The 121,896-nt window shown below is 40.3% G+C and overlaps 6 protein-coding genes across 9 annotated transcripts; 3 read left to right on the forward strand and 3 right to left on the reverse strand.

Moving 5' to 3' along the window:
* Window positions 1–8,540: 8,540 nt before the first annotated feature.
* On the forward strand, window positions 8,541–32,084 carry dnmt3ba (DNA (cytosine-5-)-methyltransferase 3 beta, duplicate a; the record flags this gene model as incomplete). Its single annotated transcript, XM_079238572.1, has 23 exons — window positions 8,541–8,575; window positions 9,675–9,809; window positions 11,278–11,423; window positions 11,631–11,696; window positions 11,851–11,986; window positions 12,108–13,825; window positions 15,246–15,395; window positions 17,989–18,138; window positions 18,232–18,339; window positions 19,654–19,783; window positions 20,030–20,146; window positions 20,244–20,288; window positions 20,365–20,444; window positions 20,549–20,661; window positions 22,357–22,540; window positions 27,713–27,797; window positions 29,127–29,272; window positions 29,354–29,444; window positions 29,530–29,678; window positions 29,775–29,860; window positions 29,949–30,018; window positions 30,190–30,308; window positions 31,931–32,084. Exons 2-23 carry the CDS (start codon window positions 9,686–9,688, stop codon window positions 32,082–32,084), a joined length of 4,167 nt encoding a protein of 1,388 aa, XP_079094698.1. The 5' UTR covers window positions 8,541–8,575; window positions 9,675–9,685.
* A 27,132-nt stretch (window positions 32,085–59,216) lies between these two features.
* LOC306755439 (oxysterol-binding protein-related protein 2-like) lies at window positions 59,217–75,257 on the forward strand. Of its 2 annotated transcripts, none has more exons than XM_079239818.1 (14): window positions 59,217–59,297; window positions 59,577–59,720; window positions 59,836–59,947; window positions 63,630–63,705; window positions 65,722–65,856; window positions 66,092–66,189; window positions 66,286–66,468; window positions 68,996–69,103; window positions 69,185–69,274; window positions 69,348–69,474; window positions 69,896–70,015; window positions 72,087–72,210; window positions 72,317–72,404; window positions 72,906–75,257. In XM_079239818.1, exons 2-14 carry the CDS (start codon window positions 59,684–59,686, stop codon window positions 73,006–73,008), a joined length of 1,401 nt encoding a protein of 466 aa, XP_079095944.1. In that variant the 5' UTR covers window positions 59,217–59,297; window positions 59,577–59,683; the 3' UTR covers window positions 73,009–75,257. The 2 variants fall into 2 exon arrangements, with proteins under 2 accessions (XP_079095944.1, XP_079095945.1); XM_079239819.1 differs by having other exon boundaries at window positions 59,238–59,332.
* A 722-nt stretch (window positions 75,258–75,979) lies between these two features.
* On the forward strand, window positions 75,980–81,962 carry LOC306755503 (proteasomal ubiquitin receptor ADRM1-like). The gene is made up of 10 exons (XM_079239907.1): window positions 75,980–76,039; window positions 76,725–76,988; window positions 77,072–77,188; window positions 77,362–77,485; window positions 77,569–77,655; window positions 77,761–77,848; window positions 79,491–79,735; window positions 80,669–80,826; window positions 80,998–81,100; window positions 81,784–81,962. The coding sequence occupies exons 2-10, from the start codon at window positions 76,779–76,781 to the stop codon at window positions 81,885–81,887; spliced, it is 1,236 nt and encodes a 411-aa protein (XP_079096033.1). The 5' UTR covers window positions 75,980–76,039; window positions 76,725–76,778; the 3' UTR covers window positions 81,888–81,962.
* Window positions 81,963–81,977: 15 nt separating this feature from the next.
* Window positions 81,978–94,614, reverse strand: cables2a (Cdk5 and Abl enzyme substrate 2a; the record flags this gene model as incomplete). 2 transcript variants are annotated; one of them, XM_079239905.1, is made up of 9 exons in its annotated part: window positions 81,978–83,505; window positions 84,519–84,723; window positions 84,806–84,912; window positions 89,213–89,310; window positions 89,383–89,542; window positions 89,618–89,717; window positions 89,894–89,971; window positions 93,295–93,387; window positions 94,067–94,614. In XM_079239905.1, 9 exons carry the CDS (start codon window positions 94,612–94,614, stop codon window positions 83,365–83,367), a joined length of 1,530 nt encoding a protein of 509 aa, XP_079096031.1. In that variant the 3' UTR covers window positions 81,978–83,364. The 2 variants fall into 2 exon arrangements, with proteins under 2 accessions (XP_079096031.1, XP_079096032.1); XM_079239906.1 differs by lacking the exon at window positions 89,894–89,971 and having other exon boundaries at window positions 81,980–83,505.
* A 4,075-nt stretch (window positions 94,615–98,689) lies between these two features.
* On the reverse strand, window positions 98,690–104,059 carry xkr7a (XK related 7a; the record flags this gene model as incomplete). The annotated part of the gene is made up of 3 exons (XM_079238885.1): window positions 103,470–104,059; window positions 99,767–99,966; window positions 98,690–99,657 (listed from the first exon to the last, which is right to left on the reverse strand). Exons 1-3 carry the CDS (start codon window positions 104,003–104,005, stop codon window positions 98,690–98,692), a joined length of 1,704 nt encoding a protein of 567 aa, XP_079095011.1. The 5' UTR covers window positions 104,006–104,059.
* Window positions 104,060–106,102: 2,043 nt separating this feature from the next.
* LOC306754903 (ras-related protein Rap-1b) lies at window positions 106,103–120,018 on the reverse strand. 2 transcript variants are annotated; one of them, XM_079239054.1, is made up of 9 exons: window positions 119,994–120,018; window positions 118,119–118,268; window positions 115,841–115,929; window positions 114,564–114,632; window positions 114,397–114,453; window positions 114,168–114,308; window positions 112,725–112,868; window positions 110,600–110,715; window positions 106,103–106,793 (listed from the first exon to the last, which is right to left on the reverse strand). In XM_079239054.1, exons 3-8 carry the CDS (start codon window positions 115,895–115,897, stop codon window positions 110,629–110,631), a joined length of 555 nt encoding a protein of 184 aa, XP_079095180.1. In that variant the 5' UTR covers window positions 115,898–115,929; window positions 118,119–118,268; window positions 119,994–120,018; the 3' UTR covers window positions 106,103–106,793; window positions 110,600–110,628. The 2 variants fall into 2 exon arrangements, with proteins under 2 accessions (XP_079095180.1, XP_079095181.1); XM_079239055.1 differs by lacking the exon at window positions 119,994–120,018 and adding an exon at window positions 119,622–119,640.
* Window positions 120,019–121,896: the final 1,878 nt, after the last annotated feature.

Genomic DNA, 121,896 nt, shown 5'->3' on the forward strand with positions numbered 1-121,896 from the left:
ATCACTTATATTTGTTTACCCAGCAATCAATTGTTTTAATATACTTGTCAGCTGTTTTGGCAGAAAGTCTTACAAATATTACAAAACACAAGTAATTTTATTACCACAGCACTTCCACTTCCATTTCTTGCAACCACTGTATATTAGGACATTTCTTTTTTTTTTTATTCTTTGCACATTCCTCACAAACCACAATATGTCTGTTAACGCATCCTGATGTCATGTGATTAAAGTATTCTAACTTTGCTGATTTTTTTAATAAAAATTTCACATGAGCCGAGTTTAAGGTTCCATGAGCTATCCACAGAGTTAATCATCAGGCTAAACAATGAGAGAATAATCTAATCACCCAACTAATGAGCATACAGTGATATTGATTAAAGCATTGGAGAAAAGTCCTTGATTTGGTAGATTTACACTCTGACCCTTCATTTATAAGAACAAGTGTTTTCCTCACAGTTCAGACTGCATTAGAATAGTCATTGCAATATTTGAGCAGTGTGATTTATGAGTTTTTTCTCCTTTTGTGGGCATGGCTATAATAAAACTCTTGCATTCCTTTGTCTGACCTTTTGAACCAATGCATGATAAAAGTAAAGAAACATCTAAATTACTAAGATCTCAGCTTTTTATATAACTTCATATATACAATGAACAATGTGGTGCCACATTACCAACTAACAAAACTTAAAGGAGACATTCGTTGACATTAGTTTTGCAGAGAAAGTGAACATGCCTTGCTTCACCCCCCTTACCATGTGATGACCCTTGCCTTTCGGAGGATGGGCTTGTTTAAAGGTGGACAGACAAACAAAGCCAGCCCTGACCCCTATAATCCCACTGTGGACTTCCACTCGCAGATGGCATCATAAAGGTTTCCATAAGAAGACCATTGGAGACATTTGTTGTTTTCAGTATTAAAATATTTTACACTGCTTTACAGTGATGATTATCCTTAAAATCAGCCCATAAATACTGTAATGTGGTAGTAAACTGCCCTAAGGATACACTGTTGTTAGCATTTAGCTTCTGTGCTAACAATTCAGTTATATGTATTTCAACATAAATTCAGTCACATACATTAAACACTGGATCTTAGTTTGTTCTAAAAGAACTTAAAAAAATAGTCTTCCATTTTATAGTAAAGAAAAAATGGATAACTGATAGTGTCTGACAGAAAATCCTCAAATTAATATAATTTTAAAATGATGCCATTGTGAAATCAAACTGTAATGCTTTGCAAACCTCCTAAACTAATATTGTTTTCACTTTAAAAAGTAGAGTTTTTTTAATGAAAAACACTAGCTCATCTTCAGCTTATATTAAGGAAAACAATGCATTACAAAAACATGGACTCAGGACAAGAAATTGTTCAAAAAGTGTTACTAAAAAAGTTGTTGTGATTCGTGAGGTTATTTTACAAAAGATCAGTGACAGGTGGGTACAGGAGCGGACTGGGACAACAGTTTGTGTTTGCTGCATGCTCTATCATGGAGATAATCCTCTGGTTTTGTCAACCAGGTTCAGCAAAATATTGAAAGTTTTTCATTTTAAACACAAGAATTCTTCTCTACAGTCATTAGGGAGATGCTTTTATCCAAAGTGACTGACATGTGAGAAGTGGTAAATTTAGCATTTAGCGTAATACCTAAGACTCGTGTTTTGTGGGTGAGAGGAAGAGTAATGTGGGCCATGTCCCCCACATTGGACTAGTGGCTCCAACAGATACCTGGTGAAACATCAGACATATCCGTCCAGAAAAGCACAGTCCTAGGAACAGCGAAGATACTGCGTAGGACCCTCAAGCTCCCAGGACTCTGGTAGAGAGTCAGAGTACCAGAAAGTACTTGCAAACTCCACACAGAAAAACAACTGTTTAAAACCGCCCCCCAGCCAAGGACTGAACCTGCAACCATGAGGTCGCAGTGCTAACCACCACACCACTGTGCTCATCACCGTCCTCACCTCCATGCCACTGTTCTTTCCGTAAGTATGCAGTCAGGTCTAGAATTACAGAATTTTCTGAAAAAAAGATAAACAGCTGCTTCAATACAATATGTGTCATAACCCTATGGACACTATACAGCAATAAAAACTTAATATTTTAATTTCTGTATACTGTCCATAAACACCTTCACAGAAACTTCCACTAATTTTGAACCCAAGGTATCCAATCCAGTGGTTCAGACTGGTATCACTTAAGAACTGAACCAATGGGCTTCAGATCAACATGTTTTATGGGCTGCTTGTAGGAAAGAAAGTTCTGTACTTACTGCTGCAAAATGGGGAGGTATCAAAAAACTTGAATGGGCCGGCCCAGTGTTAGTTGGGTCATCGATATACTGAGTTTTATGAACCAGTCAGATTAATAAATGCATAGTGTTGGCCTCAAAACCCTTTGGTCAACCAGGAAAATTTCCAATATGCACAATGGTGACTGACTGTGGGAAGCAATAGAGTACCTTAGAGAGGCAGTCTCACATGTAAAGTATATATATATATATATGTATATATATATGGAAATAAAACTAGATATTACAATTGAAACTTTCAGAGAATGTGGAGACATCTGATGGCACACCGCGGTGCAACTGCAACATCAGCAATAGATCCTTCTCATCTTTGGACCCTCAGATGGCGCTACATTAAAAACAAACAATTCTGTTAATATAAATTACTGCATGAGCTCAGTAACACTTCCAGAAATCACTGCTTATCTACAAAATCCACAAACGCCACCATGTTCTCTGAGAAAAAGTTCATTTAACTGAACTGATACCAAGTGGAAAGCTAACTGTAGTCAGAAGAAAATCTCATTTTTAAAATTCTTTTTAGAAATCATGGATGCAGCATTTTGTGGACCGTGATGGTGGAAAGTCTAGTAGAACTGAAAACTCACATCTGGAAAGGCCAAGATAAGGCTTTTGCTGAAAGGTTTTTCAGCAAATGCTTTGTATATTTGAGAAAGACTATGCTAACCACATACAGCCTGTTTCTTTTACGACGACATGGTTTCATGAAGGAAGTGTTCAGGTGCTTGACTGGCCTACCTGCACTCTCGAGCCTGGGACTGCTGAACAGTCAGAATCATAACTGAGACAAGGACATATTGTGAGACACCAACACATTGTTGTCCCTTTTTAACAGAAGATGATACTCGACAGAGGTAACCATGGCCTCAAATCTAAGGTGAATTGTATGTTCTGTTGTGATTAAAATTATTATTTTTATGAGAACTGTAAGTATTATATGTATTAAAATTTCCAACTTTATCATTTTCATCAAATAATCTGTAATAAGGTCAGAAACCAGATTGATTGTTGTGGTTACTGTTTTACCAAAAACATTAAATACCACCAACTAAGAATACTATTGCCTTAGACACTATGTGATCAGCGCTCTACAAAGACGACAGATGCTAAAAAAAAAAAGTTTATTTTTTTTAGTTTGACATCTTTTATGAGAAAGGCTGCAGATACACAACATTACCAGAGTATTGGAGAGAGAAAAATTATACCAAGAAGACTGAGAATAAAAAAAATTTTAAAAAAATCTTTTGGTGGTGAAGACTCTGAGTTTAAAGATAAATGGGAAGCAATATTGAACAAGTTGTCCCTAGACCTCATGCTCCTTCTCATCGAAGAGGCTAAGAACCTGAAAACCAACTTGAAAGAAGAAATCTGAACAAGAGCGCTCAAACAAGAAAAACTGAGAAAATTAAAGAGATCTAACAGTTTACAAAGAAAGTCTACATGAGGAAAGCAGCGACAAAGACGTTCCCTTTCAGCTGCCAAGTGATGGGGATCTGGGAAAGAAGAGTTCTCCTCATCTACTTTTTAAGCACCAGACACAAAACAAACAACAAATCATAAAGATGATAAAGCACAAGACCAGAAGAGGCAGAAGCGGGTCCGAAGCCACAGTCTGCAGGAGCAGAAGCAAGATCAACGTGATCAAGTAATTAATACCTTAGTTACCAAAAAGTGGCATATAAAGTTGACCAACACTTCACTCCAAGAGAAAGATGGACTACAAATTGACAAATTGAGCTTTAAAATTGCTGTCAGCAAATGAAAACATCAAATTTCAAAGAGTTGAAGTCGAGTTTTACTGGGGTTTGCCAGAGATCAATATATCACAGAGGCCATGAAACAGCTCAATAACGGTGAGACCTTTAAACCTCTATTGTCTAACCCAGTAGAACACCAAAAAACTTATTTTTTCTTTTTTGTTTGACAAATCTATCTGGTGCAGTGCAGACATTTTCTTATGCAGTCATATCTTTGAGTTTGTCACTGCCAGGTCATGCTGATCGTGTGACCCTCTACCTGCTCACTGAGCAGCTGTCTTTGATTGTCCGTTCAACAAAGAGCTGAACTAACTGATAAACATTTCACCCCTTGTCCTGATGCAAGCCTTTTTGGCATAGTTTTACCTGAATGCTCATGTAAAGGTAGAAGAATTAACATTTTATTGGTGTCAAAGTAAGATTGGCTACAATAAATAATGGTAATAAAGGAGGGAAAGCACAAAGTTCACCTGTACATCCTCAAATGCTTTGAGATGAGTCTTGTGAATTTACTCAAACAAACTAAATCAAATTTTTCTGAGCACATCAGAGAAAAAGAATAAAAGTTCAGCTATAATAATGATTGAAGCTGACATATATCTAAAATGGAAGTTTAAACTAAAGCCTCAACTGCTGGCCTTGTGATAGACTGGCAAACTGTTCAGGGTTTACTCCTCCTCCAACATGATGCCAGGATAGGCAGAGCTGGTGTTCCCCAAGGCCTTGCGCTGAGCCCATTTGTGTGCTCTCTATGTACTCATAACTGCACAGCATCCCACCTCTCCAACACATCAACAGTGTGGTATGCTGGTTGCTTACTTGCAGGAATTCCTTTTAATGTATGAATGAAACTGTACAGAGCATAAATGGCTGCCATCCGCCTTGCTTTGAAGACATTGATGGATTCTATGATCTCCACAAGTACACACATATCAAACGGGACTACAAACATGCTGTTGATTGTTTTTTTAATGTTACAGCTTAATAAAACATCTAAAGTCAAAGACCATTCTTTCCCCACAGCAAGAGCTTTAAATTCTAAATTTCAACTCAAAATATAAAATATGCAACCTCCAAAGTGCAATATAAACTGCTGCATATAACTTGATTTTTACACCCATTTAATTTTATTATTTACTGCTGACGTCATGTTATCATTGACTAATGCACCCAATACTTAAAATGCAAAGTATTTGTATATCTCAGAAAATTAGAATAGTAAGAAATAGTTCAAGGCTCCAGCTTCCCCGCAACCCTGAATTGGATTAAGTGGTTAGGAAAATGAATGAATGAATGAATAAATGAATGAATGAATGAATGAATGAATGAATGAATGAATGAATGAAAAAGTTCAATATTTTTTGTCACTCATTTCAGAATGTGAAACCTATATATTTTATAGATTCATTACACATAGAGTGAATCATTTCAAATATTAAATCCTTGAAATTTTGATGACTGTGGCTTATAGATAATGAAAACTCAAAATGTAGTGTCTCAGAAAATTAGAATATTGGGAAAAACTTCAATCTTATAAAGTCATGGTGTCACACCCTAATCAACTCATTAACTCAAAATACTTGCAAAGGTATCCTAAACCTTTAAATGATCTCTCAGTCTGGGTCAGATGGCAACACAATCATGGGGAAGACTGTTGACTTGACAGATGTCCAGAAGACGATCATTGACCCTCCACAAGGAGGGAAAGCCATAAAAGGTCATTTCTAAAGAGGCTGGTTATTCAGTGCTGTATCCAAGCATATTAATGGAAAGTTGAGTGGAGGGAAAAGGTGCACCAGCAAAAGGCATAACCGCAGTCTTGAGAGCATCGTCAAGCAACATCCATTCAAGAATTTGGGGAGCTTCACAAGGAGTGGACTGAAGCTGGACTCAGCGCGTCAAGAACCACTACACGCAGATGAATCCTAGACATGGGCTACAAATGTCCCATTCCTCGCGTCAGGCCACTCCTGAACAAGAGACAACGACAAAGGTGTCTCACCTGGGCTAAGGAGAAAAAGGATTGGACAGTTTCTCAGATGAAAGCAAATTTTGCATTTCATTTGGAAATCAAGGTCCCAGAGTTTGGAGGATGAGTGGGGAGGCACAGAATCCATGTTGCTTGAAATCCAGTGTGAAATTTTCACAGTCAGTGATGATTTGGGGAGCCATGTCATCTGCTGGTGTTGGTCCACTGTGTTTTCTGAAGTGCAGTCAACACAGCCATCTACCAGGAAATTTTAGAGCACTTCCTGCTTCCTTCTCCTGACAAGCTTTATGTAGATGCCGATGTTTTTTTTCCAGCAGGACTTGGCACCCGCCTACACTGCCAAAGGTACCAACAGCTATCTTCAGTGACCTTGGTGTTAGTGTGCTTGATTGGCCAACAAACTCACCTGATCTGAAACCAAAAGAGAATCTGTGGGGTACTGTCAAGAAGAAGATGAGAGACACCAGACCCAACTATGTAGATGACCTGAAGGCTGCTATCAGAGCAACTTCCATTATACCTGAGCAGTGCCACACGCTGATCGCTTCCATGCCACGCCACACTGATGCAGTTATTTATGCAAAAGGAGGCCCAACCAAGTATTCAGTGCATGGAAATTAACACACTTTTCAGAAGCCTGACATTTCTGTTTATAATATCCCTTTTTTCCACAGATTTTATGTAATATTCTAATTTTCCAAGACACTGTATTTTGGGTTTTCATTATCTATAAGCAACAGTCATCAAAATTTCAAGAAATAAATGTTTGAAATGTTTCACTCGATATATAATGAATCTATATAATATATGGGTTTCACATTTGAAATGAGTGACAAAAAATATTGAACTTTTAATATTCAAATTTTCTGAGATGTACCTGTAGGCTACTACATAATATGCAAACAGGACCTTTCTCATTTGTAGAGCAAATTTCCTCTTCCTTCAAATAACACTATGAATAGTATAGCTATAAAGAACCACTGCTAAATTCACCTATCACCTTTTTACTGTTATTTTTCAAAAGATTGTTTGGGTAATGCTGAAGCTTGGGGGAAACTGTGTTTCCTCAGATTAAATGGCATAAAAGTGGATATTTGCTTGACTGCATTCATAAAGCCTATACTTTCCCAGAAATAACAGCTTGATATCCTGATCAGGTTTTGGACATTTTGTGCTGACTTAGATATATTAGCTTAGATAGATATATTAAACATATTAGCTTTATCAAATATATGTATTATTATTATCTATCTATTGGATAGAGGAAATTTATAACCATGTTTCACTAGCTACCCATTATTGTCTTTGTAACTACACTAGCTGACTCCCCAGTTTATATGGTGTTATGAGCTTTTAGTTCGTTACTAACTCGCACTTGAGTAATAATTCTGACATCTAGACTTGACAAACGGCTGTACAGTGCTCGTTTATTTCTGACCCTTTTTCCCTCAAAAATATATATCAAGATCCACAACATCCCCTTATGTGGTGGAAATCGCGAATGGCACCTGTTCTGATGATTTCACAAAATGGCGACGTTAGACGCAAGCGGTTTGTTGCTGCAAGACATTTTGGTCTGTCAAGGCCCAAAGAGGGCGCATCTAGTTGATAAAGAAACCATTATTTATGTTAAATCCAGTATTTTCGGAGATATATTTAGCGCCAAGTCAGGCTTGTAGTCATGAGTGTTAATTACAATTCGTGGGATCGGGGGAAGACCTGTTAACAGGCCGTATTGGCCGTTGCTGCTGTTTTTATTCGGGCACTAACTTTGGCGTTGCTTTAACGGCTCGTTGTGTTAAACGCTCCGTCAACAACTGAGGGTAATTTTGTTATGTTTGGTCTAAAATAAACTAGGCGCCATCTGCAGGAAACAGGGCTGATAAGATGCCTAGTTGTTTGCTGCAACACAGCCGCCATTTTAAAGGTTCGCAAAAGCTTGTCTGGAGATAGGAGCTATATTTACTGCAAGTCAATGGCACGTTTAACACGTAATGACACTTGACACGCCATGGCGAAAGACGTAATTCTTAAACTGAATAAAATGTTATTTTCTCAACAGTACTGGAACCTTTATTACACATCACTATTGCGAAATGCCAAGTAATAAATAATAATACTATAGTGAATGGCAGCTTTGCTGGTAGTAAATTTTGTCTAACAACCTGTTTGGGTGCAGCTAAATTGCAGTTTCCATTTATAATTTTTACTTTTTTTTTTTTTTAGTTTAGAGTGGTTAGAGCGCGTGTGTTTACAGATATAAAATGATAAAATTCGATCACAGCTTTCCTTGAAAACCTGTATTGTTGCTGCTTATTTGTAAGACTGGGTGGGGGTTTCGTGAGTAAATCTCCCTGTTTGCGTTTTGCCATGCTGCCCTGGGACAGCCTTCAGCATCGCTCGTCCAATGGATCGGGCCCGGGGTTCATGGACGTCACAAGGGCCGGTGCAGAGCGTGCAGTCCCGCGGAGCAGAGGAGGAGGAGAGCCGTCTGTTCTTTCGAGGACACGAACGTGGTATGTAACATAATATCTAACTATATTATATATATATCCTAAACATACAGTTTCTGCCTAATTCCATACATTTCTGGTAACTTTGCGGGCGATACACACATGCTCATATTGTTATCATTTTCTTGATTTACTGTGAATACAGCCATCTGCAGCTTTTCAAAACAAAGACCGGCTCGGGATAGACAGGGTGATAGTAGTTGGAACCAGGGAGGATACAAGTCTCCAAGAATACATTTAATTTCAATGTATTTCTTCTTTTTTTTTTTTTTTTTCTTTTTCTTTTGTCTGTTACTGAAATTGCACTGGATAGTCTGTAGTTACTTGGCTACATGTAATGCAAATGTTAATGGCATTGTAACATACTTTTAATTACTTAAAATAAAATGGTTTCCCTCATGAGAGCATACATGATTTTTGCTGCTGCATTACATGCATACCAAGCCCGAGGGACACAAGTGAAACTAGGGGAAAAAAATAAAGCAGGAACGATAGTGAAACCATAGAAATGTAATGGTGGTGAATCGGACTGGTTGTTATTGTCCTGGTGGGGATCGTCTGAGTTTGCTTATTCACTGTACCGTAAAAAAGGTAAACGGTATCTTGCAAAGTTCAACTACTTCAGGAAAAGTTGTGTGCCTGGGAAAGTTCGCGGCAAAAGACAGACAACGCGAGAGCTTATTTGCTATACATTGAGGAGGGGGAGGAGAGATACCAGCAGCACCAATGGCTTCAGTATCCCGCATCGTTTAGCTGCTGCATAGCTCCGGTTTCCGCATGTGTGCGTGAGAAGAAGCGAAACAGGAACAAGCAATAAACCGGTTTTGATCACTCTGATTTTAGCAGAAGAAGCCCATCATCTCTAGTCTGTCAGACAAAGGAGAATTTTGTAATCCTCTCTCAGTCACTTACCACATACCCCTCCACCCTGGACCCCTCCTCCCATTCAGTCATAGGGTTAACACTGGCGAGGCAGCACTGACATGAAGTATAACCAACCCTGTAGACTCGTAAATGAACCTAAATTAAACTATTCTATCCCGAAATGACTTTTTCTGAATATTAAATAAATGCTGATGCAGTTACTGGTTTTCATCCTCAGTTTGCTGCAAGATGGAGAGTCAGGAAGTCGTGTCCCCAGAAACCACGAAAGATAAATCCAGTCGTTTTTATGTCATCACCTGGATCAACAAACTCCTGAAGACAAGCTTCAAAGATGTGCGAGAGATGGGCTCAGGTGATTCCATCTCAATTCAGGTTTTTCCCTGTCTGTGGATTGTCCTGCGTAAAGCTGCAACAAACTGAATGCACAACTCTGTTGTGGCAGTTATTGAACATTGTGTGTTAAATTGTATGTTTCTCATCATCTGCTAAGCTGTCAGTTTTAGTTTACTATAAAGCTTTATTGATGACTGTGGTGTGATAGTTGCTGTGTGAAATCACTCTGCACACCAGTGTTAGGATGTCACAACTATAGACTTTATCAGTACAATTATTTACAAAGAAATAATAGTGGTTTTGCAGTTATTGTGCATTAATTAACTTAACAGCACTATTAATCTGTAAAAGTTACATAAGCACTCCTTATAGGTCATTAAGTTGTATATATTTTAATCTTTTGATGCAAACACAACAAAATAATATGCAAAGTAACCAAAATATTTTGTTCCAACTAAATTCAATTTGCTCTTTAAACAATGAATGAATCAGACATTTTAACTCCAGATTTCTCTCAGACAGATCAGATGGAAAATGCTACTGGAACTTTACCTAAATGTTTTTTTTTTCTGTAAACTACATTATAAACTGGTTTTTAAAGATTTTTTTTTATTTATTTATTTTTATCCCCAGTAGAAATTAGGAGCACAGAAAATAATCTAGCAAGCTTTGATTGACATGCAGTATGTGGTTAGCAGAACAGCGGCTCTGTAAGCCATAAATGATAGTGAGGCAGTGGAAATCTTTTTAAAAATAAATCTAAAGTTATTATATGCTGTCTCACAGACTTGTACATGAACAAATAAAATACATCAACCTTTTATTTTCTCTCATCTGCATGATGTAACATTCAGTAAACATTGCTGTAAACCCAATCAGAGTCATGCATTATTACAAAACTGCTAATGACATGATAACATTTCATTTCAGTGTTACATTAAATAAACATTAATGTAATTTAAGCAGACTGTGGAGAATTTACATTTACTTTGGTGTTTGCTGGTGGTTATCCTGCAGGCCGTGCAATGTAGTCAATGTTGTCTCATCTGTTATCTGCAACTTTTAATGTCAGACTTTACAGGCTAGCAAGCATCCTCCACAAAAGTATCTTGTTTTTTGTTTTGTTTTTTTATGTTTTTGGGTTTTTTTATCTTGAATTAAAACAAAACTGTCAAGGACATTGCAACCACACTGTCCCACTGAGGCAGCTGAGACAGGCCCATAACAAATACAAGAGGATGTTGTAAAACTTTATTGCACTGAGCTGATGTTATTTTTCAGGCATAACCTTTTATGGAAAGAAACAATTTTGAGGTACTTGTAAGATTAGTTAATATGAATGTTTGATAATTGAATTAATTATGGAGTTAAGTAATTCTGACAAAACTGAATATTGCAAGACTTTTTTTTTTTTTTTTAAATCTCATGTTAAATAATATCAATAGTTCAAGCTTCCAGGCACATAGATAACAATGTTCTTCCTCCAGGTGCATGTCACTGTCAGCTGATGGACCGCGCCTTTTCTGGATCTGTTGACATGACTCAGGTGAAATTTGATGCTCAAAATGAAGATGACTGTAAACACAACTTCCGTCTTCTCCGTGAGGCTTTCATAAAAAAGGGCATTACACGGGTATGTACATCATTTGGGAAGGTTTTATTGAGGATAGGGGCCTGATATCACACAGGTGTGTGGCATTATTTATAAAATATTATTTATTAAACAATGAAATGACCTTACGCAATCTTACTAAATGGTGACTTCCATGTGCCAGCTGTTTTATCCTGTGCACTATCAAGGTGTTAGTGATGGTGTTGAGCTGCTTTTGTTGTTTTGAAGTGGAGTAATGGCCTACCAGAGGTAGGTTTGGGTCTGAAGGATGTGGGTCTGTGTCTGGCAACAGAGGTGAACCACTAAGCACAGCCCTTAGTGTTGGTGCTCCGTGTATATGTGTGTATATATGCTGTTTTGTATAGTTAATTTTGGTAATAAACTCCTTTACTGTAAGGTGCAATCTACTGTAACTAAACGTTGGCATTTGCTCTTTGTTTTAATGCAGGACATCCCGGTCGAGGCGCTCTTAAAAGGGGATTTTAAAAGCAGCTTTGAGTTCCTGAAGTGGTTCAAGGTTCTCTACACATCAAATGTGAAAGGCAAAGACAATGACAGTCCAACCTCAACATCTCCCCAATCATGTAAGTTTAACCTAACCTTCCTTCTTTCTTTCTTTCATGACGGAATAAAAAGGTGCTACATATTTGATCCTCACATTTACAGAGCTTTTTCACTCATATTTTTCTTCTCTCACTTTGTCAGGTAGTTCTAGATCGGATTCAGACACGGAGAAGAACGGAAATGTGACGTCTAAAAAAACATTTCCTTACACTGAAAAGTGGAAGGAAACCTTTAATTGGGCAGATCGTAGTATTCTCGGAGAGGAATATACCTACTGCTCCTCTTGTCGTACTAAACTTCACACCTTTTATAAAGGCAATTTGGAACTTAAGCGACACGAGGAGACACGTAAACACAAGAAGAGGGCTAAGATCTTCAAGAGCAATGGCTTTCAAGGCCAAGTGTCCAAGCCACTGCCTTGTAGCGAAGCAGCTGTTAGCTTCATTCACACTCACTCTTACAATGGATCCGCTAACGGTGATCAGGTGTCGAGGCAGTTTTTACGTCATAAGCTGGGTTTGCAGTACCCCAAAGACATCACGTCTGTTTGTCAGCAAACTCCTTACTGTGTTTACATATATGTAGGCGTAACAGTCGGGAAGGAGGACAATGTCACTGTGGTCCTCGTAGGTTTTTTCGATGTCGAATCCTCCGGTCATTCTATCCGGTTTTTGGATGCTCTGCAGCCGACTTCTGGTTCAGATGATCACACAGCAGCAGCAGTGGTGCAAACTTTGAGGAAGTTTGGGTTACCAGCAGATAATCTTGCTGCTGTTTATTGTAGTGAAGCCTCCGAGCAGATCTGCTCACACCTCAAGCAGCTCAACCCAAACATTATAGCCTTAGGAGGCCTGTACAGCGTCGCTGATGCTGCTTGTCAAGCTGGGGTTAAGGAGCTCTCCAATCAGACTCAGAGGTTGATGATGGATATTCATGCACACTACTTGTCCTGCTCTACAAAAAATGACAACCTGAAAGCTCTTTTTAGCTCAGATGAAAGTGAAAACGGCACACCGTTTTACCCTAACACCAGCTGCCTTCGATTTTGCCGGTTAGTTACGAGAAGTTTGGAAATGTGGACAGATCTCATCTTTTACTTCAAGTCTTGTGACGAAGACGATGCACAAGCCAAGTTAATCTGCTCGCAGTTGAAGGATCCCAAAGTCAAGGCAACATTTCTGTTCCTGAAAGAGGCCTTAAAGCCGCTGCAGAATTTTCAGAGGCAAACACAGGAAGCTTCCTGGGCTAACATGCTGCATATCCTAGAAGAAGCCAGTACGCTGCTTTGCACGTACGCCTCGTACTTCCTTCAGCCGCGCGCTGCTGCTCACTACCTCAACGAACATGACATTAGTATTCTTAAAAACAAAATATCTCATCTTCAAGGTGAAGATCTCAGTTTGGGTGGGAAAGCTGTAGAAGATTGTCTGAAAACATCTGATGCTGCAGACTTACTGCCACAGTTGCAAGAAGAAGCGCTGTTGTTCTACATTGCAGTCACAAGTTCTATTGCAGAGGAGCTGCCTTTAAGCGACAGGCTGCTAAGAAGCATCGCCCAGCTGCTAAACCCTGAAAAAAAGCTGAAAGTGAATAAGGATGTGATAGAAGAGCTAGCAACCAAGCTGGGAGTCTGCGGCTCCCCTGAGGAAGTCGATCAGCTCATGCAGGAATTCACAGAGAATCAGCCAGCTGAGGAGAAAGAAGATACAGAAGACAACAAGACAGCACCAGTTCCACTGGAAATGTACTGGGGCAGATTACTGAGAGCCACTCAGCCCACCTCTGTCTTCAGGAAGCTTGTTTTGACCCTGCTGTCCTTTCCATGTCCTCCTCTTGATGCCAAGCAAGTTTTTACTCGGGTATGTGAAAGTAAGAGCTGTGTCACTCTGTATTTACCCTTTCATGCACGAATTAATAAAAAACAATGCAGCATTTTTTTAAATACTGTATTTGACCTTCTACAAACAAATTCAATGATTCTTTTTTTGTTTATTAGTTAGAATGTATCATGATTTATTGTTTATTTTAATGTATTCTATCAAATCTAACTGTATCATTTTCTTTTCCTATTTATCACAATGGCAAACTTGCGTAATTACATTATGTTCAGTTATATCATATATTTATTTCTTCTCCAGTGAGTGGAAACATACTGGATGACTCACTAACATCCACTGAAGTGGTTTCTTTACAAAAATACCATCTTCATTCATCAATATGCAAGAAAAAAGCGTGTAAATAGGTGTCCACTACGGGGCCGCAATGCATGAAAGGGTTAATTAGGTTAAGCAGTTGGGAGGTAAACTAATTTTATCCGTGTGGTGTTTGTTTTTACCATCAAAGGCCTTGGGGAAAGATGTTGTCCCTTTGTTATCGGAAAGTGAAGCGGAAACAGAAAGCAAGTGTGATGTGATGTCTGACAACAGTCTGTCTGATGGAGCCAACAAGAAGGATTTCCAGGTTCATGTTCAAGGTACAAAAATGTATTTCATATGACAAAATGTTAAAATGTAATCAGATTCATATTAAAATGATAAACACGTCATCATGATATGAAAGTAATTTTATCTCTTTTATCCCATTTTTTAGGACTAAACGGTTTGAAAATTAGACCTTGTGAAGTCCGCCTTATCAAGATAAACGGTAAGACTCTTTTAATTTTACTGTATTTCTCTTTTATAGAGATTTAATGATTGAGTCAAACAATTATTTCATGAATTACGAACATCTTAATGAGGGTTTGAAAGTTAGAAAACTACTTTGTAATGGATATTGTGTTTGAGAAATTGCCACCTTACACACTTTTAATTTGAACACACCTGAGAGAAGGTATCTTGTCTCTGAACTTAATGCTAAATAATATTTTTCTTCCAAAGACCTACCTGATGATATATATGGATTGAATGGCATGTCAACAAAAGAGGTAACAGTTATCCTCATATGTTTGTCTCCTGCTTCTTGGCTTTATGTATCTACAAAGTGAATACCCACAGTATGTGATTGTATTGATTTTAGATGCAAATTTAATTATTTGATTACGAATATTATGAACTCCTATGGAAGCTCAAAGCACATCAGCAAAAAAAGACACAAGTGTGTATTTTGGCACAAATCCCAACTTTAGTTTCATCCACAAGAAACCCGTTTTTCCTATATTTACTTACCTCACATGTAATGCTGATGTAGTCACTGATGTGATCAAGTGTAATTTGCCAACCAGAAGCCGTGTGTTTTGTATAAATTTGCAAGTGCATGATATTTGGGTGTGCCATCTCTCAGGGGACCTGTAGAGGAGGTTGTGGCTGGGAGAGCAGCTTACGCCAGAAGCCACAAGCCCGTACAGTGTTTCAGGCTGGTGCTAACACCTGGTCCAAACCCATAGGTCTTGATACGACCAGCACAAATGGTCTGGAGTCCAAAGATGAGGTGGTAGGTATACTCATGTAAAGTCTTGTGAAAAAGAAAGTACATCTTCTTGCAATTATTAAAAGGGATTATATAAAATAGTAATTGTATGAGTAAAATATCATCTGGTCTTTCCTAGATTTTAACATTAGTGTTGTTTGCGGAAAATTTCCAGAAACACAATGTGACCAGCAGGTCAGCATTTAAACTTGCCGGTATTCAGAATCCAGTGGCCTCCAGTATTGACCGTTTTGACCGCATCTTGCTTCCGCTTTTTGCAGCAAATAGCAGAACGTTGCAACGGACACTGCGAATGAATCTCAGCCTATAAACTCATCGATGCGTCCCGGGAAGGCCTTGCACATTTCCCATTAAAACGACGTATTATGAACAACAACGCTTATTAAAATCAGAGTTACTAGCAAAAGAAATTTTGACATTAGCAGACCAAACAAGCACGGTGTCAATCCTGTGTGTATCTTCAAGATGCCCAAACATTACTGTCTTTACCATTGACCGTATATCAAAGAGGTCTTTACACACATCGCAACATGCTAGTTTAGTCGTTACCAAAACAACTAGCTTGTCATCGTAGATCTTATTTAAACAACTAGTAACAAACTTCATAGTATGTAAACTCACGTTTCCACAATTAGTGCATGTTGTGGAAACTTTTAGGCGACGTGTTGTAATGAAATAAATAACTCCCGTGGTGGTGATTTAAATACTGAAAATACTCATTTTGTTACGCTCAGACTGCATCTGAGTTGGTTAACTGTGACACTGCCACTGCTCACAACAATGTCATTTAGGGTACTTCACAGACACATCAATTCAAGGCATGTCATAATAAATAGCCTAATTAAAGAAATCCATCAGATTGTATGGAATCATGACTTCGATTTAATCCCGAGCATACACGAGGTGACAGTGGGAAGGCAAAAAAACAGCTCCCTTTTAACAGGAAGGACATAACACTCAGTCGTAGCCAGCTTAGGAAGTAATGGTTGTTAGTGACCTGAAAAGTATTGGTCCACGGAACCATGAGAAACTCCATGACTTATTTTGGTGTTTGAGGAAAACTCATCATTTACATAAACTGAAATCTATCAGATAAATATGACTTTAACCAGCCTAATACAGTTCCTGTAATCTCAATAATGTGTTCAAGCCTCCATAACAGAATGTTGCGATCAATGGTGTCGAATGCAGCACAAAGATCTAACAAGATAAGTACAGGCAGAAGTCCTTTATCGGAAGCCATGAGAAGATCGTTAGTAACTTTCACCGGTGCTTTCTCTGTGCTACGATGAGCTCTAAATAGGAAAAAGGCGCTTCGATTTTCCAGGGATCCACTCATTTAGTGGCTCCCAGGTATTCAGTACACTGAAAACCAATCACTGCACAACATTGTTTTGTTCACTTTACATTTGATCTTGGTCCTGCCTCTGTTTCCAAAATGCAGTAATATCAAAGAAAAAATCAACTAAACATAAATTCACTTATTTTTGTGCTAAATTTAGTTATTTTAAAGAGATGTTCCTACTTGCTATTATGTGTATTTTCTGGATTTGAGACCTGATCACAACCAGGTGATATTCAATAAATCCTGATTGATATTACCTCATCCGTGAAAGAGGATGTACTTTCTTTATCACATGACTGTATACTACCAGAATAATAATGGCAGAATAAAAATCAGTTTCCAGACTGGAAAACAGAAATATTACAAGCTAAAGGACACAACCTCATCATAAAAATGTGCTTGAATTTATATTAATTACCATATAAAGTTTTATATTACTTGTGAGAATTAAAACTCCTTGATACTGAAGTATAAAACTATCTACAGATATTTATGTTGTATCTACTGCCATGAAAATCCTCAGCAAGTGTTACAAAATATTGTTGTATTATGTTCCTTAGATGATGATTTCTAATTCATGTGTTTTTCCAGCAGTTTGGAGATGCTATAAACCTCAAGATTTACAGACTGGTTTTACAGATATGAAGGGAAACTTGTAATTTGACTGAGTGATTGGCATCATACGCTCTTTCCATGCTGATTTTTACTATTACTCTAATTAAAAACACAAATTGTGTGAAAAATTGAACTAAATACAATCTTACTTTCCACACTTTTCACATACTAAGTTCATGCAATAGATCAGACACAAGCAAAGATGGCTGATCTTACAGTAATTTTGTGCCTCTGATGCCCAAATTTCAAAAACATGTCATGAAATTAAAGCTCCAAATCATTCATACTGCACATTCCCAGTGTCAAAATGATCCAGTGTATTGTTCCCCGTTTGAACTAAATGAATGGCTGTGATACTGCAGCTCATCAAAGGCTTTTTTATTTCTATTTCATACATTTTATTAACAAAGATATAAGCATTTTCTCACCTAAATGGTGTTTTGTGTTCTTTGATGTTCCAAATATTGTTTACTTTTAGATGGAAGATAATTCTGGTAAACCCACACCAACCAGAGCACGGCGCAGAAATCTCTACCAGGTGACGTTAGTCCACCATCATGTCATAGTAGATACCTGGGCCACATGTTCATGCGTGATTCCTTGCAGCTGATCCGCTTTTCTTCTCCATCTCCACAGGATGGAAAAGGGTTTCTGAATGGAGAGCTGGTGTGGGGCAAAATAAAGGGCTTTTCCTGGTGGCCGGGGATGGTGATGCCTTGGAAAAGTAAGTCTTGTCCTCCAGGCCTGCGAAGGGTTGAGTGGTTCGGAGATGGGATGTTCTCAGAGGTAAAATGCAAAGCGTATTTTTTATATACTTATTTGTTCAAGTTACAGAATTGCTTGACAGAGTTTTTACATCATCATTGGTGTCTGTTGCAGATCTATGTTGACAAACTGCTTACATTTGGTGCCTTCAGTCGGTGCTTCTGCAAAAATTCTTTTGCCGGCTTGCCCTTGTACAAGGAAGCCATCTACCAAATCATTGAGGTAATTTAAATGTTTCTGTTCACGTGAGGTGACTGATTTGCATCTTCAGATCTCAAACAGGCTTGTCTGTGCAGCGCTTCTCAGTTTTTATCCACACTACTCTGTATTTTCTGAGTTCTGAGTGAAAAGGTGCGAAGCTTTCTGCAGATTCGTTTGATTAAAAAAAACATCAATACATTAAAATTTACCCCTGTCGTTTACACACAGGGAAAAAAAAATTATTAGGAAAATTGTTTGTTTTTTTTCATCTTTGCTTTTTGGTTGATCAGATTTTTGCATGTTTAGAACATAGACTGTATATATAAAGATAGACGTGGCCTCCGTGACGTCACTCATAGGTTTCTGAAGAGCTGAATTGAAGCTCGGTGGGTGGTTCCTACCATCCCCATCTTGGCAGGGGCAGGCACGTTGTCTCGCCCGGAAAATACAAATATGGGCAAAGAGGTGGAGCTGAGAGGGGGGCTGTGAGCGTCATGGTGGGTGATTGACATCGAGCAAACTCCGAGCTGCCTGTAGCCATAGACATCATCTGTAGCTAAGAGCTAACCTAGCTAACCCAGAGATAACAGGAGATAACCAGCTAACGGAGGTAAGCGGACTAAAGCTAAGTCACGTTGTTAACCGGCTAAAAACCGCAATTGTTCTACATTCGTCTGACTTGAAATGGGAGATCAGGTACCTGTCAATCAAAAGGACACGCCCCTAAATATGCCAAATTTCGAGATTAAATTACTTTTAAAAGGGGGAGTTAGAAATAAATTCACTCCCCCCACAGTTGTCATGACGGTAAATATGACCTTTTAAACTGAAAATGGATTTTTGAACCAGGCTGTAAACATGTTTATTTCTGCCGTGAAGTCGGTCTTTTTAATATGGGAGTCTATGGAGATTCGCTCTGTTTTTCAGCCCCTAGTGGATGATCGGGGAACTGCAGTTTTATGCACTTCAGCATCGGCTTCACCTTTAACCGCCGAAGGCTCCTTCCATCTTGCATATACGGTCTATGGTTTAGACTCAAATAAATCATGCTGTTCATGCTGTTGTTTATGTAGTATTGTCATCCAAAAAAAAATTTAAAACTCTTTAATGTCGAGGATTTATGCTTTTAAACAATAAAAAAAGCCTTTCAAATACAGCAGCAACATTTTTATTGGCCCATATTTAGCAAATAGAAATAAGAAATGAATCCAGTTTCCTTTGCAGTTTTCAAACAGAAGAATGACCAACTTGTCAGGATATTTAATGTATCATAAGGTTGAGCTAATCTGGTGCCATAGCTACAGAATTTATTTACACTTTCCTTTCTGTCTGTAGTTGGCAAGTGAGCGATGTGGGAAGTCTTTCACTGAAGCAGGGGGTAATCGAGAAACAGAGCTGAAGATGATGGTGGATTGGGCTTTTGAAGGATTTCTGCCTCATGGTCCTGAAGGATTTGCACCTCCTGGTTTGTAAATCTTTTCAAATCTTTCCAAAATGACATGTTTAAATCCTGAGTGATTTATTAGTTTAATCGTCATCGGGTTTGAGTTTACATGTAGTTTATTATTGTAATCATCTTCATTGCTCAGTTGGTTCGAGACCAGTTTAAAAAATGTTTTCCTTTATTATCTGGATTTATTTATTTACTAAGACATGTTTAATAGCCTGATAATTGTTTTCTTTCTTGCATCCGTATTTCTTGGTCTTTAAGAGTCCATTGCGTATCAAGAATTATCTGACACCTCGCTGTCTGACTATCAGCCCCCGACAAAAAGAAAATATGTCTTAAAAAGCAAGGCAAATGCTCTCGCCATCACCTACAACAGAGGTTTGTTTTGCTGTTTTTAATGTATGGACTTTTACATTTTGGAGAAATAAGCAAGACGACTACATTAAAACTTTCATTGTCGTTATTTATTTTTCAGAATTAATCATTGAGAAGATCCGAGAGCAAGGCAGACCAATTGAGGGTAAGTTTTTTATTTAAAATTATATGTATGAATTAAAAGATTAATGCTTAGCTTATTTTTTTGTTGTTTTTTTCAGATTTCTGCTTGTGTTGTGGGTCAACTGAGATTGACGTGCTTCATCCACTGTTTGAAGGCGGTCTTTGTGCAAAATGCAAGGTAAACTATCTATTAACACGGCTCTCCCAGGCATGCCCCTCTATGTTAAACCTTCATCTGAAACGTAGCTGCCATCAACATTTGTTGCTATCGACCTGTTGCAGGACAACTTCACTGAGACGCTGTATCGCTACGACGACGATGGCTACCAGTCGTACTGCACTGTGTGCTGTGCAGGCTCAGAGGTCATCCTGTGTGGCAACGCCAGCTGCTGCAGGTAAACAAGTTGTTGCTCACTATTTAGTAAAACGGTCTGTACTGCTTATCTCTGAATTCATCAAAGTAAGGAAATTATCGAAGATTACACGTGATGTCACTGCAACTTTGTCCACCATTTTGGCAGAACCTGATACATGACGAACGTGACGTTGTCACATACCGGCTTCTCACTTTGTTAAAAACATGTTGAAAATCTGCTGGTTAGTTTACTTTTTAGAAAAATAAGCTGTTTGATACCAAAGCTGCAGCTGCAGTCAAATACACAACTCAGTGAAAATAAAAATTAGATGAAATATTTGTCAGAAATTTTGAATAAGACGGAGATTAAAAAGACGGGAGACACTGCTGAACAGGTGTAAACAGAACGCAGGTTCCCCGAAAATGGCAAATCAATCTCACAGTTCTCTATCAATCTTTTTCTGAAATATTTCATGTTTGGATCACTATTTGCAGGCAGACTTGTGTTTGATGTTTTGTCCAGTCAGAATCAACGATCTTCAAAGTCTGCTTTAGCTTTTTATTGACAGTTAATCCCCGTTTCCACCAGCAGGTCCAGTTGATTGTTTTAGCAGAAAAAGGGTTCTCATCACCTAAACAAAAATCTTCAGGTTGTCTTTTTTTTTTTTTTTTTTTTGAAGCATTTTTGTTTTACAAACAAACTATAAAAAAAAACACACAATACATGATTGACATGTATACAGGCAGCTGAAATGAGTTTCTTCCGCAGGGTGGCCGGGCTCTCCCTTAGAGATAGGGTGAGGAGCTCGGTCATCCGGGAGGAGATCAGAGTAGAGCCGATGCTCCTCCGCATCGAGAGGAACCAGTTGAGGTGGCTCGGGCATCTGGTCAATATGCCCTCAGGATGCCTCCCTGGTGAGGTGTTCCGGGCATGTCCCTCTGGGAGGAGACCCTGATGAAGACCCAGGACACGCTGGAGGGATTATGTCTCTCGGCTTGCCTGGGAACGCCTTGGTATCCATCGCGCAGAGTTGGACAATGTGTCTGGGATTGTGTCTGCTTAGGCTACTGCTCGCCACCCGACCCTGGATAAGCGGCGGGGGATGAATGGATGGATGGACACTACCGAAGAATCAAAGAAAGAGAGCAAAACAGAAAGGAAAAAATATCATTTCTGCTTTACAAACAAATTTGATCTGACTTTGTTTTAAGGTAGTGGGTCCATTTTTCCCATTGGTTTTCACATTTTTCCAATGATTGTCTGAGGGAGAAAGTTATTCGCTCCATAAGATAGATTCCTTATTTTTATCCTTCCTTTCCAAGATAGTTGGAGGTTCTTCTTGTAGGTATTTCTGTGTGATGGCCTTTTTTACAGGCTGCTTGCGGTATTTGGAGTGGATATTGGTCTTTTTTTCAGTGCAGTTGGTATATTACCCAATTAAAAGACGCTAAAACGTTTTTCCAGTTGTTGCCCCATCATCAGTTAAATAGTCTTAACCACATCTGACCAATAGGGGAGATTTTAGGGCATTGCCAAAAGATATGAAGATAATCGGCAGAGGTACACCCACATTTCCTCAAACATTTACCAGGTTGTCTTTAAGTTAGATTTGTCCACATTCTAATATAAATATTGATTATTTTAATCAATAAACAGGTGGAAACTGGTCACCTCCCATTATGTTCCCCCATCTAATTTGGTCTACCCTCTTCCTCTCTCTGGTGTTTCCTGCAGATGTTTCTGTAAAGACTGTCTGGACATCCTGGTGGGTGCAGGAACCTTTGACAAACTAAAAGATGTTGATCCTTGGAGCTGTTACATGTGCCTGCCATCTCAATGTGAAGGAAACCTGAAACTCAGACCAGACTGGAGTGTTAAGGTTCAAGACCTTTTTGCCAACAACAGTGCAATGGAGTTTGTAAGTACCACGCTTATATTATTAAGTTTAATGTATGTTTTGTATCAATCTTGTTCAACAGTAACTTGAGCAGTTTAATAGATATTGTCCTCCAAAAACCTGCACTATTGTATTTGTTTGACTTTCAGGCTGGTTGTGTCACAAGTGACTTCCCGGTGAAGTTTTTATTAATGAAGGAAGATTGTTAAAGGTCTAAATTTACAGATGCTGTTGCCGTTTATTGCCAGTAAAAACAAATTAGGAACAAACACCATGACGAGATAGCTGAAAATCAGATATTAGCAGAGTCGGCAAGCTAGTAGTATATGCTGTATGCGAACTACACCAAACTTGTTACATAATCTGAAAAAACAGAGAAATCTTATTGTTATCAGAATGGCAAGAACAAGAGCAAAGTTTTTTTTTTTACCTTTTCACCTCCACAAGGAACAGATGGGTTTTCCATGTCACGCCGAGTTTTGATGTTTGTACTTCCTCATCTTGTCAAGCAGCTGTTTCTTAACACATTAATACTAGAATCCTGTGAGCTGGATGTGACAAATAAAGATATATTTTATTTAGTCTCCTTTCCAAGTACTTACACGTTATATACCATTGGAAACTTAAGATTCTTAGCTTATGTGTGCTATTTCATGTTGCAATCATAACTGTTATTCACTTATATATACTTATATTCAGTCGTGACCAGTCGCCAGTACAATTTACCTTTGAAGCTGTATGGTACTCTAGTATCAGATGATACTGCAACAAAAGCAGTCCTGTTACATCAGCAAGGTGCCAGTAAAAGTAAACTATTTGGTCCATTACAAGTCTTTTATCCATAAAAACCCATTTTGGGTGAAAATAGAATGATTTTAGGGGTTCAAAACTATTGTTCAGTCTTGTTGAATCTTTCTAATCAGCGGAAAGTCTCAAGTGATAACTCTCCACGCGACAATTTTCAACATTAACCACATTCACTTCAAATTTCTGGGCAATCACACAGTCGTCTCAGGGCAGCATAAAGAAAGTGGCGCAAATCTAGTTGGTATATTACTCAAGTAAAAGACGCTAAATACTTTTTTCCAGTTGTTGCCTCATCATCAGTTAAAGAATGAGTACCGACTTCAGCTGTCACTCTTAACATCCAGCCTAAAGGCTGCCAAGATAGACTTCTTTTAGAACAAGATCCGCAAGGCTAACGCACAACAGCTATTCATGGCATTTAACTCTCTTCTCTCTCCACCACCTGCTTAGCCACCAGCCACGCTGACCGCAGAAAGGTTTGCTTCCTTTTTTACCGGAAAGGTTGCTACCATCAGTAATCAGTTCTCTGAGCCTGACCAGCTCAGTCCACCACATCCAGCTAGTGGTGCTTCATTTTACTCCTTCCTCACTCTGAATGAGAATGAAGTCCTAAAGCTTCTACAAAACTCTAAACCCACTACGTGTGCACTTGATCCGGTCCATACTGATATCCTGCAGAGCATTTCTCCTACAATCAAAGCTGCAGTGACCCATATTATGAACTCCTTGTCACAAAAGATAATGAACCCACGGAATAGGTTAACAGTTTAACTGTTTAATTGAGTAATCACCAAGAAGACCAGATGGCTGATGTCCCAGGATCTTGGCAGAATCCGGGAAGGCAAGGAATTGACCCAGGCACGCAGACAGGACTGGCTGGGTAGGACGTCAGATGGTCTGAAAATGCAAGGCAGGGCTGTGGTTTGTCTCAGCTTAGTTTGACACCTAGAAGAGGCAACGATCCAGCGTCGAATGGTGAACAGCCTGGGGTTTTTAAGCAGGTGAGGAGCATGATCGTGATTCTGCTCAGCTGTGCTGCCTTAACCACAGGCCACACCTCCGCCAGACACCACAGAGAGCTACACACAGCTTGGAGATCAATGACACTCCTCTCTTGAATCTTTCCCTTTGTCTTCAAGCAAGCTCGGGTCACCCCCCTGCTGAAAAAACCCACACTCAACCCAGCCCAGGTTGAAAACTACTGGCCAGTCTCACTGGTGCCATTCTTATCTAAACTACTAGAGCGTGCAGTCTTCAGCCAAGTCTTGCAGTTCCTCCAGGATGAAAACCTTTTTGGTCCATATCAGTCTGGCTTTAGGCAAGGCCATTCCACTGAAACTGCTCTCCTGTCTGTTACCGATTCCCTCTGGCTTGCCATATCCACTGGTCAATCCCCAATCCTGATACTTCTAGACCTGTCTGCTGCTTTTGACACAGTGAACCAACAAATTCTCCTCTCCACACTCTGAGCTTGGCATCTCTGGATCTGTGCTCTCCTGGTTCTTGTCCTACCTATCAGGAAGATCCTTCAGAGTATCCTGGCGAGGAGAAGTGTCCAGTTCACATGAGTTGAAAATAGGGGTGCCTCAAGAATCGGTGCTCAACCCTCTTCTCTTCTCACTATACACCTCCTCACTTGGGGCAGTCATAAGCTCTCATGACTTCTCCTATCACTGTTACACTGATGACACTCAGCTTTTCCTCTCCTTTCCTCTGGATGACACAACTGTCTTGAGAATATCAGCTTGCCTTGCTGATATGTCTGCATGGATGAAGGCTTAAATGGTAAATGGACTTGTACTTCTATAGCGCTTTTCTAGTCATAGGCTCATCGGGGGGCAGTTTGGGGTTCAGTGTCTTGCCCTAGGACACTTTGGCATTTCAGCCTGGAATTGATCCCTCAACTTACCTGTTGAAGGACAACTGCTCTTCCTCCTGAGCTACAGCCACCCCAGATTGCCACCTTCAGCTCAATCTGTCCAAGACAGAGCTTATTGTCTGTCCAGCCAATCTCTCCTTACATCCGCAATTAAGTGTGAAGCTTGACTCTATCACACACATCTATTGTTCCTACGACTGCTGCCCGGAATCTTGGGGTCATGGTGGATGACCAGCTGACCTTTAAGGTCCATGTTGCCTCGGTTGCCCGTACCTGCCGATATGCTCTCTACAACATCAAGAGAATCAGACCGTACCTGACAGAACACACAACTCAGCTTTTGGTTCAGGCTCTGGTCATCTCACGCATCGATTACTGCAATTTCCTACTGGTAGGTCTGCCTGCATGCTCTGTTAAACCTCTGAAGATGATCCAGAATGTCGCAGCGTGTCTGGTCTTCAACCAACCCAAACGAGCTCATGTCGCTCCGCTGCTAATCGCTCTTCACTAGCTTCCGGTCGCCATACGCATCAAATTTAAAGCTTTGCTTCTGGCTTACAAAACAATAACTCAAACGGCTCCCGTCTACCTTCACTCCCTAATCTAGACCTACACTCCCTCTTGACAGCTACGTTCCAACAGTAAAAGACGCCTCATGTTACCACCAATAAGTGGGACTAAATCACTAGCCAGACTCTTTTCCTCTGTTGTGCCACGATGGTGGAATGATCTCCCAAAGTCTGTCCACTCTGCAGAGTCCCTGTTTACTTTTAAGTAGACAGGGGCAAGCTGAAGACTCAGCTCTTCAAGGAGCATTTCAACACTTAGTATAGCTATATTTGTTGGAAAGTTGGAGAACTTAGCCCAGTTCTTTGCAACAAACTTAATGGTATTAATTCTTTGGGAAGGGAGTTAACAAAAAAAAACAAAAAAAAGGCCTGTAGCACTTCATGGAAGGACCTGTGTCCAACTGGACAGTCCACTAGCACCTTCCTACGATTTCCTCTACTTATCCATATTTCATGCTTGTGTTGTTCTCACTCATATGTAAGTCGCTTTGGATAAAACCGTCTGCTAAATGACTGTAGAATAGAATAGTCATTGAATCCCGAACAAGAACAAAATTCTACACTGATGATGTGCAAGAAAATATGCAATAACTCCCAAACTTAAGACTGCCAGAACAAAATGACATTATTTGTTCTCAATATCTTGGACCAAGAGCAGATTTCCCTGTTTTTGTTCAGTGTGTAACAACCATTTAAGTTTCTGCAGTTTACCACTGATTATTTGTGTAAGTGATTCAGATATAAGAAGAATTGAGCAAAATGTTTACAATCTTATACTGCTTTTTTTTTTTACTTAATACACATTTAACAACAGGAAGTAAGGGGTGGTGTTGATTGTAATCAAGTGGCAACCTCTGGCGGTTAAAAGTGAAGCCTATGCGAACTGCATAAAACTGCAGTTCTCCCTTTATCCACTAGGGGCTGCAAAACAGAGCGAATCCCCATAGACTCCCATGTTAAAAAGACCAACTTCACACCAGAAATGAACATGTTTACAGCCAGGTTCAAAAATCCATTTTAGGTTTAATGGGTCAGGTTTACCTTCAGGACAATTGCGGGGGGAGTGAATTTATTTCTAACTCGCCCATTCACAAGTAATTCAATCTCAATATTCAGCATATTTAGGGGCGTGTCCTTTTGATTGACAGGTACCTGATCTCCCGCTTCAATATGAGAGGAACGTAGAACAACCGTGGTTTTTAGCCGGTTAACGTGACTTAGCTTTAGCCCGCTTACCCCCGTCAGCTGGTTAGCTCCTGTTAGCTCTGTGTTAGCGCTTAACTACAGGCAGCTCGGAGTTCGCTCGATGTCAATCATCCACCATGACGCTTGCAGCCCCTAGACCAAATTAATAAGAATTTGGTTTTTTTGCCATAACACTGATTGTTCATGGTATAGATAATGGAGATGTTTCCTCTGCTGTGTGGAGCTCTGTCACTTTGTAATTCTATCAGAAGTGCTTTTATATTTTTAGTATTAACTTCTAGAACAGGGCTGCACGGTGGCGCAGTGGTTAGCACTGTGGCCTCACAGCAAGAAGGTCACTGGTTCGATCCTTGGCTGGTTTGGTCAGTGGTCTTTCTGTGTGGAGTTTGCATGTTCTCCCCGTGTATGCGTGGGTTCTCTCCAGGTACTCTGGCTTCCTCCCACCATCCAAAGACATGCATGATAGGTTAATTGGTTACTCTAAATTGCCCCTAGGAGTGAGTGTGAGCATGAGTGTGGTTGTTCATCTCTTTGTGTGGCCCTGCAATGGACTGGCAAGCAGGGTGTACCCTGCCTGTCGCCCAAAGCCAGCTGGGATAGGCTCCAGCTTCCCCGCGACCCTGAATTGGAATAAGCAGTTCAGAAAATGAATGAACTTCTAGAACAGGTTTAAGTTAGAAGCACATGTTTGATCTATCCCCCCCCATCTTTTTTTTTTTTTTTTAATTACAGGAGCCTCACAGAGTTTATCCGTCCATCCCTGCTGACCAACGCAAGCCATTGAGGGTGTTGTCGCTTTTTGACGGCATCGCAACAGGTAGGTCAATGTTGTTAATTAGTCAAGTAAAGCATTGCTTCCTAACCTAATTTCCTTGATCAAGCAGTAGACTCCCTGCCCCCCCCACCCATGGTTTCTTGATGAAACCATGCTTGGTTTTATGTTTTCACCAGCGATCTTTTCACCATAAATGCTATGTTCTGGCTGACTCCTGTCTGTCGATAGAGCCAACGTTATTTAACAACAAAAGGGAAAATCGTCTGCTCTGTGGTGTTTCTCAGATATGTTTTAATTGAATTTTGCAGTAAAAAGCAAGCTTACCAGTGTGGACATGAAGTGCTCCACTACCGTACCTCCACCATCCCACAAACCTCACTAAACGACACTATATGAAGTTTTAAAAAAACTATTTTATTTATTTATTGTTTTTGGTGACTAAGGCTACATGTGTATAGCCTATATGTTTAACCCTTTCATGTATGAATTTAAAAAAAAACAAAAAAAAAACAATGCAACATTTTTTTTACATTATAGTATTTTACCTCTACAGACATATGCAATGATACTTTTTTGTTGAGTAATGATATTTAGAATTTATCATGATTTATTATTTATTTGAATGTATTCTATTAAATATAAATAAAACAATATATAATCCTAATTATATTATGTAAATCTTCAATAAAATATAGCTGTATCATTTTCTTTTCCTATTTATTGCAAAGGCAAACTTGTGTAATTACATCATGTTCAAATATATCATATATTTATTTATTCTCCAGTGAGTGGAAACGTATTGGATGACTCACTAACATCCACTTAAGTTGTTTAGTTACAAAAATACCATTCATTCATGAATATGCAAGAAAATAGCTTGTAAATAGGCGTTCACTATAGGGCCACAATGCATGAATGGGTTAATAGCAGATTGTGATGTCCCACATTGACCCACTTTGGGATCTGATTTAAGAAGTTTGTGTTTTCAGGCTCATAAAACGCCACTTCCATGTAAACAAAATGTAAAAAAATTTTTTTTTTTTAAACTTGGGTGAATAGACATTGCTGTTTGGACGTTTGTCAAAATGGCTATAAAGGTTCAAAACCTCAGTGACCACCAAGGGTCTTTGAGGAAACCCCTTGGGGGGGGGGGGGGGGGGGGGGGTCTTCATCCCAGTTTAGGAATGACTGTAAAGACTATTTTTTTAAACTAAACTCTGTCTGGACAAATGACTATTCAGTTAAAATACTAATAACACTTATCTGACTCAAAAATGCAAATGAAAAGAGTATTAGGAGTCTAAATGTCACACGGTTTGTTTGGTTTTTTTTTTATTAATAATAACCTGCCTCTGTCTTGCATCTTGGCAGGATATCTGGTGCTCAGAGACCTGGGTTTCAAGATCGAGCGATACATCGCTTCAGAGATTTGTGATGATTCCATCGCAGTGGGGATGATAAAGCACGAAGGAAAGATTGAATATGTCAATGATGTTCGTGCCATTACAAGGAAGCATGTGAGTGCAGGCTGCAGAAGCATCACTTTGATGACAGATCTCAAAACTTTGTGAGCTGCAATCAAGATTTGTGTCTTTTAGCTGGCTGAATGGGGTCCTTTTGATCTTCTGATTGGAGGCAGTCCATGCAATGACCTGTCCATGGTGAACCCCCTTCGAAAAGGTTTATTTGGTATGAAACTTTTACCCTTTTTGTAAGGCCTTTTTTAGTTTTGCATAGTAATGACTCTCCCTGATTGTCCGTAAATTTCCTGCAGAGGGCACTGGAAGACTCTTCTTTGAGTTCTACCGCATTCTGACCTTGTTGAAGCCGAGGGAGGAAGACAACCGTCCGTTCTTCTGGTTGTTTGAGAATGTGGTTTTCATGAATGCACATGATAAATCAGACATTTGCAGATTTCTTGAGGTGATTTTCTTTATTCTCATGGAAGCAAACAAATTGCTGGATGTTTGAAAGCTTATTTACATTATTTTTTATTTTTGTTTGTTTGTTTTTTTACAGTGTAATCCAGTACTTATTGATGCGGTGAAAGTCAGTCCTGCTCACAGAGCGCGCTACTTTTGGGGAAACATACCTGGAATGAGCAGGTACATAAAAACACTGACTGATCCGAAGATAATTCTGTCTTTGTATCTCGATAACACTGACTTTCCACTTCTGCCTGTTGTCCTTTAGGCCTGTGGCTACATCTGTGGATAACAAAGTGACTCTTCAGGACTGTTTGGAAGTTGGGCGGATGGCAAAGGTAAGAAGCATTTATTTTATTGATTTTTATCTTTTTTTTTTTTAATGATTTGTTGGGCATTTTGTAACATTTATTCTTATTTATGGTACATCTGTTCATCCAAAAGAGTGTAAATCCCTCTTCTAGTGGTTGAATTATGTGATTTTTAATACATGTCATTTTTACCTGCAGTTTGACAAAGTTCGCACAATCACCACAAAGTCTAACTCCATCAGGCAAGGGAAGACAGGGCCACTACCTGTCAGCATGAACGGCAAAGAGGACTACTTATGGTGCACTGAAATGGAGCAGTAAGCAAAAATAAGCACAGAAAAATCCTTTATAAGATAATGTTGTTACATAAATATAAATCAACGAAGACAGGTAAGGGTGTCAGGATTCGGTATAAAAAGAGCACTCTTCAGAGTCTCATGTTTTTAAATAAAGTGTCAAACTCTGCCAAATAATCAGCAATAAATTAATGAAAAACAATAAGAATCATTTGCAAGATTACAAGGATCTTTAATATTTAAATGTTTACAGTGAGCAATCTCGGTGTACAAAGGCCAAAAAGCAGAAACAACTTTCAGTTCTGTGGTACTACACACCACAATGCATTATGCCTGTGGAGAGTGTGAACCGTGGGAAACTTTCCTCACTCAAAATGGCCGCTGCATTCTGACATGTTACTTGAAAGTGTGTTATAATGCCGGGCGGTACATGTAGTACACGTCAATACCAATGTCAGTTTTATTTATTTATTTATATATATATATATATATATATATATATATATATATATATATATATATATATATATATATATATATATATATATATGTGTATATGTATATATATATATATATATATATATATATACATATATATATATATATATATACATATATATATATATATATATATATATATATATATATATGTAATGTGTGTGTTTGTGCAGTAAAATAACTACAAGACAATCTGTAACAATAATAGAATAAAATCAGAAAAACAATATTAAAAAAACTGACAAAAAAACCCCTAAATAATTAACTCTGTTCAGTCAAAGCCAGACCAGACCGTCCATACAGGGGTAATGACTTCCATAATGTGGGACCCACAACTGCAAAAGCTTGGTCTCTTGTTGTCAGCAGGGATCGGTTAATGTCCAAGACCATCTGGTCAGCTGATGGTAGAAACAATATAAATTTGGCCCAACGTGGAGATTTGTGCTCTACCATTATATCGTCTGTTATGTAATCGCACCGTTTTCAATGTGGCTGCAAGCATAGAGATAGTTAAGCAGGAGGAGGCGGTTTAGAAAAATGATGCGACGTTCGTGATGTGGACTTGGTTTGGGTTCAAGTATAAACTACATCGCTTTGCATAGTCGCTTTGGATAAAAGCGTCTGCTAAATGACTGTAGAATTGTTCAGAATAGAATAGAATAAATAAAGCATTTATGCCTTTTTTTTATTTTGCACCATATTAGCTCCCACATTTAGACCATTGGCACCATCAAAGCTGTCTGTCACCACCTTCATGCTCTGAAAGAGATCTGATAACCAGCTGGAAAATGAAGGACAGGATTGTTCTAATATTATATCTTAGAAGTGCATATATACGCGTCAGATCGTAGTATAATTATCTGATTACTCCCAGATGATTGTCATGTAGACAGGTCGCGTTAAAACATATTCTGTGGACTCGTTTAGCTCCTCAAGTGTAGTAGTTTCCTTTGTCTTTTTTTGTTGATAAATCCTTCATTCTTTATTTAAAGGTATTTAAAGAAAAATTATTAAATTAACATAATCTTGGGATCGCTCAAGGTCATTCTGGTCCACAAATCAGAAAGTTAGCCAGATGTTTCAGTACATACACCCATTTACAAAATTATTTGTGACTTAATTTCCTGTTTGGTTTGTTCTTAAAGGGTCTTTGGCTTCCCCAAACACTACACGGATGTCAACAACATGGGCCGAACGCAAAGGCAGAGAGTCCTAGGTCGCTCCTGGAGCGTCCCTGTGATCCGCCACCTCTTCGCCCCACTGAAGGACTATTTTGAATGTGAAGAGGCAGTGAAGTGAATCTTCACATCAGAGCAGCCGTGGTAAACCTGATGCCTTACTCTCCTCTGCTTTAATAGTTCAGCTCTTTCTCTAAGAAAAAAGAAAAAAATTGTACTTTGGCTTTTAGCTCTTTTAATCTCCTGATTTGTCGGTCATCCATCCTCATCTGTGAACAGCAAGCACAGACACTTTTTAGGCTATTTTCCTCCCTTTCTTTTTTTAAACTTTCTTTTCAGAAATGATGTTGATGTGATCAGACTAAATGTTACACAAACCGCAGGCCTGCATTGCAAAGTGAGACGAGACAGTGCACCATCTTCAGGTCTTACTCAGGTGTGTTTTTTATTATCACATCTCAAACCTTAATCACAGTTAGAATAGCACCTTCTACACTGCCAAATAAAGGTGGTGCTGATGCACCTTGGTTATTAAACAAGACACTGTTGTAAGTACAGAGGATGAATGTAGACTGACAGTTGGTGGCCTGCTGAGTTTGTAGTGGAAATCATCGCAGAAATAAACTGGTTTATTGATGGTGCTCTTGTTAGCTGCTGCTGCTGCTACATGGTGCCGATCCACTTCTCATCTGATAAATGCCTTTTCTGAGCCAATATGGAGCAACCACTGTTTGAAAAGGGCTTTTTTTATTGTGCAGCAGAGATGGTTTTATACGTCATAACTCTCTGCTTTTTATCATCATGATGAAAAAAAAGGTTTTTTATTACAATGTCTTAGACTTGTTTTATTCACATATGAATGCAGCATCTTTGTCAGGACATTAAATGGTTACAACGTTTTTAACTCAATCTAATAGGAATTGTTTCTCATTGGAGCATTTTAGCATCTGTAAGCTGTGTGTTTTAGTTTTTCTGCCTGTAATAAGTAGGTGCTGGACTTAAGTTAACTCTTTAGCTGAAATAAGAACTGATTGAGTTCATAGTAATTTTTTGATGTATAAATATGCAGCAAATCTGTTGACTAACTTAATACAGTAATATGTCAGATGTATGTTTACAGCATTTTTTTACTGGTTGTATTTATTCGCTTTGTGATTTTATTTTTGTCTTGTACTCATCATAAAAAGGTGATTAGGTTGAAAATGTGACTGTTCCTCCACTGACATGGTGCTATGTAACCTGAAGAGCCACTGATCTCACTTTGTGGTGCAGGTCCTGCTCTCTACCTCAACACTCATTCATTGGGTTGATTTGCAGGTTTTTTTTTCCCTTAATATGTTGACTTCATGTTTTTCTGAGTGATCTAAAGCTTTTACTGCAACCCTTACAAGGGAATTTGAGCCTAATCTAATCCCGTTCCTTCTGATTATATCATGACTTGTGATAAATATGTATATTTTTTTAAATCCCACTGTGATAATTGACAAAACAATGTTTTAATCTAATTTTTTATGCTTTCAGTTGGTGCTACAATTACTTTATCTACAGTAGCCTCACTGGGTTAGCATTTTTGCAAACTTTTCAGTGGTTTTTAAGGATTGTCAATTATAGAAAATCAAAAATATTTTTAAATAACTTACTGAAAACAAACAGTATCTTTTAATCCTGGTTGACCTGGAGTATTGTGCAGCTACAATGGCTTTGCACATTTATGTTTTGTTCTCTCTAGCTCTATGAATAAATACGTGCTCTATAGATGGAACATGGTAAATCACTTTGACAGAGTGAAGCCAAAAAGACGTTAATATCCACCAAACGTTTTAGAAAAACATGACAGCTTCAACAACAACAAGCTAGATGGAGTTTAAAAATGTGCACGGTCCAAACCAGCCCTTTATGCTGTTTTTAAAGCATCATCTGGTACATTTAAGAAAAAAAAAAAGAATTAGCACAGAATAGCAGAAGAATAAATTAAAGGTTAATTAGGATTCATTCAAATTATTGAATAGGAAAAAATATTTTTCAGATCAGTTACAAAAGTGAGACTGGGTTATATTCAGTTTTTACTTGTTGGTGCTGAATAAACAACATGGTTAACATTAAGTCTGCAGTGTTTTTAGTAAAGTTAAATTTTACAGCAATCATGTGTAAACTGCCTCAGAAATGACGAGATAACTGGACAAAATCCATGAAATTATAAAATAATTCAAAACAAGACTGGTTAAATACAAACAACTCATTTTATTTATTATACAGTGATTTTAAATATTGGATTTGTTTGATTTAAAAACCAAAACCACTGAACTACTTTCACTGTTGTGATTCTCTGATAAAACAACCGATTGTCTTGTGGGAGATAAAGGTGGGATCATACAGACCACACAGACAAAAACACCTGTTGCAACCACCATCATTAAAGATGGAGCGAGTGTAACATCCAGTCAAAGACAAAGTGAGCTTCAGTCTGGATGTGAATCTGTTCCATCAGGTCAGTTTTCTCCCAGTTTCCTGCTGTTTAATAGTTTGACATCATTCATGCTTATGGAAGCAGCCACAAATATTTACAGCTTTGTTTGTAAACAGAGATGTTTACAATCACCAGCCAGCGTTTGTAAACCAGGCTGGTGATGTTGAGCTTTTATTTTACAGAATGAGACGCGGCACTGATCTGTGATGACAAATGTTCTCCCTCCACGGTGGTCTTCATTCTGGGTAAACTAGAGAGAAGCTCAGATATTGAGGCGCTTCTTGGTGGTTGTCAGCAGGACTCACCAGTCCTGAACCAGCACTGAAACCACTCTGAGACTTTAGATAAACAAGGTTATATTTTAACGGGTTTTTTTTCTTCTATTTTCTGTTTTTAAGACTCGTCAAGAGGTAAACGATGTGGTTCTTGAGTCTTTGAATAATGAATTTACGCACAATTGTGTTTTTTATTGCTCACCTGTACCACAGCCTTCCCTGAAGGATCGAGGTGCTGCCTTTTTAGATGTGAGTCCACGTTACGTTAGTATTTTTGTGTTTGAGCGCAGATTTATTTCCTTGTCTGTTCTAGATGTTTGTAAAAATAAAAAAACAAGGGAATCAGGTAAAATCTTCTGACCTCATTGGTTTTTGTGTGTTATGGTGCTGCATTAATGAAGCTTTCTTTAGGTTTGTGCTGCTTTGTTTTTTTTGTGTGTGTGTTTTTTTTAACTATTGACTGCAGTGTGATAAACAAATTGTGCATGTTTTTTCTGAAAAAAAAATGTAGAAGAACTGTTTCTTGGTGAAAGACCTGGTTGTATTCAATAAAAATGTGATTGACAGGTTTTTTTCTTGGTCTTAATTATATCTTTAATTGTTGATATCGGTGTGCTTCTTCAGTTTGTCTCCAGAAGTTGTAATTACAGTCTAGTTTGATAATCTCCCAGTTTCATCATTTTAGACACTCACTGGCCACTTTATTAGGTAGAAAAGTTCAATTATATAATACAAATATCTAATCAGCCAATCACATGGCAGCGACTTGATGCATTTGGTCATGTAGACATGGTGAAAACAGCTTGATGAAGTTCAAAATGAGCATCAGAATGACGGGAAAAAAAAGGGGTTTAAGTGACTTTACATGTGGCACAGTGGTTGGCTACAGACAGGTTGGTCTCAGTATTTCAGAAAGTTGAGATTTTCACCCACAGCTATCGCTATGGGTTACAGAGAATGATCTAGAAAGAAAAATACCAAGTGAAGTGTCTGAGTTGAATCAGCAACTGGTTAGAGGCAACAATAACTCAAGTAGCTCCTCATTAAAGACCAGATATGAAGAACATCATCTCTGATCACACACCACGTCCAGCTTTGAAGCAGATGGTCTCCAGCAGCAGAAGACCACAGCGGGTTCCCTCCTGTCAGTAAGAACAGGAAACTGAGGCTACAATTCACACAGACTCACCAGAACTGGACAATAGAAGATGGAGAAACGTTGCTGGTCTGATGAGTCTCCAGTTCAGCTCCACATTCACATGGTAGGATCAGAATCTGCTGGAAACATCATGACAACATGGATCCATCCTGCCTTGGGTCACCGCTTCAGGCTGGTGGTGAAATGTTACATTTTCTCAGCACATTTTGGTCCCCTTAGTACCAACATGACATGGTTTAACCACCACAGCCTGCCTGAGTGCTGCTGCTGACCATGTCTATCCCTTTATGAGCACAGTGGAGCCTCTTCTGATGGAAACTTCCAGCAGGATGATGCACCATGTCACAAAGCTCACTTCTTCATCATGGCGATGAGTTTACTGTACTTCAACAGCCTCCTTAGTCACCAGATCTCAGTCCAATTTAGCAACTTTGAGACGTGGTGGAACAAGAGATTTTCATCATGGATGTGCAGCAACTGTCACGTTAATATGGAGCAAAATCTATGAGGAAGGTTTCCAGGGAATGAAGGGAAGTGCATCAGACAAAAACAGATGTGTATGAAATCGGACAAACTAAGACTTAAATATCTGCTCCTCCTTTTGTTTTTTAATTTTTTTTTTTAAATTATTTAACCTTTATTTCACCAGGAAAGTCCCATTGAGGTTAAGAACCGCTTTCTCAAGGGAGTCCTGGCCAAGAGGCAGCAAGAGTTACAGGCAATTGACATGTTACCACTTAAACAGAACAAATAATAAAAAGCAATTACAACTAAATGAGGACATCTCAAAATCTCTCACTCTGGACTAAAAACCGTTCAAAGAAACAAGTTAGGACAATTTCCAGTCTCTGCAATGAGTTCCACGTACACGGAGCGGAGTGGAGAAAGGCCCTTTTTTCCCAGTTCTGTGCGTGCAAATGGAACAAAGAGCATCAAATGATCATTCGATCGCAAAAAATAAGAATCAACACATCTCTGTGTGATTAAATCACAGATATAGGATGGCAGCAGCCCAAGCATGGCCTTATCAGTAAAAGTATACCAATGCCCCGTTCTCCTGATGGACAATGAAGGCCATCCTACTCTAGAATACAATTCACAATGATGGGTCATGCTTTTACGATTTGTAATAAACCTCAGATTTGTAATAATTTCCAGAAAATTATCTATTCACTTTCTTTTTTTAATAAGTGTATTAACTTGTTGAGAGACTTTATAAACACTCTGCATTTTTATTTTTGTGCCCTTTTTTCTCCAAACACAAATTTTGTTTCAAATTTAGCATCCAAGCTTAAATATTAAACCAACTCAAATTTTAATGGCAGTATTCCAGTTAAATCTACTGGTTGCAAAAATGTTCAAAACCCCAGACTGGAGGTCTTTTTTTTTCCACTGGGTCTTCTGGCTGCACATACTGTTATCGAGAAAAAAAAATTCCCTTACTGTCTATTTTCTTTAAATGTAATAACAGTTTTTTTTTTATTTTATACAATTTATTACAAAATATGGATGTTTATCTACACAGTGTAGCAAGAAATAAGGTCTCTTAAAATGGCAAAGTTTCCCAGGGTTTTAGGGGCCGTTCCATCTGAGAAGGGGTTGGACTCTCATTGCTTGGTTGTATGTCCAGTTTTGAAACCCCCGGCATTTCCTTTCCCTCCTGGACCAGTTTCATCACCTCTGCAAAGGAAAGCTGCTTGGTCTCTTTGTGTGTGCATGTTTCGGAAGTTTTGCTCTCTGAGGTATCAGAATCTGAATGTGAAAGTGTCCTCTGGTCCTGCTGCTCAACAATGAAACCCGGTGCAGCCACATGATGAGAAGAGGAGCTCCATTGCTTGTAGCTACTGCGGTCTATTGGCTCAACAAACCTACATACAGACAGGAGAGGAATATAAGGGAAATTCATTACTATAACTCAGTGTTTTTCAACCACTGTGAAAAAAGTGTGCCTTGCCTCAAAAAAGGTTGAAAAACACCGCTATAACTATTAGAATCTGAACAAACAAACACACATGACTTGCATTTTAGTAGATTTGTTGTTTACCTTTCACTCTTTAGGAGTAAAACAGTTTTCTACCCACCATGCTTTTTCTAATTACTAATTTAAAAATAAAGAGGAAGGGGGAAAAGAAGCTAATCAAGTGCAAGATGCAAACCATTTACTTTTTCCATCTTTTGCATGTAGCCAGTCTTTGTCTTTAACAGTGTTTTATTATTCAGAGCTGTAATACAGTTTACAGTTGGGCTGCTTTTGAGTGTAAATACACCTCCCTGATGATTGTTTGTTACATTACTGACTAAAAAAGCAGGTATGATTGTTTGTTACATTACTGACTAAAAAGCACGTATGATTGCTTGTTATATTACTGACTAAAAAGCAGATGTGATTGTTTGTTATATTACTGACTAAAAAGCAAGTATGATTGTTATAGTACTGACTAAAAAGCAGATGTGATTGTTTGTTATATTACTGACTAAAAAGCAGGTGTGATTGTTTGTTATATTACTGATTAAAAGCAAGTATGATTGTTTGTTACATAACTGACTAAAAAGCAGGTATGATTGTATGTTACATTATTGACTAATAAGCAGGTTCAACTTGTGATTTTTACATGAAAAGAAAGTGAACATGTTCATACATCAGAGCTACTCATGCAAGTGTCTCGTGCATAATAGTTGCGTTTAATATGTAAGAAGAAGAAAGTATAATGGCTAAAATATCTAGTAATATTTATAATAAAGCAGAGTTGTTTTTACCTGTTATAAAAGAAGAGTTTCAGGTTCAGCAGCTCGGTTTCGTCTCGACTGCTGTCGAACTTACTGAAAGTTTTCAAGCCGTCAACAAACCGCTGGTCAGCATCAAAGTTGTAAGAATTAAACCGGGAGAAAACTGACTCCATATTATATTATAGATCTGTTTTTTTTAATCAGAAAAATTAATATCGATAAGCTGAATTTAAACATTCCCACTTCCGGGACGGCTGACGTTTGGGATCAACAACACGGAACAAAGAAGGTTCAAAGCTGTGTGGAGCCGCTGACGTAAATGTGCAGCGCCCCCCGCAGGCAGCGCTTGGTACTACAGCTTCACAAAGACGCTTGGTAAAACGAGTACTTCACTGTCTACCTCGACCAAGTAGCTAACTCCCATCCAGATAGGAATTTACAACCTTTTATAGTCCTACATTCATTATACACACACACACACATATATATATATATATATATATATATATATATATATATATATATATATATATATATATATATATATATATATATATATATATATATATATATATATATATATATATATATATATATATATATATATACACACATATATTGATGTATTGGAGCATGTTCACCAGAAAGACTGTAATAAACTATCTAATGAGGAATAAGGTCAGTCTTTTTGGAATAAATGCAGCACAGTGGCTTCATAATAAAAATCATCACGTCAGTGTCTTCTGATCCTACCACCAGTCCACACATGCATCTTTTCTGCCATGCAACTGGCAGCCATGCTGCCTTCAACACTTTCAAGCCTTTAAAAGTTCAACAGAAAATTTAAAATGTGATACGTGAGCTGCTTCAACACATTATATTAAACAATCATCACTATCTGTGACCTGAGGTCAGAGTACAGATATGGGCAAGAAAGTTAACATGTTAAACGTTTTCATTAAGTAGATGTAAATCGAGTAGTTGCTTTGTGTAACCTGGCTCTCCGCTAGCAGGTCGCCCACATTGTTAAGTGTTTTGTGTGTAACAGTAGAGGTTGAACACGTGTGGTGAGCAGAAATGTGACCCCGTGTGATTGTGTGTCTCAGTCCCTCTGCCCTTGACAACAGCTGCCAAGTCAGGAGCCAAGTGTTTCAGCTGATCTGCTCCCAGAAAACCCTGACTTATGTCTGAGGGAAAGTTCAAAACCAGTGTTCTTTATCATTCCAGAGACATTCGCAACAAACAAGTTGGTTTTTTTTTTTTCCTTATTCATGAAAATAAAAAGTTAAAGGATTAAAAGAGGTAGGAAGGGAGAGGGGCTCCTGCTCCTACCAGGAGAGAAAATCTTATCCTATTATCTACTTAGCAGCTACTCTTCTTTTCTTTGAGTATGGAACGTAACCACTAGCAACTGTACGCTGAAGGGGATCAAGTACTGAAAAGTAAACAAGTTTCTGAGCTTAAAGAAAGTCATGTGGAGGCTGAAAGTGCGGCTGTAAAGCTGAAACATATGTGGACATCATAAAATTCTGGACAAAATGTTTGATTATATTATGTTTATTAGTTATTCTTTCCAAAACACATTTAAAATAGTACAAAATGAATGATAAGCAAAAGAAATTAACATCACACACATCTGTTAAAGGACTTTTAATCAAGTTGAGTCTGAGTTTAAAGAAAATCTGTACACGACCGACTGAAATCCTCTTTTCTCTCTCTGATTTTACTTCCGGTATGAATAAAAGTGTGAAAGCTGCTGTTTTTCCTCCATTTCAGCCACAGTTGGAGTCTGCAGCTGTGCTGACTGGAGGTGAGTATCTGTGCCGGGGGAGTTTTCCAGGGATGGACGTTTGTCTCTGGTTGGAACGAGACGGACGAGCGAAGCAGAAGGTCAAAGTGCTGCTGGAGCTGCAGTCGTAGTTTCCATCCTGCTCAGAGGGAAAAAGACACTGATTTACAGAACGTACATGCTCACCTTTGCTTCATGAAATAATTTGCTAACTTTTAAATTGTTCCTAAAGTTTTAAGAAAACATATTGATAAAGATGATTAAATGATTGTTGGTGGCAAACTTAGAGTTACTACAAGGATTGTAAGGATTAATCGTAATATTGTCACCTCCATGTCACATGAAAGATCGTGTCTGAATCACGAAGGTAGATCAGCGTGACTGGCACACAGAACGCCTTCTAAATGTAAGACGTACAAACTCTCTGAATCTTCATATATAAAGAAGAATTCGTGTTTTTTTTTTTTAAGTTCAAATTTTATTTTCATATTCAGATTTTTTTTATATAGGAAAGGGTAATAACCTTGTTGTTCATACCATAACCCCTTAAAACCCAAGAACAAATGAAGAGAATAGTCCACTTTTTTAAACTGAAGTCTTTGTCTAACCATGTAACAAAATCTAAAAATAGATTGACAATTCATTTTTTGGTATTTTTACCATTTATTACCACACACTATAACTTATTTTAATTGCGGACCCTTTGTCAGAGCACATTTTCTGGTACACCGGCTACACTGATGCACATGTTGCCTCCGCTAACTACTTAGCTGCATTGGTGCTATATTTAGCAATGTTTCAGTGAGGCTATTTAAAGACAAAGTAAGCATGAACAGGTCGAGAGTCTTTTTCTGGTGGTATAGAGGACTTTTGGAGAGTAACATTTTAAAACGTGTAGTTTTCTCGTTAGCAACACCTCCCTCCTAAAGAACTCGAGTAGCTCGGTCCTCATGCAGCTCCACGCTTTAGTCAGAGCAGGAGGTGATCACCTCTGCTGCATGATCAGACTGAAGTTGCCACTAAGTGATCCTGTCCTGGTTTCCTGTCACGTATTAATGTTTATTAATGTGGATGAAAACTTTTAAAAGTTAAAATAACCTAAACATGTGTTGTAGACTCATAATTGGAGAATTACAGGAGCTGGAGCTGTTAAAATGTTTGAAACGGCACTTTAACTTTGGGTCTGTTCAGTTCCTGGCCAGGGATGTTTTCTATTTCTTTTTTTACTGTTTTAAAAGTGAAATAAATTTTTCCAGACATTAATAGAGTTTGATTTCACAATATTAATCTTTTTTTCGATTATTTGATTGAGTCATCCCTTAAAATCTTTTATCTTCTCTAGACTGGACTACTGCAACTCACTATACTGGGATTAACCAGTCTCTCCTCCACCGCCTACAGCTGGTCCAGAACTCAGCTGCCCGCCTGTTAATGGGGAAAAGACGGTGCAAGCACATTACCCCCATGCTGCGATCTCTTCACTGGCTGCCTGTCTCATTTAGAATAGTTTTTAAAGTTTTAGTTCAGGCTTTTCAATGTTTAAATGGTCACCTCTGTACCTTTCTGAGCTACTGCAGCATCATCGTCCTGTTAGAGCTCTTAGATCAGAAGACCAGATGCTTCTCGTAGTCCCGAGGACTCGACTCGTGACTCGTGGAGACAGAGCCTTTTCTGCAGTAGTCCCCAAACTCTGGAACAGTCTCCTTCTTTCGGTGAGGTCTGCTGAGACTTTAAATGGTTTTAAATCTCTTTTGAAAACTCATCTTTTTATGTCGGCTTTTAACTCTGGAGAGCAGGAGCACTCGGTCTTTTCTCTTATTTTGTCTTTTAACTATTATGTTGTCTTTACTTTAGTGCTTTTAATGGTGATTTATTTTATTTTACCTGTACAGCACTTTGGTTACTTTGAGGTATGTGAAAGTGCTCTACAAATAAAGTTTGATTGATTGATTGATTGATTGCGTTATTGATTAAAATCCATTTAAATGGCTTGTGGGACTCTGGAGGTGGCTGAGAGGTACCAATGGGCTAAGCGGCATGCGGCATGCGGCATGCGGCATGCGGCATGCGGCTTCGGCGGTCGCCAAGGCAAACACTCGAGCATTGGAGGAGTTCGGCGAGGCCATGGAGGAAGACTTCCGGATGGTTTTGAGGCAATACTGGTCCACCATCCAGAGACTCAGGAGGGAGAAGTAGTGATACGTCAACACTGTGTACAGTGGAGATGGGGAGCTGCTGACCTCAACAAGGGACGTTGTGGGTCGGTGGAGGGAATACTTCGAAGACCTCCTCAATCCTACCAACACGTCTTCTGGTGAGGAAGCAGAGCTGGGGGACTCAGGGGTGGACTCTCCTATCTCTGGGGCTGAAGTCGCTGAGGAGGTTACAAAGCTCCTTTGTGGCAAGGCCCCGGGGGTGGATGAGATCCGCCCGGAGTTCCTTAAGGCTCTGAAGGCTGTGGGGCTGTCCTGGCTGACAGGCCTCTGCAGCATCGCGTGGACATCGGGGGCAGTGCCGCTGGATTGGCAGACTGGGGTGGCGGTCCCCCTTTTTAAGTAGGGGTACCGGAGGGCATGTTCCAATTACAGGGGAATCACACTCCTCAGCCTCCCTGGTAAGGTCTATTCAGGGGTCCTGGAGAGGAGGGTCCGCCGGATAGTCGAATCCCGGATTGAGGAGGAGCAGTGTGGTTTTCGTCCTGGTCGCGGAACAGTGGACCAGCTCTATACCCTCTCTGGGGTCCTGGAGGGGGCATGGGAGTTTGCCCAACCATTCTACATGTGTTTTGTGGACCTGGAGAAGGCATTCGACCGTGTCCCCCGGGGGCTCCTGTTGGGGGTACTCCGGGAGTATGGGGTACCGGACCCCCTTGTACTGTCCGGTCCCTGTACGACAGGTGTCAGAGCTTGGTTTGCATTGCCGGTAGTAAGTCGGATTTGTTTCCGCTGAGGGTTGGACTCCGCCAAGGCTGCCCTTTATCACCGATTCTGTTCATAACTTATATGGACAGAATTTCTAGGCGCAGCCGAGGTGTTGAGGGGATCCGACTTGGTGGCCTCAGGATTGGGTTAGGGTTACCAGATTTACCAGTCGATCTACGTTCCTGCCCTCACCTATGGTCATGAGCTGTGGGCCGTGACCAAAAAAACGAGATCTCGTATACAGGCGGCTGAAATGAATTTCCTCTGCAGGGTGGCCGGGCTGTCCTTTAGAGATAGGATGAGGAGCTCAGTCATCCGGGAGGAGATCAGAGTAGAGCCGCTGCTTCTCCCCATCGAGAGGAACCAGTTGAGGTGGCTCGGGTATCTGGTCAGGATGCCTCCTGGACCTCCCTGATGAGGTGTTCCAGGTATGTCCCTCTGGGAGGAGACCCCAGGGAAGACCCAGGACATACTGGAGGGATTATATCTCTCGACTGGCTTGGGAACACCTTGGGATTCCCCCCCCCCCCCCCACCCCGCAGAGTTAGCAAAGGTGTCTGGGGAGAGGGAAGTCTTCCCTACTTAGGCTGCTGCCCCCGCGACCCGACCCCAGATAAGCGGTAGCAGATGGAGAGATGGATCATCCCTTAAAATCCATTGAAATTACATAAATAAATAAATGTTGCTTTTTGGGCAAATTTTATTATGTGATTAAAATTTGTCTAATCAAGTTTTATTAATTACAAACCTGCAATTAATTGGATTTGTTTTTATAGAGGCCCAACCTATATAACTTATTGCAGGCCTGTGGGTGTGAACTCGGAGTCTGTGACATCAAATGGACTCTTGTTGTTCTCATTCGCTGTATTTGATCTGATAAACAGTCAGACATGTTCATGCATGACACGGTGGTTTATGTCCACTCACCTCTGTCGTGGTGGTACTCTGGCTGTGTCGGACCCTCTGGTTCAGGCTGCACCCCTTCTCCTCCCTCTGGGCTCGACTGACCTCCTCTCTCTGCTTCATGAACCTCTGGTTGACGATCTTGGTCACACTGTCGTTCCTGTGCAACGGAACGGCTTGAGGCCTCGCTGGAACACGTTCCAGGTTCTTCAGGTTGCTCTTCGTCTTCTGCACGGACCCTGGTGCTGCTTTGTCTGCTCGGCCGCTCACCCTGCGCAGGAAGTCCGACACCAAGCCACAACGGTTGGTGGTGGGAGCTTTGCTGGACAGCTTGGTGGAGCTACTAGAGGAGCTGTGGTTGTGTCCTGCAGCTGATCTGGGACTTTTCTGTCGAGTCCACATGAGACCAGAATAACTTTGATGCGCTGTGTTCCATAGAGCTCGATCTCTGGAGGCGGATGTAGAGGAGGAGGAAGAGCTCAAACTGGTGGATGAGGGGAGAGAAGAATGCCTGCGGTACAGTTTCGGGGAGGAGGTGGAGGCTCTGGACCTCTCCACTCGACCTGCGATTCCATCTAGTGAGGTGGAGATGTGTTGAGAGCGCGCAGCGACCAGAGAGGAGCTCGGGACTCTGGAGGGACTGGTTCTCACCATCCCATCTGTCTGCTGACCAACACTCACCATCTGTGGCTTGATGTGGGTCTGAGTGCCCGAGCAGGCCACGTCCACCCAGCGACCTGCTAATCTCCCTCTCTTCTCCTGTGAACCGATGTGAACCGTGTGCCTCCAGCTGGCCGTCATCTCCTTCATGTCGTCGCTCAGGTTGGCTGATGAGCCCAGGCAGAGCTGAGAGAAGGAGGTCGGCGGCGTGCACCAAGGGGAGGAGGTGTCGACAGACTCTCTGTCTGCGACGGGGCTGTGCCTCAGCTGAGCCAGCTGGACCCTCCGGGCTGAGGGGGGGCTGTAGTAGATGCGGAAGGTGGACTTTTCTGGTGCTGTATGGCTTCTCTGCATGGAAATCTGCTCAAAATCCAGATCAGGGAAGCTAAGCGGCATGATTAGATGGTCCCATGTCTTAATGGGGTCTTCTCGGTCCAGCTGGGCAGCCTCCTGACTCAAATAGCACCAGTTCTTCCTTCGGAGGCCGTGTGGAGAAAACAAACGGCTCAGTCTGTTTTCTTTTGAGCTGCAGATTCAGAGGAAAGCCAGAGAGTTAAACATCTTGCAGCTTATTTGACGCCAGCAGCAAGGTGCAAAGCTTTGTGCAACACACTGACCTGAGAGTTTCACAGTGTTGCCCATCATGATGAAAACCGCTGCCGGCACACTGAGCCAGGAGAGAAACAACATTTTAGCCCAAATGACCACGACTCTCTCCTAAATGTTGAAGAGGCAGCGATGGGATGGAGCGGTATGTTCATGACAAGCATTCACAGAGTCAAAAAGTCACAGTTAAGCTCAGAAATATGTGGACAGTAACACAGTTTTTGCCATTTGGGGTCTTCACGCCACCACGGTGGCTTCAATGACTGAACTAAGAAGCAGACTTTCTTATTTAGTTCACAGGTTTGTGCTAAACTACCCAATAAAACATTTAGGAATTTCAACCATTCTTAGACAATTTCCTTTATTTTGGAGGTTCAGAAGTATTATCGACAGTTAACGTTAGCTCAACCAAAACGTTTATTTCATGCATTAAATAATAAATAAAGACAGTATTTTACCTCTACAGGCATGTGCAACGATACTTTATTTGTTTATTATCATGATCTATGATTTATTTTAACGTATTGAAGTGGTTTCTTTACAAAAATACCATCCTTGTAAATAAGTGTCCACTCTGTGGCCACTATATGAAAGGGTTCATACTTTTACAGGCTGACTGCATGACGGCTGGGCCCCCCATAAACATCCCTAAATGCTGGCTTTCGGCCTTTGTGGCTCCTTCTGTCCTGCGTTTTGTCTTGATTAGGTGGAATTCATGTTGACCAGGTTGCAGTCGAAGTGTGCTTTGGCTCATTTGTACTGCGAAGCACTGTCCAGTCAGCTTTGCCCCACTTGGCTGAATCTGAGCAGAAGGTATATCTTCCACACACACCAGTGACCCAGAGAGACTGGGAGCCATGATGTCCCCCGTGCTCCACAGATGATGTGTTGCACTTTGGCTCATCAGGCGTTTCAACTCTACGCTTTACTGTCTTCTTCCATCACTCTGTTACAGGTTGATCTTAGTTCCTTCTGTCCATAACAGAGCTGCCTTCTTCAGATAAAGTCTAATCTGGCCTTCCCATTTTTGAGAATGACTGGTTTCCACTTAGTGGTGAAGCCTCTGTAGCTGCTATAAGTCTTTCTTTCTGGAAGACTCGGATACGGATGCACCAACGACTTGGTGTTATCCAGTTGGGTGGATGTCGAGAAGGGATTTTTCTCCACCATGAAAAGGATCTAGCAATCACCCACTTCTCTTGGGTTCCATGGACCTCCAGTTTACCAGTAAGCTCTTTTTATTCCTTAAAAATCTACCAAACTGTTGATTTGGCCGATTCTCACAATTTTTAATGTCTTTCTGTTGGATTTCTTTGTATTTTCAGACAGTTGGTATGTTTTACTTTTGTTGAGAGCTCCAACTCTTTACGTTAACCAGCTTGAACGTTGATAAATCAACAAGGGGATAGTTGGTGCAGCCTATGAACTGTCTTCAGTCAACTGTCCAATCACCTTTGGTCTCGTGCAAACGGACCAATGGAGAGCTGTGATTCCTAAACCCTTTCTCCAGTTTGGATGTGAATACTCCCAAATTAAAGTTGAGAGTCTGCCCTTTGAGCCCATATTGATTATACAACTGTGTCTTTGGTAAACAGTTGAAGTAACTAAACTTGTGTTAGTATCCAAATACTTATGACCTTATTACCAAACATCAACATGAGGTTTATCATACATCAACACACTAACTATACAACTGAGTTTCATTACAATTACAGGTGATTAAGACGCTTTGGCACTTTTATCTGTTTAGCGTTTTGTTATTCAGCGTCACCAGTGCAACCAGTAACTGGGAAAGGGACTTGAATCATTCGAATGTATCATTTAGCGTCGCTAAAGCTGAAGTACTGCCTCACAAACAGCTGGCGTGACTGTAGAGTCTTGTTTATTGCATCAAACTAAATGCTCCTCTGAGGAAAAGAAGGATTACTGTCTGTTTTTTTGGGGTAAGAAGGAAAAACAATTTAAATGAATAAATCCAGGAATTCCAAGTTGATTTTGAGTCATGCAGAAGCTGCACCAAAGCTGTTTGTATTTGCAAGATTGGGTAGAAACATCTGTGCAGGAGACGTCAAACTGAAAACCTGGGTATGAATGATGGGGAGAATGGTTTAAGTGAACTCGTGCAATAGATTTGAGCACGGCAGGCCTGTTTGGCTGCAGCCCCTATCAGAGATTAGCCTAAATCTGCTGTCATGAGTTTTTCTCATGATGCTTGTTGAACTGGCAGGACTTGTGGCCAAGAAGGGAGATCATCTGCAGGGCTTTCCACTGTGTCACACAGCAGGGGACACGAGCCTGAAGGGTCACCAGCATCCTTACCTCGGCTGCCTCACGGCGAGCGGCCGGGACCTCGTCGTCCTCTTGCAGCTCCGCACTGAGCTCCTGCAGCAGACCCAGCAGAACGGACAGGGTTTTGTCTCTGCCCTGGAATAAAAAACATTTTTTTTCCATGTTTAACACTTTGATCAACATGTTTAGCTTGTTAACAGTGAGATAATTAGTCGTACCTCTTTCCCCTCCAGGTCAGGGCTTTTAATTTTACACCACTGATGGAGAACCCAGAGAATCTGCAGAGGAAGTTGCGTTTTCGGATCCCTGCTGCTGTCCGTGGTATCGCCTTGCCTCGCATGTTTGGCTTTCTGCTTCACCTCTGTGGCGCAGAGCTCTTCAGTTCGCTCCTGTTTAATCTTCGACTCCTTCATATTTTTGTGATTTGCACAGAGAAAAGAGGAAATGTACGAATCCCAAGCACGCCTCTCACTGTGAAGAGCGTTTCTGCAGTCGTCTTCTCCTCTTAGCAGTGACTCTATCCTCCCAATGAAGGCCAGCAGCATGGCCTGCAAAAGCTCCAAAGCCTCACATAAAGACCCCTGGGCTTTCCCGTTTGAGCTGGGGTCTGTTGGAGAGGCGAACGCACATGATGGAGGTGAGCCGTGGCCATTTCTGGGTGCTGCCGCCAGAAGCTGAATGGCTGAAGTCAAGATGCAGGAATGATCTCTGAGAGCAAGAAGAGTTTCATAGTCTTTGACTGTCAGAGCTTTCAGTCCTTGGTCAGGTTTTTTGTTGCCGTCACTCTCACGGATATCTGAAGGGTCCCACTCACCACCCACAGGACCTTCTCGAGTTATGTCACATGCTTTAACCATCCCGCCAGTCTGTGATTGGCTGCAGGGCAACCATCTCTCAGCATCAGCCTGTCTGTCTTCAGCCTCTTCGCTCCCACTCTGCGGGCAAACTGTTGGTCCCATTTTCAAACTTTTCTTCTCGTCCTTCATCGCCTTAGTCGCTGACAAATCCACGGCTTCTTCCTCTTCTACTCCTCCTCCTACTTTCTCTCTGAGGTCGCTCATTTCAGCTCGCAGCCCGCGGTTCTCCACCTCCAGCTCAACGATGCGCCGGCTCAGAAGCGTGGCCTCCTCTTCCACCAGCTTCAGATGAACTTTGACCTCCATCTCCCTGGAATAGGGAGAGTTTTGTTTGCCTTCCGGCGATTGGGCGCCGTCTATGTCGCCGTACACAACCTGGTATTTGACCAGCTCCTCACGCATCGCCTCGCTATCAGAAACTAACTTGGCAAGCTTCTTGCACATGAGCGCTAATTCCTCTTTGGCAAAGTGGAGCTGACACTTGAGATCAGCGTTGTCATCCTTAAATGAAACAAACAATGGATGCAGTCATGAGCAAAAGAGATGAGAAGATATGTCCCACACGTAGACATGAAGTCATTCATACCTCCATCTGCTGAGAAAGCCTCTTCTCTGCCTTACTGGTTGTAGATCTCACACTTCTCTTCTTTAAAGAGTTCTGGAATAAAATCAAGGCCTTCATAAATCAAACAACGCATACACACTCTTTTCTTTAGTTGTGTGTGTGTGTGTGTGTAAAAGAAAGCATTGCATTCCAGCATGAACAGGCCTCACAGAACAACTTGTTTGCAAAGTTTGAGCTGTCTGACTAGAAAAACACAAAATTTCCACACATTTAAGTTCCAAAGTAAGAAAATGGCCTTCGAACAGCACAGAAATGAGAACGGGAGCTACTTTTCACAAGCTTCTTGCTGTGAGTAACAGATAGTTATTACTATATTATTATTATATATTATATATTATGACTATTTTATTATGTAGTATAAATATCAGTGTTGAAAATATGTTGTTATGTAATAGTACTGTACTTTACAGCATCACGTTTTGTGGTTTGGGGTGGAATTTAAAGTTGCTGAATATTATTATTATTATTATTATCAGTATCATCATCATAACTGCTTATTATTACTGTATAGTTCAGTAGAATGTGATGTGTAGTATTATGGTACTACATCATAATTATGACTAATAATAATGGGGCTACGATATACATGGTGACTATGATCATTTTAATAATTATACAGATTATCATCATTGTGTGTATCATTGCTTTATTACTAATGAATAGTTGCAATATAATATGTTTATTAATGATAATGGGCTGCATGGTGGTGTAGTGGTTAGCACACAGATCTCACAGCTGGTTCAAGCCTCAGCTGGTGTGTGCATGTTCTCCCCAGGCTTCCTCCCACCAGCCAAAGACATGCATGTTAGGCTAACTTGTTACTCTAAAAGTGTGTGTGAGTGTGAATGGTTGTTTTTGTCTCTGTGTGGCGCTGTGATGGACTGGCGACCTGTCCAGGGTCTACACTTCCTTTCGCCCAATGATTGCTGTGACAGACTCCAGCTTCCAGCGACCCTTAATCGGACTAAGCGGTTAATAAAATGGATAGATGGACAGTATTAATACAGTTAATCTTAACTATAATAACGATGGTATTTGTTGTAATTCATTGGAGTAGGATTAAATAAGTGTTTGCTCCTTTCTAACTTGGACATGTTTCCTTATTTTCCTTTTTTTCTTCATTTCTTTGTCTTTTGCTTTTATGTTAAAATAAACTCTCAAATCAAACCAAATCAACTTAAAAATCATTTTTAAAAAAGCACCTTAAGAGATGCAAAAAAGCATTTTCTCGGCACTTAAGTTCCTTCTTTCTCTGCAGAACTTTATTTGTAAGTCTGAGCATGAGAGGAAAGTCAGCTTCTGTGTCGTTGCATCGTCTCCCTCTCAAACACTAAACAGGATGTCACAGTGTTAATAATAGAGGTCTGAGAAACAGGCTTGAAGGTGAAAAAACACAAGGAGGGGTTGCTTTTCAGTGTCAGTTGGCTGGGAGCTCAGCAGAAACTGTAAACTGTGAGCTGACGTGCAGTTTCTGACAAATAAGGAGAGGCTTTAATGCGTTGGCTTCTTCAGTTGAGTGTTTACTGTAGTTATGTTCATCTTTTCGTCTGCCAGATTGTGTTGCTGTTCAGGTCTGCTCGGCTCCTCTTTGATGTGACCGGATCCTGTTTCCAGTTTGACTCTGAAATGTTCGTTCTCCTTCACATCTTTCTGCACCATGTTGTTGTTCTGCTAGATTAGGTAATCTAAGTGGATTTCCCTGTTGGGATCAAAGGGACCAGCAGCTGCTTCAGATGAGTGGACCAGACTGAGCTCAAGCCAAAGCACTGAATCCTGGATTAAACTAAAACATGTCCACGATGGCTCACCCGGGTGGCCGAAGGCGTCACAAGAGTAAAAAGTAGGCTGGAAGGTCAGAAAGTGTTGGGGAGATTTGGCCTTTAAAGAAAAAAAAAACGGCAAACTTCAGTGATGCTTGTAGGTCAGTATGTTGTTGTCGTTTTGAAGGCCATAATACGAGCTGATCCAGATTTAGCAGAGCTTAATGCAAGCAGAAAGACAGAAAGTGACTGTCTATTTTTGTAATCTCTTGCACTCTCTGCCTTTTTTTTCTCCCTGTCCGCTCAGCCGACGACATCAGCTGTGCCTGGAGTTCAGGCCTCGGCATACCAAGCTGCTTCACCCAGCCCCGGCACCAAGCAGCTGCCGGTCGAGCCCTCCTCTGATATCACACATCCACATCGGGGGTCGTGTGACGCCTGACGTCGAGGTGACACAGGGATGAGGGGGACAGCTGGTGGGATGGGTGCAGCTGTGTGGGGGAATGGAGAGCAGGATGCCTGAGCAGAGGGATGGACGTTTATGAAGGTTGTCTGGTGGAAGCTAATGTTTCTGTCGAGGTTCAGGCTGCGTATCTGGATCCGATACACTGATTTATTACTAACACTTTCCAGACATTTACGATACACTCTCTTCTGAGAGGATCTGCAGCTGTAGAGTATTTAAAAGCACTGAACTGTGTTGATGAGAATAAAACAAACATTCATTAAATCATAGCAATGACTAAGCTTAAAGCAAAGCCTGGATTGGTTGATCAAGTCGGACATTTTTCTGTTTATTCATCCTTATGTCACATTAATGTTATTTCCAAGCCTGGAAAACAGTCAGCAGCAGGGCAAGTAAATAATAAAGCCACACATGATGGTGCTGGAAACAGTTGAAAGAAAACCTAGTTAAAGAAATGAGACAAAAAAAAGACTTAACTTGGTTATTAATCTTCAGAGGGATGGAAGTGAATGTTAGAGACAAAAGTATGTAAACAAGCAGATAATCTGAATCTGAACCAGCTCTTCAGATGAGAGGTGTAACAGAGGATCCATGACAGGATGGGTTGTTAACTTGTTTCATTTAAAGACCTTAAAAGCAGGTTTGTTGAAGGGATTTCTGTGTTGAACTGAGACCATCTGCATGTTAATGTAGAGGCGCCACCTATCGACATCCAGCTTGCATCCTAGTCGTACTGGGAACCACCAGTAAATAAAACAGTCTCATCTTGATGTTTCTCTTTCTTTTCTCCTCTTTCTCTGATTATGTCACCTTGTGTTTCTTTGCTGAATCAGCCATGATGTGCATTCATAGCAGCTGGTGGGCTTATATCCGCACATGCAATGTCGTGCGTAAAATGAAACTTGGCTGCAACGTCCCGCGGCATCCCAGAAGGAAAAGTTGTATAATTGGGTTTCTCAGCTTTGGGAAGCGATGGCTCCAGAAATGTGCAATATAGATGTTCCTGTCCCATCAACCGAGTCTGGAACATGTAGTTTTAACGTTGGAAAGTGCATCTTTCAGAACAAAAGTGTGCACAGAAAGAGAAATACAGGTCAGTTAGAGTCTAAATTGTTTTAGTTTAACAAAAAATTATTGTGTGAGGAAAAGAAAGCATTGCTTTCCAGCACAAAATCGTATCCCATCTGTGAAGCACGGTGGTAGTGGTATCATGGTTTGAGCCTTCCGTGCTGTAACTAGGCCAGGACAAATGAATTCTGATTTATTCCTGCAAACTCTAAAGGGAAATATCAGGACATTTGTACGTGAATCTCAACAGAAACAGAAGAAGAAAAGTGGTTGTTTTGGGACAACTGACTTAAATCCAGCCAATCAGAAGCTAAGATCCCATCCTTATATTAGTCTGCAGGAAAAAATTGTCTAAATACATTTATTCAAGCCGTTTAACAGTTACTGTAAACATGAGGGAGTTTACACCAGATATAAAGCAGCAAAGCTTCACTTTTACCTCAGTGATACTGGGACATTTTCTTCAAGCATTACATTTTTCTCTTTTCTTCACAATCAGGCTCTTTTCATTTACTTTTAGGGACTATATAAATCTGATCATGTTTTTAGGTCATATTTACGGAAAATTTTAGAATATTTTAAAAGGTCAATCGTCCAAACACCACCGTGGTTAAAAAGTATTTATAGAATAACTTGAAATCCATGACATGCGACTATTTTAAGTCACAAGATGTTTCTGTAATGCAGGAGTGTCCAAAGTCGGTTGTCGAGGACCGCTGTCCTTCAGCTCTTGGATGTTTCCAGCTGCAGCACACCTGCATCAGATTGATGGGTCAACATGATTGGGAAGAGCTAGATAATAAGCTGTTAATTAGAACCAGGTGTTGCTTCAGGGAAACATCTAAAACCTGCAGGACTGTGGCCTCCAAGGACCGGAGCTGGATACTCCTGCTGTAAATAAACTAACTAACTAACTAATGAATCAAAACCTGCTGATGTGTAAAACTCAAAGTGCCTTTGTGTGGCTTAAACTATAAACTGCTGTTTGACGGATGGAGGCTTTAATGTAAAATCGTCACCTCTCTGGTTTTCTCCACCTCAGTCTGCAAGACCTGATTGGCCACCTCCAGCTGCTGCGTCTTCTCCTGCAAAGCTTCATTTTCCCACTCCAGCTGAGAATTCTTCTTCTGCACCGCCTCCAGCTCGTTGTACAGGTGAAGGGAAACACTCTTTGCAACCTGTCGGCAGAGCACGGACAAAATAAAAGTTTGTTGCTCCAGTGGAGAAAAGAAATGTTTCCACTCATGAGGGTTTTTGTCCTCTGCAGCGGTTGGTTCGGCGGCTGATGAGAGATTTTTACAAGGAAATTCTTGTGACAGGAATTTACCATATGAGTGGAGGGAAGCGGGTGAAAATGAGGTTGTCGGGAATCCCACACCACACACACACTCTGCCCAGATTCAGAGAAACAGTCTGGATGCCCGCATTCATTAACAGTGACTGAGCTGCCATGTTTCTGATAAACATTTCTCCTTCGATACTCACCATGAATAAGTCGCCGCATAATAAAGCTACAGTATGTTAAAAAATATAAACAGGATGTGTGATGAAGACATTTCAGCGTAATGATGCGTTTGTGGTTCTTCCAAACAGCAGGGAGCACTTTCAAGAGCCATGACTCAGCATAAAGTCAACTGATTACAGTGTTGTGTTTTTTATGAGCAAGACGTTTGCTATTCATTGCATTGAGAGGAGAGTCGGTTTGCAGCGCTGCAGCAAATCTTTACTCTGACTGGAATAAAAGTGATTCATTCAGAAGGGAAAGTCAGAAGTTTTGACCTTGATGTCGTGTTCCAGGCTCCGGACCAGCTCCCCGTCCACCTGGCCAGTCTTAGCCACTCGGATGCTGCGGCGCTCTGCCTTGCGGAGGCGGTACTGGAGGATGCGGCACGTCTTGTTGGCCTGCTCCAGCTGCAGCCGCAGCTTTTGCACCTGGTACACCTCCTCCTCCTGGAACAAGTCGCGCATTTCCAGCATCTCACAACGGAGCTCCTCCATTTCATCCTGGCACAGGATGAAAGCGTGAATATTAAAACCGGGAAAGGAAATGTTCTTGTTTGGGAGAAAATCTGGGAAAATATTGTTTTGTACATAAAGCTGCACCTATTGGGGGGGGGGGGGGGGGGGGGGGGACTTGCATGTGATGTCACAAATCAATCTGACATGAATTAAAACCCCCTTTTCAGTCGTAAGGATTTATGCATGAAGAAATAATTTTCAAATAACTGGAAATATATGTTCAGATGAAGAACAATCTTGTGCAAAAACTGACCTACAAGCAGGAGTTGCCTGATAAAACCCTTACTTTACCAAATAGGGGAGTAGGCAGCATCAGCCGGGTGCTGCCAATCAAATTGTTAGCTGATCATCAGTGAGTGTGTTTATTTGGACAAAGGCTGTTGGCTGGTCTGGAGCATTCAGTTGAGTCTTTAAGAAGCATTGTTGTGTTAAAAGGACATTTTCAAACTATTTGGAGTCATTTATTCAACAGTGAAAAAGATTTTTCTCAAATGGAAAACATTCAAACATTTCCAGAAGTGGTTTTCCAAGTTCACCCCAAAGTCCGACTCTGCCATGATGAGAGACCCTGTTCACATGCAAACAGCTGAATCTCAGACCTGCAGGTTTAAGTTTGCATGATCATTTATAAAGTTAATGGCAGAAAAACTCTGAACAAGTGTGTCTTTTTTGTTTTTTTCCTGGAAGTGTTGCAGGAGAAAGCCTCTTGTCATGGTAAGTTTTCAAGAGTGAAATGTGAAGCCATCTGTCTGACAGCTTGTCACAAATTGGATCATGCTGCAGGACAATGATCTTAAGTTGACCAGTGTCATTTGTCCTATGCTGTTGTTCATTTCGAAGTTGAATTAACCTCATTTTAAAAGATCAGGTGGTTGTTTCATAATGTTCTAATAAATAAAGACTTAGATATAAAAGAACTTCCTGCTAGAACTGCATTTCATCTTCTGTAAAATCACTATTCCTATTTGACATTCTGTGTTTTAGTCTAAAGGAGAATCAAACTCAAACAGGGCGAAGTCTCGTGGAATAAATTTGAAAGTTACTTATGTTACAAGATCATTCCTTTCCTTTTAAACCCAGAAATTAAGACTTTGCAGTGCGTATTTACTGATCTAATAATCCATTCAGACAAAGGTTAGTCCGTGTCAGCACTTTGAACAAGAGGTGGGTTTGTTCCGTAGGTTTTTTTTTAAATCATTTATAATAATTCACTCGTGACTTTTGACTCTTGCAGGAGCGTCTTCTCGCCGCCCAGCAACAGGAAACCAATGAAGGTTTAAAGGTCTAAGCATGTAGAAAATCGTCTCTAGTCTTTAAAGTCAGTGGACTTTTACATGCCCTGAAAGATCAGAACATGCCAGACCAACGCAGAAGAGGAAATCCAAACGCATTCCTCCTGGATTCCACGCAAAATGAATCAAATGGCGAATAAATTCAGTGAACTTACTTTCAGATACTCGTTCTCTGACCTCATGTCCTCCAGTTCTCTGACAAGATCCTCGGTTGTCCCCCCCATCGTGAAATCCATGAGCTGCCCCGCGGAGTTGTGCAGACTGGGGGCTCCTGCTGCAGCAGCAGCAGCATCCGGCTGGAGCGCGCAGGTCTCCGTCGCTGCTTTGGCGCACAGCTCGCCCGCGCCTGTCTCCTCGCTGTCCGGTCTCACATAAGCTCTGCCTTCTATCCAGCTTAAGTCGTTATCGCTGCTTGGTGAGTCGCGCTTGTTGCCCTCTGAGGCGCAGTCGGATATTTCCGAGCTGCTGTCCGAGGAGGAGAGTTTTCCTGACAAGCAGCCGGAGTCTTTGCTCAGGTCCTCAGATGCGTTGCTGGCGTCCGAGAGTTTCCTCTGCGTGCCGGGGAACTCTGCACCAGCACCGGAGGACGCTTTCTCCGCCCGGTTTCCTTGCAGTCCCGCTGGTTTGACCTCCACCTCCGGCTCTTCTAGACACGTCTCTTTTATATCAGAGCCAATCTGGACATCTTTTGAAGACGGATCCCTTTTCTTCTTCTTCTGGACCAAAATCTGCTGGTGCGTCCTGGGTTGCTTTTGGCTCCGGAGCGCAATCTTTGCGCTCTTATCACCGTCTCTGTTCATTCTTTTTTTCTCCTTATTATTTCTATCTGTTTTCTATCTGTCCGCCTTGTAATAATTCAAGATTATCAAAATATAGCACACTTATAAATAAAATCCAAGCAGTTCGCCGCTCACTAACTGGGGAGGTCCGACAGACTGCTCTTCATCCTGAACACTGAAGTTTTCGTGGAGCAGAAATCAGTGTCCCACTGACGCAGCTGACTTCCGGTCACTGTGACCAAAAAAGGACTTTTACACTAATAATCTGTTTTGCTGTTTGTTCTTCTCACGAAAACGGATTTTTTTATGCAAATGATACCTACAAAAAATCTGTAAGAAGGCCAAAAATCTTAATTACATTTTTTTAAAATGAGCCAATGAGATGATTTATTCTGTTCTTTTAAAGAATAATCCAAAATCCTCCCAGTTTCTTATGACATATCCTCTCCGACAACATCTTCACTGTAAAAAAACATCATTTCTCTTTGTTGGTTACTGGGGATACACACACACAAACACACACACACACAAACACAAATGATTTTTCCATGCTTACTGGAGGTTAAGTTCTCCAGTAAAACTGTTCCATTCTTTAAAAAGTTATTTCTGGTGTTCAGATCGTAACTTCCATCCATTGTCTACATCCACTTATTCCAGTGCAGGGTGATAGGAGGACTGGAGTCTATCCCAGTAGTTCAGAGAGAGGGTACACCTTGGATATGTCACATTTCCTTCTGAATGAGACTTCCAAACCTTTAATGTCAGACCTATGCAATTATAAGGAGTCAATGAAGCCATGTTTTCCATGTTTGACTGTTGTTCTCCATCATATTTGTCAAAGTGTCTAAAAATGCAAAAGCTTTAACTTATTTCAACACTTTAATGATCATTTTGTTTCTGAAACACACCTAAAAATGATCATTATAATGATCATTATAATGATCATTTTTAGTCGAAACAAAAATAGGAAAATGTCTCCTATAATGTAAATTCCTGAAGTTATTGACAAGTTGTTTTTTTTTACATTTATTGTGACATCATTTCCACAAAGTCAGTGTTTTTAGTCAAATGATAAACAAACAAACAAATAAATGAATAAATAACTTGGATCATGCTAAATATATACTAAAATATCTATTGACTTGATTATTTAAGGTCAGAGAATAAATGCACTAAAGTTAAAGCATCCCACATTAATTAAGCACATGTGTAAAGCTGCCACCTTGTGGATTTTTTTTACTAAGCTGCGATCTGAAGGACCACACACAGACATTCACAGCTTCTCATGTGTCAGGCCAGAGCTTTCTTTCTTCAGTAACCACAATCAGGACATTCATCAGCCAACATACGGCTGTATTACAGGAGACTGCACTTATACCGTCACTACAACAGTAGGAATGATGCCCATGTTACTCAGCTTTAAATCAAACCTGAATCATTTTGCTCCACAGCCATCATCCCATCCGACTGTATGAGTCATCACACTAATCTGCTCCGTTATTGGACACCAGAGGAGTTGTGTGGAGATGCACTTGGGCAGTGATTGCTCAACATGCTGTCCATTTTAGGAAAAGAAGAAAGAGAAGAAGAAGAAGAAGAAGAAGAAGAAGAAGAAGAAGAAGAAAAAGAAGAACAAGAACAAGAACGCCCAAAAAGACCAGGGAGGATGTTACTGTCAGAATACCACCAGGACATGTTGTTTTCTTTTAAAACTTAATTATTAAAGACAAAAAAAAAAGAAAAAAATCTATTGAGCTTTACAGTGTTTCCACTGTAAATAAATGCTGTTTAAAGCTTTACATTCTTTAATGCATATTTCTAACAGAAAACCATTTGGTTTATCCTTTTGTCAGGAATTTGTTCCCCCACTTCTCTCCTGGCTTGCTCCTATAGCTAATCAGATATAAACTATTATATCTTCTGTGTAAAAACCTTTCATAACATCATAACTGCAGGTTTATTAATTAAAAACACATTATATGCATTATTCATATTAAAGACAATTACATCACACAATGATGTACAGCATTATTATGGGTCATTATGCTTATAAATCAAATTAAATGAGAGCTGTAGCTGTAGAGTCTTTGCATGTCAGAGTGTGATCTCTTTATCCACCAGCTTACTGGAGGAAAATCACTTAATGTTCCACAAATAAATGCATCAATTCATAATTATTTAATTATGTGGAACAATCAGTGAATTAGTCTTCGACTAGCTGAAAGATATTAGAATATTTCTAAATGATTGCATAATTTAAGGGGTTTAGTTATTAAATAGATTGTGTTTATCCTTTGAAACACATAACTTGACGTTTTAAGGGCTTCCTAAAGGGCCATAACATGAGCAGCTTGTAATCTAATAAAGTTAATTATAAGTCATAATTAACAGTTACTTCCACTACTACGCCCCAGTTATGAGAAGTCACGTCCAACCAGCCGAGGGTGAAGTGATGTGTTGCCTTTTAAATGCCACATTATTGAATGTGTGTTGAAAATAGCTCAACATCTGCTCTTTACTGTCCATTTCTAGACCTCTCCTGGCTGCGATCTGATTGGCTGACTTGCCTGTCAATCACTGTGTCCTTGCCGCCCACTTCCGCCAGGCTTCAGAGACGCTTCACTTTCCGATTGTTTATGTCATCTGTGGTGAATTTTGACGTAAATTCATAGGTATATTTAATATTTAATCGCGTATCATTGTTTATGTAAGTGTCCGTGTTTTGTCTGCTACAGATTGGGTTAATGTCATTAGCTAATCTCTGCTGCAGCGGACGTTTTAACTCACTGCAGCAGCGATGCTAACGGCTAGTTAGACACACAGGGAGCTAACAGATAGCTGAGGTTGCATGAGGAGCTACAGACAGACAGACAGACAGTCAGTCAGTCAGTCAGTCTTTCTGTTTCAGTCATAGCATGCTGTCTGTGTCTAACGAGCTGTCCGTGTTGCAGGTGGTGTCTTTGCCTGTCTGGGATGCATGAAGAGCTGCTGGGCTGCAGAGACAGGCCCACGGTGGAAACATGACTGCTGAGTAACCATTAGTTACTTTCTTCTCAGTATGAACAGTGAGGAGGAATTTTTCGACGCTGAAACAGGCAAGTCTGGCTAAAAGAGAGAAAAGAAATAGCTTGTATAGATAAAGATGCTTGCTCCTGATGCAATGGGAATGCACTTGTTTTGTTTATCTCACCTTCTTGTCATCCTGATCAGGGCTGGAGTCAGATGATTCCTGTGAGGTCAGTTTTAAAGATGCCCTGGTGTTTGACAGCAAGCAGGTGACTGATGGCAGGGCCACGCAGGAGAATGGAGTGTGGGAGCGCAGGTGAGAGGATGGGATCAGGCACAGACCTGGTCCTTTGCGTTGCTTTTCCACTTGCTGGCTATAAAACAACAAACATGAATACTTATTGGACTGGAACTAACAGGGCTGGGACAATATGCTTTTACCCTAACTCGATTCCGATTTTTTTGGGTGCCTATTCGATTTAAATTGCGAATCTCACAATCCTACAATATTGCTGATTTTTGTTGATGAAAAACAAAATAAATGTATAAAACTTTTTTTTGCAGGTCATTTTTCTTGATTTCAATTAGGAAAAAACAACACAGCAGCCAGACCATCATTCTGCTGCTAAAATGCCCAAGAAGACAAGTAAAAAGATTTTAAAAAATGACAAAAAATTTTATAATGGATTATTTTTATTTATTTGGAAAATAAATTGTGAAGCACAAAAATCCAGATTTACGATTTTTCGATTCGATTTTCCCACCCCTAGTAAATAATATTTATGAGCAGGGTGAACTCAGGTGTGGTTTGTACTGGTCTTATTTTATGCCGTGCACAAATGTTTCTCTGGTAAATGAGCCAAAAAATAGGAGATAAAATTATTGCTGAACATTTAAAATGATTCCACATGGTTGCAACATGTTTGAAATAATGCTGCGGCTATATCATTTTTCTTATTTTATTTACTGTTTTCTACATATTTGTTAATTGTCAAGTGTGCAGTTTAAAGCAAATATAAATAACAAACTGAGGAACAGTAAGTAAGAAAAATATGGAGTGATGTGTTGGTTGAAAATTCCATTTCAAGCTGCCAGTTTTTGAAAAATTACCACAAACCAGCGGTGTAGTGGTCCCTCAAGAAGTGGATATACTCTCAATTTTTTTACGTTTTTTTTTTTTTTTTTTTTGAAAAAAAAAAAAAAAAGTAGCTCAGAAAAACGCTGTTTCAGAAAAAGTTACATGTAAGACTACTCTATTTAGTCTATGCCAAAAACCCATCAGTATATTTGCTCATTGTCATATAATTTCTACTCTTTGGTTTCATGGAGAAAGGATTATGAAATGACTAAACCAATACTGGCACACAGACCAGTGAGAGATAGAGTCATAGACATGTAGTTGTGCTCATATTTATTCATACCCTTTCATTAAAGAAGGAAAAAAACAGCTGCCTGTAAAATAAGCTGAAATTGACTAAAGTAGTAATAAATAAAAGTTCTATGAAAATCATGACATTATTTTCTAATTCTGGTTCAATAGAAATGTTTTTTTTAAAAAAACAAATAAATAAGATAATTTGTTACATATTACATCACTCATAAACTAATATTTTGTTGAACAATCCTTTAATGTTTCCGCTACAGTCAGGTGTTTTCTGTTCCTCTTTACAGGTATTTTGTCCCACTGTTCAACAGAAAAGTGCTCTAATTTGTCCAGGACCAACTTGTTTGTTTGTTTTTTCTTTCTTCAACTCAATTAAATAAAAAAACGGTGTCTTATATTACTAAATTATATTTATGCAAATTTTTTAGTTATTGTTCCTTTTTTTAAGTCTCCAGTTATTTGAGTGACTGTTGTAAATTCAGCCTTTTCTATAATGAAAGGTGATGAATACATATGAGCACAACTGAATATCCATGTATCTTTATTATGTCTATGTTCAGGCTGAAGTTAACGCAGCTGATGGCTAACTGCACTAGTGTCGTACAGCTAACCTTAGCTGAGCTGCTGGGCTACATGTGTAGGGATGTTTGTAACTGTAAAAGCAGTGTCACAGGGGGATTAGAAGTGTGCATACTCGCTGCTGACTGAAAAAAAAGTGTCTATACTCTGTATACCCTGGACTACACCACTGCCAGAAACAATAGTAGAATTAGTCTGCAAGCATTTAAAAAAAGGTTAAACTAGAGCCTTGTGGTGTGGCCTACAACTAATATTACATTAATTTTTGGGGCAATAAAAGGCAAGATAAGTACAAGTGTACTATGAACTGGCCGTCAAGGAACAGGCACAGCTGAACAATCAATCTCTTCGCCATTGTAGTCATTTCTGAGGCCTATTTATGGCTTAAAATCCACTTCTCACATCCGGCTTCCACCTCTTAACGATCGTAAACGAGCTGGATGCATGTACTCTCATTTCTCCGTGTTGCTTTCCAGTCTCTACTTAACAAGAAGTGTTTTCTGGATGCGCGAGGAAGTGTTCCCTCTTCCTGCTGATTGACAGAGGCCAAACTACAAAGAAAATCACATGCAGAAGGGTTAAAACCTCCTTAATGTTCGTAATATAGCCATTTTAAATATCGCACTAAAACTTCTCAGCATACATGAAGTATAATCGATATTTCCCACCCAATATAGTACTTTTATGTACATGTTTGAGGATTGTTGCGGCTTCTTACTGAGCCATAATAATCATTGATTTTGGATGTACTCGTAATACTAACAGATGAGTAAAAAGCAACTCGCGGTCAAACAGAAGCAGCATCGAAGTGATGACTTTCTGACTGTAACTCTCCTTAGAGATATCCGCTGCATTCACACATGAATTCACCTTCATTTGATGATGAATAAGAAAAATTCAATCAAGGATGTACCAATACCAATATTGGTATCGGCTCAATGCCAAGCGTGTGTGTACTCGTACTTGGTAATAATAATGTACCAATACCACAACCGATAGCCAGCGTAGATGTGTTTGATTAGACGCTTTGGACGTGTTTTTAGAAGAAATAAAAGCCTTGAATGTTAAAATGTGACATTTTTTGTTACACTAAAAGCTGCATCTTTGTTTTAAAACCACACATTTATAGTTGTATTTCGGTAAAATGTGCCAAATCAAAATAAAACTTGTTGAAATAGTTAGATCTGTAATGTTATTATATCTGTATTGGTGAGGTAAATTCAGAAAGGTTGGGTCATTTATTACAACCTAATAAAATCTTACACAGTTATAACAGCAATAATAACCATAGTCACAATAATGTTCACATAAACAGATTTGGTATCGGCAGATATCGGTATCGGCAGATATTCAGATTTCAGATATCGGTATTGGATCAGAACTCCCAAAAAGTGGATCAGTGCATCCCTGAACTCAATGCGTCTCATACAGATATTTTCTTACACCTGGAGAATGTCTGTAAGATATCAGGGAAAACGGCTTCTGATTGATCTCCATCCTCTACTTTTCCTCCATATTTACAATGAAGGAAGACAATGCATTTCTATGAGTATTACAGCATTTTTTAAAGACACTTTATGAGGAAAACAGGAGAAAATCTTTATATTTTAACAGCCCTAATAAAGCAGCATGCCCAGTAACTTTCCAGTACCTTCACACTTGTAGATTCCTCCATCAGAGAACTCGATTGAACATTCAGATTTGAAGTTATGTAACATCTTTGTGTTGAAGAGCATCACATTTCTTCGGCAATAAAAGATGTTTTAAAGGGAATGCAGTTTACATCATAGTGGCGCATGTTCTGTACAGTGTGTACGCATGTCTCTGTTCTTCTCAATGCATTTTGTCTTTGGGCGAGAGTCGGAAGCAGTCGTCATGCACGTGTTTCCAGGCATTGTCTGAGGAAGAAAACAAGCATTTTTAAGTTGTCATTTGTAAAGTGTTTGCAGCTCCTGTGACTGCAGCAAGTCAGTCATCTTTAAAACTTAGCCAAAAATTTGTTTCCGGTCTAATCTTTGCTGTAATTATGTCCCAGGAAAACCCTGCCTGCTGAAACCATTTCCAGGAACAATTTCAGTGTGTGGAGTATACTGAAGAAATGCATCGGCATGGTGAGTCCAACCAGCTTCCAAACGGATCAGTGAGTCCAGAACATTAACATGCACAGCAAACAGAAGGGATGCAGTAAAGTTTAGTTTAGAAACTGATGACTCTGCATCCAGCATGTGTGATTGGTGCTCCTGTAAAGGAACATTTAGTGTTTTAACTTCTTCTGTTGCATTGATGTTTTTATCCAAAGTGACTAAAAGTGAGGAGTGTGGAGGAGAGCAGTTAGTTTGTTCAGAGGAAATTAAAAATCGACCAGCATCGATCATAAGAACTGAGCTGCAGAGCTCTGCTCCTTTACAGCAAAAAGTCTGATCTGTAAACCCAAACTTGGAGTCAATAAATATTCTCGTGTTTGTGTTTGTCCTGCACACACCATGTGATCCAAGAGCTTAAAACCTGAATTAAGCCCAAAAAAGGAAAAACAGCAGCTTCCTTTAGTTCCAACACAATTACAGTGTAATTCATAGAAGAGGTGAGGAAACGAGCCTGTCCAAGCAGTTTTTATGGTATTGCTCGTATCACAGTTTCCTAATAGGTTGTCTTAATGTCTTACATTAATAATAATAATAATAATAATGCATTTTCTTTATACAGCACTTTTCAGGTGGTCAAAGATGTTTTACAAAATAAAAGACAAGGTAAAAACAGGGCAAAAATGCAACAAGCACATAAAAACATGAGGAGATAAAGCACAGAATATAGAAATATAACAATTAAAAAGTTCGGTGTTAAAAGCAAAATGAAAAGGGTGAGTTTTTAGTTCAGATTTATAATCTAAGAGAATTGTAAATCGTTGCTCTTATTTTTACACAGATTTTATGTTAGAAAAAAATGGTGTCATATTATTTTCTTTTATTTAAAATAATAGAATAATTAGCAAAACTATTGTTTACTTCCCTTTATTAACCTTTTAATGCTTAAAATTGTATAAAAATAAAATATCCCTGCGTCAGCAGTGTTGCTGACGCTGCATCAGGCTGTTGCTTGTGGTGGAAATAATTTCACTGTGTTTTTATACGAAGATTACGCTGGAATTTATTAGAAATATTCTGCAGAAACATCTTGCAGGGTTACACAAGATGGGAGAAGGTGTGAGGTCGGGAGAGTCGAAGCTGCTCTGCCTGAGCTCGCTGTTGTGCAAAGCCCGTGTTGTCTCAACTTTTCATTACAGATGTGTGAGAACCATTTATCAACCTGCAGAAATCATTTCACTGGCAAATAAGTCAAAATTTGTTTTTCTAAGTTTAAAGATGAGAGTTTTAGCAAGTCTTTAAACACGTGGAGCTTCTTACCACAAAACGTTTTGCATTCAGACGTCTGAACTTAGTGTTCTGACGGAAGTTTCCGCTACGTGTGCTGAAGAGTCAGCTGAACCCAAAAAGCGAAGCTCTCGATCCACTTTCCTGTCCTCGTCTGTGATCACAAGCAGTAGGTTGTGACTGACAGGACAAGATCGCAAATACAAGCAACCGAAATGACTTTCTTCATCCCTTCGGAGGCCCTGAGGAAGACCTAGGATGTCCTGGAGGGTCTTCATCCCCTGGCTGGCCTGGGAATGCCTCGGGATCCCCGCAGACGAGTTTATAAATGTGTTGGGGGGGGGGGGGGGGGGGGGGGAAGGGAAGTCGAGGCTTCACTGCTGAGGCAGCTTCACCCGCGAACGGACTCTGGATACGTAGCAAGAAGGTGGATGGATGGACTTCTGGGTGGATGAATAAAAGCAAAATAAATACAGTAAAAATAAGAAGAAAGCAATAAAGACAGAAATAAAACAATTACGGGTAAAAAGTTTTTTTTAAAAATTACAGTTAAGTAACATGAAATAAATATAAAATAGATAATAATATTACATAAATTAAAATGAATTGGATCAATAAATTAAAATAAAAAAACAGGCAATAAAGTTCATCTTGTGCATTTTTATTCTTTTTTTATTCCTCAGGCTCTTTTATGTGTAAAAGATATTTTGTCGTCGTCCAGGAATAATTCGATCCATTCTTCTTTGTTGGTGTTTACAGGAGCTGTCTAAAATCGCCATGCCAGTTGTGTTTAACGAGCCGCTGAGTTTTCTCCAGAGAATCTCGGAGTACATGGAACACACTCACCTCATCCACAAAGCCTGCAGCCTGTCCGACTCCATAGAGCGCATGCAGGTAGAGCCGACACACACATCCCACGTCTAGTTTCTCTGTTCACACACACACAGCCAGGTGTGTGTGATCGGGTGTACAGCTTCAGCCTGGAGCTACTTTTACTGCTGGTTCGTTTAAGTTTTACTGAAAATGTTGAGTATTTTCCTCAAGAACGAATGGAAACGAGCAGAAATCCAGTTGTATTTGATGAGACCAAGAAAAGATGGCAACCCTCTGATTCTCGTCTCTCTGGCAGGTTGTTGCTGCTTTTGCCGTTTCTGCTGTAGCATCTCAGTGGGAAAGGACTGGAAAGCCATTTAATCCTTTACTAGGGGAAACTTATGAACTTATAAGGTAGCGAGAAGACTGGCGAATTTCTTGCTAGATTTTAATGAGCTTTTCAGATGGTTTTTTTTTTTTTTTTCTTTATTCTTTTTTTTCTTCTTCAAGAGAGGACGAAGGATACAGATTGATCTCAGAGCAGGTGAGCCACCACCCCCCCATCAGTGCCTTCCACGCCCAGTCTCTGAAGCATGAGTTCGAGTTTCACGGCTCCATCTACCCAAAACTTAAGTTCTGGGGCAAAAGTGTGGAGGCTGAGCCTAAAGGCACGATGACGTTGGAGTTATTAAAGTGAGTATTTAACTCCCTCTCAGTTCTGCCTTTCACCAGACCTGCTTTCTGGTTGGTTTGTAGCAAACATCCCACAGCCACGTTCAGAAATCAGCCAGGGCGTTTTGTAGCATGACGTGAAACTCTGCTGCAACGTCCCGAATGAAAACATTGTATAGTTCTGTTTCTCAGGCCCGGAAATACACTTTCTAGAAGCCACTGTGTCATCGAACCAGTCCAGGACACAGAGTATTAATGTCAGAAAGTTACATAATATGTCTTTAAATATCACAGAAACATGTTTTTTTCCTTTTAGGATTTACTCATTAAGATGTAGCGTGTCAGTTTGGCCTAAAAGTGTGTCATGCATGGTCTTGTTTTTAACCTTTTCCTGCTGAGAGTCCCCTGTAGCATGGGGTGCATGCAGTAAAGAAGATATTTGCACACACTAGCAGGCTCCAATCCTAACATTTAGCACATGAAGATGGCGGGGATAAACTCAGCCAAAGGACTCCACCACGCATCAAGATCCACATAAAACATTATGTAAACACAAAGCAGGAATGTAAGAACATGAGATGGACATGCTTCTGCTAGTTTCTCCACTTTCAGTAAACCACACAAAGTGTGGTGTTGCAAAAAAAAACATAAATTATGCCAGATTTTTCTGTTTAATGGTTAAAAGTTTTGTTCCACCTCAGAAAAAAACATATTCTATATATATTTGCATTTGTTTGAAATGAATCATGAAGGTCCTGGCAGCTTCTATGATGATGAAAGAGGTTTTATAGTGAAGAGTTCACTCTTCATCTGATATACTATGTTGTTTACTTCTTTCTGGATCATCGAGGTGTTTCTAAGCTGAATTTGTCCTTCAGTTCTCCTGAGCGATGATTGATAGAGGTGTTGATCATCAGCATCAGCTGATGGCCTCCTGGGATATTGATCTGTGTAGCACCTCTACTAAAACATCTATCAAAGCTCTAGTTGGTAATCTTGCTCCGAGACTTTTTTTTTTTTTTTTTTTACTCTGGTTGAAGTGGTTCCTCATCCTGATAGTAGTCTGTTCATTTTGTAATCATGAACAATAAGAAATATAGTTAGACCCTTCAGTTTACTGTAAGTCTGTAAAATCTCAGACCAATCCAAACATTCGGACCGAAATGAAGTCGTTCATTTCTTATATTTCGTAAGCTTCTACACAGCTGAGAAAATGCAGGAAGGATTTCCCCGACCCGGCTCGGTTTATTTACCTCCTCCTGCTAAACAGCCGAGAGAGAAAAAAAATTGTTGGTGGTTTCAAACAGATTATTGATTGGAGTGGGAGGAGCCAAGACAGGGCGCCACTTTTAAATCTTGCTAGCTCCCCAACATTACCTACCCCAGCTTTAAACATCTATAAAGCTGCTCAGATTCACTTTTTAAGCTTCTCCGTTTGCCCAGTTCTTCATCAGACATTACTCTACCAGTTCCTAGAATAATTGGGCTTCTATGCTGAAAGTGAGGTGGTTGTCTTAGAGCAGGAGACAACCATTTACATTTTCTACTGTGTTCCAGGTGCATTTACTCCAACACGGTAACAGATACTCTGATTCTGACACTTCTGGAGTCATCTCACGTGTCTCAGCTTTCTTTTAAGAGCAAGATTATAGATTGAGCCCCTGTAGTTGTGAAGATTTACTTCTTTGTTTTTGGTTTTTGAGGTATGTATTTCAGACAGGAGGTAAAATAATGGGCCTCATCTTGAAGAGTTTAATAGAAAGATAGGAATAGTTTTATCATTCATACATAGATGTTTGCACTTGGAAACAGTAATCCATGCCTTCGTTACATCTCGGCTGGATTACTGTAATGCCCTTTATTGTGGGGTGAACCAGTCCAGTTGGTGCAAAACGCAGCTGCACGCCTCCTAACTGGAATACATAAGAGGGAGGACGTAACACCTATTCTGGCCTCCCTCCACTGGCTGCCAGTGACATACAGGTTTCATTTTAAGATTCTTTTATTTGTTTTTAAATCTTTAAATGGTCTGGTCCCTCCTTACCTCTCTGAGCTCCTCCACCACCACACTCCTGCCTGGTGCCTCAGGTTCAGCTGACCTGCTGCTCCTGGACGCACCGAGGTCCAAGCAGAAGCTCAGAAGGGACAGAGCTTTTTCTGTTGCTGGTCCAAAACTGTGGAATGAGCTTTCCCTCCACATTAGACAAGACTCCTCACTGTCCATTTTTAAAACTCATCTTAAAACCCATTTTTATTCCTTGGCTTTCAACCCAACTTAAGACAGTTTCCGGTCAGTGTGCCTTATTTTTATTATCGGTTTTACTTACTATATATTCAGTTTGTTTTATTGTTTTAATGTCGTATTCCTTGTATGACCTCTTGTTTTATTGTGTTATTTATTTGCATTTGAACTGTTAAGGTCTGTTTTTATTTTACAGCACTTTGTTTCAACTCTGGTTGTTTTAAAGGGCTTTATGAATAAAGTTGAGTTGAGTGTGTTTCCCAGCTTGTCAGAATATCCCTTTATGATGCTGTGATTTCATCGCAGACACAAAGAAGCGTACACGTGGACAAATCCGATGTGCTGTGTGCATAACATCATCTTGGGGAAACTGTGGATTGAGCAGTATGGAACAGTGGAGATTGTCAACCACAGGTACGGTTAGCAATAATTAACGGGAACATGAAAGCTCTCTGGGCCTTGTGAATGTTGTTGATTCTCCCTTAAATTCCTCAGCACGGGAGACAAGTGCATTTTGAACTTTAAACCATGTGGGATGTTTGGAAAAGACCTTGCCAAAGTGGAGGGACATATCCAGGACAAAAGGTGAGACGGCGACAGCGTCGCATCTGAAACAGCGATGACCGAGTTTCTCTAAGCTGACTCTGTGTGTGAACAGTAAGAGGAAACGGCAGGTGATCTACGGGAAGTGGACGGAGTGCGTGTACAGCATCGACCCTAAGCTTTACGAAGCTTACAAGAAGTCGGACAAGAAGACAGGAGGCGACTCGAAGAAGCTGAAACAGGTGAGAAACGTTTCAGACGACTCTGCTTTGAGTCGCATGTGATCTTCTGCTGAGATGAAATGCAGCTAATGACACTTCAACATGTTTTACTTGTGACTGAAATTCTTGTCTCAAACGGTATCTTTTCCTCTCACAATAACATGCAGTGGCATGAGTAGCAGGTAAGGTAAAAGCGTATTTGCTCTCTGTAGTGTGCTACTGCTGTTGTCTAGTTATGTTGGAGGTGTAGTGTATGATTAGATCATTGCCAGCACTGATCCATGATGTCTTGCAATGACATGCGTTGTTGCTTGAGAGACGTGTTGAATTTGTGGCAACTGTAGTTCTGTGGATCACCTGTTTGCACTGGACTGTTTGTGCAGTTAGCATGAGCTCACATGTGTCGTTACTGTGTTGTTTATAAGGATGTGTGTGTGTGTAGGAACATAGCTGTGAAGGGGAGGAGACAGATGAGATGCCAGAGGTTCAAGAGACCGTGACTGTGATCCCAGGAAGTGCCTTACTGTGGAGGATTACGCCGCGTCCCGCACACTCAGCCCAGGTCGGTGCTCCCAAACCTTCACCAGGGTGTGTTCAAACCAGCGCTTCACATTCAAATCCTAGTTTGCTGCTGGGAAAGTCCAGTTTGTCCAGGGAGGTGTGAATGTGCAGAACTCAGATGTGGGTTGAAGAAATGTGCATAAATTGGTAGATAGACAGAAATAACTTTGTCACCTTTCAGCTGAAGGTCAGGCTGAAATAATAGTTCCTCAATCAGGAGTAAAAAAAAAAAAAAAAAAAAAAAAAAAAATCAGGGATGTTGTGTTAAACCTGAGAGAACAGTGTAAGAGTTAGTGATAGACTGGCGTTGGAAATACTTCACATGTCAAGCACAGTTATGGAAATAATGCCAAAATTACATCGATTTGAGTTTGTTTTTCAAGCTACAGTGTTGCTGCAGCAACAGCCAGGAAGGAATGCCGACTCTGTTAAAGCAATAATTCGGTATGTTATTAAAAAATGAATTTATTGGACATAATTAATCCTGATGTTTCAGGCCAAGCTTTCCTCGGTTATATCCTGTCCTTTTATTTATTTTATTTTGAATACGCATTATGTAACTTTTTCACCATAAAACTCTGCGTACCAGACTTGCTCGATGACACGATGACATCTATCATGTGCGTTTCTGGATCCGCTGCGCTGCAGCAGCGTCCCAAAGCTGAGAAACCGCTTCACGCTAGAAAACACACAGGCTGTTTGTAACACGCAACGTCGCTGATTCAGCAAAGAAACACAAGAAAAGAGAGAACGAGAGAAAACTAGGGTCATCGTAAGATCATCTTCTGCTGACTGGAGAGAGCTAACAGGTCGGGTAGGATCAGAGACTGTTTATAAAAGATGGGCGGAGCCTCCATGACATCACCCGTCACGTAGGTTTCTCGATGGATGGTTCCTACTATCGCCATCTTGGCAGGAGCATGTGTGTGTCGTCTCACCCGGAAGATACAAATATGGGCAAAGAGGCGGAGCTGCAAGGGGAGCTGTGAGCGTCATGGTGGATGATTGACATCGCGCGAACTCCGAGCTTTCTGTAGCTAAAAGCTAACTGAGCTAATTTGGAGATAACAGGAGCTAACCAGTTAACGGAGGTAAGCGGGCTAAAGCTAAGTCACGTTGTTAACCGGCTAAAAACCGCAGGTGTTCTATGTTCTTCTTACTTGAAGCTGGAGATTGGTACCTGTCAATCAAAAGGACACGCCCCTAAATATGCCAAACTTCAAGATTAAATTACTTTGAAACGGGCGAGTTAGAAAAAAAATCACTCCCCCCACAGTTGTCATGAAGGTAAACCTGACCTATAAACCAAAAATGGATTTTTGAACCAGGCTGTAAACATGTTTATTTCTGCTGTGAAGTTGGTCTTTTTGATATGGGAGTCTATGGGGATTTGCTCTGTTTTACAGCCCCTAGTGGATGAAGGGGGAACTGCAGTTTTATGCACTTCCGCACAGGCTTCACTTTTAACCGCCGGAGGCTCCGTCCATCTTTCATATATGGTCTATGGGTAGGATGCAAGATGGATGCTGGATTAGCCATCTAGGGGGGCGCATGATGGGAAAATGGCTAAAGTTCTGCAGCGTGTCTTTAAGCCCTCGTGTGAATTTAAGTGTGTTTTTTTTAAGCTGGAATATTCAACCATAGAATAAGAGTAATTTTGTCGTATCAGGAATTTAATCAAATGAAAACAATAAATAAATAAACATTAAATATCTTCCATGAGAGATGATTCTGCATTTTTCCTTTAATGAGCCTCACTGAACTGAGTTCCTTCTAAGTAAACACACATAGCAGATGCACACTGTTTATATTCCAGCTGTGTGCTTTCCCAGATGAAGCACACAGCACAACCATCACCAGCTGTCAGGTTAGGGATCGACGGAGTCAGTTTTGCCAAATGCAACTATAACCTGTTAATCCCAGCAGCCGGATGAACGTCTGTAATCCTGCAGGTGTAAAACGTTCTCTGTAGCAGGTGCTGATGGAGTCTTTGTTATCACTGCGCTGCGTTATGTAATGCAACATTCTTACGCATCACATGATGATCCTGACTTGTGTGTGTTACTTTGCAGATGTATAACTTCACCAGCTTCGCCGTGACTCTGAACGAGCTGGAGCCCGGCATGGAGAGGCTGCTGGCGCCAACAGACTGCCGGCTGAGGCCGGACATCAGAGCCATGGAGAACGGAGACATAGGTATCAGCAGCTTCGCATAAACACAAAGAAGGTTTTTAGTATCCAGATCGACGTGCGCTCCTCCAACAACGTTCCGTCTGCTTGGTTTGTTTGCTTTGTTTTTTAGATTTAGCGAGTGCAGAGAAAGAGCGGTTAGAGGAGAAACAAAGAGCTGCACGAAGGGAGCGCTCCAAGGATGAGGTGTGGTCAACCAGGTCAGTGTTCAGAGAGCTTCATGAATAATCAACAGTTATGTGTTGTATAAGTTTAAAACGATCTCACCAGAGACCTGAACGACAAAGCGTGATTAACATCCCCGGATATCTTTCTATTACCTGGGTGACTTACCCAGACATCCTGGATCGGGATACATGGTGCTACGGAGCTGGTTAGAAACTCGATAATTCGATGGCTTCATCCTCCCGCAGGGGGGACGCAACTCCAATGTGTATAGGTGTATGTTTTTGTGTATATATAAGTAGGTGTGCTTATGTATCTGCATACGTATGTAGGTTGTTCTCTGTCTCCTTCTTTCTTCTTCTTTCTCTCTCTCTTTTTCTCTCTACGGGGTGTTTTTCTGTTTTTTCTTCTTTATTCTCTTTCTGTCCCTCTTCTGTCTTCTCCGGTCCGGTCCAACAGTACGGACTTTGTAATGCAAAAAAAATCATGCAATCATTATGCACATCAGTAAAAGCTCCTCTCGTTTGTCTCCTCAGGTGGTTCCAGCTGGCAACAAACCCTCACACAGGAGCTGAGGATTGGCTATACACAGGTGGATACTTTGACAGGAATTTCACTGACTGTCCCAACATTTTTTGACACAGAAGACACTTGGAGCGTCCGACTGGATTCGCTTTACTTCTCAGCATCTCAGATTTGTGACTTTGTGATGGCCAGGTTTTCAGTGGTACTGTTGTCGTTTGACTCGATGAAAAGTGATGTCTGTTAATCAGATTATCTGCAACTGACTGTGAACACGCAGGAGAGCTGTAATATTGTGAATTCTAGAGGTTAATGACTATAAATGTTGTCGTCAAAATATCTCCACAGTTACACACCCCGAACATGTACGGTACTCATCATTTAAGGGTTTTAAACGTGCCACCAGTGCGATCGCTGCTGCAGGACACAAAAGATAGATACTCAGACTTAGTTCAGATAGACAAACCACACACTTCTGTCAAGTTGCATTCAAATACCAGGGGTTATTTTAACACATCCGCTACTTTTATATAACCAACTTGGAAATTAGATGTTTATTTTAATTAGCACCTAACATCTATAAAATTATCACAAGTGTTCCTGTGACTAGAGACTCGTGTTAGAAATTAAAGCTGCTTATCACGTTTACTGCCACAGTAAACAGATTGTCAGAACATTTTGCTGCTGTCTGCTGTAATATAGATGATGTGTGGAACAACTGGTGCATGCATGCTCGCCAGGATGTTAATTTACACAAGTTAAAGCCATAAAAAGCTTTTCTGCACTGAGTATAAAAGTGTTTGTGTAAAAAAAAAAAAAAAAAGAAAAGAAAAACACTACAACAAATGAATAGAGAGGAGTTGCTACAGGAGATTTCAGTGGCTTCTTTCCACCCGCCCTTCGCTTTTTTACACCGTCATAGAGAAGTTCGGGAAGGTTTCAGGAGTCCAGTTATTATGTTTTAACAAGTGACAGCATTAGTTATATGTAAATTCATCTTATTTAACGGGAAAGACAAACCATTAACTGCTTTCTTTTCTTCTTTTTTGGGCTTCTGAGCCTTTAAACACAAAACATAAGGTTGACATTGGGTTTCTTTTGTAAACTTTGAGCTAAAACTTGAGACACTGACATTTTAGCAAATTTATAAATAAATTATTCTGATGTTAAGAGGTTTTTCAGGAGTGTGCTCACAGATTTATTCACAGCTGTCGTGAAAATAAATAACAAAAGGGAAAAAAAAGTTTAAAAAGTTCGTTATTCTGAAGTTGAGCATCCTCTGGAGATGCAAGGAAAAAGTGTGTGTCATGTCTGTGTTGACATTAAATGAGTGAATTTTAATGTTAACTATGGATCCTGAAAGCCCGCCTCCCCATCCAGGGAGGTGTGTCCAGACTGACTCCTGGTAGCCTCCTCTCTTCACACACGAACATATGTGATGCGTTTGTAAGTTTCCAGTTCGAGAGTCATCTTAAGGATGACATCCCAAACCTATGCAAGCTGATCCATCGAGACAGCTCTCCTGTAATGTGAAAAATCAAACCCCCGGTTCTACTTTAGCAACAAGCCAGCGTGCACTGCAGAGGCAGTCGTTGTCGAGCGCTGTGCTAGCAATGTAACACTACATACCGCATGTAGAAACTGCAGCACGTTTAGGATCAGTTCAGTTTTCTTTTGTTGTTTTCAAGCTCTAAAAACTGCACATTTGAACGCTCACAGTCCTATGCACATATATGTACAGTGAAATCTGTGTCAACCCCCCCCCCCCCCCCCCCCCTTCCATAACTGCTCCACCCTTTACTGTGGATTTAAAGCACTTTGTGAGGCCTGCAGCCGTTTGGAGGTGCAGGTTCAATCGGATGCTTCTTCTCATCTCTTTACCTCCCTTCGTCTTTTTTTCGAGCATCCATTTGGAAATGTTTACATTGTATGTTTGTTGATCTCATCTTCCCCTTCATGCTGTTCCGTAAATAACCATGTGCATACAGAGCATATTTAAAAAATAAATTATGGACTTCTAAATTAACCTCTTTGTATTTGGATAGTGTGTCGTCAACCGTAACAAGAAGAGGCCACTGAATGTTTACTGTAAATCAAAAGGAAAAGCCTCCTAAAAAGTATGACTGCAGATTGTAAATTAATAAATGTTCACTTTGCTGAATGCACTCCCTGAAGGCAGCATCATATGTGACTAAAGTGTAAAAACATTACCAGGTCTCACCTCACCAGTCTGCCCATTCTCCTCTGACCTCTCAGCAAGGCCGGACAACTGCTGCTCTCTGGATATTTTCTCTTTCTGGCATTATTCTCTGTAAATCCTGGAGATGGTTATGTGGGAGAATTACAGTCGGAGATTTCAGTTTCTGAAATACTCGCACCAACAACTAAGCTACCACATTCAAAGTCACAAAGTTAATCCTTTTTCTTCATTCTGATGCTGAGTTTGAACTTCAGCAAACTGGCTTGACTTCATGCTTAAATGCATCTTGCTGCCTTGTAACTGACTGGTTAGCTATTTTTTAATATAAAAAAAAACAAAAAAACGAACAGGTGTATGTAATAAAGTATCCAGTGATTTTCCACATTATCCTAAAACAAATAGATTGTCAAAACTAAGATAAATTTAAAAGGTATTTATATTGTTTATTATATTATATTTTTTATATTATTTTTATTATTATTTATTGAGATTTATTTGTTATAAATGTTTTTATTATTTATATTTATTTTAGATTTATTATATTATTTTATTATTATAGTATTTATATTGAATTTCCCTTTGGGGATTAATGAAGTATTTTTCATTTCATATTAAAGGCTGCTGTCATAATGAAACATTCATCTATAAATACTTGACAAATAAAGCAAAATATTATATACATTTTTTTAAATTACCATTTACTTAATTGCTTTGTTTTCCGTGTATTTTATTATGTATTCCTTTTTTCTTTTTTTAAAATACCATGAGATTTTTTTTATATTAATTGTTGTGTGTCACCTCTACCGAACATGCACAGCGATTTAAAGCCCTCATGAGTGACGCACCATTCGACCAATCACAACAAAGCACCAGTACCGGACAGCCAATCGCAGAAAACGTTTCTGTGTTTGATCCTCCTGCGAGACGAGTCCAAATTCACAGAGAATTGTGAGTATAAACATATCATTTTTAACTTGTTTTCAGCCGTGAAGATAAGCACGGGGTATATATTTGGTTCGTGGGTGTGAAATGAAAATCTGCAGGTCAGTCGTGACGGCGCAGAGCTAGAACCGGATTGATGGCTGCGGGATGCAGTCATCTGGTGCGCCTGAACTATGCTACAGTTAATGTGTTACAATGGAAGCTGGGGGGACGAGTCTTGTTCTGGTTACACTGCCTCTTTCAGATTAATTTTCTATATGATTGTGTGATTTAATATCAGGCTTTAAGAGCTTCATTATTCTGTGCTTGTAGCAGAGCGTTATCATTGAACATGTGGGGGTGGGGGGGGATCTGCAGGATAAGACACGTGCTTAGTTTGATATATTTTTAATATCAAAGCGGTTTTTATTCTACATCATGATCACACAGTCAGCTTCTGTCTCGATCAGATGACATAGTCTGAAAGAAAGACAAAGAATCACCAACTTATCCATTAATCCATCAGACCATGTCTCAAACATGGACTGTGGTTGTTTCAACAGACTAAAAATATTTGTCACTTCTTACCACTTTATTATTTTTTATATATACATTTGTTCTTCCATACAGATACAAAACAAAGTTAGTTTTTCATGTGCTAAATGAAATGCATCCTAAATCAGCTGTAGTATTTATGTGATTCATGTTTTAGGGTCGTATTGTGATCCTTCCTCCTCTGCAGCAGTCCCTCCTCCTCTTCATCATCATGGCTTCTGGAGCTCTGTTCCCCAGCTTGGTGTCTGGCTCCCGAGGCTCCTCCAGCAAGTACTTGGTGGAGTTTCGTGCTGGGAAGATGACCATGAAGGGCAGCACGGTGACTCCTGACAAGCGTAAAGGTCAGGTCTACATTCAGCAGACCGACGACTCCCTCATCCACTTCTGCTGGAAGGACCGGACAACTGGAAACGTGGATGATGTGGGTGATGCAGTCTGGTTTTCTCCTGATAGCAGCTGACCTGCAGTGGGATTTCTAACATCACATTTCATGTCCCCATTTAGGACCTGATCATCTTCCCTGATGACTGTGAGTTCAAGCGGGTGAACCAGTGCACCACTGGTCGTGTTTATGTGCTGAAGTTTAAAGCTGGCTCTAAAAGGCTCTTCTTCTGGATGCAGGTACGCAGCATCTCCTCACTCTGCTGTAATTTAATCAGGTCTTTTTTTTAAGCAATAAAAGGACATTTAGTTTAATTAAAAATTCATATATATTTTACACCACATTGTGATGTTAGATGCTTTTATCTGTAAAATAAATGGATTCAAAATGAGGTTGGTTTTCCTGCTCTCAGGAGCCAAAGAGCGACAAAGATGACGAGTACTGTCGTAAAGTGAATGAGTACCTGAATAACCCGCCTATGCCTGGCGCTCTGGGCAGCGGCGGCAGTGGAGGACACGATCTCTCTGCATTAGGAGGTAACCGCCTCGGCGTGCATCCTTTAAACCTGTCGCAAAGAGACTTTAACATCTCAACCTGCTGTGTATGCTTGCATGTGCAGGGGAGGGCGGTCTGCAGAGCCTTCTGGGTAATATGAGCCACAACCAGCTCATGCAGCTCATTGGACCGACAGGACTTGGGGGAATTGGTATGTAAATTATTAACCAAGCCCTCAAGCTGAAAGGCTGAAGACATGAACAGATCAAATCTTGATGCTTCCGAATGATAATGTGTTGTTGTTTCTGAATGTCAGGAGGACTCGGAGCGCTGGCCGGTCCAGGCTTGACCAACCTTCTGGGGGGCAGCACCAGTGTTTCTGCTGCCAGTAACTCCACCACAAGGTGCCTATTAAATAGTTTTACTGTTAGAAAAACATCAACTGTAACAGTTTTTTCATAAAAGTGAAGAAAATCTCTTTTCAATCAAAGATTTTATGTTCCTGATAAATAAAAACTGACATTAGGTTTTATTTGAGGTTGCATTTTACAACTTTTAAGGGAACAAATGATTTAGTTTTTCCAATTATGTCCTGATGTTAAAATAGAAAGGGGGCATGATTGTAATGCTATTTTTTTTATATAAGATTTGCAGTAATTTTCATGCTTTTATTGGTGCCAGATGAACAGTGTGCAGAACAGAACATCATTTCACAAATATGTATTAACACACGCTGTGTCCAAATGTCCACCCTATTCCCTAAACCCTCATTCACTGCATAGGGCTACACTATATAGTGCACTCATTCTGTTGGCCATTTGGACACGAAGTGGACTATTTTTGCCTCCTCACAGATCAGGTGACTACCAACTGTCACCACGGCAACCACCACGTGTAGTTCCAAATTTAATACAAACTCATATGAAAAAATGTTCTTATATTGTATTTTATTCTTTCTTTGTTGCATATTTATTCAACAAATAAGGTTGTAAAATTAATTATCTATAGTTTTTTCTTAACCAGCTTTGACATTCGTGTCACTTGCACCACTTTGACCTCCTGCCCACAGTGCATTGTGGTCTATATTGACCCGTCTAGTGGCCATTGATGTTCACTACTTTTCAAGATGCATTGTGGGTAATTTTGAGTGTACTACTTTTTTCTCTCTGGACATTCAGACATCCCTAGAAAATGGTGTGACCACTATTAGGGCTGTGACAATATGCATTTGTCCCGATTCGATTTTATTACAATTTTTTGGGTGCAGATTTGATTTAAATTGCAATTCTCACAATTCTTTGACATTGCTGATTTTTTTGTTGATTAAAAATAAAAAAATGTCCAAAACTTTTTTTTGATAGTTATTTTTCTTGATTTCAATTAGAAAAAAACACAGTAGCCAGACCATCTGCTGCTATAATGCCCAAGAAAACAAGTAAAAATTTTAATAAAAAGCTATAAAAATTACAAAAATTTTATGATGGATTATTTTTAATTAAAAAATAAAAATTTATTTTAACAAAAAAAATATATACTTTAAAATTGTCAGGCAAAATATCCCGATATTTGATTTTTCAATTCAATTTTCCCTCCCCATACCACTATATAGGGTACTATGAAAGGAATAGGGTGGACATTTGGACACAGCCACAGTCTCCCTTCCCAGTACCTACATCTAATGCATGTTTGGAAAGCTACGATTCATCAGATTTTAATGATGTATACCATCAAAGCTGCAATCATAACTGTACATTCAGTAAACAATCATTTAGGACCAGCTGTAAATGTGCAATTATAGTCAGTGTATCTTTGAAGCCATACAGTACTCTATAAGGACATGATTCTGTATTGAAAACAATCCCGTTAACATAAAAAAAATGATCACTAGTCCAGTTAGTTTGTCCACAATCTAAAAAATTCAACTAAAGCCAAAGTAAACCTCTGTCTTCTATCAACTGAGACAAAGAACAGAGACGATACTTTTTAATGAGTTTTTAAGAAGCAGAATGGCTGAGGATGAAGGCTAATCTTTGCATCTCTTCTCAGTCCATCCACAGCCGTCACACCGACCTCCACCAATGCTGCCAGCCGCCTCGGCTCCTCACAGGTGCCCACCACTCCCATCACTTCCACTGCCACCTCAGTGGCCTCCCCTACAGCCACCACCCCGTCCACGCCTGCAGCGTCCTCTCTGGCGGCGGCGGCAGCAGCAAACCCCACACAGCCCATCCAGCTTAGAGACCTGCAGAGCATCCTGGCCACCATGAACGTACCTGCCAGCAGCCAGGGAGGTGAGGTGGAGACTATACAAACTCTTAAATAACTTCAGAGGAGAGAACATATAATTTGGCCAAATTAGTGTCATTTCTACGAATTACAGCACGATTGTGTCTGTTATACTGTTATTTTAACATAATATGGTTTGTTTGTAACAGAATCACAGCCATGTGTCGCTGTTTTTTCATTTTCCTGCAGTATAAGAGCACAGATTACTGCAAAATTAGACACAGCAGGAAAAAAAAAAAGAGAAAAATATCAGCGAGTACTTGTACTTGGTTTGAATAATATGTGATATTGGTGCATCCTTGCTCTGAATTCAAAGGCTGTCAAATGAACTGGAGCAAAGTGAAAAGCACAGTTGCATGTTGAGAGAGAATGAATTATTAGCTGTAAAAACTGTAAAATATCCTTTAAAGCACAGGTGTCAAACTCCAGTCCTTGAGGGCCGCTATCCTGCAGGTTTTTGTTGTCTCCATGCTCCAACACACCTGACCGAAACTGATAAATAGGTTGACAAGAAACTGCTGGATCGATTTGATTTGAATCAGCTGTGATGGTGCAGGGAAACAACAAAAACCTGCCTGGAGGACTGGACTGGAGTTTGACACCCTGCTTTAAAGGCAGATTTTTCTTTACAACAAGGTGATGCTTGGTGGAGTTTTATATCAAGGTCACTGTGGATGAGTTGTATGATGAAGTTTCTACTCTGAAGGGTTTTTGTTCCTGAAACTACAAGATAAAAGGTGTTTGTTGGGAAGCAGAGATGTTGGAAATGAAAATCATGACAGAAGGTCTCTGAACAGAAAAGAACAGCTTCTACTCATAACATGAAGGACTTCAGGTTGAAAGAAATGTCAAGATTTGTTAAATAACAAAAAAAAAAAAGAAACAGATTAATCCAATGTGAAAGTCTCATTTACTTTAACCAGTGTTTGTTCCCACAGTGGACCTCGCCAGCGCCCTGACGCCTGAGGTCATGGCTCCCATCCTGGCCAACCCTGAGGTACAGCAGAGGCTGATGCCCTACCTGCCGTCTGGAGAGTCCCTGCCTCAGAGCTCAGAGGAGCTTCACAACACGCTCAGCTCGCCTCAGTTTCAGCAGGTGCTCGCCTTCTTCCTGAATGTCTTCCATTAAAACAGGAACCAAGCAGCGAGTCCTGCTTCCTCGTCTGGGAAGCAGGTTTGGTGTTGCAGTGGAGGAAGAGGAGGATTGTAGGAAGCTGTGTTTACCAGGTTGTTGTCCGTGTGAGACGTGTTTACACTCTCTTCACAGGCTATGAGCATGTTCAGCAGCGCTCTGGCGTCTGGGCAGCTGGGGCCTCTAATGAACCAGTTTGGTCTTCCTGCAGAGGCGGTGGACGCAGCCAACAAAGGAGGTCGGTGCTTTTCTCCAGTCGCATGCAAACGTACACTAGTCGCTGGAAATTATTCTCAGCTTTTCATGTTTTCCAACATGAAGCGACTGGATGGTTAAAGTACTTTTTCATAACTCCACTTGTTTTGGTACAAATAATTATTTCTCCTTATTAAACTATTTATTTACTGCTATTTAACAGATTCACAGAATAGAAAAAGTTTTAATCAGATGCAGAAAACATGATTTTATATCATTCGTAACTACTAAAGGCAGGGAAATCCACTCCTGCATGAGCCTAAAGCTTAAACGTTGAAGCGTGTATTAACATTATAGTGTAATAATAATGTAACATGGATCGTTTACATCACTTTGATGCTTTCAAGATGTCTGTAAACATTAAGGAAACTCTACTATTTAGTGTGACAAATGGAAACTAATCGTGTGTATCCCTGAGACCTCCCCAAAGCGTGTGATTCTGTCCGGATGGTACGATATGCCTGCTGGTTAGTGGAATAACGTGAACCAAGGAAGAGTAAAGAAAAATGGTTTTATCTTTCAGGGCTTTTCGTCAGGAAGTTTGAGTGATTAAGTGACTCGAGGATAAATTTTTGACGATGCATTCTGTAGTTGGTTGTCCGTCTCTGAACATTCAGCTCAGCTGTCAGCAAATGAGGACGTGTGTGTGTCTGTATTTCCCTGTAGACGTGGAAGCTTTCGCCAAAGCCATGGAAACGGAGACCAAATCGGATCAGGACAGCAACCCCAAAGACAAGAAGGATGACGACGAAGACATGAGTTTAGACTAAACTATTAGTAAAACTTATTTATTTACCTGCTGCTATTTTGTTCCTGCAGCATGAAGGTTACTTGCTCTCAGCTGATTGAGCTTGATTTCTGATTAAAGTCAGTACCTGTGTCCTACCTGCATGTTCGTAAGCAGCCAACTGGTCTTTCCATAAGGGAGGAATAAAGTCATAGAAACAAACTTGTTTACAGTGTCAGCTGATTTACCCATTGAAGAGTTTTTTCTACTTGTGGCGTAAAGAAAAAGAAGAGATCCCATTTCTTTTCCATCTTAAAATATATTTCGAAAACATTTATACAACTGGACAGTATGAGCACACGATATTTACCAGTTTGACACCAACACACAGATGTTTACTTCACTGTACATCAGCTGCAAACAATAATCTGACCTGCGATTGGGATCGCCACTGCTGGGCAAGAACATCTGACAGGAGGTCGTAGTGAAACAGTATCACATTATTCAGTTAGAAACCATTTTACTGCCGCTGGTTTCAGGCACTTTTTCACCCAACTCGCCAAGAATCCAAATCTGAAGCGATGTGTTGCTGTTTGATTGCTGCAGAAGCAACTCGTACATCCATCCGTGCATGTAAAACAAAACAAAACAAAAAAAAAAAAGTCACAGAAATCACTGGGATCAGGGATCGCCCACCGACCGACAGCCCAGCGGCTCTTTGGGTTTAGATTTTATCTGCTACTTAAACAAGAAAGTAAAGTTCCTGAGGAAATGAAAGCTGTGACGACTAGCCAGATTACTGAGATTAACAGCGGAGCGTTTTATAGCTCCTCATCTCAAGATGATGACATGAAACACAAACACACTGCTTCTCCATGATTCCATCTTTTCATGTCAGTAAATCAGCACAAAGTCAGAGCTGCCGTAAGAGTCGGACTTATTTTGTTTTGTCCCAGTCTAAACACTAATCCTGCTGGATTATTGGGATATAAAACATACAGATACCAAGGTAATATAAATAAAAAGGCCACTTCCTTCTCTAAAGTTTTCTACCGATGAGCTACAGCGTTATGTTTCCGTCTAGAAATACGTCGGCGTCACAGTGTGTTGAAAAGGCATTTAAAATTCTACAGTGTGGTTTTTACAATAAATACTATACAGGCTGTACGGCACGCTGACGACAAAGGTGCCGCAGTTTCACACAAATCACAGTGGAAGTTTCATTAAATTACAACACTGTCATAAACATGTAATGAGAAACCCCAAATCAAAGCACAATTAACGTGCTTATTACACATCTCTAACGTAGAGCTCCTGACTGGATCAACATCAGAACGTCACGTGTACAAAAAGACATTCGAGGAAACACACGCCATCAAGTCTACAGTATTTGACAAAGAATGTAAACTGGTTTTTCCCCCTGTCCCATTCATAGTGAAAATAAATAGTACCAGAAATATTTGGAACAGCACAGTTTATAAACGTGTGTGTGCCGCCTCCACTCCGTCCACTCGGCTCGGCTAACCTTGCTGCACCAGTCTGCGGTAGTGCGGCATGACCTTGCTCTCGGGTAGGTACAGTCCCATCTCCAAGGCAACCAGCACCGAGAACTCCAGAGGAATAAGCTCCCGTCTGTTGATACGGAAACGCTCCTCCAGCTTCTGCACACGAGGGAAAAAACAAGAACAAAAGGAACGACTTGATGAGAAGGAATGCATAGAGTGGGCACCGTGAAGTCCCTGCTGGACCCCAGTTTGAGGCTCATGCTATGTGCAACTGGGATGGACGTTTTGTTGTTTAAAACATCAAATTAATTCACAACTAAATTAGTAAATCAAGACCTCAGAAATCGCAAAAACAATGAAATGGACAACTAACTGTGTTCCTGACAGTTTGCTGCTATACAGGCAACTGAATCTGTTGGTTTCCTTACATAGGCTATTGTGAATTTTCTTATATAGGTTCCTTATATAGCCTATTATGAATTTCCTCATATAGATTCCTGCCTCTCGCCTGATGCTTGCTGGGATAGACTCCAGCTTCCAGCAACCCTGAACTGGACTAAGTGCTTAAGAAAACGAATAAATGAATGAACAATTTTACTACATTTGAGAAAAAAAAAAGACTACCGAATTCTCCAGATTTAATCTCAAACACTAAAAATCTTACAATAAATCAAAATATTTCACCCTAAATTCTTTTGGGTTGTTTTTTCACCGATATAGGGTTAATAAATGTACAAAATCTCTAGTTTGCTGACATTAAATGACACCATTTCTATGGTTATGATAGCATGTGGGGAACAAGTGTTGATGCAATGACCAGAGGAGACTGGGACAGTGTTAATGGCATATTCTTTGGAGTCCTAAAAACAAAGTATTTTAAAAGGCCCAAGGCGTCATAAAGAGCAACTGAGAAAAAACTGGAATGGAAAAATGTTATGCTGCTTTACTTCTCGGCATACTTTCAAGAACAAGGCTGCATAATATGAAAGGTACAAAATGTCCTGTTTTCAGTCTTAAATAATGTGAACCAGAGGCTGTTTACTAAATAATGCAAACAGCCTTTGGGTGGAGCTTCACACATTACAGGTTTTTCCACTTTGGGTTCTGTTGTTTTTTTTTTAGTTGCAATAGAAAAGTGTTTACATAATAAATTCTGAGCCTGTACTCACGTCGATGAGCTGTTTGACCTCAGGTTTCCGCAGATCGCTGCTGATCTTTGCAGCCAGCAGCACACACGCAGCTGCCACCAGCTTCCTGTTCTGTTTGTTGAGGCGGCCCTGTAGCACCAGCTTCTCAAAGTACACAAAAGCCATCGCTATGGTAACCGGCTGCAGACCGCACTCTTCGCTCACGGCCCTCATCTCCCTCTTCAGGCTATCAAAGAGGAAAAGTCAGAGTTACTCGCCTGTTTTTCTGAGAAAGGGTGTGTTTGAGAAGTTTTAAAAAGCACAATCACCTTCTTATCTTGCTCAGTGTCAGCTTAATGTGGGGAAACTTCTCCTTGAACACCTCATTCATGTCCTTTTTTAGATCCGATGGTTTCACGTATTCAATAACAGTCGTCTGCAGAGATGAAAAACAAACCAACATAACGCCATCCTGTCAGCGTGACTTAGCCGGGCTTCACGGTTAGCTTTAAAGTGTCCATTCTCACACATACACACACACACACACACACAGAGAATATGGTGCTGTGATCTAATGAGGGGCAATAAAAGTCATGTGAACAGGGCATAAAGGACGTATTTTACTCTCTAGCATGGAGGTTGTTTAGAATAGGACTGGATTCTGTGAAAGGCTGAATGAGAATTTCCAAGTCAAATGAAATGACCCTCCCATGATTTCTGGGACAAAGGACAGTCAGTCATCGGTGTGAGCTTAGAAATAGTCAAACCATGCAGCAGCTCAACAGAACGGTGAAAGACAAGAAGAGCACGACATTTACAGAGGAAACACACTTGCATTTATCAGTCAACCGTTTAGTGATGGGAACACACTTATCAGATGTGTGGAAGGCTTCATGATGTTTCAAGGTTCTGATAAGATCCAACACGTTCATTGTCAAGACATTTTAAAACAAAGTAAGTTTCCCGGCATGCTGAGCGAAATATAACAGAAAACCTGTGGAAACAACTCGAGTCCTCATACTAATGTACCCCAAGCAGAAACAGAGAAACAAAACAACAACAAAACAAAAAGTATAAAAGATATAAACTTCCACCCAGGTGGGAGACCAAAAAACACCAAACCTATACAGCTATATATAGTAGGGCTGTGATGATATGCATTTGTCCCAATTCCATCCAGATTTTTTGGGTGCTGATTCGATTTAAATTGCGATTCTCATAATTCTTTAGTATTGCTGATTTTTGTAGATTAAAAACAAAAATATGTACTAACTTTTTTTTTAACATAAAAAAAACATCACAGTAGCCAGGCCATCATTCTGCTGTCATAATGCCCAAGACGACAAGTAAAAAGACCAATAAAAAACAATATAAATGAAAACATTTTTTAATTAATTATTTTTTATTTGAAAAAAAAAAAAAAAAAAAAAAATTTAACAAAAAAAAAATCTTTTAAAATTGTCAAGCAAAAATTCCCGATATTCGATTTTTAGATTTGATTTTCCCACCCCTAATATATAGACTCCTACACACACACACACACACACACACACACCAGCCTTTTCACACCTAAAACCTCCTGCTTGTCCTCTCCTTCCACACACATTCCCATCTATTACCTTTTCCCTTTACATACCTATAATTAAGGCGACTTATACATCCAAATCCATATACCTCATATTCCCACCTTCCCAAACATACTATAGAAAAGAAATCTTAAAAATATCAACAGTAACTTCTCATAAAAAATTATAATCTCCAGGGTCAAGAAAAGCTGCAGCAAACAGATGGATTCATATAATCTGATGAGCTTGTTAGTCACCTTACACTACTTACAGAAAGTTAGAAATATTTGGCTTTTTGTATGATGTCATACGTGCACATAGTGAAGTAGTAACTGCATCGCATCCTGTTCTGTGACAAGATGATAAACTGCAAAACACAAGAAAAAAAAGCAGTATCCAAACCTTGAACAGATCCCGTAAATGTTCTGGTTCAATGACAGCTTGTCTAGAACAGTCCTCTTCATCATACTGTGCACATGGTGACATCATAAGACCAAGATGGCACATGACAAGTTATGGAGACATTGCTGTTTTAATGTGTGGTATACCCAGCAGTGATGTTAGACACTGCGTGATTCTACTTAAATGTCCTGCACTCAGTGGATCTGCAACAGAAACGAACCTCCAGAACATTTTGTCAGCTGTCTGCAGTATTTTTTCTGACACCAAAAGAAAAGATTTGAGACTTTAAAACATCTGTAAGTTTTATTTTATTCTGATTTCCTTTTACTTTAAAAAAAACATAATTTTGTTTAAAATATGTATATCTAGATAATGTTTGCTTCCCTGAAGACAACAGGGAACCCAGCTGAGCGGAGGCATTACTGACGTAGGTTACCTGTATTAATTTCATCAGCATTTATGAATGCAGGCATTAAACTTGATCTATTGTTGTTCTATTTACCCATGTTTGTTTGCATCCTACCATTTCCGACAACATCACCCACCAAGCCATCCACTCCTCCCGTCATGTAATACAAAACGGAGGAACTCAGTCCAGAATCCTGTGTTTGTATGTGCACGCCCAGTAAATCAGCCATGCTCAGAAACTAAGTAGTTTATCCAATAAGAACTAAATTACTTGTATTTTTTATTTCGCTCTCTGCTGTCACATCTGCATCCCTTGGTTATGCACATCTGATGCAAAGAACCACGGAGGCAATTTATCTTGCATCAAATACTCCCCAACTAGGTCCTGAACGCCACTATGCACCGATTCTAAATATGTAGAAATAGTGTATGATTAACTGAACTGATTTGGGTTTTAAAAATATGTATCAGGGATGTGAATCTAACATCCATCTTTCCATCTTCTGTTGTCTATCCGGGGTCGCATCGCAGGGGCAGCAGCCTCAGCAGGGAAGCCCAGTATTTCCTCTCCCCAGCCACATTTGCCAACTCTACGGGGGGATCCTGAGGCGTTCCCAGGCCAGCCAAGAGATATAATCGCCACCTCAACTGGCTCCTTTCAATGGGGAGGAGCAGCGGCTCTACTCTGAGCCCCTCCCGGATGACCGAGCTCCACTACTTTTTGACTGTATAATAAGTATTTTATTAAAGCAACAATAAGCAGAAATTCATCAGATACGGACTGAAGGAATTTAAAAAAAAACATTTAAAGACCTAGAGGTGTAATTTCACCTGCATTATAGCATGATGTCACAAACTCCAGCGCGTTTCCCAGCCGGTCTGACCATACGTTTATGTGCCTTCATCTACGTTCACTGTGGAAAAATTCTGAGGTAAATGTGGGTATCTGTAATCCCCAAATGTTCAAAGTTAAAATGTAAAGTCCCAAAGCGTTTGGACAGAAATGTGACTGTAAAAATCTGAACTGATTCTGACTAAATCTTCTGTTCTTTTCTTTGTCTAAAATATCTAAACAAACTGGATTTGATTGTAGGGCTGGGCGATTAATCGGATTTTAATCTCAACTACGATCTGGGTTTTCAACGATAATAAAAATAAAAGGGTGTGATTTTCTTTTTTCTTTGCAGTTTCCTCTCCTGCTGTCTCCAGAGCGTCTCTGGCGTTGCAGCGCTGTGCTGTAAACTCCTCCCACAGCCGCTTTGGTTTCTTTCAGACACTGTTGCCAACTTGGCGACTTTCACGCTAAATCTGGTGATTTTTTTTGTTAAAAGCAACAAGTCTAGCAGCTTTTACTGGAGTTATTAGAGACCTTTCTGGTGTTTTGGCGACTGACTTGAAGGCACATATTGTTCTGCAGTTACTGTTAGGAAGGAGCAGCGGGAGTCTCTCCCGTCCTAAAGCACTCCCAGGCGGACAGTCTCAGTGGGCTCCGGCTGCAGGTCAATGTAGAATAACTGCAGTAGGTTGTGGAAGTTCACCTAAACATAGTTTATACCATTGTCAGTGAGAACTGGCTGCATTATTTTCCTATACATAGTTCGGCGAGTTAAACACTGTAATATCCCTCCGTTACGGGGCGTTACCATAGCAACGTGTTAATCAGCTGGTTCAGATCAGCTGTCTTTTAACCGGTGAATGAGAGAAACGCGCTGTAGCCTGACAGTGGTTGTTTGGCATAAAACGTACATCCAGGCCAACGTAAAATAGTTCCTATACATCAGCATATTTAGCAAGTGTTGTAAAAAAGAAATACAAATATGTTATAATAGTTTCCTGTGTGGGACCATGGTATAAGCGGATTAAACAACTCGTAACCGTGTGTTAGACGGCTATAATGCACGTTGCGGAGTCGAGAACACTAAACGTTGTTTAATCCTGACATATTTATCTATTCAGTTCACATCAGTATTCAGTTTACATCAGTATTTGCACTTTGTCAAGACAAAGCTTTATGTTATTTGTTTGTTTAATAAAATTTGTTGAATCCTAAAGACATTGTTTAAAAGCCACAGTTTAATGTTAAATAAATTAATATTGTTAAAGATAATGGATAATCATGTTAAATAATCGAGATCTCAATTTCAGTCAAAATAATCGTGACTATATTTTTTGCCACAATCGAGCGGCTCTATTTGATTATACAGAAAAATGCTCTTAAGGTGATCCTGTTAAACACAGCAGACTGTCTGAACAGGCAGATCTTTGGCTTCCAGGGCATTTTTCAGACATTTCAGACGCTCGATCTGAAAAATGAGCCCCAAGCGAATCAGAAATAAAAAGAATTGCGACAGTTTTGCTCACCATGTACGATGAAAATATAAGGACCCTTTTGTGTCTCCCACAGGGCCACTGGGGGTCGCTGAGCAGGTTCGGGTCGTACTCGGCCACCTCTTCCACATCTGAAACAAGCAGAGTGATGAAGCGCAGAGTTGCAGCAGGAGTAGGTCTGGAAGCTCAGAGTAAAGTCTCACATGGATCTTGTGCTACGTTGTTGTTCGGACGAGCAGGGGTGAAGTTCTTCTGCCCGTTGCCACGGAAACGAGACTGAGCTGCACAGTTGTCCAAGACATTGCTGCTCTTCTGCCTCACCAAGGCATTGGTAGGATAAAGGAACTGTGCGTAAGACACCGTCTGAGGAAGAGGAGGAAGAATGAGGCCTTCTGTGACCTATTTCCAGATACCTTCTTACATCCGTCTCGCAATCACCTTGCCGAAGGCGCCCAGCTCAACACCCTCCAGGGAAGGAAGCAGGTCAGCAGCCACCACAGAGGACAGTCTTTGTCTCTGAGTGTCCGTCTTGGGATCACTGTTCACACAGAGACACATTTCTATCACATCCACAACTAGCTGCACACACACACACACACACACACACACACACACACACACAGCTCTTTCCTGACAATGACATGGATCACACAGATGACAACACAAAAGCGAGGGGGTGAATGCTCCCTGCTTGGGATGGTGTTTCCTGTGTACCTGAGATGAGCACTCTCTCCATACGGCAGCACTGAGAAAGCAGCATATAGCGACCGCTTGGCACAAATCAGCATGATCCTGCAGGACACAGCAAGTACAGGCAGACAAAACAGATGGTGTGTGAGTCTACAGACACAAACTACAGTCACTGCCACTCCACAGCTACTCTCCACGCCACGGCCACCAGCTCAGACACATCTACACTGCTCACTACTCAAAGCTACAACCATCTAATGCTCCAAGCAGGATGAAGGACAGCTGAGACGGACGGGACCCAGTTTGTGGCTCTCATTCGTTATAAGTCAACTCACAGAAGTAACGTAGAGATCTGGGTTAGATGCTCCCAAAAAAATAATCAGTGGCTCGTCAACACAGAACATTTTTCTGTCTTTAAGAATTAATCTTTAGACATTCAGAGAGTCGTCCTCAGATAAGCCTGTGATGAAAATGCTGGTGTGCTGCATCTCTAAAATAATGACTTGTTTTAATTCTGGATCATTGATGGATATTGATGCTTCATGTTTTATACTTTTATAGTAATTCAAGTCCGGTTTTACCATTATGTTTGGTAACAATATTTATATAACTTTATGGGTGGAATATAAAGCTACATTTCTGTGCTGATACTCTTGGAATGTAGTGTGATTACTCTCCCTTCAGCTCTGTGTTGCTGACTCGGCAACTTTATACTTTGACACAATAGACTTTAAATAAACTGGATAATATTAAAAATAAATAAATAATAAAACCTTTCTACCTGAAAGATGGCAAAAATATTACTAAAGACATAAAAGGATTTGTTTATAGAAATATCCATGTTTGTTTTGGTCTGTATTGTGAAAAAAAGCTGCATTCAGGCATTTTTCTTTCCTGTCAGCCATTTATGGCGTTAAGTTTTCTGCGCTCAGAAAGGCTCTTGTTTCACTCAAGAATGAGGCACAATAATAACACCATAGTAACTGAGCTTTAGCTACAATCCTTAACTCACTGCTGATGATTACAACACTCTGCATTGTGAATTGTATGATAAGGTTGGGCAATTCTCTTTATTTGACACATACAGACACTGGGTCTTACTATAGATGCTGTTTTGTTCATTTGTCTGAGCTCGCTGCACCCCATTCATTGACTGGATAACATCACGGGTTTCCATTTCAATAAATAAAACATAAAATAAAATAATTTGATTCTTAAAGCCTAACTTAAAAAAACCTAACCTGAATACTTCTGGATTATCTCATTAATTTCTTCATTTATGGCCGTTTTACAATTTTTTTCCTAGTTTCCAATGCATTTCAAATTTTTTTTTTTTTTTTAATGAATATGTTTTATTTTCATTACGTGGCCAGGTTTTAACAAAGTCGTAGACTTTAAGTTGGCTCAAAGTCTTAGTTGGCTGAATAGAAAACAGAAATATGAGAAAGAGAGCAGCTTTATTGGGAATCCAACCAAGTTAAAATGTCCCTTTTTAACTTTCTGGCCTTGCAAGTGTGTGTCTGATTAGTTTAGATTGCAGACTGACATTTACTATGTACGGTACATGACCAAAGCATCCTGAGGTCAGGAAACTGAATTTTACAACTTTTTTTCAGCTTATGTGACAGCAGCATTTCACGTAACGACACCGTGTCACATGTCAGAAGCTGACATCAATACACTGGCTGTGTTGATCGCGCAACTTGGCTGATTCAGCAACAAAACACCAGAGGACATGATCAGAGGAAGTGAGGAAAGGAAAGAGGGATCGTGACAGAGCAGGAGATAAAGCAAAGGTCAGCACCAGACTGATTTCTACTGGTTGGAGAGAGCTCAGAGTACAGTAAAGACGCAAGATGATATCCTTCGCTAGAAGACACTAAAGTGTGAAAAGGTTCAGTAGCGGTGATTTAATCTGCACTTTTGTTTTTTATAGTGAAAAAAAAAGTAAAAACAGGGAACCATGGATAAACCAGTGTCTGGGCCCATTTTAGTTCGGTTGAGCTTATAAACACTGAGTGGTTTAATTCCTAAATGCATGATCCGGGGTGTTAATCTGATTTGAAGTCCAGATTGGGCCTGAATAACAATGTTTAGTTACTTTCTAATGTCACATAAACATGTATTTTCTTTGTAAAACGGAAGCTAAATATCCTGTTATTACTTATCAACTGGATGTGTTATGCTGAAAAGAAGCATCCATATTAGTGGAAAGCTAATTTTAAACTTAGTTTTTAAAAACTGATTGCAGCAGGAGATATGTGTTATCCTGCCACAATCTTCACTTTGTGTTACCAAAATAACATACAAACCTAATTCCTGTAAAATGAATCTTTTGTCACATAAACAAAAACTGTTCACCATAAAAATCTAAATATATATTATTGATTTTCTGCCAGCTGACTAATGAACTCTAAAAAAATGCATAAATGCAGTGTTTTTTTGTTTGGTTTTTTTTCCCCCAATAAAAATACAGAGCTCTGTGTGACTCAGAGTTTTGGTGATGTACAAGAGGCAGAAACCAGAGCTGGATTAGCTAAAAACACAAGGGACAAGCTACCGACTGCACACACTGACAAGAACGTCTCTATGCTGACAGAGATGTGGACCAACTGGCTCATCACCATTTTCTCAACAACACCACGGCCAGTTAATCTACACAAACACCAGAGCTTCACAAAACATCAATAACATCCAGTCAGCTGCAGTTTCTACCCTGGACACCGAGCAATAAACACCTCAGAGTGGGGAGAGTGGGGGGGTTATCAGATTTCTCTCATGGGGACAACACTGGACATCTACTAGTGTTAATTACCTTAAGTTACACAATCAGGAACAAACAGAACCAGAAAGCCAGCCCTGCAGGACAATTAAGGATCGCTGCATCACTGGTTGAACATGCCAGCAGCAAACACACGTTAGCACATGCATGTATGTGGAAATGAATATGAAGCAGATGTTTGACAAATGACAGATGGTGGGCCAAATAATCATTACAAAGTTCTGTTATACTGTACAGTCAGAATGTTAATACAGTAAAATCCCAGCATGCTTAGCTGCATTCCTGTGATCAAGAAGCTTAATAAGCTGCCGATGGTGTGCTGTTTCAGCCTCCTCTTACTTCAGGGTAACCTTACCGCTGGTGCAATAGGGAGTTCAATTTCCACACTGCACCTCTTTTGGCTTTCAGTAAGCTTCCAAGGGTGATTAAATTCACTGTTGCAATCACCACCCAGCAGCTGTGTATTCCTGTTATTCCTCTGTAGCTTCAGCACCAGAGTTAAGCAGCTTATTACAATACTAGCCGCTGCTGGTGAACACTTACACCACATGAAAACAGTCTTTTTTGTTTGTTTATTTTTTTCCTCATCTGGGTGAAATATTAAGGATGTTAATGTATTTGTAAATGTAGTTTGGAGACTTACCTGCTTCCCCTGGTGTCATACTGCCTCATACTCTTGATGAAGTGGACCTTCTTTGGCACCTTGGTTCCAGGAGAACCAGAGATGTTTCTCAACCTGTACAGAAAAAAAAGATTGATTTTGCAATCAAATAAAAACCTTCCACATTAAATTACTTCATGCAATCGTGTAAATCTCTTTACATCACATGTTCAGCAGTAAAAACAAAAAAAAGCAGCCTTAAGATTTATTATGTCCTTCCCTAAACGCCTTATACAGATCAGAATGGCACTTGGGATGAAAGAACAGTGTTCCACAATCAAGGCCGGATTATCCAAGGATCATTATGGGCACAGGCCCAGGGGCTCACGCCCAGTTGGGGCCCCGGTAGGGAAAATACCAGCAGTTTGGAAGTTAAAATGTATGTAAAAGCCAGATAGTTACACCACAGTTGGTTACACCATTGTGTTGCTATTGGTACCACTGGCTGGGAGATGTTAGAAATGTCCTTTTACAGTGTATCATTCAGAATTTTACATCGTTGTGGTGGGAGAGGGGGCCCCTGGAACACTCTGGACCCAGGAGCCTGTGCACTTTTAATCCGGCCCTGTCCACATTATATTATAGTGAAATTGTCCTGATGTGAATCTATAAGCAGATCAGAAAACGCTGAAACGTGAAAATGGAAGTGAAAGCCTCTTGTGGTACCTGCAAGAGCCATTTCACACGGAAGTAAGAAGCCTGTTTTAAGGCCCACGGTGTCGCATCATGAGACATCGACCACTAACATCCTCACCTTTGCCGTGTATCCAGAGAACTACCGGCCGGGACCGGGCTGAGGGCGGCGGGCGTTGATTTAGCTCTCGAACAGGGCTGGTGAACGGCGGGGACCGGAGACAGTGGGGTGTCCGGGGTCGGCGTCTCGACCGCACCGCCAGCTTCTAAAAATACTTCGTTGGGTCCCAGAGAATTTATGGCGGTAACTCCGGGAGACGTTACCAAGGAAGGTCGGAAGGGACTAAGAACCCCTGGGAAACTGGAGGAGGAGCCGCTGCTGGCCGGAGCGGGGTCTGTCACCTGGGCGAGAGGTCCTTGGCCGTCAGCCGGTAACAGCTCCAGCGCTTCGCCGCCGTCTCCATCCGTGACTCGAGGCTCCTCGGCGGCTTTTTGGTCCACATTTCCAACGCTAACCTGAGCCTGAGGTCGTCCGTCGAGAGAGATATTGCTAAGGAAGAGTAGAGCCGCCTGTCTCCGTCGGGAGTCTTTGACTTTCCTCCGTTGTTCTCGGTGAGTCCTCGCTGAGTTACCGCCGCTGGACTGCAAACCGCAGAGCGCGGTCGCCATTCTAGTCTGAACTGAAGCCGTTCAACACAAAGCCAACGAGTACCGGTAACACAGCATTAGCCACGCCTACTGCACGCTGATTGGCTGGATTGGTAATTATGCATGCGTAACTCTGTGAATCCGCGTAGGTGGTTCGATGTTCTGAGGAAATGCCCTTGGTTCTCGTTGTTGATTGGATGTTGGCGGAAGTGTGAGGCGTGCCGGTAACCAAGGAAATATTTAACGTCATCATGAAATGAAACGTAATGAAAAATACTTTATTAATCCCCAGAGGGAAATTCAATATTGTAGTATATAATTAACTTGAGGAGGTCTTGTTTCGGAGGCTGATGGCTGCTGGCAGGAATGATCTTCTGTATCTTTCAGTCTTACATCGGACCTGAAGAAGCCTCTCATTGAATACACTTTGTTGTTTCATCACTGTGTTGTGGAGAGGGTGTAAAGAATCCTCCATCATCTTCATCAGCTTGTGCAGCATTCTTCTTTGGACAATCAGCTCCAGCAGCTCCAGAGTTACCCCAAGCACAGAACCAGCTTTCTTGATCAGTTTGTTGATTCTTTTCAAGTCTCTGGTTCTGATGCTACTACCCCAGCAGATGGCTGCAAAGCTGACTGCACTCTCCACAACAGACTTATAGAAGATATGCAACATCTCGGTGCAGACATTAAACGATCTCAGCTTCCTTAAGAAGTAGAGTCTGCTCTGACCTTTCTTATAGATGTAATCAGTGTTGCATTTCCAGTCCAGTTTGTTGTCCAGCTGAACTCCAAGATACTTGTATTCCTCCACCACCTCCACCTCCTCTCCCAGGATGGAAACAGTGCTTTTATTATCTTCAATAAAGGGACTTTTGTAGCATTCATTTTAATAAAACCATGACGCAAATACCTTTCCTGCCCTCATTCTTACATAAAGTAATCAACAACTAAACGATAGTAAATTAATGTCAAGGGCAATAATTCTGATTAGCAGCTGATAGCAAAACCTTACTTATGCTCTCTGGATGGCAATCAAATAAGCAGTTTGATTAAATCAATTTAAATTCTCATTGCAAATAGCTACTTGTATCAAACCAAATCATTTGTTCAAGTTTACTACTTCTTAGTATCCATATTAATTAATTCAGTTTGTAAGACCATAAAAAGGTTTTAGAAATGCAGATTGGTTAAGATGCCCTTGTGATTGTTTATTTGAATGTTTTCAAATTGATAACAAAACTGAATTGTCAACTCAAAGATAAAGCACTATAACTACTTAAATCTTTATCATTATGTGTTATCATACACAAGCTCAACATATTTAACAGCTTATTAATCTGCAAGTTAGTAAAAGTGTCCCTGATTCTGTCCTTTTGCCGACTCTTGTGATTGCTTTATTGCAATAGATGTTGTTTACTTCTGTGATTTGGGACTGTGTGTGCTGTTTGATTATTCCTCATTTGATTAAGTCTGTTGAACTGTATAATGTTAAGTGGCATCCAAACAAGTTTACGTGTATGCATCAAAAACCTTGATACCCTTTTTTCTTGGCTGTTTTTGTATGACAATGATGTCATCATTACTTTGTGCTTCTCTTTTTATTTCTCCCTGGCTTTGAGTTATGGCACTCTGTCCTGTCCTCTCCACTCCTAAACTGAAACAGATGGCTGCCCTTTCTTAGTAAGATTCTGCTGGAGGATTTTCCTTCCTGTAAAAGGGAAGTTCTTCTCCATTGTCACCCTGTAAATGCTCAGGTTGAGGGACTGAATCAAAGATACTATTCAATGCAATCCGACAAACATTTCTATGACTCAGCTGTTAACAACACAGTTATTATAAATTACACTAATGTGGATTATATGGTTTATTTGTTTAAAAAAAAAGAACAATTAAAAAGACTATATTAAAATAAACTACAGTAAAATATAAAGTCAATTAATAAGAATAAATAAAAAAGAATGAAAAAACACATCATATCAAAAAAATACACAAATAATAGTAAATAGATTGAATAGTAGATTAGCAAATTAAATAAATCAACAAAATAAGATGGAATGAAATATAAAAAGTAGAACAAAAAACAGTTTATCACAAGAGTACAGTTGTTAAAAAAAAATGAACTAAATTTATATCAAATCAACCAATAACAGCAAAGGTCAGGTAAACAAAGCTTTTTATTGTAGCAACAATGACATAATGATATCGTCTTGATCTTTTTTTCTTTCTCTGAACAACAACAGTCTGGCATGACCAGCTTAAGGCTTTTAAACTTTAGCTTTGTGTTTGAGGTACAGCCACACCCAACTCCTGCCACATTTTATGCTTCATCTCATGGTTGTTACATGATGGACTCAAGCAGTTAGCACCATAACCAAAGCTTCTCTGGCTTTATATTGTTGTTGTTGGTTTAACCACATCAGAAATGGTAAAGGCGCTCCGTGGGCTGTGTTCTGGTATCATCTGGGCAGAAAACAAACATAGTTTACAACAAAATCCTCATGTCTCAGTGACGTACTTTCTAAACAGTTCAAATGCACTTTGCAGGACAACCCCCAACCCACCCCCCACACCGTTACACATGCTGGTTTGTGAGCTAACATACAAGACACGCAAACATACAAGGTTCAGAAATTTCCCTCCTGTGACTACTCTATAGAAAAACAACCTTGATGACAGAACGAATGATTAATATTTATTCTAATGGTCAATCAATTCCCAGTGATGCCCAAATAAAACATTTAATTATTTTATCACTAATTATGGCTTAAAAACCCAAATGCATTCAGGTGGTGAACTACAAAATGATCAACCCTAGCTAAAACTACTGCAGTGCAACCACAACTCTTTAAGTCAGTGCGAAGCAGGTCAGCTGAACATCTAAACAATCATATGGTTTGCAAATTGTCCATTTTTAGGTTTATTTTCAACTTTGATAAATAGTTGAATTCAACACAAAACCTAAAGCACCAAAATCTTCTTTGTTTCCACACAATCTGGAACAAATGATAACTTGAGATGATATGCAAACAACTGTAATTTAAAGTTACTATAAAGTATTTATTCCCTGAATTGTCAATCTATCTTTTTTGGAAGTCTTCAGCTGTGCATTTTTTCTGAATGCATTACAGATCCAGACAGCACTGCTCTTCTGCGAGTTCATCTTCATTGTACAGTAATTTATGCATGAAATATCATCTTGTTGCTTTTGCAGTCTGATGTTTATGAAATATGAACGTATTGTGTCAAACCAGGAGAATACATCCTATAAATGTGATATAAATCCCAATGTTCAGTGCATACACATTATAGAGGAAGTTCCATCTTTGTGAAATAAAACAACGACATGCCAAATTGCTTGTAAACACACACTTCAGCTGACCTTTAAAGGAAAAAAAAAATACTACAAGAATTTTGTAAAACCCACTTACAACATGAAAATGCTCAAGAAGCCTTTGTCACAAATGATCCCATTGTCAACAGTTTTTACATTCAACTCATAAGTTGCCTTTAAAACGCCCCTCAGATTTGAAGCAGTGCCTACAGAGACTCCTTCAACATACTGAAAAGCTACAGAAAAATTATGTGTTTCCTGTGGATTGCGTTTACAATTACAGCCTCCTCAACTGCCTCACCTGCTCGTTGAACAGTGCTCTAGCTGCCATAAATGATCATGCATGTTAAAGGCTCATCTCTGTTTGTAAACCCCCTGGAGAGGTTGTGCTGAAGCACCCCCACTCAGGAGGACTTTCTTCCTCTGATTTGTTCACACCTCCACTGCTCTGCCTGCCTGTCAGACTCTTCAAGTTTACCAGACAGTGATCTTTGCAGCTATCTGCTGGCTCCTTCTGTGTCACACCTGAGAATTGATACAGAAACCAAAATATGCACCATCATTCCACAATATCACGGGATATTTCCGTCTTCGAACATAAAGACACAACACTCCAACGCTTTTCTTGCCACTTTGCCTGCAGTGCCGGGCAGCACAAGTGTGGAGCGGAGGCAGTCTGCTCAGTGAGAGCCATCTTCCTGCCATTTTTATTTAAGGCAGGATATCCACACTGCAACGAGCTGAGTCACAGCACCTTCAGCACATTTACACGGTGGTTTCATACTCCATCACTTCTTTGGGTGTGCTGAGACAGCGGTACTGAATCCTTGGCGTGACTGGGGCAGCGCTCTCGAGCACCAGGATAGTTTTACGCAGCCGACGGTCGATGAAGTGAGCATCCCAGGCAGGGTATTGCTTCCTGGGCAAGTCTATTCGGATGACAGGCCCCTCTGTCCTGGGTTTGAGGTTGGGCACTGGGAGCTTAGCTCCTCTCGGAGGCCGCACCTGAAACACATCTCCATCTACCGCAGGCCCCTGCTCCCTTTCTGACCCTTTAGTTCTCTGGAGGGTCCTGGGGGGACTGCTGACCAGATCAGGGGGGACACTCGAGGCGGGGGAGGCCAGTGACTCCACAGGCACCTCCTTCTCCCCTATATAACCCCACCCTGAGACAGAGCCATCAGGATGCAGCAGACAATAATACACAAACATGAAGAAGGTGCCCAGAGCATAGCTGCTGGCTACCACACACACCATGACGACGGCGTAGAAGTCTGAGCTGCCATGGCGCTCGGCACTGGTGCGGTACAGGTACCAGGCGACGGTGAGCGCCACATTCTCCACAAACACAGTCAGGCTGTGGATGAGCATCCTGCAGCGAGTGCGCCCCTCCCTGACGCTGAACCAGCAGAAAACATACACGATGCCCACCATCATGTTGTAGATGATCTCCTCCCATTTGGACATGCAAAAGTCGGTTTCGCCTTGAATTATCCAGAAGGTCATGATGCACCAGTGGGCCACGATGAAGATGCCGAAGTAAAGCTGGAACACGGAGGCAAACAAAGCGAAGGCCAGAGTGCGAGCACCGATGGTGAACAAGTGCCACAGAATCTGAACCACGACGGCTTTGTAGGTCATGGGGAGCTTATCATCTCGAGAGTCTCTTAAGACCTTCTGATAGGAAGAGATCATCCAGGCGAGGGATATGAGTGAGGCAGAAGCTGAAAGCCCTGGGGAGGGAGGAAAAGACGTTAGATGGTGAAAACAGTGGCAAAGTAACTGATGGATTCCCTCAGCGAGCTCAGGTGAATCCTTGATGGGTTGCTGTGGGAAACTCACCCTGCAGAGGCAACACCTGACTGGTGTGGATCATGATGCTGAGCTGCAGCACCAGCTGAGGAGCACTCTTCAGGAAGGACTCGAGCAGACGCAGCATGCTGATATCTGCGCTCTCGAACATCATGCGCCAGTAGTAGTGGCGCCGCTCTGGATCTGCATGCCAACGACTCTGCACCCCCAAATACAAGGCGTGGACGTACCTGTGCATCAAACACATTTGTCAGTTTCTTTATTTGAGCCTTTTTTGTTTTGTAATTAACTTTTTAAGTGTTACGCAACCAAATTTTAACACATGCATGAACATACATGAGTTGTAACCCCCCCCCCCCCCCCCCCCCCAAAAAAAAAGAAAAAGAAACATTAAAGTAAATAACATACAAAGAAAATCACCCTAAGAAAGCAAAGAGAAAAAAAATGAATAATTATAAAAATAAATAAATTTTAAAAAATTAAAAAGAAAACCTAAAGATTCAGATTTTAGTAACCCTCACAAGGCCTCTTATTTGCAGGAGGATCTAACAGTGTGTGCTAACATTCCCATTCCCTCTTATAAAATTCAGGAATGGACCCCATACTTTTACATATGTCTTCTCTCTGTTGTGCAGCCTAGAAATCAATTGTTCATAGCTGGTCATTTTAGTCATTTCCCCCATCCATTCACTAAATGGGACCATTTTTTTCCCCCAGTGTCTAAGAGCTTTTCTGCACCCAGTTATCAATGCCAGCCTACACCACAGTATCTGCTGGTGTCACAGTTGGACTCCTTCTGTTATTAAACCCAGAAAACACAAAGCAGGACTCTGGGATAGGTTCATCCTTACTACTTTGTTAATAAATAAAATTATACTTTCCCATAACTTCTGCGTCATTGAACATTCATACAACATGTGCAACAATGTTCCCCTACTCCATTCACATCTCCAGCACAAGTCAGATACACATAATTTAAGTCTTGCCATTTTACACGGAGTCCAATAAGTCCAATGTATAACTTTGTATGTAATTAGGTGGGTCTGTACCTCTCTAGATAACTTATGCCAGGATCCGGTAATTTCTTTCCATTTCTTTATTGCCATCTCCCCCTGTAGATCCTCTTCCCAAGCTCTCTTAAGACCTTCCAGTTTTGGGGGGTGGGCCCGTCTCACTAAATTATAGTACTTAGACGCCCTGATCGTATCCCCCTGCGCACGCTGTTTTAGGTTTTGTATATCTGTTTGGGTTATATGGGAGAATTTTTTATGTGCATGTAGTATACAACTTCTTAGTTGTAAGTATTTCCAAAAGTCATGTTTGGGAATTTTGTATCTCGCTGTCAGTTGTTCAAAGGATATAAGGATGTCACTTTCAAACACATACCCAATAAAAATAATCCCCGCTTCAACCCATGACTTCCAGTAAAGAGTTTTTTTGTTCACCTTCAACAGTTTGTTATGCCAGAGAGGTGACTTCCTTTTTGTTTTAACTGGCTTTAATGTGTTGAATTTTAGTTGTTCTCTTGTCATGTTTATACATATGTCTGATGTTTTAATCCACTTTTTGTTCTTTTTTTTCCTAACATTTCCCACACTCTGTGGTATTCGGTTATGTCCGACACTTTGTTTCAGCTGTGGTTGTTTTAAAGTGCTTTATAAATAAAGTTAGTTTAGCATGGTTCTGATGCATCAATGCCGATTTAAGTGTCAACGTGCTTCAAAAACCTTTGGTGCTACAAAATAAATAGAGAAATAAAATAAGAATCCAGAAAATCAAGGGGATCATCATACCAGTAATGCTCCCTTTAGAAAAATAAATTTGCTCAGCAGAACAAGCATCCAGCCCACCATTCTGCTTGCTTAAATGCTGGACAAGACACGGTGGAAAAAAAAAAAAAAAAAAACTTTTGGTGCTGAGACAGAAATGAGTTATGACTAAGGAGTCAGAACTCATCTGAAATTCTGGGAGCGGTCCTTCACAAGGAGCTGGAAACTTGTTCTTCTGGGATCCAGATCAGACTGAAACAGAACTAAGCTGCTCTGTAGTTATAATTCCACTACAGACATGAGAAGGGGAGTCTGCAGCATCACCTCTTTAATTAAGATACATCACAAAGCTACAGAGGATGCAAAGAATAAGAAGCTGCAAGCAGAAATTTAAGTGATTAGCTTCAATCTAAAGCTAAATGTTTTGTATAAGTTATGTAAAGTGGAGTTATAGCAAGCATATTTCCTCTTGTGTGTGTTTCTGTCATACAAACATAAAGTATGTACATAATCTTTTACATAAGAAGGAATTTTTGGTGATTTTCAGGGAGGAATATCTCTGTAATTGCCTCAGGGAGGAGGGTCAGAAGAGGCCCATGAAGCCCACTGAACCACAAGGGAGTTGCAATAACCCTTCTTTGTTCTGGCTCCCCTGAACAAAACCTACCATGTGGTGTACACTGAGGATAATAGAGCATATGAACGGTAATGAGAGGTCAAAGACTCGCAGAAGGACATGCACGGTTTCATTGCACAGCCTGTGATACAATCCCATATCACATCTCATGTGCGCTGACGTTCAGTTCAGGTAGCCAGCCTGAATTGATCCGGGTTCACCAGACTAACTGTGTATCAGTAACGGATCAGTCCAGAGTTAACAGCTGAGGGTGAAGCACGCAGCGGTAATCCTCTTAATGTGCAGACATACTAGTCTGAGAGCAGGACCAATGAATGGAGCATGGACAACAGCCTTAATGGCCTTACCGGTAATTCTGTGCTGCCACAATGTTTTAATGTGCTCCTGGACATGCTCACACACACACACACACACATTCAGTCTCAGACTCTTTGGGAGGAAGTAGGGAATCAATATAGCCCATAGGGCTGTCTCAGGAGGAAAGAAGAGAGAGAGGCCACAAAGAGGCACACGTGTGTTGTCCAACCCATGAGTCTAACAATGGATCTCAATCTGACTTCATTACTTCTTGAATTCTCAAATAAAGTCTAGAAAACAGAACTTTTCTTTGAACAGATTTGAGTATTTTCTAACCTTTCTCCCACCACAGTTCAGCTGTATTCCTCCTCTCAGCTGGCAGCAGTTCAAACCTGTCAAAAGCTATCAGAGCTCTCTGAGTGTGAGATCCAACTCGCCATCACTGACGGAGCAACTGACCTACAGACCTACTGCCATCCATGTGAAAGCAAAGCCAAGCTGTAGCATGGATTGTTTGTCCTGTCTGACCATGCTTGGTCATTAAACAGTTTGAGAAAGTGTTTGTAGATATGAAGCTTAGGGACGGTAAGACCTAAAAACTGCAGACGGGAAGGAAACGGAGTGATTCAGACCCTTCAGATTATTTCATCTTTTCAGTCAGCCAGGCTGGGTCTGTGTTTATGGGTACATTTTCTATAGAAGACGATTATTGTGAATGAGATTAATTTTTCAAGAGATGATTGACTTAGAGGCCTGTTGGATAAGGGGGGGGGTGAAGAGAGAGGGTGGAGTCTAAATTCTTCCTTTCTAAGCAGAGAAGGGGCCAAACAATCAAACGATAATGGAAAAAAAAATGTATATAAATGTAGAGTTTTCTCTGAATGTTTAGGTTTCATAACTACAGGGAGTGATGCTGGAGTTAGAGGGACGCACGGGCGCGCGCACACACCCACACCCACACAAAAGCAAAGACAAGGTGTGCGGTGCCCCCCTTTCTTCTTCTCCGCTCACGACCAGTTGCCAAATTTACCTCCAGACCTGAGCCAGCTGAAAGATGTGAATGGTGGCCTGGAAGAGCCAGATGAGGGCTCTGCAGCAGCCCCGGGCTCCTCCCCCGGTGCCCGGCCTCGGCAGCAGCCCGGCCGAGGCGGCGTGGCCAGCGCCCCGCTCGCCGCTGTCCTTGGTGCTGAAGTCGCTCTCCTCCGCTCCCGACGCCGCCACCACGGCGGCCGCAGCCGTGCCGCTCTCCACGGTCTCCGAGAAATCATAGGCGAACCATCGGAAGCTCAGCACTTGTACGACCACGGAGGGGACGATCACAAAGACCAGAGTCAGAGCAAAGCACCAGTACTCCCTCCTTAGGTAGTAGTCGGCAGCCAGCCACAGGTCTGAGGCCCCGTCCGAGAAGAAGACCAGAAGGGCGCAAAGCGTCCAGCAGCAGTCCTGCAGGCTGTAGCGCTGCGTGGCGTGACGGCGCTGGGGAGGCCGCGAGTCCGACCTGGAGGGACACTCGGGTGGGATTTGGTTTCGCAGAGAGACGGGTCCACCGTCAGATTTCGCGGCCATGTTTGTTGTAGGGAAGAGAGTAAGAGATGGGAAAATGATGGAAGGGGGAGGGAGGAGGGGTCGAGTAGCTTGTGTGTGGGAGAGAGGGAGGGGAAAGGAGGCGGGGACGTGGGTCAGCGTGGGCGAGTGGGACGGGGAGTCACTGCCCCTCAGCAGTCTGATGCCACGGGAAGATTTCTCAGCATCATTAAAGGTTGATTTGTTTGTTTGGTTACTGTGGGTCATATTCCACAAGTCTGACCCACTCAGGAAATCCACAGTGGGAAATAATCTCGCAGGTAAAAATGAAGAGTTTAGCTGGAAAAGTATAAAGATCTAGTTTGCATGAGATTTTTTTTCTGTTATGGGCTATTTAATGTATTTAAATATTAATGTGTGATGATGATTAATTTAACTGCTGGAGGGAGCACAGCTCCTCCAGTTTAATCCACTGGTTCCCAGTTCTGAGAAAGTTAGAGGGGGGAAACATTTCTGCCAAATGAAATTTTTATTTTTGATTAAGTATTGGAGAAATTGGCTCTTTTGGCTTCACGTTAAGAAGCTGTGAAACATGTGACTTCTGATCATGTGATGAAAAGATCAAAAATGGAAAAAGTCAAATGGGGCAGTTTGTAAAAGCTCAACAGGTGTAAAACACCTGTTCACTTCCTTGTTTACAGCTAATCAGCCAATCACACAGCAGCTACTCGGTGCATTTAGACTTGAAGTGGTGAGGATGACTATCAGAATGAGGAAGAAAGGGGATTTCTGAGACTGAACATGCTTGTTGGTCAGACTATTTCAGAATCTGCTGATCTAGTGGGATTTTCACACAAAACACTCAGCTTTACAGAAGATATTCTGGTAAAAGAAAAGAAAAGAAAAAGAAAAAATCCAGCGAGCAACCGCTGGCTGGACCAAAATGGCTTGAGGAGAATGGACAGACTGGTTGGAGAAGCAGACCTACTGGTTTCCAGCAGCAGTAGGCCACACTGGGCAACGCTCCTGTCAGTAAGAACAGGAAACTGAGGCTACAATTCACACACACTCACCAGAACTGGACAATAGAAGATGGAGAAATGTTGCTGGTCTGATGAAACTTTAGTACTCAGGTGTCAAAACTCGAGGACCAGTATCCTGCAGGTTTTGTTGTCTCCATGCTCCAACTCACCTGACTGAAATTAATAGGTTGACAAGAAGCTGTTCCATCCATTTGATCTGAATCAGGTGTGTTTGAGCAGGGAAACAAGGAAAACATGCCAGATACCGGCCCTCAAGGACTGGAGGTTGACACCCCTGCTTTAGAATATCCATATCCATCCTGCCTTGTATCAACGCTTCAGGCTGCTGGTGGTGTAATGGTGTGGGGAATATTTTCTTATATTTTATCCCCTCAGCACCAACATGACACGGTTTAACCAGCACAGCCTACCTGAGAATTGCTGCTGACCATGTCCATCCCTTTATGAGCCCAGTGTAGCATCTTCTGATGGAAACTTCCAGCAGGATGATGCACCATGTCACAAAGCTCACATAATCTCCACCGTGATGAGTTCACAGTCACCAGATCTCACTCCAGTCCTGCAGGATGGGAGATTTGCATCTCGGCTGTGCAGCAACGGGGTGATGCCATCATGTCCATATGGAGCAACATGTTTTCTAGATCTTCAACCTCTTAACACACATGCAGGTGCGAAGGCGTAACGGTTCAACTGGGTTTGAGCAAATTCTACCAAATAGAGTGAATAGATGTTTCGTCTCACCATCACCCCAAGACGGGGAAGTTCCTCTGAATTCTTGCACTTAAGCATCAAATCAGTTTCTTTTCTGCTTTTTTCATGTGTCACTAAATAGTAACTAAAACCTACCAAGGTTTTAGTTCCTCTTTCTCAGCTGCTTCCTCTCTTCGCTCAAGTTTTTCTGCCGAGATTCCTCCAGTTAATGTAATCCAGCCTCATTTCTGCCAGCACAAAACACTCAGACTGTCAGCTACACAATCCCCTCTACGTGGTGTCGACTGAAACACCAGGACCATTTAAAAACACTTCAAATATGGACAAAAAACCCAAGCAAAAATAATGAAAATGTACTAAAATTTAATCATTCATAAAAGCTGGAAAATCATCTGTGACAGGGTAACAAGAAGCAATATTAGAGGTGGTTTAGTACAATATATTTTCAGCCTCAAGACACAAATCAGAACACCCCCGCCCCCCATCAGTCTATAAAATACTAATTTCCTTAACTTTATTATGCAAAAATGGAAGTAGAATATATTATGGGAAATATGGAAGGCTTGCAGTTCTCAATATAAAACAAAGTCACTTAGGAAAGATGTTATCAATACACATCCTTGTAAGTAGGAGCGAGTAACATATGGACAATGATGCATCTTCAATGACATTGTTAGTGCAGAAATGTACGAGAAGACCAATGTTTCACATGGATTCTTTCACAAACATATTGTCACAATATGTCAAAGATTGATGTTACGTTTAATAAAACATTTTAGTTCCCAAGAATGGATCTGAATCCAGTCTCCTCTTTCAAAATCAACACTTCCAGAAGAAAGACACCTTGGAGAAGACACAGAACAGTTGTCATCAGGTTGACAATAAAGAAAACAAAAAAAAAAAAAAAAAAGAGGTGGATTTCTTTGCTATTACAAAGCAGAAGAGTTTCTTGAGTATGTGCCTTCTCCTGTCACTTTGCGAGTGGTGAAGTTTCTGTCAGCCTTTTTCAAAATGCTCTGGAGAGGACCTGGAATGCTGGCACCATCCACTGGGATACGGTTAATCGTTACGAGTTTCTGCAAACGGGAGAAAAGAAAATGTTCATTACAAGCTGTATGAAGCAGGAAACAGAGTGACTGGTCCATGGTCTGACTGGTTTCACCGCTCCAATCATGCTTTTTATTAACTGTAAAGAGGCTCAGCGATTGGTCCTGGTTCTCTGTTTTATATATCACGCTGCTCTGCTAGTTTATTACTAAAAGCTTTTGAACAACAGGAAGCTGAAGAAAAAAAGTTTAACATCTTGAAGCGGCGTTTCCTCCCTGTAAACCTTTCAGATTCTTCTTACAACCAAAGGTTTGGCAAGATGAAGCGACGTAGGAGCGAGATCCTGCTGATGCATCATGCTGCCGATTGTTTCATCAGGAATCGACTCAAACCCCATTCAGTTTTTGCTCTCCTGGGGTCGTTAATGACTCACTAAAACCGTAACCTCTAAAAGACGCCTGCCAGTAAAAGTTTTGAAGACCACTGGGATTGTTGCTAAACTCCGAGTCAGGGATTTGATGCATTTTGGAAGTTTATTCAAGCTATAATTAAAAAAAATAAATAAATAAAATAAATAAATAAAAAAGCTACTGAAACAAGACTTTGCAGTGGTTTAGGACAGTGGTTCTCTGTTTTTGAATCAGGATCTCCCAGAAGAACCAGGTTACTGTTCACCTCCCAGGCTGAGAGTCTCCAGTTTCATCAAAGATGAGCAGCTTCAGTCATCAAAGGTTTAGATGCTTCCCTGCTCCAACACACCTTCCTCAAATGTAACGTCTCTTTTCAAAGAGCGTTTTGTTGAGGTTCACCCAAGCATGTAGAATCACTACTGATTCACGTGTTGTAACAGGAAACATCAAAAACTTGCAGAACCACGGTCATGATTACGAGCTTGAATAAAGTCAGACTTATTCCAGTTTAGCTCACTGCTAGCCTGAAAAATGAAACCTCTTTTAGGTCAGACAACAAAAAGTCATCAGTCTCAAACTGTCAACAGCTAATTGGAGGCTTTTATTATAATAATTCCTCCTGACAACACATCAGTTAAATACTGAGGCTGTGAAGAAATGTTTTCGTACCGATTTGATTCCGATTTTTTGGGTGTCGATTCGATTAAATTGGGATTCTCATAATTTGCAGATATTTTGCAGATAAAAAAAAAACAAAAAAATGTACCAAACTTTTTTTACTTGTCATTTTTCTTGATTTAAATTAGGGGAAAACGACAGTAGCCAGACCATCATTCCGCTGCTGTAATGCCCAAGACGACAAGTAAAAAGATCAATAAAAACAATTGAATTGACTAATTTTTATTATGAAATATTTTTGTTGATATAAAAAAAAAATTTTTTAAACAAAAAAATCTATTTTAAAATTGTGAAGCAAAAAATCCTGATAATTGACTTTTTGATTAGATTTTCCAATCCCTATTAAATACGACGTCCATCTTCTGTTGATCAATCGGTAAACCCAGTTATTAGGAAAAGGTTCTATCAGAATAAAATAAAAGCAGAATTTCTTTAACATGTAACTATAATGAACTGGAAAAGATAAAACTGCATGATATGCTGCAGACTGACGAGTTAACCGTTTTCCAGCTGAAGCGCAGGAGGCTGGGATTTTTGTTTTATACCACAGGTGTCAAACTCCAGTCCTGGAGCGCCGGTATCCTGCAGGTCTTTGTCGTCTCCATGCTCCAACACACCTGACCTAAATTCATAAATAGGTTGACAAGTAGCTGCTGGATCCATTTGATCTGAATCAGCTGTGTTGGTAGAGGGAAACAACAAAAACCTGCTGGATACTGGCCCTCGAGGACTGGAGTTTGACACCCCTTCAGTTGATCTTCAGGTTCACATTAAGTGTAAACAGCTCCCCTGAACCCTTTCCTGTACCAACAGGAAGAATGACTCAACCACCATCTTAACCAGCTTTTAAGCAGTGCAAAAATTTTGGTTGCACATGCAACCCAAATTTTTTTTAAGCGGGACTGACTAACTTTTTCTGTTGGTTGCACCAGTGCACCTGACTTTTCGCAGGTCCAGGTGAAGGACTCCAGTTCTGTCTCTGCACGTCTGTCTGCGTATCATCTGTTCATTCCCTCCTTACTTGAGCTCAGAGAAGAAGAACACCTGAAAAGCCATAACACCTCCAATCTACAGCTGTACAACATGTTGTGTTGGTTTGAAATTAAGAGCGTCGCACTTTAGACATCCTGTACGGCAGAGGTGGCAATTCCTGGTTCAGAAAGTAAAAGTCTTGTCCGGCAGCTGTTCCGACCTGAAACGAGCTGAATTTAATCAGCCAGGTAAACGAGCCTGTTAGCGAAAACACCTGTTCTAAATGTACAGGTAGATCCAAAAACATGGCAGGACTTTTACTTTCTGGACCAGGAATTGCCACCTCTGCTGTACGGTAAATAACGACACAAACAAGAATTGCAAAAACAGGAATAAGTGGTAAAAGGTGGAATTAGGTGGAATCTGATTGTATATTACTGAGTTTTTCACCGTGTCTCAGCAAAGTGAAGCAGAAAAGCCGGATAAGAGCCAAATATGTTTTGACCACGATCAGGTCTACCCCAAGTTCAGCGATGGTTAACAGGTTTTACAAAATCCAATGTTACGCAGATACAGAATACGTCGTCGTTGGTGTTTCTGGATTCTGGATCCATTTTACGCCGTAATACAACTCAGGAATGACCTCAATGGTAGATTCTGAGAGTTTGGCGGTGTGCGTTTCCATGTTCTCTACCAACACCAGAGCAGGAGAAATACTCCGGCTGCTCTTTGGACTGAGTGTTTCCATGTCCAGCTTCCTAGGAGAGTTTTAAAAAAACTGAAATTTGCGTCTGATTTTCAGCTGGTTGAGGTGTTGATAAGTACTGTGGTTTACTGAGAAAAGCAAAGCAGGGGACACGTGATATTTACTGCATCTAAATCAAGCTTCAAGTCTCGATCGACTAATTCTGAAGACCATCGACTCCCACCAATCAACCAGTTAAATCACTGGAGAAAAACAGAAAACTTTGACATGTTAAAAGTCTAATGGGGAATATTTGTTGTAGAGAATGAGTCACAACATGATCCCAGTTACTCTGCACCAGCAGGAGGTGGTGCCACAACCCTAGCATCTCAAACCCAGACTGCCCAAGTCCAGTCTACCAGAACCACCATCCTGCAACTGTTAGATGCATCTTTCCTCCAACACACTTGAATCAGCTGAATTCCCAGATCTGCGTGTCACTCAGCTCTGCAGAGGCCTGGAAAACGTTGCAGGACAGTAAATCTCAATGACTAGACCTGGGCAGTCCTGTCTCAGACATCATTCTTTTAACTAATGAAACACTAAGAAACATATTGTATGGCGATTTCCATTCCTTCCTTCCACCAGTAAACATTACCGCAGCACCATGATGGCTCAAAGTCAAAAGGAGATTTGAAGACCTTAATCTATTTGCTTAGACCCTCAACACATGGATCCTCAACCTTGATCCTCAAGGCCCAGTGTCCTGCAGGTTTCCCTTGCATCCCTGCTGGAACACACCAGACTCAGACGTCTGCTAAACACACACCGATCTGAATCAGGTGTGTTGCAGCTGGGATGTCTGGAAAACCTGCAGGACTCCGGTCCTCGAGGATCCCAGCCTTGAAAACACACTAAAAGTTAAAAAGGAGCTGTTGAATATTTTATTATTCCAACAAACATCATGAACATTCAATAAAATGACTTGTTTACTGCATTATTTTCTGCTTGTTTGGTGACGAGCGCAGAGCTCAGAGAGCAGCTGGATCCCTGCACGTCTGGAATAAATTTAGGTCCAACTCCCACTCACCTGGCCTGAAGCAACTGTGGGAGGGCATCTTACAGCAGTGTGCAACTCGACTTCTTTTTTGTCTTCTTTTCCATCGGCGTTTTCCTGTTGATCTGTCGCACCAGATCATAGAAAATCTACAACACAGAAAAGAATTGCAAACGCATGAGACTGTGGATGTGTTTTATTCCATGTAGCTACTCAAACAGCATCTAAGCAAATAGGCCTTTTAACTAGTTTAGCTTTCAGTTTCACATCTAGCAGGGGTTTTTAATCCTTTTCTGGTTGAAGACCCCCCCCCCCAAACAGATACAGGGAAGCAACAGGGAACATCATACAGCTGAATGACATGTACCACTCATTAAGTTTGTTTGTCAGTGAAAATGCTGCAAAGATATGAAACTTTGGTGACCTAGATAGATGTGCGTTGTTCTAGCGCACACAACAACCTTGCCCCACCAGAAAGCCATCAAACCTCAGAGTGGTACAGTCGCGTCGTCTTCCCCCTCAGCTACAGAGAGATCAGAGAAGAGAGGCGTTTGGAAAAACACTCTTCTCAACTTTGACACGTTTTCTACACTCACAGAAGCTTTTATCCAAAGCGACTTACACATGAGAGCGAGAACAACAAAAGCAGGAAGCCAAACAGTAGAGGACATCATAAGATAGATGCTAGCCAAACCACTGCAAGTCCAGTTGGATGCAGGTGTTGCCAGGTTGTCCTACACGCAGAAATTTTTTTTTTTTTTTTTTGCATTCCCTCCTTGCCATTCTCCCTTTGTTGAAACAGAGTTCTCTGACTCCTCTGACAAATAGAGTTAAAGTTTTGAGTTTTGGACCACAATATCCAACAATTCAGCACTCATACGTTTATAAAAAAGAAAATGTCTTCCTGTGTAACATACAAATAATTTGTGGAGTTGCACCGTTTACAAGCACTAAAAGTCGACTGATTAAACCAGCCACTGAGCACATCTGTCGCCTTGAAGGTAAATACAAACTTTAGATAAATGTATTAATATTTGTATGTTTCACTTATTTGCAGTAAACCTTATTCAGCTGCAGGCTCACAGTAATGCCCGTAGAGCTGGCATATTGTTATACTAGCTTCAGAAGCTGGCTGCTGCGATCAGAGCTGCAGTGTTTTAGCAGGAATTTCTTCATGTGACTGCACAGGATTCCTGGGTCTGATTTATTTTACAAAGCTATATTCGTTTCAGATACTCTTGGTGCATGGACTTCTTTTGTTTGGGACTGGACTGCTGGTAATTAAATAGGAGCTTGAGCGCCAACGTGGAACCTGACAGAGCTGGTGTGTAACATGCAGTCTTGTGACTATAACAGCTATAATAGCGATGGCTTGTCCTTTTGTGTGCAGAAGGCTTGAAGGGATCTGGGAACTGGTTTCCAGCTGGAGATAGTCTCAGCGCATCATTGGATGCAATGTTTGCAGCTTCCATTTATCCATCACTACAGCATGTTGGATTCATGTTAATGGTGATTTAAATTTGTGGGGAAAAAATAAGGCAAATACAACAACAACAACAACAACAATAATAATAATAATAATAATAATAATAATGATCCAACCAAAAATTTAAGGACCTCCAAGCAGTCCCTCCTCAGAACCCCTATTGAAGACCTCTGATGAGCACCGGTGTACAATCCAGGTGCCATAAAGTAGAAGTCCTGCCATGTTTTGGATCTGCCTGTGCATTTAGAACCGGTGTTTCCACTAACAGGCTCATCTTCCTGCAGTGGAGCTTAACTGATCACATTAAACTGGTTTATTGACTGGTTGAAACAGCTGCTGGACTGGACTTTTACTTTGTGGCACTTGGATTATACACGTTTGCTGATGAGTAGGACCATCTTAAACTTTTTATTTTCAATGTCCAAATGTTTTAATCATTGTGCTTTTCTGTTTGTTTTTACAGTTTGTTTGAACTATGAATGGATGACTACGGTTTAAGCGATGTACTTTACCCTTTTGAGATAATTACCTGCCCCCCCCCCCCCCCCAAAAAACACATTTTTATATACACATCTTTATGTGGAAAAACCATAACCTACATTTTGATGTAAACTGGTGCTTTATAAACAAAACTAAACAGAAAAAAGAAAAACATTTTGATTTCATGCTCACCTCATTAACATTGATCTTTGATTTAGCTGAAGTCTCTAAAAAGGCACAGTTGCTCCACTGACGAGCCAGGTTCTGTCCCTGCTCCTTGCCAACCACACGCTCATCCTCCAGGTCACACTTGTTTCCCACCAGGATCATGGGAACCTGATTGATCACAAGGAAGATCAATTGTTCAAGTAACAAAGATTTCATGTCTAAAACTGCACAAATCAGAAAAAAGAATGAGAGGAAATCAATTGCTTGAATGGCCGCTTGCAGCCGTCTAAAGAGACGCTGTCAGGCCATGCGCTTCGGCTTTTGCTTGACAAGAAGAGACTCCTGCCAAGTCCATCTTCATGATCATTAACACTGAATATTCCTCATTTTGACAGATAAAGTTGCTCGTTTATAGTTCAGCCTGCTTCTAATTGGTCTTTAATCAAACTTAAATCTGACACAGAATGTTGAATATTTCTCTTATTTCTGCAAAAGAGGAGAATTGAGGATTTATCAGGGTGAACCAGGCCTCTAAAACAGCAGCATGATGACACAGCTCATTTCTCTACCTGTGGACCTACTCTTGTGTACTCGCTTCATTTAATAGCTAGTTGTTATTTCTTCCCTGACTTTTGCATCATGTTAGCCAGCTGGACGTGGAAAAAAAAAATAAAATAAATGAGGAATAAAAAGCAATAAAAGGCCCTTTTTATATTGCTAACCTTATTTTCTAACCTCAAGGCTGAAGGGGGATCCTTTATTAATGTTAAATTAATAATAACCAATCATGATTAGCTTTCCACAACAAATAAAAATAAGTCTAACCGTACCATTTAAACCTCGCATTTCCTTCTAATGTACAAATGCAGAGGTAAAAAAAAAAAAAAGTGCCAGGAAAAGAGATGCCACAACAAAGTCGGAAGTCAGTCAAGGAAGCAGCTATGAATAAATAACACACTCAGCAGGCTGCACATCCTTCCTCTAAATCAAGAGATAAGTGACGAAGAGTGAAAGAGGCAGATAGCATCTAACAACACTTCTGACATTTCTTTACCGTCACTAAGCTTTGCCCCCCTCAGTTCTGCGCTCTCCCCCACCGGGGTGACTAATGGGGGGAGGGTGGTGAGCATGAGGGGAGACCTCGGATTATAGAAACATACACAGGAGGAGATGATGAAAAAACACATGTAGGAGCTGTTTTAAAACTCACAAATCCAGCAGAACTGACCGAGACAAGCACCCCATCCAGTAAAAACACACTTCTCCAGATGTGATGACTGGGAGTAACATTCATTTATTCATCTTAATTTGCAATCTTTGTCAGAGGATCTATGTGCATGCCAGTACAAGTGCTTTTTTTTTTTTTTTTTTTAAACACTTAATTACTTAAGATTAAATACAGTATCTTAAATATGTATAAGAAGATTTAAAACAAAAGATTTGGTTTAAAAAGAAAGTTCAACCTACATCCTCGGTGTCCTTCACTCTCAGGATCTGCTCCCGGAGGTCCTGCAGGTCATTAAACGTCGACTGTGCTGTAATGGAGTAGACCAAAGCAAAGCCTTGGCCATTCTTCATGTACAGATCCCTCATAGCTGTGAACTGTTCCTGTAGGACAGCAGAGCAGAGATGCCATCAGCAACCTTTTTCCTCATGCTCACCTCGAAACAACTCCTCAATCTGAAACTCTACTTACTGTTCCAGCTGTGTCCAAGATTTCAAGCATACACTGCTGCCCATCGACCTCAACTTGCTGTCGGAGAAAAGCCAGAAAGCTTCTATTAGATGAAAGGAGGCATTTATGTACCCAAGACTCCTTTTGGTTGAAAATCTTGCAGTCATATGAAATGCCTCTGGCCCTACCTTTCTGTAGGAGTCTTCTATGGTGGGGTCATACTTCTCCACAAATATGCCTTGCACAAACTGGACTGTCTGGAGTAGATGAAATGAGAACAAAATCAATATCAATCATAAACTTAGAGATCTAGCATCTTGCAAAGTCAGACAGCACAGGACCATTTAAAGTGATTCATTTCAATGTATGTTTGTACAGAAAAATAGAATATCAGGGATAATTAAACTACATTAATCAAAAACGTACATTTTTCTCAAAGCTGATTTTTAGTTGGTGTAAGATTGCATGCAGATGTTGCATGTTTTATGTTTTACTGAATGTTCTCTGTTTAAAAACAGCCAAATGAAATCAAGGCACCTTTTAACAGCAACAACTCTGTTTTGTAGAGTTTCCCTTACAAAATTCAGTTTCTGTGGTGGTCCCAATGGCCGATTAACAGTCATCACGTACAAATACCTGACTCTTCCGAGGTTAGTTTTTGCTTTTAAAAAAATATTTTAGCAGGTTCATCTATAATTGCAACCAGTGGTTAATACAGTCAGATATTATTTAAGCTAACCAGTCAACTTCCCTAGCCCACAGTCGCGTAGCACCGACAATTTAATGTTACATAGGATCGCGTTTAGTGTTCATCATCGGCATCTTTATTGGGATGTCGATACAACTTGTAAAGTCTAAAGCTACATATCAGCAGCCTCTATGTGTAATAAACTTGCCAAGTGTGCTGGAAGTTCACCTTGTTGCTTTTGGGCTTAACTAAAGTTAAATTAGACCCCACCGCTCTGCATGCTGTGTTCCCGTGCAAAGCAGATGTCTGACAGCAGAGTAGTCTACCTCTGCTGCACTTCTGGAGACATCAGTGCAGCTTTAATTAAGAAATTGTGACTTTTTCAATGTAAAAAAAAAAAATTCATTCTCTGCATTTTGAAGCCGTGGCGTGGCAGCGACAGCCCTGCTGCGGCTGAATAAACGCAGGGGAAACAGTGCAGCTCGAAGATAATTCAATTTGTTCCAGGTTTTAAAAGTTTTTTTTGCATTTAACTTCATGGGGATTTCAGAGCTAGAATTCCAACATTTTTGTATTTATTGTATATTTGATTGTATTTCACTTAATTTTATGTATTTTGCTGTAAAATTACCTTAAGTGTCATAAAAGATGCCCAGAATTAAAATCTATTATTATACAAATGGATAATTATAAGGAGATTTTTGTGGGGCATTGTTGTGTTGTTTTAGTAAGGTATGAGGAAAAGAAAAGCAAAAAAATCTGCCACTATGAACTCACCAGTGCAGATTTTCCCACGCCTCCTGATCCCAGCACAACTAGCTTGTACTCACGCATGGTGGGCGACTTCACTGGACAAGCACAAGAGTCTGAAAGAGCAGATGATGATAAAGAGAATCACTGCATAGCTCTGAGATTAAACAAAAACACTAAACATGTTAAAAAAATTATTCATATAAGCCCATTTACAGCTCAAGTATTGCTTTAGTCTTTTTAAATCAAGGCATTGCTGGGAAAAAAAAACAACATTCAAATTAGGATGTTTTAAATACCCCACAACACATGACAAGAACCGAAACCGACTGCTTATGTTTGGCTGAACACCCTGTTAGAGCAGTATTTACAACTACAAAAAAATCACTGTTGATGTCAGCACATTGAAAGCTCATTCCTCTGCCAAAAATGAGCTCTCCTTCCCACCCACTGCCAGGGGACTTCAGCTGTCTGGATAATATGGGTGTTGCCTTTAGGACCAAACAAAAAAAAAAACCAAGAAAAGCTTTAGGAAATCAGAGAACAGTTCCATACGCTGAGGAATTCAGAGCAGTATTTCACCAGGTAGTAACACAGAACAACTCGACATGCGAGCAACACCAACAAGCAGATTTTATCACATAGTGGGGGCTGCGGACTCAGAGACGTGCAACAGATCCTAAAAATGGCTTTGAAGTCTGCAGGTTAGTGTTCCTGTGCTACAAATAACTTCATCTCATAATATAGAAATAAAAAGACCCATCATCAACTCCATCAGGCCGACACAGATTAGATGGTGTACGTGACCTAGAAAAAACTGGCACCAAGGGGAGACTGTCACAGATATGAAAATGTACCAACCTAACAGGAATTTTCTACAGATGAGGGTCTACAGGCTGAGGAAACACCCAGTAAATCTAACATGAGAAACCAGCTGACAACTTTCTGGATAACTCATTTATTGCACTACTGTAAACATACAAGGAAAGCCACAAATCTAATTTTTAATCACTCAACTCGGAATTCAATGCATCAGACTATTTCAGAGAAATCTTGAGTTCACTTCCTGTTTATTTAGATATTTGCTGGAATAAGAAGTGATTTTTCATTACAGCACTTTTAAATATTTCATAAACGTGGCTTCTGCCTCAGTATGCCTGATCCAACGGGTTGTACTGGAATAATTTCACTGTGTCGGATGTCAGTGACAATAAAAGCGTCTGATTCTGAGAAATCATATAAGTTTGCTTACATGAAATAAAAAAAAATAAAAAAAGTCTGAAGCTTGATAATATGGACAGAAGTGATGGATAGGATTGCATCTTTATTTAAAAACCCTTGCTTCCTCTACAACACTGAAGAGGCACTGACAGAAATCATGCCAAAATCACATCAACACTTTCCACACAAGACCACAAAGACCACAGGCTCCTAAAGAAATGACTACATTATGCCATTTTTGTTAAATATACACCTTTTGTTTCATCTCTTCATATGAGAGAGACTGGTGAATAGACACATAAACCCATTCTATATAATGTACAATCAGATTTAAATGTTAAACTGGTAAATGTTACTGATTGCATGTTTGAGAAGAATGTCTTAAATATTATTCTGACACACTAATGTTAATTTAGTTTAGAAATGTCAAAGATGGGGGTGAGATCTACAGCAAGACCTCATTTAAGAACCTCTTTGAATCTACTAATTATACTAGGTCTGTAAGACCTTTGTCAAATGTTGTGAGAAACAATACAAAACCACTGTGTCCCACTCAGCCGACATTAGCAATTCTAACTATGATGTATGAAGCACCACCAGAAACCCACAGTGTGAGACAAGCACACTACAAAGAGCCATTGTGATGAACCTCCTCTACTCAAGCACACCATACAAACAGAAAATGGAGATCAGAGAACACATGCATGACCACTGCTCTGTAATCATTTCTGGGGCATCAGCAGAGACTTAGGTGACGCCAGCAAGTGCTTGATATATCTGTTATAAAATTTAATGGAAAACACTATTTAATATGCAAGTTTGTGTGGGTGACACAAAACTTGCACCAAGGTCTTGACATCAGATAAGAAACCTGAGCCTTCCCCTCATAGGATGAGCCTGGACATGAACAGCAGACATATCAAGCACTTGATCTGACAACCTTCACTAATCCTACTCATGGCTTGTGGTAATAAGACCTACATGCATACTTGACCCACAAATGACAAAGTAGTAAACACAAAATGCCACAAATAGTCTTTTGCTAAACTGTTCTTTAAAAAAAAGAAAGAAAAGCTTCACTTACTGTGTAAACCGTTGCTGATGTCAAATCCCTCTACATCTGGGGCGGAGGGGCCGACGGATCTTCAGGTACAGATGTCAACCGGCCCACAAGGTGCTATGAGCTGATGCAGAAAGCTTGGCCACACCAAAGCACTCAGACTGGAAACTGGCTCTAAAGTAAACCAATAACACTTCCATGTCAGCACTACTTACTTTACCTAAATGAAACCGAAGAATAATTAAGAATCAAGTTTTGTATATTTAAAGTAAAAATAGCAAATTGGAGTTGCATACTTTAGTTAACTTTTAACATTTAAAGTGGGCAATTATTCTGTTGATTTAATACTGCCATTTCTGAAATGGTGTCATTACTGAGCCCTATGACCACAAATCATTTACGAGTAGTTTAATTGCTCCATATGTCTCTAAACCCCATTATGTGATCACAATGATGCTGTGGTGTTTGTAATGAGATATGAACATCCATGTCCCAAAACGTTCATTAAATTGCAAACCGCTGAATATTAGAGTAACCTCAAGATAAATAACTCATGCCATAAAACTTAAGTTTAATTTGGAACAAATTTCGCAAATTCTTCAGGATTCTTCAAGAAAGGAAGTGAAATTAACATGTCATCTCTGTTGGTTAAATCCTTACTTTTCAATGGTAAGAAATGCTTTGTTACATAAGTTAATTCCCCCCAAAAATGGCTGCCAAGAACCGCAAACATGATGATAGTTTCACATCAACCTTCAGACATGAAATGATTAGTTTTCAGAGGACTGTGGCTGACAAGGCGACTCTTCCCTTCAACATGGTATCAAGTGTCAGCACCAGAGGGGAGCTAACTTATTTACCTCAACTTAAATGTACAAAACACTTTTTTTTTTTTTTTTTTAAAACAAAAAAAAAAAAACCCACAAATCTAAACCGTCTCAACACTTTGCATTTTTAAAACAACCTTTAACGCCACGCAAACTACGTGCAGTTTACATTTATAGATACCAATAAAGTAAAGTTGTTTTCGTGACAACTTGTAGCGTACTTGGTTTCGAAAGGAAGGGTGTGGCTATTAGTTTCCCAATACAACCCTGACTTTTCTTTCGTTTTAAAAACAGTCATTTGTAATCAACTGTGCAAAATGGCCAACATAAAATAAAAGTTGTTTAAACGTAAATGTGAGAGCCCGAATAGCATAACTACAAGTAGCTTGATTGCTACCAAGTTTGACAACTCATTTGTTAGCATTTAGTTAGCATGCTAATGCTAACCAACGTTATTAGATGGTAGCCTGGAAAGATGCTGCAAACGTGGAGTGCAGACGCCACGGTTACCAGTGTAGACTTGGTGGACAAAATAAAACCATGCACACATTTTAATAGTAGCTGTTTTAAACAAACAATGCGCTCTCTTTAAGTTGCCAAACACTTCAAACAACTATTTAGCTAACACGGAGCGCTAACAAGTTAGCTAACCAGTTAGCATTCGACTGAACTCTAAAAAAAAAAAGGGGGTTTTTTTCACCTGCGGTTTGCGCTTTAAGTCCTTCTTTGGATGATCTTTAACATGCAGATAAACTACTACGTAAACGAGAAGTCCAAGCTTTAGTTAAACACTTAATTACTTCAACTGCAATTAATGTTTGTGCCGACAACTCGTTAGCATTTAGCCGCCGTTAGCTGCTCAGTTCAATCATAAAAGTTAGCCTGGAAGCTAAGCTACTTTACCCACCAGCACCATTTCTTAGCAGTGAAACCAGAAGTAATTTAAGCGTTTGATAGAAACCGCCCGAATACTAACAGATTAATCATTCAGACAACAAAGCTTAACATTTGATATATTACTATTATATAGTTAATTTGACTCAGAAGGACCAGTGTCTGTTAGGACACTTACCGTGCTCCGCTGTGTGCGTTAAATGAGGCAGTAATGTACGGAAGGATCTGACTACAGCTGCTGATTGGACCAGAATCAGCCAATCACAGCAATCCAGGTTACGACACAAATAAATCCCCCTCATTTCAAACGCAATTTATTCTTATCAATATGTGTCAAGGTTTCAGATTATTCACCGAATCAAAGTAGCTTGATAAAAGCACACAGTAAATGCAGAAATATAGAATGTAAAGTTTCTGGAAAATTACTCAAGTACCCAAGCACAATTAAGAAAATATAATGAACTAGAAAAAAAGCTGTTCTTGCAGAATAGCAGTGTGAATACTTTCATGCTGAAACGCTGAAACTGTAATGCTGAAGAAAGTTTGAAATGGAATACTAAACGTGGTTAAAATGGCTGAAAGCTGAGCTGAAATAAGTTGAATATGTTTGAAGATGACTACAATATGGTTGTGGAATGATCAGCTGAAGGAGTTGTACAGCTTAAGTCAACAGTTGAAAGATTTAAAAGTCAAAATGATGTTTCAAAATGGTGTTTCAAGGTGTTGAAAATGTTTGAAGGTTGCAAAATGAGTGAGAGGCACTTGAACATGGTTGAAATGTCATTGTCGAAGCCTTTAGCTGAAGTAACTATAAAGCTGAAGGAAGTAGTACAAGTGTTGAAGCCTAAAATGGTGTTTAAATGTAGTTTTGAGGGTTAAAAGCATTCACACAATTAAAGTACTTAATACTGGTAATTGGAATTACCAGGTTACATGTTACTGGTATTACTAGACCAGAAGAATAAAGAGAAATAATTATGATCTGCTTTCAGAATATTTTCTAAAGAAGTGTTATTGTTTTTATAGCATTTTCAAGCATAACTTGACAATCAAATATTTGACACAAAGCAGCAAAACTTTAGCAGAAACCATCTTATAATAAATGTTGGGACATGTTTGGAGATTTAATAAGAATATTTGAAACCATGCTTTTTCTTTCTTTTTTTTTTTTTACATGCAATTAAATGTTTGATTTGAACACTACTGAAAGGTATCAAAATAAAATTAATCCACTTGGATACAAAGTACAAAACTTACTCCAGCTTCTGGAGAAGGTTTTAGGATTCCAGAGACACCAGCTGGTTCAAACACCTGTTCATCAGCCACCTCTTAACAGATGTTAAAATATAATGTATTTTCATGACAGACTTATATGTCTTTATCCCAGGGATGTCCAAAGTCGGTTCTTGAGGACCGATGTCCTGCAGGTTTTCCATGTATCCCTGTTCCAACACATCTGGCTTCCATTGACTGGATCCAACAGCCAATGAAGTTCTGCACAATGACTGATTCAAATGAGTCAGGTGTGTTGGAGCAGGGATACATGTAAAACCTGCAGGATCATGGAGCTTGAGGACTGGCGCTGCAGCACCCCATCTTTATCCTAACTAACCGGTTTGCTCTCACACAGATTTTTTTTTTTTTTTTAATCAGTACGATGATCTTGCTTAAGTTCTGTGAAAACTGCAGTGTTTTTGACACTGCAGTTTTCACAGAATTTCATTTGCACAAACATTTTCCCTACACCACATGGAAACTGTGACTTGCTCAATAATGTGGAAAAACGTGCTGAAAGTAGTTTCCCTTAATGAGAAAACCTGCCTGAGATTGTTATCAGTGATCTAAGCAGACAAGCAAAAATGGTCAAAAGGAAAACAAATTTACTCACATCCTGTAGGTATATGTACATAGATAATAAATTAGAATACAGTGCAACAATGAATCCAACTTACTGGTCATCAATATGTTTGGATGTATATAAAACACACAGTTGTGCTCAGATGTATTCATGCCTTTTCATTAAAGAAAAGGCTGAATTTAAAACAGTCACTCAAGTATCTGGAGACTTAAAAAAGGAACAA

This window comes from Telmatherina bonti (assembly GCF_933228915.1).
Source record: "Telmatherina bonti genome assembly, chromosome: 4".
Lineage (NCBI taxonomy): Eukaryota > Metazoa > Chordata > Actinopteri > Atheriniformes > Telmatherinidae > Telmatherina > Telmatherina bonti.

What these genes read in the sequence shown, in the direction of transcription:
- LOC306755503 (XM_079239907.1), top strand. Translation starts at nt 76,779, where the DNA reads ATGGCTTCTGGAGCTCTGTTCCCCAGCTTGGTGTCTGGCTCCCGAGGC. An exon ending in CGATCTCTCTGCATTAGGAG is followed by an intron (nt 77,486 to 77,568) that starts GTAACCGCCTCG and finishes TTGCATGTGCAG; the next exon opens with GGGAGGGCGGTCTGCAGAGC. An exon ending in GCTCGCCTCAGTTTCAGCAG is followed by an intron (nt 80,827 to 80,997) that starts GTGCTCGCCTTC and finishes CTCTCTTCACAG; the next exon opens with GCTATGAGCATGTTCAGCAG.
- LOC306755439 (XM_079239818.1), top strand. Translation starts at nt 59,684, where the DNA reads ATGAACAGTGAGGAGGAATTTTTCGACGCTGAAACAG. An exon ending in GTGGAGATTGTCAACCACAG is followed by an intron (nt 69,104 to 69,184) that starts GTACGGTTAGCA and finishes TAAATTCCTCAG; the next exon opens with CACGGGAGACAAGTGCATTT. An exon ending in GTCCCGCACACTCAGCCCAG is followed by an intron (nt 70,016 to 72,086) that starts GTCGGTGCTCCC and finishes GTTACTTTGCAG; the next exon opens with ATGTATAACTTCACCAGCTT.
- LOC306754903 (XM_079239054.1), bottom strand. Translation starts at nt 115,897, where the DNA reads ATGCGTGAGTACAAGCTAGTTGTGCTGGGATCAGGAGGCGTGGGAAAA. An exon ending in GAGTGAAGGACACCGAGGAT is followed by an intron (nt 112,869 to 114,167) that starts GTAGGTTGAACT and finishes GTGATCAATCAG; the next exon opens with GTTCCCATGATCCTGGTGGG. An exon ending in CAAAGATCAATGTTAATGAG is followed by an intron (nt 110,716 to 112,724) that starts GTGAGCATGAAA and finishes TCTGTGTTGTAG; the next exon opens with ATTTTCTATGATCTGGTGCG.